The sequence below is a fragment of the Hyperolius riggenbachi genome, chromosome 2, assembly GCF_040937935.1.
Source record: "Hyperolius riggenbachi isolate aHypRig1 chromosome 2, aHypRig1.pri, whole genome shotgun sequence".
Classification (NCBI taxonomy): Eukaryota; Metazoa; Chordata; class Amphibia; order Anura; family Hyperoliidae; genus Hyperolius; species Hyperolius riggenbachi.
The window spans coordinates 468,245,022-468,389,200 of NC_090647.1; the positions used below are offsets into that span (position 1 = coordinate 468,245,022).

Sequence of the window (144,179 nt, forward strand, 5' to 3'; positions counted from 1 at the left end):
GAATTGTTGCATTGTTATTGATTGTTCCCATGTTAGATGAAAGAAGAATTGAGCTATACATTACTAACTTTTTTCTCTATATTTCTTTTTTTTTGTAGGTAAAGATAGCATTAAATGTGGAATGAGTTGTTTAATAATACATTTTAAAATTGAATTAAAGTATGGGAATATTTTTATGAAAGACTGACAATGTTGTATGTAGAATTGAAAGCAGGGCTGTGGAGTCGGAGTCAAGGAGTCGGAGCAATTTTAGGTACCTGGAGTCAGAGTCGGTGGTTTCATAAATTGAGAAGACGGAGTTGGATGATTTTTGTACCGACTCCACAGCCCTGGTTGAAACATCATGTCAAACCATATATAATAATACTATATGGACCCAAAGTGGAAGCTAAGAATCAATTCTTTAATATGTTTCGTGTCCCTACCTCTCCCTCTAGATTGTAAGCCTTTGGGCAGGGTCCTCCTCCTTTTGTGTCCTACCTGATCATGCACCTCCATTATTGTGCACCCATGCTATGCATTTGAGTGAACCTAACTTGCCTAATCTCCATGCTCCCATCCTGTGACTGACTAAGCATTACCTTGTACTCATACTGTGCTACATGATCTGGTTTTTCTTGTATTCCTGTATTGTCATATTGCTGTATGTCAACCCTAAATATTGTCTGTAACCTAAACTAATGTCCAGCGCTGCATAATATGTTGGCGCTTTATAAATACAATAAATAATAATAATATGTTACAGGAAAAGATCAATGAAGTACATTGTTCTGTCATAATGAGTGGGGAGGCACCGTAGATGTTATTGGCAAGTTTGGAGAGGATAGCAGGAGCAATGACAATAGAGGAAGAACAGTGGAATTGTCTCTAGCTTATAATTTAGTCATTACAAATACACACTTCCCACACAAGCCAGTGCGTAGATACACAAGGGAAAAATCAGCGTGGAAATAAAAGTCAATCATAGACTAATCATTATCGACAAAAGGATAAGGAACAGTATTATTGATTCCTTTGTCTAAAGAGGAGGAGAAATAAACTGCAGCCATTATTTGGTAACAACTTTGCAAAGTACTCAAGAATATGAACCAGAGAAGTGGGAAGCAAAAGTCATTTCAGAATTTAAAGTGAAATGTAATCTTCTGAAGGAAAAAATAATTCTAAGAGAAATTCTACGGAATACTCAAAAAACTTGGGGTGACCAAAAACCACTGGGTAAGTATAGGGGACTAAAAGAGACTGTAAAGCCCTCCTACTAAAAAAAGCAATGCTCAGTGTAATTTACCTTGTTAAAACAAGGTATTTGCGATAATTCAGCTTTGCGTGTGGAAATGTGGCTACCCACAATGCATCTGTGGTTACCCAAAATGCACCACTACTGAACATGCAAATTATCAAATAGGCTTGCTATACACCAGCGGTTCTGGATGTAAGCCTGGCTACAGGGGCATAAAGAGATTTGCATATTCTGTAGTGATGCATTGTGGGTAACCACAGTTACACACTTAAAGCTGAATTATTGCAAATACTTTCTGTTTTAAGAATGCAAATTACATTAAGAGAAATTCTGCATTATCATCAGAGGATGGTTGAATTCAGCAGCGTCACTTGATAAGCCTGGGGATATGAGAAGTGACTAGGAAGCCCATAGTAACGTAAGTCACAGTCTGTGTGAAAAGTATTACAGGAAATGAGATGAAAAGGCCGCTTGTGGAGGGACAAGATTAATGGGGAATTCTAGAAGCAAAAGAAGTAAGTGTGAGGTGTTCAGGCAGTCCACTACTTACAAACAGGTTTGTAAGTTGAATTTGTTTGTAAGATAAATCGTAAGTTATATAAAGTGAAATGTGGGTAAGTAATTTACTTTTGGAGAACTCTGCATTTGGACATGTAGAACAAACAATGTTTTTTGGTTGTTTTCAATGTGCTTTTTAAGTGTTTTAATTTACTGATTGTATACTGTTTATACAATATTAGGAAGAAGCAGCTGGCACCATACAATATTGTAACCGGTTACAACAAAATATGTAATAACAACAGGACTGTATAGTTTGTACATGAGACAAACTTTGTAAGTCGAGTTGTTAGTAAGTAGGGGCCTGTCTATATTGGGCTTCCAGAAATCTGAAAAAATATAATATCTATAAAGAGCAAAAGGGGAAAAAAAGCTAAATAGTGACCAATGCAAAATGTAAAACTTTGGAGGATTTAGCTTGAATAGCAAATAAATGGAAAAAAATCAGAAGCATAATGCAGCAGTACCTGTTTATGAGAATGGTTACAATTGGAACAGTAGCAACCATAGAGCCATGTCACTCTTCAGTGTAGCAGGAAAGGAAGAATAAAAAAAAAATTGAAAATATTTTTTATGAAAAAGGACACATATATGATTTTAAAAAGAGTACATTTTTCCCCAGCAGTATAATCCAGTCAGAGGGCTGGTGCACACCAAGAGTGATTCTAAACGTTTTTTAAAGTGCTTTCAGGAGGAAAACTGCTTGGCTAATGTTAGTCAAAGGCATAGTGCACACCAGAGTGCCTCGCTTTCCCCCCCAAAACGCGAACTTGGGTCCTGCAGCATTTTTGAGATTTCTGAGGTGTTTCTGCCTCAATGTGAAGTATAGGAAAGTGGAAAACCGCTCTGAAAAACGCTAGGCATGTTTAGAAAATCTCTCTAAACATTCCTAGAATCGCTCTGAAAAACCTCTTCAAAAACTGATAGCATTTGCGGATCTGCTAGCGTTTTTTGGTGTGCACCAGCACATCATCCGGTGCAGCCATGGTTTCCAGTTTTTTGCTTGCCACTAGATGATAGAGCAACAGCACCTTGTTATTCAGATTCACCGGGGATCCTGGGTGACATCATTGCACAAATACAGGCAGCTATTGCAGGGTTGGCAGTGGACTTACTCCTACATACTCCTAATATTCCTACAAATGGACTTTTGCAGTCCACTGAGGAGCAAGGCTACAGCAAGTATTACAGTATGACAAAGCTTACGGCTGTGGTTGGAAGAGAGATTCTAGATCAGATCGCTAATCTTAAGCCCCGTATTCATGCTCAATTCATGTCGCCCAACAGAGATTAGACCGATTCCTCGGACAGCATTGCATGCTGGGGCTGTGCAAGCCAGGGATATGTTTTGTTTTATTCAGGCGGCAGAGTGGCCTGGGAGTGATGTAACGTGGTGAGAGGGGTATGTAGAGTGAACAATGCTCTCAGCCAAAGTGACCCGCAACGATGGACCGCTGGCTGAGCGGTTGAGAGGGATTGTGGCTGCGGTACACACACTGGATTTTCGGCAGAGGCATTATCGGCCGCCTCAGCTAAGTTTCATCTGCTGTGTGTTGGAGCTTTATAGCCAGCGAGACACTGTGGCAAGGTGATAATTATCAAAAATTAGCTTGATATACCGGTAGATTGTTTCCCACATCTAAAAAGTGCATGCCCAGCTTTGTAGGAGTCATCCCCATCTCCTTACCACAATAAAAGGTTACTGATTTTCAATGCAGGTTTTTTTTTCTCATTTAGAGGAAATCTACCAACATGGGCCCATATACAATTCACCTTTTCTCCTGCGTTCTCTCCTAGGTGATAATTATTCATATTCTCTTTAAATTAACTTTTCAGCATTTTACAATTAAAAAAAGCACCAAAAATAGTAGAAAAAGTACCATCAAAATAGTTTTGTGTATTTTCTTGCTTACTAGGGGTTTAAAATGCATTTTATTGACAAGGTGTGAAAATATCAACTTGGAGAAAACTAAGGCAAAAAAGTGAATTGCATATGGGCCCAGGTCTCTACAGACTACAGGAGGAAGGAAAGGGTTTTCAGCAACAAGGCGGCAGGCTGTTGCAGGCTCCAAGAACCTCAGAAGAAGCAAGTCATTTTATTTATTTGAGCTCCTTTCCCTCCCATTAAAACAGTGCCAATGGGTCGACTTTAAAGAGGAACTATAGTGAAAATAATGTAATAAAAAAAGTGCTTCATTTTTACAATAATTATGTATAAATGATTTAGTCAGTGTTTGCACATTGTAAAATCTTTCCTCTCCCCGATTTACATTCTGACATTTATTACATGGTGACATTTTTACTGTGGGCAGATAATGTAGCTGGTGCTAGCTGTTTTGGCAGTTAGAAACAGCTGTAAACAGCTATTTCCCACAATGTAACAAGGTTCACAGACAGGAAACTGCCAAAAGTACCTCGGTCCTCATAGCTTCTTGTGGGAGAGGTTTCACCACAATATCAGTCAGACCCCCTGATGGTCTGTTTGTGAAAAGGAATACATTTCTTATGTAAAAGGGGGTATCAGCTACTGATTGGGATAAAGTTCATCTCTTGGTCGGAGTTTCTCTTTAAAGAAAACCCTGAACTGAAAATTAAAAGTCAAAATAAGCATACACAAGTCATACTTACCTTCCATGTAGTCTACTCCTCAGTGTCTTTCTCCTGTCCCGCGTCCTATTTGTTCACTGTGATCAAGGGAATTTTCCGTCCTCCATTTTGAAAATGGCCATTACCCATAACAGCTTTCTGGTCAGCACACAGTTAAACTGTAACATCGCCCACTTGAGCCATAGGGAAACATGGACATTACCTGGTACATCGGTTTTCCTCTCAGCTATAACTGACAGCAACTGATATTTTACTGACAGCAACTGATATATTTCAGATCTGACAAAATATTGTCAGAACTGAAAGGGATTATTGTCAGAAGAAAATGGTGAGCTTCTGAGAGGAACTGATGGCAAGGTAACTATGCAATGTTCATTTGAAGTTACCTCATGTGTTTATTTTAAATATTTTTAATCAGTACAGGTTCTCTTTAAAATGTGTAACTACTGGAAAACAACAGTTCTGTCCCATTCCAGTCTGGCTTCAGGAAACATCACAGCACTGAAACTGCTCTCATCCAAATACGCAACCACCTGCTCATGGCAAGAGACAGGAGAGTGCTCCATCCTCATACTGCTAGAGCTTTCTGCAGCCTTTGATACAGTTGACCATGACATCTCTATAAGCAGGCTACAGGAATACTGCGGCATTGATGGCATAGTTCTTCAGTGGTTCCAATCTTTTTTGAGTGGCAGAACCCAAAAAGTGTCTATGGGGCCCTTCCTGTCCACCTTTGTACCCCTTAAGTATGTGGTGTCCCAGGGCTCAATCCTTTCTCCCCTGCTTTTCATAATTGACATGTTACTGTTTGGAAAACTAATCCAAAAACATGGCCTAATGTAACGATTGCGGAATTATTTCCGTGGTCAGCGCACTGGATGCGCGCCGACACTACGGAAATCCTCCACAAGCGTATAAAACAGCAGAACCCAGCTTGGTGCAATGCACTGGTAGAGGGAAAATCCCACTGGCAGATGGAGCTGTGGAGTGCAGAGGAACAACCCCTCTGCACTGCCGCAGATGCCAGCTGGGAATTGTACAAATTGCAAGCAACAATGCAGGGCAAGATAGCCCTCAGAGAGAGAGAGAGTGAGCACAGCGACAGAATGTATGTGTGTTCACCAATCTAGTCGCTCCCTGGCGACGGTGAACACACAACAACGGAAATCAAGTGGGAACGCAAGAGTGGCGATTGCCAACAGTGACACAAGACTGAATAAAGACAGATCACAAGTGTAGCAAGAAAGACACAGCAAATAACAATGATCAGAATGCCAAGGAAAATAACAAACGCACTCGCCAAAGCGAGGTCGCCACACGAAAAGCGCAATAGCGACAAAGCACGCTAATGGCATGGTCTCCGCACGAAAAGCGCAACAGAGACAAAGCACACTAATCCTAACTAACCAATGTAACACAAAAACGAATAGAGAACGCTAACGCTTGCTAAACAGTCACCTCACCGAGCCTACAGCAAGCGTTCGTTCCAGACAAAACAGACAGAAGGAGTAGCCAGTAGCAACTGCAGCCCTGGCCTACATTCCCAGACAGAAGGAACCACTGCCGCTAGGGTGGATGCGATCCAGACAGACAGAACGATTTCCTGTCGACCGCCGCTGGCGACAAGACAATCGCAACAGATAGACAATACAAGGCAGTACAGATAATACAACCTGACTACGCTACAAGGAATGCCTAGTGCACTCCCAAGGAATTACTCTAAGATAATCTTAGCAAACAGTTAGCAAAGGCTGAGACTCCAGGTAAGTTAGCAGGAACAAACCATCATGACCAGCAAGGAATTCTGGGAAGAAATGTTTTTTTTTTTACTGCAAGCCATCAGAGGAAGCAGCTAAGCAATTTGCATGACAAGTGGATGCAAATTCCTCCCCAGAACAGCAACTCTGCAGCTTGCAGAGTGGAGACAGGTCTCTTTTCCAGGGACCTGCAGCCCTCAGATTTACAAAATGGTCAAACAGCTGTCTGCCTGTGCAGACAGCAGAGCAGATCATTACAGTACCCCCCCCCCCCCCCCTCTAGGGACGGCTTCCAGACGTCTCTCAAAACTGACGTTTCCAAAAAAATCTGACTGAACACTCATGAAGGTCGGGTCAGCCCGACAAGGCCCAATTCCAGAGTCAATCCTCCCGAAATCGACCTCGTCGGAAGCAGAAGCCACCGAAACATGCCCATCAGCACTACAAGTCTCAGCGTAACACCCATCAGAACTGTGAATGCCAGAAAAGAACCCATCGACATCCTCCAAGCAATACCCACCACCTTCCAGGGACCGTCCAAAAATACCAAACCTGCCACAATACCTATTCGAAGTGTCCCTTTCAACACAAAAGCCACTGTTGATCCCATCCAGGGTACCAAGCAAAATTTCTCCCGGAATCTCCCAGAACACTTTGAAGCTCCGCAGAGATCCCAAGAGGCCAGAATGCTCAGCAGGCTCACATGGAGAACTATCAAGAACCCCTATGAAACCAGTGACAATTCCGGATTCAGGATTACCAGGACAACCATCAAGATCAGGGCTTTCAGGGACCAATTCTGGGCATGCAGGCAGGCAGGCAAAATCAGAACATGTCTCCACCGAGGAAGCATCTGAGCATGCTGGTAAACGAGACACACTTGGGCATTCTGGCTCACAGAGCACATTGGGGTACACTAGCACAAGAGAACCCTCAGGACACGTCGAGGAACTGCCATCCTCAGAGTCCGTCACGACAAGACCAAAACCAGGCCCGGGCAGAAAATCATCACGAGTAGTGGTCACAGGTACTGGTCTTTCAAAAGAAGACTTGAACTCAGACTTAGAAGTTTCTGTGACTAATAGTATCTAACCAAAACTCATCATTGACTACGCATGACTGAAGCTCCACAAGAGCTGCAAAAGTAGTCAGCACAACAGCAATGCCCACCGAAGTGGGCAAAACCTCAAACGGCCCTGCGGGGCAGGAGGCACCTCCAAACGCTCTGTACCCCTTGGGAGGAACTCGGAGACCTCCAGAACATCAAACAAGACCCCAGAAGCATAATCTCCCAAGTTTTCTGACAAGGATTCTGAACTATCCATGCTAGAGGGCCGAACACCAAATACCTCCTGCGGACAAGGCAAATGTCCCAGGGATGGTTCTACCATATGCTGAGACTGAATTTCATCATCTAGAACAGGATGCACAGGAATATCTAGTGAAACCAATACTGACTCCCTGAGTCTAGTTTCACTGCCGGCAGAATCCTTCATAGCAGTCAAACCAGACAGCAATTCTGAAATGGCAGAACAACAGATAAAATTAGCTGCAATACCTAGAGGCGCCTCTGGGCTCCCTGCAGAAGATTTATTGCACAGTAATATTGACTCATCCAGAGTACAGGGTGGAAAGTCATTACTTTCCTCAGTATCAGATTCGCAAAACCAAAGCGCTGTCTCACCCTTAGACTCGGCTAACAATGTCGAATCTGAGGAGTCCGAGTGCAAAATTTGCGAATCCAAGATCGCTTTAGGTTGTGAAACTAACGCTTCCAGAGCGCAAGCCTCTGCAATCTGAGGAGCAGACTGCAAAGTGTTCAAAACAGAAACACTGGAACAACTGTCATCTGGTGGCAACATGCCTTTACAGGTTTGAACAGAGCGAGACATAGATTTATTTGCAGAAGATATTGTGACAACAACATGAGAGACTTTATTAGTCATATTAACATTACTCTTGAGGCTGCATGGTTTAGGAATTTTCCCCATAGCAGGATCATAGATGGAGGATCTTAAAGAATCACTGGGAGGAAAAGATCTGTTTTTAAATGACAAGGGATCCCACATATCTTTGACAAAACTGACACACTCACGCCGATCACAATCTGCAGGAACATCTGAGAAACAGGCTTAAGATCGCACAGACTAAAACTCCTCACAAGCAGAAGAGAATCTTTCAAAATTCACACAGGTGTCAACCTCAGTAGTACACCCATTCATTTCAGATCGCACAGTGTCTAAACTCACTTGCTTCACCCCAGAAAGGCAGGAACAATCATCTGATAACGGTGTCTCTTTATTGGAATCAATTGGTTGGTGTGTGTGCAATTCACCTAAAATCGTCTGCCACACACAAATCACCGGATCAACAAAACATTCATCACACTCATCAGAGTCAATCAAAGTGTACACAGAATCAACACAAGCATTAAGAAACACTTCGCTTTTTGCGATGTAAAAATCCATCTCGAACACCTCAATCAGAGCCCCAATCTCCCACGGAGCAAATGGAGGCTCAAACAACCCTGTATCAAGGTAATACTCATATGGGTTGAGCTCAGGAACATGCATAGATCTTCTTACTCCTTCAATATACTGAATGGTTTTGCATGGATGGGATAGAATAGTTGAGTGAATAGCAGATACATACTCATCAAGAATGGGTGGTAAACAAGGCAGTTTAAACCAGTGGGAGAAAATAAATGTAAGAAACTGATAAGGATTATCATCCCAGGAATTGCTTTTCAAAATAGCATAAGCCCACATAAACAGATCTCCATGCAATAGAGTATGAGCTAATTAGAGAGCTGACGTGGACGAATCAGAAATTTGAAAGGTAGGATTCGGCAAAAATCTTACACATTCAGAAAGGGAGTCCTCTTTGGTTTCATAGACTAGCCTTTTAAAGCTCTTAGAGGTATAAGAACCATATTCGACAAAAACGTACAAATCGGAAATTCCCTCTACACTGGGAATTTCGGCTTGGCTGGCCATACTGTAACGATTGCGTAATTATTTCCGTAGTCAGCGCACTGAATGCGCGCCGACCCTACGGAAATCCTCCACAAGCGTATAAAACGGCAGAACCCAGCTTGGTGCAATGCACTGGTAGAGGGAAATTCCCACCGGCAGATGGAGCTGTGGAGTGCAGAGGAACAACCCCTCTGCACTGCCACAGATGCCAGAAGGGAATTGTACGAATTGCAACAATGCAAGGCAAGATAGCCCTCAGAGAGAGAGAGTGAGCACAGTGACAGAATGTATGTGTGTTCACCAATCTAGTCGCCCCCCGGTGACGGTGAACACACAACAACGGAAATCAAGTGGGAACGCAATCGCAAGAGTGGCGATTGCCAACAGTGACACAAGACTGAATAAAGACAGAGCACAAGTGTAGCAAGAAAGACACAGAAAATAACAATGATCAGAACGCCAAGGAAAATAACAAACGCACTCGCTAAGCGCGGTCGCCACACGAAAAAACGCAATAGCGACAAAGCACGGTAATAGCGCGATCTTCACACGAAAAGCGCAACAGAGACAAAGCACGCCAACCCTAACTAACCAATGTAACACAAAAACGAATAGAGAACGCGAACGCTTGCTAAACGGTTACCTCACCGAGCCTACAGCAAGCGTTCGTTCCAGACAAAACAAACAGAAGGAGTAGCCAGTAGCAACCGCAGCCCTGGCCTACACTCCCAGACAGAGTACAGAAGGAACCACCGCCACTGCCGCTAGGGCGAATGCGATCCAGACATACAGAACGATTTCCTGTCGACTGCCGCTGGCGACAAGACAATCGCAACAGATAGACAATACAAGGCAGTACAGATAATACAACCTGACTACGCTAGAAGATAATCTTAGCAAACAGGTAGCAAAGGCTGAGACTCCAGGTAAGTTAGCAGGAACAAACCATTATGACCAGCAAGGAATTCTGAGAAGAAATAGTTTTTATACTGCAAGCCATCAGAGGAAGCAGCTAAGCAATTTGCATGACAAATGGATGCAAATTCCTCCCCAGAACAGCAACTCTGCAGCTTGCAGAGTGGAGACAGGTCTCTTTTCCAGGGACCTGCAGCCCTCAGATTTACAAAATGGTCAAACAGCTGTCTGCCTGTGCAGACAGCAGAGCAGAGCATTACAGTTTAAACTTCAGAACTCCACATCTCTGCTGTAGTGAAATCATCCAATTTTCACCTGAAGAACATCGCAAAAATCAAGCACCTCATATCCCCAGAAGATCTACCAACTTTAGTCCATGCCTTCATCATATTCCAACTGGACTACTGCAATGCTCTCTACACTGTCCTTCCAAAAATGGTCTTGTACCGCCTAGAGCTGATACAGAATACTGCTGCCAGACTGTTAACCAACCAACCAACCCCATCACTGCCACATAACGCCAGTCCTGCAATCCCTTCACTGGCTACCTATAAAATGGAGGGTCCTATTCAAGATCGGCCTACCGACATTTAAATCACTACATAATCTGGGCCCTGCATACATGAAAGAAATGTTACAACTGTGTAGCAATCCCTGCATTCTCAGATCCACAGGTTCTAATAATCTAGTCATACCCAGAGTCCACTGGGAAACTTTTGGTCCCAGAGCCTTCTGGCATGCTGCTCCTACGCCTTACCGCAGCAGATCAGGACAGCTCCTTCCCTGGATGTGTTTAAATCCAGACTGAAAACCCACCTGTTCAGTTTGGCATTTGCAGAAATATAACTTTTGTTGTGTGAATACTTCATCCTACTACCAACTACTGAATCTGAGAGAGCCTAAGCGCTTTGAGTCCCATGGGAGAAAAGCGCTATAGAAATGTTATTGTATTGTATTATTGTATTGTATAAGTACCATATGAAGTATCAAAAGCAAGGATTCTGTGTGCTTTAGATGAAATTTGCTGACTGAACACAAGAGGGAGCCATTATACCACGTATATTTTGAGACCTTTGCTGAAATTTGTTTATGGAAAATATCTTACAAGTTCATTCTCTCTGTTCATTACCTGTGGATATTTACAATTCTATTGAATGATGTCAAAATCATTTTTAATAGAACCCGCTGTAAGATGGTACTGTGGCAGAGTTTGCTGCAGTAATGATGGCACATTGTTATTTTTTATTGTTGCTTTTAAACAAAAACAGCTTTTTGGAAGGAAGCAGAGAAAGTATCACTTCTCAGGTTCTGGAAAAAAGCAATTAATGTGGATTTGAAATGTATTTATTTGCGGTCATATCCCCACATCCTGAACTTGCGAATGATAATTTGTGTTATGACCTGAATAACTGAACTGTGCAGACCTGGAGTTAGTGTCATTTTTCCATCAAACGGCTTCATTACATCCCCAGTAAACATGCCCAAAATATTTTATTGACTTGCTTATTTATGAGGGTTTAAGTCAGGAAAATTCATTTGCATGCTGATTTGATTACTCACAGTACACACTGACTGGGGATCTGACAGGTTTTACATTTATTAGGTAGCAAATATGTGAGTGTGATAGACTGTTGCAAATCATTCTTTCTTTGTGTCACAGTGTTGCTTCAGGAAGTATTTTATGTTATTGGTGGTGTTTGTCCTGCTGCCCAGCTGATTGACCCTACCGAGAAGCTAGCAAATGTACAGCAGTCCCCGATCCCTCCGATGAGCCGGCAAGAGTCACGTACTGCCGGATCAACTAGTCCAAGCACCAGCCAAGTCAATTGTTCTAACTTCTTACTTCTCTAGCTCTCTGTGAAATGAGGCGCTAACCTGTAGACATGGGAGCTAAATAGATCTGTACCTAACCTGGCTGCAAACTGTCGCCTGACAGATCAAGTCATGATCCCTGCAATTAACAGTAATTGTACATGTGCACACACTAAAGGAAACCTAAAATGGGATGGATAGAAAAAAAGTATACATTCCTGCAGCTTCCTTTAGCCCCCTCCAGGCTGATCGCTCCCTCACCGTCCTCCTGCACTACCTTGGCCCTCTGCAACTTGCCCTTGAAAGTCCTTGGGTCTAGGGGTGGCGCGGCCCGGCCACTTGCATGCCCCCATCGCTCTCTCGTCAACGGGCACATCATGAGCAGTGCTGCTGCACGGGCGCAGAGTGCAACCAGCCAGACTGCACCTGTGCCGACTGGACCCGACTGAAGGACATTCTGAGGCAAATTGCGAAAGATCTAGACAGCGCCGGAGCATGACGAGGGTGCAATCAGCCTGGAGGGGGCTGGATGTATACTTTTTTCATATCCCCTGTCTAGGGTACACTTTAAAGTGACCCAGAGATGAACTAAAGTAAAGCTCTGATACTTATCCAAGGCTTCCTCCCGCCCCATAAACACATCTAAGTCCCACGCCGTCCTCCCGCGGTCTGCCGTTCAGTGGCGGCGAGCCCCGGTAACAGGCTCTGTGATGTCAGCCTGGGTCTACTGTGCATGCGTGGGAGGTCTGCGCGTGGGGAGTAGACCCAGACCTGCATCGATTAAGACTGTTACCAGGGCTCACCGTGGTTGAATGGCAGACCGCAGGAGGATGGCATGGGACTTTATGGGGCAGAAGGAAGCCCCAGCTTTACATTAGTTCATCTCTGGGTCTGATGTGAAGCTTTGAGTGCAGGCTAGGTTTTGTTGCTCTGTAAACTTATACTCAATCAATACTGTAGTATGTATATCCCATATGGAAACAAAATGTCTAGGAATAAAAAAAGGCCTCTATGGATGAATAGAAAGGTTAAAGATAAAATGAAGAGGAAAAAGAATGCCTATAAGGTCTTAAAACAGGAGGGGACAGAGGCTGCACAAAGCAATTATAAGGAGTGCAATAAAAATTGTAAAAAAGAAATTAGGCAGGCAAAGATTGAAGCTGAAAAACAAATCGCTAAGGATATCAAATCTAACCCAAAAAAGTTTTACAAGTACATTAACTCTAAAAAAAGAAAGGTTGACTGTATAGGACTCCTAAAGGATGAGGATGGGAACTCAATGGTGGATGACCAAGGTAAGGCAGAGTTATTAAATGCTTTCTTTGCTTCTGTCTTCACAAAAGAAACAGCACTGTTGCAAACTACAGAGGCGGAAGAGTCTCAATCTTCTAACTGTAATATTAAATACTTAACGCAGGAAGAAGTGAAGGCAAGACTAAATAAATTAAAAATAGACAAGGCACCTGGCCCGGATGGCATGCATCCTCGGGTCCTAAGGGAATTAAGTTCAGTTATAGATAAACCCCTTTATCTTATCTTTTGTGACTCTCTTGCAACTGGCAGAGTCCCAGTGGATTGGCGTACAGCCCACGTTTTCCCATTATTTAAGAAGGGCAAAAAATCTGATCCAGGAAATTATAGACCTGTAAGTTTAACATCAGTTGTATGCAAACTATTTGAGGGGTTACTAAGAGATACTATACATGACTTCATAGTAGAAAATAATCTTATTTCTCAGCATCAACATGGGTTTACTAAAGACAGGTCCTGTTTGACTAACATGCTCAGCTTTTATGAGGTAGTGAATGCTAATATGGATATTGGGAATGCTGTAGATGTGATATACTGGGACTTTGCAAAGGCCTTCGACACTGTTCCCCACAAAAGTCTGGTGCAAAAGTTGAGGATGCAAGGACTGGGGAAGAGTCTGTGTTCATGGATAGGGAACTGGCTAATGGACAGAAAGCAAAGAGTTGTGGTCAATGGATCATACTCAAAATGGGAGACTGTTAGCAGTGGGGTCCCACAGGGGTCTGTTCTGGGTCCAGTGCTCTTCAATTTATTTATTAATGACCTAGTAGATGCAGTAGTGAGCAATGTTGCTATTTTTGCAGATGATACAAAATTGTGCAGAATCATTAACTCTCAGGAAGATAGTGTCATATTGCAACAGGATCTGGATAGGATGGCTATATGGGCACATACATGGCAGATGAAATTCAATGTTGACAAATGTAAGGTCATGCATTTTGGACGTACTAATGGTCTAGCACCATACAAAATAAATGGGATACAGTTGGGGACATCAAACTTGGAGAAGGACTTAGGAGTACTCATTGACAACAAGTTAAATAATCGTACTCAATGCCAAGCAGCTGCAGCTAAAGCTAACAAAATTTTGGGATGCATTAAAAGGGAAATAAAAACTCGAGATGCTAGCATAATATTGCCCCTGTTTAACTCTCTAGTAAGGCCACATCTGGAATATGGAATTCAGTTCTGGGCACCACATTACAAAAAAGATATTGCAGTTTTAGAGCAGGTGCAGAGACGAGCAACAAAATTGATGCGTGGGATGGAAGGTCTCACTTATCGAGAAAGGTTAGATAAACTGGGTTTATTTAGTCTAGAGAAAAGACGCCTTAGAGGGGATCTAATTAACATGTATAAATACATCAGAGGGCAATATAATACCTTGGCGGATGAGCTTTTTGTCCCTAGGCCTTCTCAAAGGACTAGAGGACATGATCTGCGCATGGAGGAAAAACGTTTTAGCCATTTATTTAGGAAAGGGTTCTTTACAGTAAGAGTGATTAAGATGTGGAATGCATTGCCACAAGAAGTCGTTATGGCAAACTCTATACCTGCATTTAAAGGGGGCTTAGATGCTTTCCTTGAGTTGAAAGACATCCATGGCTACAATTACTAGGTAATGCCTAATGATGTTGATCCAGGGATTTTATCTGATTGCCATCTGGAGTCGGGAAGGAATTTTTCCCTTTAGGGGCTAATTGGACCATGCCTTGTAAGGGTTTTTTCGCCTTCCTCTGGATCAACAGGGATATGTGAGGGAGCAGGCTGGTGTTGTACTTTATACTGGTTGAACTCGATGGACGTATGTCTTTTTTCAACCAAAATAACTATGTAACTATGTAACTATGTAAGTTTATGTAAAAATGACAGTGAACTGAAAATTGGAAAATTGTTACAAAAACAAAAGCTTTTTTGCAATTTAATATTAACAATATTTTCGATTTCAGTTTTTAGCCAGCTATGAATTTCCCAGACTAACGCCTCTTTCCCAGGGAAGTTGGAAGTTTTAAATTCACTGCCTTTCAGCTGCCACCTTGCAGCGGCTGGACGCATGCTAGCACTCCGCTCGAGCAGTGCGGAGGAGGCCACGGCATTGAGACACGTCTGAGCACGTCTTGCGATGATGCATTTGTACTTGCCGATTAACAACATTGTGTGTCAAGCTGCCCTTCAGCTGCAATATATTACAGGCAGCTAGGAGGCTGAATTTCCCGACGTGCACTCAGTTCAGCCACCCGTGTAAAGGGGCCTAATCTGGAGTTGTTCTTCTTTACAAGCATGTAATATGGGCAGCCTAGAAACGTCTCATCGTGCTGTCGGAGTAATTAGCTGCACAAAGTAGAAACAAATTACTCTTTTACCACACCTGAACTTGGACAGTCTCATAAAGTAAGCTAAGGACCATGTTGAGTGTGTTTTCTATGCACAGGGCCAGATTGCTGGACAGGCTACACTTGTTCGAGTCTTGTGGCCCAAGAGGGTGGCTAGACATGGAAAGAGGCATGGCTGCATATGGTAAACTTTTGTAATAATATTTATTTGAGAAAATTTGCTTTTTATGTACACAAAAACACTAGCTTCAAATATAAATATTAACGATAGGGTTCCAATTGATCTTGCCGGATTGATCTTGCCGGAATCAGTGTGCATGCTTCGGTCATGTCTCGGGGAACTCATGGAGAAGCTTTTGATTTGTTTGATCTGCTGATAGATTAGCAAAGCTCTGATTTACTGCTTGGGACACACATTCTGGAAGTGAACTGGCGGTGGGGACCGGAGCATCGGTGACTGGCTGCGCGGGCACAGGACGTCTTCAGGGGACTATTACAATCCCTAGGTAAGTTCAACTCTCCCCCACCACCCTTACAACATTCCTTCAAGTTCTAGCTTCACCCCCAGCAAACGGCAAATTCACATTTGTAAAACTTACACTTATTCTGCTGTGATTAAAAAATGGACTTCCAGGCTACGTGAAACATTATTTGACTTGGTAAATCAAAGCCGCAAACATTTATAGACTCCATTCATGTCTGCAGTGACTTGCTATTGTCTGCGGCAAGGCTTTGTATTGCTAAATGCCAGCTGGAGCATTTGGTCACCTCTGTTTAATAGCTATACACATCTTCCCGTCATTAGAGAACATCACATATTCTTCAAGTGACTGTTTTTTTCCTTCTGTTACCACTGTTATCACAGGGAAGCTTGCCGTTGCATTGTGTGATAATAAATGGGTTAAATAATTATGTGCAGTAGAGTTAATTATACTAATTAAAGAAAATGAGTCTCTAACAAAATAATAGCTTATTTCACCAGCTAAAATTGTACTACCATCTAAAGCAGTTTCACAATAAGGAATAAGTGCCAGCATGCTTTGGCTTTATAGTATCACAGCAGCTGCAGGCTCATCAGGCATAAAGGGGATTTTAAGAAAATATGGAAATATGCCATTTATCTTAACCCCTCCCCATTTATAAAAACAGAGAAGCCATGATGCTACAGGTTAGAGTTGGTGTAGGGTTAATTGATAGGTTTACGTGGATTAGGTTAGGAGAGGACATAGAATTAATGGTAATTTTAAATGTTATGGTTAAATTTAGGTGAAAAATTAGGTTAATTGTACCCCTCAGGGAGGCAAAAGGTTAGGGTTATTGGAGGCGAGGGTTAGGGCTAAGGAATGTGGCATAGTGGATACACCCTTTCCTTGCAGTTCAAGGGTCCCTTGTCCCAGTGTTCACGTGATCCACAACACGTGGACTACTGCACCGCAAATGCCAAGTAGACCAGGACTCTGCCAGCACTGCATGTGCAGGAGGAAAAAGGAGGTCTGGGCACTGCTGCTCACCGCTGTACAGAGCCCCCCATTGGCCACGGTGGGAGCTTCCTCCGGTTCCCACTACATCAGACCAGCGTAAGGCCACTGCTTGCTCTGGCCGGCTCTCCGCTTGGGAAGCACCAATGGGTGGCCTTCGTGATGCCACGCCCCGCTGTGGCTACTGCCATCGCCACGCTGTCAGACCTGGACAGGAACATCGGCACTCCTCCTCTCCTAGGACCTGGATAATGGAGGCAGCAGAATGGTGCAGGCAGCTTGTCTGCCAGGATCGGTGTGACTGGCTGCTGCACAACCACACAGCCTGGATCTGGCTCAGCCTGAGCCCACCGTCTACAGGTCAGCTCTGCTCCTACCATCCACAGGTCAGTTCTGCTCCTCTCCCAGGGGCCCTAGACAACCCTGGAACACGGGCTCCTCTCCACTGTTCCCGGAGCTCTGTTGTGGTGACCCCCAGCCCTTGCTCCATCAGCAGACTACCACCGAGCCTGCACATTGGCAACAACTCCTGTTGCCTGCTGCCACTAGTGACTCCTAATTTTCACCATTGATGCTGGTCTAGCGCATCGACTGCGGCACCAACCAATTCGGATCTTCCTCAAACTTCCTACATGAAAGCAGCCTGGCCAGCCAACTGCTCCGCAGTTCTGGCACGCTTGGTTTTTCATGCTGTTCATCTGCACCGGTCCGGACCAGACCGTAAGCCTAAAGCCATATTCACAAGCATAGCCACAGGGGTTGACATATGGCCAGTACTGCTTTTTTCCACCATGGAGACGCTAGGACTCCCTGTCTCTCTCTATAGCTCCTTCTTTCTCTCTTTCTCTTCTCTCTACACTTTTCAGGATCAGGACATGTGGAAAGGTGTACTTTGCTGCAGAGCAGCTGAGCACCACATGGATTGTGGCAGCTCTGCTTGACATAGCACTCAGACGGTCCCCTCCAGTCCCTCTCCACTGTATCGATGAAACGTAACAAATATGTCTATTGTATGTGCTACTGAATCATGCTGACTGCGTATGTGCCAAAAAACAAACTCCCGTTGTGATTCTGATTCTGGTTCAAATCAAGGCCAGGATGCTATCTGCATGTTCACTGCATGTTTGCTGAGGACCTGACCACATTAGTGTGCTCCTGTCCACTTTTCAGCAAAATATCCATGTTACAGATTGAGAAAAGCAGATACAATGGCACAGAAGTGTGTTACTATGCTCAGGCCTTTAGCAAAGGGCAGTGACATAGTTAAGGACCTTTGGGGCCCAGTGAAAGTTTTACATTGGTCCACCCAGACTTTCTTCATATGGCACAACAAAACCCACAAAGGCCATCCGTAGTATGAGAGGTGTAAGCAGAGGAGAGGAACAATTTGCTAATGATTACCACTATTCAAAGCATACAGTATATAGAATTATCATTACCAGCATTGCACCATTGAAGAGCTAATACTGTGGTTGAAGGCGGGCCCTTCTGGTCCAGGGTGCGGTCTAAACCTCTGCATCCCTGATTGCTACCCCACTGGTGTAGCAATTTGATTGGGAGCTTCCCTGAGGGACAGTTAGTGTTATGACTTTGGACTCTGTAAATTTCTGTTGAAGAATGCTGCAGAATAGTGCTACATGAATACACAATAATTATAGAGGATTCATTAAGTTTAGAAATAGGCATAAGAGAATGTCGAGATTTCATATTCATTTTTTTATAAATAGGTAAATAAATGTTGTATCATTATTGTTATGCACTAGCAAGTGATTTATGATGGTTACATTGGTCCCAGATTTACTCTGCTCTGCACTGCCATTTCAGGTGAAAAAGTAAATCCACTCCAGGATTGACTGTTCTCTCTGAAAGAGGTGCTCAGATGAGAAAGAAAAGATTCATTAGTTCAAGCCAAACCTGCCCTATGCTAGTAAACATATGCTGTGCCAAAATGAGCAAACAAAAAGGTGTCAGATTGTTGTGTTGCTTGTGTTTTCTGGTGTTTTTATGTTGGGACAAACAATAGGTTTTCTCCCAGTATAGAGGACTCTTATATTTAAGATACAGATAGTCTCACATTTAGAGCAGAGTTTTTGTTTTGTTTTCTGTTTTTCTGTGAGTACAGGTAGTCCCCGGTTAACGAACGAGACAGGGATTGTAGGTTCGTTCTTAACCTGAATCTGTTCTTCAGTCGGAACATTGTGCCATCTCTGCCCCCTGTACCTCCTCTGTGCCTCCAGTGTCTCCCTCTGTGTCACCTCTGCCCCCTGTACCTGCTTATACAAGTTTAAAAGCCATTTTTTCTTTGAATTTTTTAAAATCGATTTTCTCAAAGTCCAATTTGAAATTTTGTTTTGACTTGTTCCCATGGACACAGAGAATCCATGTCGTTCGTATTGGTGGGTCGTTCGTAAGTCGGGCGTTCGTAAGTCGGGGACTACCTGTATTGTATATAGCCTGCACAGCACAAAATACACACTAGTTTTGTTGAAACACAAAGAAAGAAAAAACACCCGATTCCTATCCCCGTGTATAACATTATGTATTTATATAGCACTCACATCTTTAACATTGCTTCACAGAATCCATAGTCATGTCAATGTCCCTCAGAGAAGCTCCTCTGTCAAAGTCACAGTCATCAACTCATATCTCTACAGTATATACATGTCACTATCATAGTCTACGGTCAATACTGTATATTATTGGGTTGTGGGAGGAAACCAGAAAGCCCAGAGGAATCCCATGCACACAATGAGCCTCATTCACAAAGCGGTGCTAACAGTTAGCACGCTGGTGAAAAGCCCTTTATCACGCCAAACTCAGTTTAGGCATGATAAGTTTATGTGTGATAAGTTTAGGCATCATAAGTTTAGGTGTGATAAGTTTAGGCGTGATAAGTTTAAGCACCAACTGGGTTAGCACCGCAGTGCACAGCTGTTTAAAAGTTTTGCGCTAGCAAAGTCTGGTGCACTTCGCATAGAATTTAATGGCGCTGCTTTGCGTGCGGGACTTTGTGCACGATCTAAACTTATCTAAACTTATCATGCCTAAACTTATCATGCCTAAACTTATCACGCCTAAACTTATCACGCCTAAACTGGCTTTTCACCAGCGTGGTACAATGGTTATCACGCCTAAAGGGCCATATGCAATTCACTTTTCCTCCTTAGTTTTCTCCAAGTTGACATTTTTAAAATTGCCAATAAAATGCCTTTTAAGCCACCAGAAAGCAAGAAAATGTTCATAATAATTTTGATAGTACTTTTTCAACTTCTTTTGGGTACTTTTTTAGTTGAAAAGTGCTGGAAAGTTATTTTAAATTGAAAATTAAAAATTATCTCCTAGGAGAAAACTCAGATGAAAAAGTGAATTGCATATGGCCCAAAGTCTCTAACTGGGTTAGCACCGCTTTGTGAATCAAGCTAAAGGTAAGTACATGCAAACTTCATGCCCTGACTGGCATTTAAGCCAAGAACTCTAGTGCTGCAAGGCGAGAGTGCTAGCGACTATGCCAGTTTGCAGCGCTAGAAACTTTCCTGCAGTCATTGTATAGCCTCTCATATCTGATTCCTATAAAACAATTGTTTATGAATTCTTTGTATCATTTTAGCATTGAAATGTAATCATTGACATACTGTACTAAAAAAAACTACCTAGACATCGAAACTTGTCAACAACCCTATATCTCAGCTTAATCTCTTTGCTTTTAGCATTCATCAGAATCCATTTCTATTGCTTTTGTTTTTCACTCTGTCAAAAGTTCTCAACTTTCTTTCTGTAAATCCCAAGTTTGTTGTAATTTTGAAAATATGTTCTTTTTAATAACTTTTGTTTTCATAGTTCATATTTACAGCTTACATATTAGGGTTTCAACACTTTCCATTTTCCCATTATATACAATTTGGTTGATGATCTTGTAAATGCATCTGGTATGGGTGGTACTTTATTTAAAGTACACCTGAGACAAAGGGAGGGGAAATTATACATACCTGGGGCTTCCTCCAGCCCCCTCCAGGCTTATCGCTTCCCCGCCATCCTCCTCCGCCCCCTGGATCTTCTGTAATTGGTCCTGGAAGATCCTCCGGTCCGGGAAGGGGGGGGCACTGGGCATGCGGCTGTAGCCGGGAGCCCCTGGCCGTGGGAGCATGACAAGGGAGTGCTCACGGACACACCGCACCTGCCACAGAATGGCTTCAACAGAAGAAAGTACTGATTCTGAACTGGCCCCGCCAGAGTCCTGACCACAACCCGATTGAGATGCTGTGGCATGACCTTAAAGAAGCGATTTACACCAGACATCCCAAGAATATTGCTGAACTGAAACAGTTCTGTAAAGAGGAAGGGTCAAAAATTACTCCTGACCGTTGTGCACGTCTGACCTGCAACTACAGGAAACGTTTGGTTGAAGTTATTACTGCCAAAGGAGGTTCAACCAGTTATTAAATCCAATGGTTCACATGCTTTTTCCACCTGCACTGTGAATGTTTACATGGTGTGTTTAATAAAAACATGGAAACATTGTGTGGTATTAGTTTAAGCAGACTGTGATTGTCTATTATTGTGACTTAGATGAAGATCAGATCACATTTTATGACCAGTTTGTGCAGAAAGCCATATAATTCCAAAGAGTTCACATACTTTTTATTGCTACTGTAGTATCCATCTTGGGAAACAGGAATACTGGATCTTCATTGCTATAACAGCCATAGGAGAGCAGCTAATATGGAATTTCAATACTTACCTCTATATAGCTACAAAACTAAATACTGCCAGTTTGGATTTTATTGCAAAAAATGCCATACAACTTATTGTTAAAATATAATGAGCTCATGATTCATGTTGCATTGCACATATTCTGGTGAATAGCATGGCAAGAGCAGCTCTCTATAATAAGATCATAAAAGAGGTGGCGATAAGCAAGGAGTGCAAGCTCTTAGGTCAACCCCTGACCACCACTAACAAGGGGTTACAAATCTTAAAGCAGACCTAAACTGAAAATAAAGTGTTGAGATTAATAATTGTATGCATAGTTCTAGAACATGGGATTTTTTTAAATCCCATAGTCCTATTTTGTGTTTAAAAAAATATGATTAAAGGTTTTATTGTCTCAGCTGAAACACAGCCTGGTCCCATGTGGGATTGGCATTGTACATACACATGCTTATGTCATAATTTCATGTGTCACTTCAGGTACCCTTTAACCACTTCCCGACCGCCTAACGCACAGAGGCGGCCGGGAAGTGGAGCCCTTAAGGACCGGCTCACCCACAGAGGCGGCGGTCCATTTAAGGGCATGGGCGGAGCGATCGCGTCATCCGTGACGCGATCCTCCGACGGCGCCTGTCACCGCTCGCCCGCCGCAACATCCCGCCGGCTATACGGAAGCGCCGGCTGGATGTTAACCCCGCGATCGCCGCATACAAAGTGTATAATACACTTTGTAATGTTTACAAAGTGTATTATACAGGCTGCCTCCTGCCCTGGTGGTCCCAGTGTCCGAGGGACCACCAGGGCAGGCTGCAGCCACCCTAGTCTGCACCCAAGCACACTGATTTCTCCCCCCCTGCCCCAGATCGCCCACAGCACCCCTCAGAACCCCCCCTGCCCACCCCCCAGACCCCTGTTTGCACCCAATCACCCCCCTAATCACCCATCAATCACTCCCTGTCACTATCTGTCAACGCTATTTTTTTTTTATCTCCCCCCTGCCCACTGCCCCCTCCTGATCACCCCCCCACCCCTCAGATTCTCCCCGGACCCCTCCCCCAGACCCCCCCCCCCCCTGTGTACTGTATGCATCTATCCCCCCTGATCACCTGTCAATCACTTGTCAATCACCCATCAATCACCCCCTGTCACTGCCACCCATCAATCAGCCCCTAACCTGCTCCTTGCGGGCAATCTGATCACCCACCCACACCAATAGATCGCCCGCAGATCCGACATCAGATCACCACCCAAACGCAGTGTTTACATCTATTCTCTCCTCTAAACACCCACTAATTACCCATCAATCACCCCCTATCACCACCTGTCACTGTTACCCATCAGATCAGACCCTAATCTGCCCCTTGCGGGCACCCAATCACCCGCCTACACGCTCAGATTGCCCTCAGACCCCCCCTTATCAATTGGCCAGTGCAATATTTACATCTGTTCTTCCCTGTAATAACCCACTGATCACCTGTCAATCACCTGTCAATCACCCATCAATCACCCCCTGTCACTGCCACCCATCAATCACCCCCTGTCACTGCCACCCATCAATCAGCCCCTAACCTGCCCCTTGCGGGCAATCTGATCACCCACCCACACCAATAGATCGCCCGCAGATCCGACATCAGATCACCACCCAAGCGCAGTGTTTACATCTATTCTCTCCTCTAAACACCCACTAATGACTTCCTGGTTTAACACATGACCATGACCAGCAAATCAGAGGCTTACAAATCTATCAGCTGATCAAACTGATCATATGCTTCTCTATGAGTTCTCCAAGGCTGGGCCATCTCTAATTGTGAAATACTGTGATTTGCAGCATTGGGCAACAGGGCAGCATTTGTTGCTTAGAAATAGCCCCCTCCCCCCTTTTTGTTTTTCTTGAAGATAACCTGAGACGAGGAAGATAAAGAATTGATACTTATCTGGGGCTTCCTCCAGCCCCATGATCACCATTGCCTCTCTCACCATCCTCCTGGGTGGCTACGTTTGCCTGATATCGCCCGGGTAATCCTCTTTCAGTCATGTCAGTTGGGTTCTTCTGTGCATGCACATTCTAGCTGCGCACATGCACGTGTCATGTTCACATCCCCAAGAGCATTTGGCGCCTTCAGAAGAGCCCGACTGAGGTGACTAAAGGAGTATTATCGGGGCTGATAGCAGCAAAACTGAGCCACCCGGGAGGATGGCAAGGATGGTCATGAGGCTGGAGGAAGCCCCAGGTAAGTATCAATTATTTTTCCTCCCTCGTCTCAGGTTCTCTTTAAGTACACTTGAAGAAAGAAGCATATAGTGGCTGCCATATGTATTTCCTGTTAAGCAATACCAATTGCCTGGCAGATCTGCTGATTTCTTCAGCTACATTCTTGTGAGAATCACAAAACAATCTGCCGCTAATCTAGTCAGACGTCAGTCAGAGACTTCCGATCTGCATGCTTCTTCAGGGTTTATGGCTAGAGGTTTTAGTGGCAGAAGATCAGCAGTACTGCCAGTCAATCTACATTGCTCAAAAGGAAGCAAATAACTCAGCTCCCATAATCCTCTCTCTTCAGGTGTCCTTTAATATTAAGGGTACAATAAATGTAAACAAATTATATGTAAAATAAAATCTAAACCATCAGAATGTAAATATTACAGTAAACATGGAAGTCTTTTTTTTTTTTTTTTTAAATAAAACTGGCAGAAAATGCAAATGACTTTTAAGCTGTTGTGCTATATAACAATGCATATAAACCGCAAAGCTTTAAAAATGTTATTCCCTAGAATAAAAATAATGTAATAGGAGAAATATGGTATGCTGTGTGTGCTTGTGCACATATTGCTTTTGTATGTCACATGTAGGTTACGCGGAAATATTGGTTATATAAGTATGCTTGGATTCCTTACTAAAGCAAGCAATCTGTTTCTAAGGCTGCTCAATCCTCAGGTCTTATGCTTTGAAGGCAGCTTCGTAGATCCTTCCTTATCTCTATATAGAGGTTAATCTCCCAGTCTGAATCCATTTTCATCCACAGATAGCAGCTACAATGGAGGAAGCAATAGGATTGAACATAGAAGGAGCAAAGAAGAAAATTCTTCATGGAGGAACGGGAGAGATACCAAGATTTATCACTGGGTCAAAGGTCTGTTTCTCCTGTGTTGTAGCATTGCCAAGGGACGATAACTGTACATGGCTTTGTTTCCCTGGTAACAGTACTGCTGTTGGTGTTGTAAGCACAGATGGCACATGGCTTTACAACACAATTTTCTAAAACCTCCTAAAATGCAGATTATGCTTTTCTTTAGATGTCCACTTTTCTTTAGTTTCTTTTGTATTTTGAGTACATTGTTGCAGAAATGATGCAGCATTGCTGTATTATAGCGTTTAGCCTGAACTCAGAGCTCCCTGTGCTCTAAAAGATATGCAACAGCATAATAACCTGTAAAGAGGAACTCCGGTGAAAATAATGTAATAAAAAAGTGCTTCATTTTTACAATAATTATGTATAAATGATTTAGTCATTGTTTGCCCGTTGTAAAATCTTTCCTCTCCCTGATTTACATTCGGACATTTATCACATGGTGACATTTTTACTGCTGGCAGGTGATGTCAGTGGAAGTAGCTGCTGCTTGCTTTTTTGGCAGTTGGAAACAGCTGTCAACAGCTATTTCTTACAATGCAACGAAGTTCACAGACAGGAAACTGCCAGAACCACAGTCCTCACAGTTTCCTGTGGGAGGGGTTTTACCACAATATCAGCCATACAGAGCCCCCTGATGACCTGCTTGTTAAAAGGAATAGATTTCTCATGTAAAAGGGGGTATCAGCTACTGATTGGGATACATTTCAATTCTTGGTCACGGTTTCTCTATAAAGGGACCTTGAGCACTTGTTAAAAATGAAAGTGACTTACCTGGGGCTTCCTTCATATTCCTCTCAGGGCAGTTGTTCTTTAGCCATACATTAACCAGTATATCATTGCACAAGCACTTTTAGAGCGATTTCTAAAATCGCCAGCGCTTATAAAAAATTGAAAACGCTCATAGTGTGAACAAGCATTTACTGGCCTGATCATTGTTTGTAATTGCTGGTTAATGTACGGCTAAAGAACAACTGACCTGAGAGGTATATGTAGGCTGCCATATTTATTTCCTTTTAAAGAATGCACATTGCCTGGCTGTCCAACTGATCCTCTACCTCTAAAAGCCCGTTTCCACTTGTGCGTTGCGGATTCGTCACGGAATCGCATGCAGATGCGAATTCGCATGCAGTTGTATACAAATTTTCATGCGAATTCACATCCGATTTCGCATGGAATACTATGTATGCAAATTTAACCATGTCAGTGCCTGAGTGCTTTTCTATTGGTTCCATGTGGATGCGAATTCGCATGGAAATTCGCATACTAAAACCGCATGCAAATTTCCTATTAAATACATTGTATGCAAATCGCATAGCGGTATGTGGTATGCAAATTCTGATGGCTCTGCCGTGCAGATTTTTTCTGCACAGAAAAACGCAAACGAATCCTGACAGGTGGAAACAGTCCCATCCACTTGTATTGCACATGTAAATTCGCATGCGGTAAACGCATGCGATTTCACGATAGTGTAAACGGGCCCAAATACTTTTATCCATAGACCCTGAACAAGCATGCAGATCAGACATTTGACTTAATTGTTCTGAAACTGAGATTTCCTTAAAAAATGCATCTTCTTGTTTAAAGAGGAACTGTCACGGAAATCTTAAAATTTGAAACACATACAAATAAGAAGTATATTTCTTTCAGAGTAAAATGAGCCATAAATTACTTTTCTCCTATGTTGCTGTCACTTACAGTAGATAGTAGAAATCTGACATTACCGACTAGCCCATCTTCTCATAGGGGGTTCTCAGGGTTTTCTTTATTTTTAAAAGCACTCAAGTGAATGGCAGTTGCTCCATCCAACTGCAAAAATAGTGTGCAGTGAGCAGGGAGGCTGGCCAGCATCTTTCTATAAATCTTTTTTCAGGGAATGTCTGTATAAAGAATAAAGGTCATGCTGAGAATCCCCAATGAAGAGATGAACTAGCCCAAAACCTGTCGATAAGGTCAGATTTCTACTACTTACTATAAGTGACAGCAACATAGGAGAAAAGTAATTTATGGCTCATTTTACTCTGGGAGAAATGTACTTCTCATTTGTATGTGTTTTAAATTTTACAACTTTTTGCGACAGTTCCTCTAAATTTAAATTAAATTAAATTTAAATTTACATTTTACCCAGCAGTGGCCATTACTAGTCATTAGCATAGAACAAATGGTATTATTACAACTAGAACTCAGCTTGTCTCTAGTAATAATATAGCATTCATTTCAGTACAGCAAACTTCCTGTGGATGAATGTACTCTTTTTTATATACAGTATGTCGTCATAAATAACACATTACCAATTACAGTTATATTTAATGAGACACTGTTGTGTATTTTGATGTGTTGCTCTCGACTCAGAGAATATCATCAGTGTTATTAGCCGCGCCAGATTCCAGATTATACACAACAGATGGTGTGTGTGTCTTTTCTTTCATTTGTATCATTGCTAATTAATCCTACACATGGATAATGAATGTCAGTAGTAGATGCATTCATCCTGTTCTAGGCCTGTTTTCCACAGGCAGCTGAAGCCAGTGAGGAATATGTAGAGTGAAGCACACAGGACCAGGATTGTAAACTCACCAGAGTGCAACCTGCCAGTAATATGTTGGCCCTTTATAAATACAATAAATAAATACATTAAATAAATAAAATAATTAATAGTAGATACTGTAGGTAAAAAGAGAGTGGCAGTGCACATCCAGGTAAAGAAACTGTCTTTATTCCAAAAATTCAAAATGACATCAATCCATCACAGCATCAGCCAAGAGAGAGAGGTACAAAGGAAATGCTAGTGCAGAGGTTGACAGCTGTTTCACACCTGCGCAGTGGTGCTTCGTCAGGACGTCAGGTGTGAAACAACTGTCGACCTTTTCACCAGCATGTACTTTGTACCCCTCTCGCTTGGTTTAACCTGTGATGGATTGATGTCCCTTTACATTTTTGAAATAAAGACTTTTTTTTACCTGGATGTGCACTGGCACTCTAGCTAAAGTGAGTGACTTCACCGCCTGTCAGCTGCTCCCGTTTACTTGGCAGGCAGTGTACAGGCGCCTCCCCCCCACCCCATCATGGAGTTGCATCTAAGCACAGCGGTTGCCATCCACAGACAAAACATACCATGGTTTACAGTTGTGTCATACTCCTTCCATCTCTCAATGATCGCTTGAACAGTGCTCCGTGGAATGTTCAAGGCTTTGGAAATCTTTTTGTAGCCTAAGCCTGCTTTAAATTTCTCAATAACTTGATCCCTGACCTGTCTTGTGTGTTCTTTGGACTTCACGGTGTTGTTGCTCCCAATATTCTCTTAGACAACCTCTGAGGCCATCACAGAGCAGCTGTATTTGTACTGACATTAGATTACACACTGGTGCACTCTATTTAGTCATTAGCACTCATCAGGCAATGTCTATAGGCAACTGACTGCAATCAGATCAAAGGGGGCCGAATAATTATGCACACACCACTTTGCAGTTATTTATTTGTAAAAAATGTTTGGAATCATGTATGATTTTCGTTCCACTTCTCACGTGTGCACCACTTTGTATTGGTCTTTCATGTGAAATTCCAATATAATTGATTTATGTTTGTGGCAGTAATATGACAAAATGTGGAAAACTTCAAGGGGGCCGAATACTGTTGCAAGCCACTGTATACTGGGGGAAGCTGCCTATCTAACCTATGCTGGGGGAAGATACCTATCTACAGCCAAGCAAAGCCCCAGGGCCCCAGCCCAGAAAAGCAGAGCCCTCAGCAAAGCAAACCCCCCAGCCTAGCAAAGCCTTCTGGTCCCAGCCCAGCAAAGCATACAGCCAAGCAAAGCCTAGTAAAGCCTCCAGCCCAGCAAAGCCCCCCAAAATGCCCCCAGCAAATTGCCCAGCCCAGCAAAGCCCCAGCAAGTCACCTAACAAAGCCAGGCTGGCTCAACATCACCTCCAGCCAGGCCAGCACAGCATCACCGTCAGCCAGGCCGGCACAGCATCACCACCAGCCAGGTCGGCACAGCATTACCACCAGCCAGGCCGGCACAGCATCACCACCAGCCAGGCCGGCACAGCATCACCACCAGCCAGGCCAGCAGAGCATCACCACCAGCCAGGCCAGCACAGCATCACCACCAGCCGAGTACAGCGCACAGGCCAGCCAGCCGAAGGCAAGACAGAAGCCAGGTTATGGGCTTATATATGTGAAATACTGCCTATTGAATATATATTTAATGCCACTGCTATGTTCAAGTACATTTGGCCCCACCTATGACCATGCCCACTTTACACGGCATGACCACACCCATTTGTCTCCGCTACGCTTGCCACACACTCATTCCCTCTTGGTGCCTAGGGCTGCCCCAGATCTCCCAGGGACCTAGAAAAACCCCTGGTTATAGGGAACTTAAAGTGTAAAGTATTTGGTGGCTGCCATATTTATTTCTTTTTAAACAATACTAGTTGCCTGGCAGCACTGTTGGTCTATGTTTCTGAAGAACACCAGAAACAAGCATGTGGCTAATCTTGTCAGATCTGACAATAATGTCAGAAACACCTTATCTGCTGCATGCTTGTTCAGGGTCTATGGCTAAAAGTATTAGAGGCAGAGGATCAGCAGGGCTGCCAGGCAACTGGTATTGCTTAAAAGGAAATAAATATGGCAGCCTCCATATTCCTCTCACTTCAGGTGTCCTTTAAGTTAGTAACAGCCATGCTGTGCATGCAGTACACATCTTGTCAAATATATTCAGGTGGTCAATTGCAGGTGCATGTATACTACTGCAGATACACAACCACTGCTTTTATTCAGCTATCCTCACTATGATCTAATTTATTCCAGGTGAAGGTTGCAAGCTTTTGCCATGTAATAGCAAACAAACAAAAAAAAATACAGTGCAGGTTTGCTATATTCAAAAGTCTCTCCTTAGGAAAACAGAATCTATGAACAGAATAGAGTATAAAGGCATGGCTAAATTTTTTTCTGTAGTTGATGGGGCTGTGCTGACGAGTACATTTGAAATCGGCGCCGGTAGACTTGGGCACAGGATACAGCGGTATATGGCTGATCCTGCTTCTGCACAAGTCCGGGCCGATTTAATTACTATTCCCCCTCCAGGCCGCCATGGATAGTGGGGGAATGATATAATTCGGCTTCCAGGGATTGCTGGAGGCCGAATTATTATGCTTTTAAGCAATCTTGGCTCCGTCTTCTGACGGAGCCGACGTTACTCACTGAGCGCTGCAATAGGAGTGATTCCTATTGAAGTCTATGGAGGCGCCGGCTGCGCCCAAATCTAGCAGCGCTGAAAAGCACTGCTCCGGTGCTGACAGCCTTACACATTTGCAGATACAGGTGTTCCAGGTGGTTGTTAATTGGACCCCTGGGTGCTTTCAACAATCAGAACACTGAGGCCCAAAACAGTATTATTGCATGAAGCTGTAACTGGATTTACTGATAACAATGTAGAAGTGGCTACAGGGTCGTCACTACCATAGAGGCAAAGGAGGCAATTGCCCCAGGGCCCCAAAGCCTGTATGAGCCCCCAGTGGCTACAAGAGGAAAACCACATTTTTCAAAAAGACCTTATAGTTTTTGAGAAAATCGATTTTAACTTTTCAAAGGAAAAAAAATACACATTTAAAAACCCGCCAACTTTAAGGGTTAATAGCAAATCCACCTTAAATGAAAGAAACCCTAAATTTGCAGGATATATTAAGGAGATCATTGGGAATAAGAGGAAAAAACTATTTTTTCAAAAAGACTTTATAGTTTTTGAGAAAATCAATTTTAAAGTTTCAAGGGAAAAAAGTATACTTTTAAATGCGGTAAATGTCACTTTTAGTAGCAAACCTAACGGTAGTGTAATTTTACAGTTATCAAAAGAAAGAGCAATACATTTCCTGACAGGGTTTCCAGGGGGTCCATACGCAGCCGCTGCGCTTTGGCCAGGGATTGCTATACAGCCGCAATATGGCTGTATGAAGATCCCTGGCATTTTTTCCTATTTTCCCAATTCTTTTTTTATGTTTAGAGTGTGGTAATTTTTTTTTTAATTATGTGGGGTCCCCCTCCTGAAACTTTTTAACCCCTTGTCCCCCATGCAGGCTGGGATAGCCAGAATGTGGAGCTCCGACCGATTGGGGCTTCGCACCCTGACTATACCAGCTGCAAAAAAAGGTCCCTTAATGCCGATTTTTGTTCCGGGGTATCTGTTGGGTAGCCCCCCCAGGTTTATTTTGCCCTGGGGCCCCATTGTTGCTTAAACCGGCCCTGAGTGGCTAATAGCTAGATCAAGCAAGGTTTTAGAATGCATTTAGTAATATTTTTAGTTTTAATATTGAATACATATTTAATAGCTCATGGTGTATGATAGGCTGGAGAAATGGAGCTATGGTATAGTCCCTCCTTCCACTTATGGATAATAACCAGTGTTTGAAAGGAATATAGGTAGGCACAACTAAGAAGAGATAGGATTTGAAGGCTTCTTTACATTTAGTAGGAAATCCAGTGAGGGCATCAGAGAGTGGAGATGTATGTGACCCGTCCCCTTGGGAGATGTTGGAGGGCTGATAGCTGTACAAACCAGTTAATAGTCTGCAGGCTAGCACATGTTTTGGTTCTGTGGAGGGGGAGTGGGGTGGCATGGGCGGAAGGACGAAGGAGGGGCACAGGTGTAAAGTCTCATGGCAAGGGGTAAATGGGGAGAACAATGCTCTCAGCCGACAAATCTATACACTAGGCTGATCGCCGCCCAAAGTGTAAAGGAGTAGAACTCACATCAAATGACTGTCCCTAGAGCCTCACCAACAAGGAGGGGTGGAAGAGGAAAATGTACTATTAAAAAAGATTTGGAAAGAGTTTTCGGATAAATAGAAAGTGAACCAAGAGAGGACTTTGGGCACAATTCACAAAGCTTTTTCACCTGTTTTTCTCAGTTTTTCTATGTTACTTTTTTAAACTCACAAAGAGCAAAAATACAGTATAATATAATCAAGGTGAGAAAAGTACTGTAATATTGAAATGAAGTTAATCAGTAACAACTTACTTTAAGTGATTACGTTTCTTGTAAATGTGCTGAAAGGTTAATTTTATGAATTAGGTGATAAATAAGACATTTACAGTATGAGAGGTTTTGTGAGTAGAGCCCATTGTCATCAATATTGTTGGAGTGCATGGCCTAGAGTAAACGTAGGGGATCAGAAACAGCAGAGTGATCCAAGAGAGACAGGAGAGATTAGTTACCTTGTGACTTAGCTCTGAGGAGGTCATTGGCCATGATTTATGAGAGACGATTATGTTGAGTATGTAGTTTGAAAGCCACATTGAAGAGGTTTAAATAGCATGTTGGAGTTGGTGGGATTATGTCAGTCATTTGTAAACTTTTTTTTAAATATACTCTAATTTTCAGTTATGGTGAATCAAGAAGAAAGTCAGGTCATTTGATATCTGCTTGTATGCATTTTAATGGTGAAATAATTGCTTCTTATTATGTCTTAGTGGACAAGCTCACAAAATTTGAAAAAGTCCTGACATCTTCAATAAGCAAAATAATAATTTGAAATGCTGGTTCACCAGGCAAATTATTATTATTTTGTATCTTCTGCAGCACTTTACAGAGTCTATAGTAATGTCATAAACTGTCCCTCAAAAGAGCTCGTAATCTACTCACTTGAGTATGAGTTGCCTGCAGGGATTGGGACTCTGAGGCAACAGTTTGGGGCTGAGCGCTTTGCAGAGTTCCCCAACCCTGTCCTCAAGGCCCACCAACAGTACATGTTTTGCAGAAAACCACAAACATGCACAGGTGGGGTAATTAGTGTTTTAGGAGAGCTGATTAACTGATTAATGGATTTCCACAAAACATGCACTGTTGGTGGGCCTTGAGACCAGGGTTGGGTAACACTGCTTTACAGTACACAGTGCTAGAGGCTAGTGAGGCATCTGTTGCTATGGAGGTGGAACAATGACTGAACGGCTGCCATCAGGCGGGGTTAGGAGAACAAAGCACTCAGAGGTCAGCCAAGCATCATTGTCACTGAAGAGCTGGTGTGCCACAATGCTTTATAGAGATTATTGATTAAGGTCCGGTTCACACTGCAACACTAATGCAGCAGATGCAGAAACAGTGCAGTTAGCACATCCACTCATTTACATACCTGCCATTTTGCCACCCGTCCGCTTCATCTTCCGTACCATCCGCCGCTATTCCAGAAACTGATCGGAGCCTGGCAGAAGCATGGAGCTCCTTTTTGGATTGTAAAAAATCAACAGTAGTCCTACCTTGCAACCGGGAGGATTCTCATTTGTCTACCATAAACCAATGAGAAATTTCTTAGTTGAAGCAGCAATCCCATTGGTTTTTTGCAAATCAGTGGGATGACCCATGCTTCTGCTGGGCTCTGACCTGCTTTGGATCGAATGGAGGGTGTCAGCGGTGGCAAAACCAAATCCACCGGACAGGTGAGTCTGTGTCTTGCATGCAGCAATCAGCCTGTCCATTCCCGTAGGCTTCCATTGTGTTTGGGTTTGTGGCACGATCCTGATATACTTGCAGAAAAATGCAGCAGGTCAGGATTCTACCTTTGTGGTCCAGTCAGTGTATGCTGCGTTCACGTTCATACTATTAATAACAGAAGATGCATTTACCATCCATTTTTTATTTTTATTTTTTGTGGGGGGAGGGGAAGGTTGCATTCTGGAAAATGATGTTTTGTTGTTTTTTTTTAATTACAGAATGAGCGGGCCCTTATTCATGTCATTAGCTTTCCCTCAGATGGGCTCACTATCTATTATTATTATTATATATTGTATTTATAAAGCGTCAACATATTACGCAGCGCTGGACAATAAATATATACAATGATACAAGGATGACATACATAGGGTTATACACATAGAACAAATTTATACATGCAAATTGTACAAAATGCATGATCATGCAATATGGGCTGGTTGGGTAGGCCCAGTAATACAAGTACAGGCTGTCATAGGACAGGAGCACATGATCCTGTAGATTACACTAGGGAGCGGAGGACCCTGCCAGAGGCTTACAATCTAAAGGGTGAGATGGAAACACTAGGTGGGGCTGTTAAATATTCAGTAGAGAGTTACTGTGCGGTAGGAGGTGGGTAGGCCATCATAAAGAGGTGGGTTTTGAGGGCTTGCTTGAATGTGTTGAAAGAGGGAGCAAGTCTGATGGGTGGTGGAAGGGCGTTCCAGAGGGTGGGGGCAGCTCCTGAGAAATCCTGCAGGCGGGCATGGGAGTGGGTAATGCGTGGGGTGGTGAGGCGAAGGTCGTTTTAGGATCGGAGGGGGCAACCTGTTGTATACCTGTGAACAAGCTCTGAGATGTAGGTAGGGCAGGTTTTGTGCACAGATTTATACGCCAGGCATAGAATCTTGAAGGGTATTCTGAAACGGATAGGGAGCCAGTGCAGGGATTCACAAAGGGGAGATGTGGATGCGGAGTGGTGCGAAGAATGGATGAGTCTTGCAGCCGCGTTCATCACTGATTGCAAGGGGGCAGTGCGTTTCAAGGGGAGGCCAGAAAGGAGGGAGTTACAGTAATCAAGGCAGGAGATGATGAGGGCATGGATGAGCAGTTTGGTAGTGTCCGGAGTTAAGAAGGGGCGGATCTTGGAGATATTACGGAGGTGGAAATTGCAGGCTCTGGTGATGTTTTTGATGTGTGGGATGAAGGAGAGTTCAGAGTCCAAGGTGACACCCAGACAGCGGGCCTGGGAGGTAGAGTAAATGGTTGTGTTATCGATTGTTTGTCAGGTGGAAATCTGGGAGGGGTGCAGCAGCATGGGGTGGAAAGATCAGGAGCTCAGTTTTGTCTAGGTTAAGCTTCAGGAACCTAGCAGACATCCAGGAGGAAATTGCTGAGAGACACGTGGAGACCTTGTTTATGGTGGTGGATGAGAGATCGGGGGTATGGAGGTAAATCTGAGTGTCATCGGCATAGAGGTGATATTTGAAGCCCAGGGAGGAGATAAGCTTGCCAATTGAGGAAGTGTATATGGAGAAAAGAAGGGGGCCCAGAACAGAGCCCTGGGGACCCCAACTGAGAGGGGGGCAGGGATTGAGGAGGAGCCATTGAAGGAAGTTGTGAAGGAGTGATTGGATAGGTAGGAGGAAATCCAGGTCAAGGCAGGACCATGGATGTCCCTGCTACAGCCTAGGGGCATTCTAGGATGGTACCAATTAACCTAGAAGCCAGAGAAAACAAGTAATACAAAGACAGAGAGAGAAAAAGTATGCAAATTGCAGACAGATATTTCTGAATGAAATTAAAACCTGGAAGTGTAGCACTGCTGGTGCTAGATGGTGATGGTGCTAGCTACTTAGCCACAAGCCACTAAATAACAGAAACAAATAATGGACTGGTCATCATGAAAAGTACATTTATTCTATGTTTTTGTATGCACTTTTTAAAGTGACACCAAAGCGAAAAAAAGCTGATAATATAATTAATTGTATCTGTAGTACATAACAGAACATTAGTAGCAAAGAAGAAAGGAGTCTCATTTTTATTTTCAGCTATATAGCTTTTTTTTTGACTAAATTAGTTGGAGAGCTCAGAGAAGCTCTTTTTCATAGATAACAAGTGCAGTTTCTTAACTCTTTCTTTACTGGAAACAATATGAGACTCATATCTTTGCTACTGATGTTCTATTGCTTAGCTGTACTACACATATACAGTAGGTCATTATATCATAAGTTTATTTTCACTTCAGATTCCCTTTAAAGACACACTTTCAAATCAGCCCAGACCCAGTAACGGGAGAGAAACAGTTTGTTTTTGCATAATAGCCAACAAATTGGGAAAACAGACACTATATGTCACTGAGGTAGCAGCACCATTATCTTACAATAGCAGCCTCCCTGGAATTATTGGAAAGTATGTTTTTCTTGATCTAAATAACTTTTAGAACGAAGTCAGCATATTTTCTAAGTTGATTATGCTAAAAAAGAAATGAAATAACTCCCTCGATCACTACCGTTTTTAATTGCGTTTCATTGCCAGAGTTATATAGGTCCGCAGAGGCCGCATAGAGCTGCATAGTATAATTAATCTTGTTGTGTTTATGAAATCTTATCAATTATGCTTGCAAAGTAAAAGGAGAATTGGCCATGTTGGCAGTCAAAACAGAGAAGACAGAGAAACGCAAAAAAAACCTAAATTGTAAAAATATTAATTCCTATATATAGATAGGGAGAATTGGGCATAAATTATAAAGTCCACATGAACATTTTCTTTTTAACTAACCTAATTATGATACCTCTCCCATAGAACCCCTCTATATTCACCTTTGAGGGTGAGACAGGTGGTTTCTACGCTGGCTCTGAGCCACGTAGCGCCTGCTTTAGGTGTAGCCATAGACTGTACTTTTATTACAGTCTATAGCGCCACGGGGGGAATTTCTCCTGAAATCTCCGTAATTCGGGTGCCAGCGATAGCCGGACCTGAATTACGCTGCCAGAGGACAGGCTAGGTTATCAATAGGGGAATAAACCTGTATTTGTTATATTGCCCTACTTTGCTTAGCATTGCGAGAGCTGTATCTTGGTTCTCCCTTCGTTCAGAACAACGCCATCTGGAACATACCTACGCCTTTGAGGATCTTAAACTTGAAGACGACGTGATGGCATCATCTAGTCAGACAGCCAATGAGTTGAAGCACGTAGAGCCTCTTATCTGTCCCAACTCCCGCTATCACACTCCCCAAGGCACTTTCTAAGAATCCATGTGCTGCTTCTTCATCACTGCATACATTAGATTGCCTAAACCGTGCAAACCTACTTCTCAGTATACAGGAGGTAGGACCAAGTAGGTACCAGCCACTGCTCCCCTCCATGCAGAGGCAAAAGGGAGAGATTGCACAACATTAGCACAATGTTGTGTCCTAGAGAGGGTTGGCTCACCTTCTGGAGCCAACAGGAACCAGGACAGAAGCCCCAGTATATTGTACAGTATGTGCGGTGCAGGGCAGTACCTAGTGTGTGGTATGCAGGACACATACTTATTTGAGCTACTGTGTGTGACTTTGAGGAAGGAAACCCATTCCCACAAAAAGTTGTATACGTAATAATTTCAATGTTTATATTTGTCTCCTGTTGGACTCACACACTGAATAGGAAGAGACAAGATTTGAACCCAGGTCTCCTATGTCAGAGGCAAAGCCCTTAACCATTACACTCTTCAGCTAATATATATACGAATGTCACAAAGTGATCAATTACATGAGTATTCCATCATGTCTATAATGGTCTCTTACAAAAGCCTTGGCTCTAGAACCACCACCACTTGCCATCCTTCCATGTCACTGACCCAATGAAAACTACCATAAAGACCCAGATCTGGAACACCTAAAATGATATATGTGCACTACTAGTATTTAAAAAAAATGAAAATAGAAAAGGATATGTGTAATGATGTCACTGACACTTTGGCCACCATCCTCAATTTGGTGGGTTAGGCCTCAATGCAAATTTAACTAAATGTGGTGTTTTTTTATCATGAATGGGGAATCATTTTAGCTAAGGTTTACAGCCAGAGCAAGCACAGCCTAATATTTTGATGTTTCCCCCAGTTGCTGAATTGCTCTCCTACTGAGAACCAATAGCAATGTTTATCAGTATTAGAACTTTATTGGCCAAGTAAAACGACACTTGCTAGCTGCGCAATAAACACAGACAACATGACTATCAAAAGTAACAAATCATGTAACAATGGTTAAAAGTACATAAAAAATTAATAAATTGTACAACTGTGGTGCAGTGCTTTGTATTTTAGCAATTGCAGCATTATGCTGGACACACATACAATGCAATTTTTGCATCAGATAGACTGATTGTTCGATAATTTCCAGCATGTCCAATCTGCTTCCGATCGAGAAAAACAACAATTTTGTGCAGTACTGGTCTCATAATGAATCCCTTTCTTGATCAGAAGCAGTTTGGACATGCTGGAAATCATTGATTGATCAGTCTATCTGACATGAAAATTGGATCAACTGTACCCAGCCTTTACTGTCAGTGCTGAAGGGATTTTCATGACAAAAAATGTAAATATGAAGGATAATCCAATTAACCCAGCTGAAAGCCTTTTATTTTTCCTCTGATTCTGCTGGTTTACTATTTTTTGTGTGATTTTATTTGATATTTTCTCAGGGATATAAAATGAGGTGTAAAAGCGCGTATGTTAATGTATGGCGTCAGTGAGTTGGGCGCAGGGTGAGCCAAATGGCGGCTCACCCTGCTGCTTAAATTCCCGGTGGCGTTAAATATTATTCCGCCTCCGAGTTGTAGCGACTCGAAGGGAGAAGTAATTCAAATGACCTGTGCGTGGCGCACTATAGCGCTAGTGCAATAGCGGTGCCCAAGTCAGGCGCTGCACACCCGTTGCCGGCCGCTGAAGACACCTGCTTCGTGTAAAAACTGAATCCTTATTATTATATGTAATACAAGGGAGTGGTGGTACACTGACAGCCCATAGCATTGCGCTGCATCAAACAGTGCAATGCTGCAGTTTAATAGTGTTTTAATAGGTTTCATTGTGAAATTTATTGAGAATCTGTGAGCTGATCAGATTCAGATCAGAGAGGAACTGATCTATTTGCAACATTGTATGGCAATCTAACCATGTATGGTCCCCTTTATACTGTCTACAATACAAAAAAAACCAAACCTAACTTTTATCTCAGACATGTCAGGAGCAATCAGGCTGCATTGTCCTAACAGCGCAGAGATAAGTAATGTTGTAGCACGGTTTAACAATGGTGGGATAGTAATAGCTGGCTGCGGTATATACTTCATACTGAGATCAGTTTAGAATGATGTAATCACACAAATGCCACATGCACTTACGAGCACAGTAAATCAATGCAGAATCTAAATCATTACCAAACGGCCCATATTGAGGTGCTGCCAGCCAGTGTCACTACAACCTGAATGTGATTGAGATCAAATCATACAAGCTTTGTGGTTTATCTTTATTTGGAATGCATAGCATAGGTCGGGATTTTATAAAACGATTTCCAATATACAAATGTTTAGCCGTAGGTCATGGATGGTGTTGCAGAATACTGGAATCAGGTTGGTCAGCATTTATAGATGACAGCAGCCAGATCACTTGCCTTCTGTCACATCAGTTGACAAGTAGGTCTCTTATCATGACAGCAATGACATGAGATATCTACATGTGTCCTCCACAGTTACTGATCTGTTAAAGAAGTAAGCAAAAATAGGAGCGCTCTCTGGTGCATTAAACCTTTTAATCACTTCGCAAACAAGATAAAATCTACTTACAAAAATAAAATCACTTTTAAGCATGTAGCTAAAATCTCCACGGATTCCGACTCCAACCTCCGTATAGCAGTATCACCTCACGTTGCAACCTCACTGCGGCCAGTAGCGAGGGTTGATGCTCCGTGTGTCGGCGGTGTCTGGGCAGGGGGTGGGTGGTTCCTCGATCGGTGCGCCAAATTACGTCATTACGCGTTTCGGCGCCGTGCGCCTTTGTCAGATTCTTTAGACACACGCTTGTTTTTTCCCACAAGACTTTGGAGCTGCATGTACTGGAGGCTAAAACCAACATTCATTTCCTCGTGGATTGAGCGCAGTGGACTGCTTGGTTGTTTGACTGATCTGTTAAACCTATATTTCTACTTAAACTAAGAAGCAGCGTATTCCTAAACACGGTACATGGACACCACACAAGTTTGTATTTTTAAACCACAAGACTTAGTTCATACTACAATTCACAAAACGCAATTGCATGGCGATTACGATTGCAAACCTTCAAACTCCACTCAATCGCCCCTTAATCCACGTAATGTGCCCCAGGGAGTCAAACGAGTAAGGTCCAGATTCCTGAAGAACCAAAGTACATATCCTCAAGACCTTCATAAAGTGCACTTGATGAAGATCTTGACGACTAAAACGTTGTGCATGATGTCGCTGTGATATGATATAAAGTAAAAGCAGTTTGCAACTTATCCAGGTGGAGACCCAGTTTTTTCTTTATGTGAATATTGCTTTCATAAGCCTCTCCACTCTTTGGGGAAGGTTTCCAGTAGATGTTAGGCTGTGCAAAGATGTGTTTCTATTTAGACACAAGACCATCAGTGATGACAAGCTTTGATCTTGGACAAGGCTCAGAGTCTATATTTCAGGTCCTCCCAAAGGTTTCTCTTTGAGATCAGGTATGGGCTTTGAGTAGCTTAGTCATGCTGTTCCTCACCACTCCCAGTAAAATAACTCTTTATGGATCTCTGCACAGGGAAGAACACTTTACAAACTTTTGCTATAAATCTTGAAGCCCATACAGTTCTACAATGTAATTCAATGCTGTAGCATAAATATATTTCATCATTGAAATTGAGGGAATAAGCACAAACCATGAAAGAGCCTCCCAGGTTAGCTCTGATTCTGCTGTCATTATTCTTCCCTGTGTTACATTTTTAAGTTGACACTATGCAGGTAGCATAGCACTGTCATCTGCAAATCCAATAGTCGTCTATCAAACTGGCAGGTCATGAAATGATTCATCTCTACAGAGAACACATTTCCATTGCTCAAAAACCCAACTGCAGTGTGCTTTCCTCCATTCAAGCCCATTCTTAGGCCCACTTTCCACATATGCCAGTGCTATGCATCTGAATCCCTCAAGCCATGCAATGCGTGGCTATGAGGTTTTGGATGCTGTTTGTGGAAGAAAGCATCTGGCACTATGTTTTTTTCCCCTGCACACAAATTCGGAAGCAGCCCATTGATTTCAATAGGCTGCGGTTCCCCATCTAATTTTGCATGTGGGGAAACACTGCAAATTGCCTCTAGTGTGAATGAGCCCTTAGGGTTGTGTGGAGATGCTCCACCCCCACAGTACGTGAAGTTCACATAGAAGTATTCTGTTGTGGTGATGTACCTTAAAGATACAGTTTGGGAGCAGTAGTTGGTGCTACTACTGAGGATATAATTGTTTAGTGCTCAGCAGTCCTTTCTTGCAAGTTACATAATCGTCTAATTACTAGTTTCTTATAAGACAGTGGTGGCATATCTGCAACTTGCTTTTTAAATAAAATAGTCCTTTTGAAATCTATTTAAAGGATACATGAGGTGAGAAAAAAAATAAACGTTTGACTCACCTGGGGCTTCTTCCAGCCCCTAGAAGTCACTCGGTGCCCATGCAGCTGTTGCGCTCTTCTCCAGGCCACTGCTTTGACCTCTGTAAGATCGTGACCCACGGTTGGATCGGGATCTTCTGCACATGCGTGGACACCTCGCGAACCTCTCATGATTGCACTCTTGTGGCTAGGAGAGGTCTGTGCTAGCGCAGGTTCAGCCCTTTAGAACTGAGCAAGCGCATAGTGCTCCCGGCCACGGCTCTATGCTTGCACAGTTCTAGTCCTCTTGACCTGCACAAGCACAGAGTGGTCCCAGCAATTGGAGCGCAATCATGAGAGGCGTGGAGTGCAGCCGTGCATGCGCAGAAGATCCAAAACCACCTGCGGGAGAACAGAGGCGCCAAAAGGATAAAAGTAAGCTAAATGAGCTTAAAAAACCAAAAGAGGAGGTAGTGGTGGACTTACCACCTCCAAGTAGACGCACAACGACTGTAGTAAAGACAGTCAATATATTTTATTTATGAACTCCAAATATGCAACGCATTTCGCAGGTTTGATCCCGCTTCATCAGGCAATAACAACGGAGCAATAGCATATGTGGTCAGTAGAAGAGCCAAGCACATCTGTTATGGTGATGTGCCTTAAAGATGCAGTTTGGAAGCAGTAGTTGGTGCTACTATTGAGGATATAATTTTTTAGTGCTCAGCAGTCCTTTCCTGCAAGTTACATAATGTTTTAATTACTAGTTTCTTATGTGGTGGCATATCTGCAACTTGCTTTTTGACTAAAATAGTCCTTTTGAAATCTATTTAAAGGATACATGAGGTGAGAAGCCTGGGGCTTCTTCCAGCCCCTAGAAGTCACTCGGTGCCCATGCAGCTGTTGCGCTCTTCTCCAGGCCACTGCTTTGACAAGCACAGAGTGGTCCCAGCATTTGGAGCACAATCTAGAGAGGTGTGGAGTGGTGCACGGGTGCCGTGCATGCGCAGAAGATCCCAAACCACCTGCGGGTCGACTCGCTATCTTACAGAGCGGCAGCCTGGAGAAGAACGGAACAGCGGCGTGGGCACCGATAGTCTTCTAGGGGCTGAAAGAAGGCCTGGTTGAGTAAAACTTTTCTTTTTTTACTCACCTCATGAATCTTTTAACTTGATCCTACATATACTGTACCAGTTCACTGTAACAGCAAAATGTTTACAGTTACAAATCTACACTAGTTTTCATGGAATATAATAACCAAGCCATATATCGAACTTTGTTTATGTGTAGTAGTAAGTAATAATACTGTAAGTAATACTGTATTTTTTTGTTAGGTGACTTTCCATTTCCAAACTTTAAAATGTGACAGTGAAAGGACTGTGATTGATGACAGCAAAAAAGTGGGCGTCCCAATGGAAATAATTATCGGAAACATGTTCAAGCTGGAGGTCTGGGAGATGCTGCTCGCCTCTATGAGGATTGGTGAAGTGGCTGAATTCTGGTGTGATGTTACGGTAAGTACTTTACAGACTTTATAGTACTTTATAGACTTTTCTCTGAACTGCCAAATCCAATACATTTTCCCTTAGCTATTTTTAATTAGCATTGGATAACATTTAGAAAGTTTGTTTCACTTGCGTGATATTTGCGAATTTGCAGCTGTGAACATCTTTGGTAAATACGGCCCGTAAAAATAAACCCTGTTTATTCAGCAGACACTTCAGACTATAAGATGTCAGCCTTTGTCCCCCTGTGTCCCCGTTTTTGTCCTCCATGTGTCAGCCTCTAGGAGAAATGTACATTTTATATGTATCTATTTAAATTTTTTCAATAATGGTCCATTAAAGGGACTCAGATCATGTAGGTACGCATTTAAGCATACCCACAAATACATGGTAGTACCTCCTCACTTACCGGCCATGATGTAAAGCATTCTTCCCCCGTCCGGCTGCTGTAAATTACAATGGGGCCAGCGACTCTTAGAAAAGTTGCGCTGTGACCCCGGAAGCGGGTGTCAAGTCATGTGCAGGGCCGGATTTGTGCTTTTTGCCGCCCTCGGCCGACTATCACTGCCCCCCCCCCCCCCCTCCCTACCCCCTCCGACCAATAGCACCCCTCACACACGTACATAATTTATATGCACCTTTTCATAATTTAATAGCCACTATGCCCCTAGATAAAAAATAAGTTGTTATTAAATGGACTCAGAGCTCAGTAAAAGGCAAACATGTATACATACCTGGGGCTTCCCCCAGCCCTATCCGCTCTGTTTGCTCCCATGCCGCCATCCTCAGCGCACTTCCGTCAGTCGGAGCCAGTCTGACGTAAGAGAAGTATGCCCTCTATGTATCTCTCCGGCAGCTGCTGGAGAGATACGCAAAGAGCACACTTCTCCTGCGTAGACTGGAGACGGGAGAGCGGGGCCCTGGTGCCGGCACTACAGAAGACTGAGGACAGCGGTGTGGGAGTGATCCAAGTGGATGGGGCTGGAGGAAACCCCAGGTATGTATACATTTTTGCCTTTTACTGAGCTCTGAGTCCCTTTAAGTAGCCATGGCTACAGGATTATTAGGATGCCCTGACCTGTGTGATAATGTAGAAAGCTAAAGGCCCGTATCCACTACACGATTTTTCTGACAACTGGCGATTTTTTTGTTTTGAGTGATAAGTGATCGTTTCGGTATCACGTCATGGGAACAGGACTACGATTACATAAACAACGTTTGAAATGCGCAGTGACAATGTCTTAAACGGAGGATCAGATCTTTAAGCTTCAACAACTCCTGCGCAAAGTACAAAGATCTATTGAACTCTTGTTCGCGTTAGTGTGCCGTCGCATGTACCAGCCAGCAGGAAGATGGATCAGAGAACGCTTGTCGACGTCTTTGTGATCCATCTTCCTACGTAGCTAGGTGAGTAATCAGTTTAGGACCAGCAGTGGAAGGGTTACAAGACAAGTAGGGATGCAGCTGGTGTGAGCAGAGATAAGAGCAGCAGAGATCAAAGCTGGTCAGTAAGAAAATGACAAGTGGAAGCGAGGGGGGAGGAAGGGGGGGGGGGGGGGCGTTTACCTAGCATACCACTGGTGTCTGCAGGATGTCACTTGTCCCTGTATTGGCGTGTGCTTCTGAGAGGGAAAGGCAGACTGCAGCTTTTGCCGACAACAAGAGATGAGAGCCTGGGAGTGAAAGGGTGGTTGGAGCTGTCATTCAGCTAGCTACAATCTGAATCTGGCGCCGGGGAAAAGGGAGCGGGCACTAGTATTCCCTAATTGTGTGTACATGCACACTGAAAATGCTGAATATATACAGGCACATTTGTCATCTGGAGGGCTGAGCCGTGACTCACCTGATGATAGCAGCTTCCCTCGGTCTGCTGCCCCGCTCGCTGGCGGCTGTCCACTTCCTTCTCTCCCGCATCTTGGTGTATTAGCTCTGCTGTTACTGCCCGCATACTCCCTGCTTTCACCCCCACTTGTCTGCCTATGTGTGAGATCCAAATTTCCCCTTTCTCCGCTGCCGCTATTAGACCTGCAGCAATCAGCGTGGCCCCCAGTGATGAGTCAGGCGAGTGGTGACCAATAGGGGCGCTGCATACTTCACATAAAGTTAGTGTGAAGTATACAGTGCTGTGATTGGTCACCACTCGCCTGACTCATCACTGGGGGCCACGCTGATTGCTGCAGGTCTAATAGCGGCAGCAGAGAAAGGGGAAGTTTGGATCTCACACATAGGCAGACAAGCGGGGGTGAAAGCAGGGAGTAAGCGAGCAGTAACGGTACATAGCTAGGATACATAGCAGGCGCCCCAGCTCCCCCCACCGCCCTAGGCCTGGGCCTAGTCTGACTTCCCACAAATCCGGCCCTGGTCATGTGGTCTGCGCATGCTCAAGGCTTCCGTCCTCCTCCTCGCAGCCTATCCCTGCACAAGCAGCATGTCATTGCTAAGTGCACAAAGGAGCTTCCAGGGTCACAGCGCAACTTTGCTGCGAGACGCTGGCCCTAATGCAATTTACACCGACCGGATCGGGGCAGGGGCGTCGTCGGGAGAAAGCTTTACATCACGGCCGGTAAGTGAGAGGCTATTACCATGTATTCGTGGGTATGCTTAAATGCATAACCACGCGAGCTGCTCAGGGTCTATTTAAAGGCCTTCACTTTCTAAAAAAAAACAAAACTAACTAATCCATCACAATGATATGATTTTGTATACTTCTGTTTTACTGAGATGATCTACAGCGTATTTCATATAGCAATGAGACAATAGGGGTCTGAAGCACTAAGTAGCTGTAATATTGGCATGCAGAGACAGCACATGGCAATATTACCAGTACCACCGCAATGGTGTACTGAGGGTTACACTATTACCATGACCCGCATTACTTGAGGAATGCGCATGTTGCCAAGTTAACGTGCGTAAGTAATGTGTGCTATTGTACCACTGCTCCCGTTACTCGAGTACTATGGGTTGCGCTAATAGCAGTAGTACTGATAATATTGCCCTTTCTTTCTTTCTTTCTTTCTTTCTTTCTTTCTTTCTTTCTTTCTTTCTTTCTTTCTTTCTTTCTTTCTTTCTTTCTTTCTCTCTTTATTTCTTGTTTATGTTTATGAACCTAGTTATGGCTCCACCTATGATAATTAGATACCGGTAGTACATAGCCCTATATGAATAAGATACTTTTTGAGCTTAGCAGAGGGGACAAGGGTTTTCAGTTAATTTTAGCACTGACAAAGGCAACTATTTCCTGCATAGTTGGAAAATGTGTGTGCTGTCCAGTTTTGAACAACTCTTAGATCTTCCGGATGCTGCTGTAATAATGCTCATTATGTTAATTATTTTCCAGTGTAAGTAGTATGTTCAAAATGCCAGAACTTTCACTGACTGCTGGTGAATGTGAAGTGCTACATTTTAACAGCTATTTTTAGCATTACATAGTGATATTTAAGCCCTGAAAAGTTCAGAGCTGTGCAGCATTATGTGTACAGCGCAGAGCCCATTATTTGGAGCAGGTAGTTTCGAAAGGTCATCTGTCCAATAATATTGCTAAGTATTTATTTTCTGTAGTACATAAATATAAAGAAGCGTGCCCCCTTTCAGTGAGAAGCACATGGTAAGTGGTACTGTAAAGGCCAGAAAAGCTTTTTACAGGAAGCATCACTTCACACCACATAAACAACAGAAATGGTAACTACTGTATGTAGATAAAGATAGATAAACTTGTACCAAAATTACAAAAAAAAATCTCACAATATGAAGAAATTCGAAGGGTTTCGCATTATAAGCGATTTCGCTTATTTTTAAGCGCTGGCGATTAAAAAAAATGCCTTAAAAGCGATTGTGCAATGTTAGCTTATGTGAGTACTCTCACTTAAGCGATGAGCTTTCTATCCAATCGCAAACAAGGCTCCTGCACCATTTCCAGAGTGTTTGCGATTCAATAGAAAGTATAGCAAAATCGCTAAACGCTTGAAAAAATGATTTGAAGAGTGATTTGCTGAGCGCTTTAATGAATAAATACATTGTATTTATTCATTTCCAGGTCAAAGAGTTCACTTCCTGATTGTCGTCAGGAAGTGAACAAAACATCGCTACACAAAAGTGCTCAGAAAAGCACGCAGAAAAGCACTTTTCTATGTGAAAATCACTCAGAAGGCGCCAAGAAAGTTGCTCACAAAATCACTCAGCGCTTGCGATTACGCTGGCGATTTATAATGTGAACGAGGCTTCACACTACTGTTGTTTGACCACCCCCATAGTCCAACTTATAACCTTTGGACCAGAGCTTTCTGTCATGCTGCCCCTGCTTTGAGGAATGCCGGGCCAAACCTAAGACAGCTCCAACCCTGGACATGTTTAAATCAAAACTGAAAAGCCACCTATTTAGTTTGGCATTTATGATCACATAACTTTTCCCCTGTACACATCACTATGTACCGATCTGAGACAAGCTGATGCGCTTTGGGTTCTACAGGTGAAAAGTGCTTTACAAATGTTTTGTTGTTGTTGTTTGGTATTAGGAGTGAATTTGAACAACATCTCTCCCATAAACCCTTTCCCCTTCTCCACTTATGAATTATGATTAGGCTTTAAAGGGACTCCGAGGAGTAAAAAAACAACAAAATCAGAACTTACATGGGGCTTTCTCCAGCCCATCGTGATTTCTGCACAGGGACCGGGAGAGAAGCCAGGAGGACGCCGGGGGACCTCCCAACCTACGGTGGGCTGGAGAAAACACCAGATAAGTTCCGATTTTGGATTTTATTTTTTTTTAATCCTCGGAGTCCCTTTAAAGTGAACTGAGCACCTCCTATGTTAAAGTATTGAAAATGAATCTCCCCCTAGGGGGGGAGGTATTCTGAAAAGTAGTATACAGAACAAGAAAGTACGTTAGTGTTCATAATGTTTGATCCACAATCAGGGTTGGACTGGGACACCAAGGGCCCACCAAGGAAGTTTCAGCCTGGGGCCCGCCCCCCTCTCCTCCCCCCCCCCCCATTTTGGGCTCACATACACATGTACTCTAGAAATTTTGCATGACTTTATAGTAGGGAATAGATTTTGAGGACAGTAGAATAGGGATATGTCTAAATGCGGCGTGGTCATGATGAGTCATGGGCAGACTTAAAAAAAAAAAAATACAAAACACAAAATAAGTAGCGGTGTTATTTACAGAGATTAGGTCTGACCAGATACATTTTAGATAAAATATTCAAGTAGTTAAATGCCTCATGATAATTCATAAAGTAGTCAAATGGCAGCAGATACCCCCACAAAATGCAATCAGGTTGCCGACAGATGCCCCCACAAAATGCAATCAGGTTGATGGCAGATGCCCCCACAAAATGCAATCAGGTTGGCGGCAGATACCCCCACAAAATGCAATCAGGTTGGCTGCAGATACCCCCACAAAATGCAAACAGGTTGGCTGCAGATACCCCCACAAAATGCAAACAGGTTGGCTACAGATACCCCCACAAAATGCAAACAGGTTGGCTGCAGATACCCCCACAAAATGCAAACAGGTTGGCTACAGATACCCCCACAAAATGCAAACAGGTTGGCTGCAGATACCCCCACAAAATGCAAACAGGTTGGCTGCAGATACCCCCACAAAATGCAAACAGGTTGGCTGCAGATACCCCCACAAAATGCAATCAGGTTGGCTGCAGATACCCCCACAAAATGCAATCAGGTTGGCTGCAGATACCCCAACAAAGTGCAATCAGGTTGACGGCAAATACCCCCACAAAATGCAATCAGGTTGGCTGCAGATACCCCCACACAATGCAATCAGGTTGGTGGCAAATACCCCCACAAAATGCAATCAGGTTGGCTGCAGATACCCCCACAAAATGCAAGCAGGTTGGCTGCAGATACCCCCACAAAATCCAAACAGGTTGGCTGCAGATACCCCCACAAAATGCAAACAGGTTGGCTGCAGATACCCCCACAAAATGCAATCAGGTTGGCTGCAGATACCCCCACAAAATGCAATCAGGTTGGTGGCAGATACCCCCACAAAATGCAAGTCCCCGGGGGGGGGGGGGGGGGGGGCAGCGGGCACAGATCAGCGGGGAAGCCTCCCCCCCTCCCTCACCTAGGGACCCCCCCTTCCGCGCACCCCCCTCCTCCAGAAGTGCAGCCAGCAGCGAGCGGAGAATAGCTTACCAAGCTTCAGATGATGCTAGCTCCGCTCCGCTCCTCCGCATGCCGCTGCTGCTGCCCTGCTGGTCTCCGTATCCTGTAGTGACGCTGTCCAATCATGCTCTCGCAGGAAGTACTGCGAGAGCGTGATTGGACAGCGTCACTGTAGGAGACAGAGACCAGCAGGGCAGCAGCGGCATGCGGAGCAGAGCTAGCATCATCTGAAGCTCTGTTTCTATTCTCCGCTTGCTGCTGGCTGCACTTCTGGAAGAGGGGGGTGCGTGGAAGGGGGGGCCCCTAGGTGAGGGAGGGGGGGAAGGCTTCCCCCCCTCTCCGCCGCTCTGTGCCCAATTTCCCCCCTTCCAAGCTGTGCCCCCCTCCCTCTTAGCTCTGGGGCCCCCAGGAGGCGGGGCAGTCGGGGCCCACCAATGGGACCATCGGTGATTCGGTGGCTCAGTCTGAGCCTGTCCACAATCAGCACATAATCATCTTTACTAGTAGCAGACATGAAATAAAAACAGACAGCACCAACTGCCAATATCTGTAACCTTACCCCCTAACAATGCAATAGACTATGTTGTTTTTTTTATAGATATACATATGCATAAAGAGAGATACTGCTTGCTTGGCAGTTGGAAACAGCCATTATTTCCCACAATGCAACAAGGTTCACAGACAGGAAACTGTCAGGACCTAGGTCGTGACATCACACTGTGGGAGGTGTTTCACTACAATATAAGTTATACAGACCCCTCCCCCATGATTCTCTGTTTGAGAAAAGGTAAAGATTTCTCGTGGGAAAGGGGGTATCAGCTACTGATTGGAATGAATTTTCAAGTGTAGTGATATCACTATTAAAGAGGAACTGTAACTAAGTTACAGTTCCTCTTTAATAGTGATATCACTACACTTCTCTGCTGAATTTTCCTATACGGTGGATTTAGAAGTACCACAATAAATGCTGTGACAAGGACAGCTGCCACTAAGCCTATTGTTGCTTTAGAAATGACCACTATGCTTTTTTGTTTACATTTATTTCTTCTAGAATGAAGATTAAACTCATTTTCATAGTTCTCACTAAACGTATTCCGCCAGAGTTTAGAAAGTTACGAAGTGCGACGCTGTTTCTCTCGCCTCTTGGCATCGAGGTGCTTGCTGTTTATTAGAAGGCTCTGTTATCGGTTTATTTTGGGCCCTTGTTGAAAATCCCTTCGTCTGCAGGCTCATCATTTTCTAAGCAGATTAGAGCAGCCTTTGAGTGATTGAGTGGAACACAAGCATAATGATCGCCTACGAGTCTTCCTCCCTCTGCTGGCAGGCTAGAGGCAGTGCACACACAGGTGCAATAAGCTCAATGAAGCCTTTGAGGGTAGAGAGTTCGTGTTTGCTGCTCTGCTCTACCTAGAGCCTTTGCAGGCCCAATGAATAATGCATTGCTTTCTGCCCATAATGAGTTTATGTTTCCCTGGAGCTTTTCTAAAAAGCTGAGCCTTTGATGGTATATTCCTCCTTGACATGTTCATATCATGCATTATAACCTCATTTTACCTTTTTTTTTTAAATGTAGCATTTGAAACAGGATTACAAGTAAGGGAACTGGCCTTCATAGACGGGATATACAGAGAAACAAGAAAATGGAGAGAATACAAGCTTGTGACAATGGCTGCTTGCTACAAAGGATTTATTCCCAGATATAACCCCCGAGACAATATGAGATGCATCTGAACAGGCTTGTCATTTCAGCTATAAAATATTATTGTGCTGCACCTTGTTTGTACTCTATAAATGGAGAGTAGCGATCATAATATATGCAGCAAAGCTAAAAATGGCACGCTTTATGGGCTCAATAAATTGGGAAGGAATGGAGATCTCTCAAATTTATTCTAGTTTACAGATTAAATTTCCCCTTAGCTTAATATTTTATCATGTTCGTAGAAGGGAGCGTACACAGCGCTATATGGTAAAGGAAATAGTTATTGTAAAGTCATCAGTTGAACAACCTCGCAATGTATTTAAAAAAAGCACATCAGTTATTGCAATTCAGTTTGAAGTACTTTTCTCTTGTGCTTGTAATCTGCTTTAAAAGATTACTAAAACCATCCTGTTCTGGCCTGGTAATCATGTTGTATTGTTTCATAAGTTTAAACAGGCTCGTTTTACCTCTAGCAGTTTACTTCAGGCCAGACTCATTCCATTATGTCTAAAGATGTTAAAGCGGACTTAAACTCTTGCACAGCAGAGAAGAAGAACACAGAGAAATCCACCCTGTGTCCACCCTGCATGTGTTTATAGAGAACAGCCTGTCTAATTCTCTCTTCTCAGCAAGGAATAAGCTAGTGTAATTTGAGCTCCCAGCTGTCTGCTGAGCTGAGAGCTCATATGTAAACATGTGTTTAACCCTTTCTGTGCTCCCAGCAAAGCAGGAAGTAACTGCGCTGCAGCACTTCTAAAGGAACTTTATAAGCTGTAACCAAGAATTCTTTTTTCTGTAAAGGTTATCATGCTGTTGCTTATCTTTTAGAGCAGAGAGGGAGTTCTGAGTTCAGGTCCGCTTTAATCAAGAATCTCAATGGATTAGTCTACAGGTGCCCATTAACGGTACAATCTTTGGTAAAGGATTGTATTTTCCATCAGAACATTTAGATTATATTGTACGAAAACAGAAAAGCTTGTGTGCCCAATGGATCCTGAATGATCACTTCATCAATTGTTTACTTAAAGTGGATCCGAGATGAACTTTTACTCATTGCATAATTGTGTTCCTTTACTATGGTTTATAGGGCATTCCTCAAGCCAAATACTTTTATGTTCTTGTTTTAATACTCTAATTCCCTATAAACTACACAAGCCACGCCCACATGTTTTCAGAGAGCCAAGGCACTTTTAGACAGTAGCAAGGGCTCATGGGAGCTCAGTCTGGGCAGGAGGAGGGGGAGGTATTACTAACCAGAAATTTCAGAGGCAGAGGGGAGGAGGGAGGAGGAGGAGGGGGGATTAGGTTTTTTTGCTCAAGATGCAGATAAGCCTGCCTCTGTGTAATGTTTACAAACAACATGGCTGCTGTCATGGAATCACAGGAAGAAATAATGATATTCTATTAAAGCTGTTTGCAGCTAGATTCGCTGTGTAAACTATCTAAACTTTAGATAAGATATATAGACAAGTTACTTGTTTTAGTTAGTTTTTCATCTCGGATCCGCTTTAAAAAAATGATTGACTAAGATGGCAGATTTGCCATAGATATGACCTGATCGTCTGATTTTGATACAATCAATCTGAATGATCTTGGCTGAATGATTTTATCTGAATGATCTTATCGCAAGCATAAGTACAGCTGGCCCTTACAGTACAGATGGCTTACTGCGCAATCACCTCGTACACGAAGGGAAGCATAGCCAACAAACATATCCAACAAACTCCAAGGGTCCCTGTATGGTACCCGGGGGGTCAATGAGGGGGTGGGAAGCCTCTCTATCCAGAGGCTTTCCTCTACTTAGTTCAGTATCTACCTTTTTTTTTGAAAACTCAGATTCTTTTAAAAAGATGCCCTTTAATGGTATAATGTTTAGTGAACAATTGTATTTTCGATCAGGTTATTTAGATCATATTGTATGGAAACAGAGATCCTGGTGGGCCCAATCGATACTGAATGATTGCATTATTAAACATTCCCTTTTGAAGAGGAACTCCAGTGAAAATAATGTAATAAAAAAGTGCTTCATTTTTACAATAATTATGTATAAATGATTTAGTCAGTGTTTTCCCATTGTAAAAGCTTTCCTCTTCCCGATTTACATTCTGACATTTATCACGTGGTAACATTTTTACTGCTGTCAGGTGATGTCAGTGGAAGGAGATTTTTTAGCAGTTGGACCCAGCTGTAAACAGCAGTTATTTCCCATAATGCAATGAGGTTCACACACAGGAATATACCAGGAGTACCATGGTCCTCAGAGTTTCTTGTGGGAGGGGTTTCACCACAATATCAGCCATACAGAGCCCCCTGATGATCCCTTTGTGAAAAGGAATACATTTCTCATGTAAAAGGGGGTATCAGCTACTGATTGCTATGAAGTTAAATTTTTGGTCACGTTTTCTCTTTAAGAAATGGTCAACTGGCTAGGTGGATTTGCAAATTGGATTCTTTGTTGTTGATTGATTAAATACGATGTTTTATTTTAGAATGTTTTTATTAAGAAATAAGATAATTTGCTAAAAATCGCACCATTAGCGTGTACCCTTGGTCCTCATTTATGTGCTAAATAGTTCTCGGCTGAGGCGTCGGTCGGGGCTGTCTCTGCAGAGAATCTAGGGAACTCGCAGCTGCCCCGATGTATTACCGAAAGTTCCAGATCATCTCACCTAAGCACATTGCTCTGCTACAGACCCCTTCCCTGGAAGCCATTCCCTCATATGCCACGCCATTGTTCCTCCTCCCCCTCCATTGCAACAGAACTGTCTGTTCAGCACCCTGCACGGAACTGTCACCCAGGAGATTGAGTGAACTAAAGAGGAACTGTAACGAATGTAGTAGATTATTCAAGGATACCCACTTTTCCTAGTTTCAGCACCAGAAACACTTCCTATATGTATATATTGCTGTAAATTGGTGTGTAGCCCTGCCCTTCCAGTGATTTCAAGCCTGGGCTGATTAGCTTTGTGCTCTTTGTCTCCCAGTGCACTCTGGGAGACAAGCTCAGAACACACAACTCAACACAACACACAACCCCCAACCATTCCTCAGCTTTGCAGGTTGCCAGCACGAAAGATGTTGCCACCTGCAATAAATTGCAGAATGTAAATCAGGGGGAGGAAAGATTTTACAATAGACAAACACTGACTAAACAATTTATAAATTAATATTTTTTTTTTAAATAAGGAATTTTATTCATTACATTATTTGCAGTACAGATTCTCTTTAACTTCTCACCACATTCAATTCTCACAGGAGATGTTTTCTCATATTACCTGCTCCATACATTTTCAGCACCTAGCAAGATACTTAAAGAGACTCTGTAACAAAATGTTCATCCTTATTTATTCTATCCTATAAGTTCCTATACCTGTTCTAATGTGCTCTGGCTTACTGCAGCCTTTCCTATTTGCACAGTGTCTGTATTATCTCTGTTATATGATCTAATCTTCTCTCTTCTGTCGGCACAGTCAGGCTGAGGCAGTCAGACTGGAATGTGCAGGGCTGCTTGTGATTAGCTAGAAGCTATACACACCCCCTCCAGGCTCTGTATGACTCACACACTCTGTTTATGTGAGCCTATCAGAAGCTGTTTAGTTTGTTTGTAAACACTGCCTAAAACTGGCAATTACAAGCCAGGTTTACAGCAGAGAGTGGCAGAAACAGCACAGAGGGGCCCAGGAGAGCATAATAAATAGAATGTTATGCTTTTTATTGTAAGAATTTTAGAGTACAGATTCTCTTTAAAAGTAGGCGAGTCAAGTCATTTTGGACAAGTTATTTTGAGCACTTTTTTATGCTCCGCAGTTTATTTTATTGAAAAGGTGTGGAAACCTTTCTCCTGCAAGAATACTCCAAAGAAAAGTTTATTGAACCAAAGTCCCCATTCCCAAACTGTCCAGATTTAATGTTTGTATATTCCTAACCAATACTAAAGCCCACCTGTTGGAAAGTTGTTTGTACACCTGATTTCCCATGCAAATTGATGAATATAATTGTTTAGCTAGGCATTAAAGACAGACATCTCCAGTTTCCCACAGGTGGCCAGGAGATCTATGCTGCACCTGTGCACACAGCTGTCTGCTAGAAACATACATTAGTATTGCTCATAGTTTACTAAAAAAACAAATCTGAGGTGTAATCTCCACTGGAACCTGTAATTTTAACATCTTCGTATTTTTAAATGTGTTTATAACGATCAAATAGGATTTACTGAATGTGGATGTGTAAAAATGTAGTAAAAAAGCAATAAAGAAATACAACTTGGAGAAAAATAATGGGATTATTATTATTATATTGATAAAGTACCAACATATTCTGTGGTGCTGATACAGTAACAGCAAAATAATTAAAGAAATAAAACTTGGAGAAAATTTAGGGGATATGCTAACATATTACAGGTTCCCTACAGGTACAGACCCCTAGCGCACTAAAAACATAACCTTTATTAGAAACAATTAAAATATATAGAAACTAGTAAAAAGGCACGCCCATTAAAAACGGGCGCTAGGTCACAGCCGCTATCCCCCGCAATGCGCGCACATACGCGTCCTGCTTGCTTGTTCCCCACCACTGTCTGACGTATATGCACATAGGGAGCTGCTTGCTTGGCAGTTGGAAAAAGCTGTTATTTCCCACAACGCAATGAGAACCTCTGTGAACCACACACAGCAAACTGTCAGATCCGGCCCTGTGTCCTAACTGCCCTGGCTGCGCACCTGCTCAGTACAAAAAAGCCAGGTAGACACAACCATTCAGTTGATGACGCAGGGACACTTGCATTTTATTGTATACTAGTAGACCCAAGCCCGTTTAAAAATGGGCTCTAGGTCCTTTTCCTGCCGCCGCTGCCAGTGTGCATGCGCGCGCCCCCGGGCACGCAACTGCCACGCGTGCGCACACACCCGCCCACCTCGTTCGCCCGCCTCACTCCCTGGTCCCGTCCAGCTGTCCGTACTGCGCAGTAGGCAAATAACAGGGACTCAGGGACAGCTGGACGCAGTGACACAGGGAGATTATAGTATAGGACTAGTGACTGACTACTCGCGCCTGCCGCGCGCCTGCGCGCACCCACCCATCGTGCACGCACGCAACCGCCGCACACGTTTGCACGCACCCGCAGCGCACACCCGACACGCGCGCACCCGCTGCACACCCGGCCGCCCGCTCACATGCTTGCCTGGCTACGTCCCTGTCGTCCTGCCTGTGTGAGACTGGGTCCGTGCTGCGCACATGCACGGTAGCAAAAAGCACGGACCCAGCTACACAGAGACAACTGTCCCTGCTGTATGCAGGGACAGTTGCCTATTATTATATAGGATAGACATAGTTACCAACACATGTTAATATTTTACAACAAATAAACAAAGTTTGTCCTGTTAATACCGAGCTGCCCAATGTGTGCAGATTAGAATAAACATCTGAGTCATTTGAGGTTCAGGATATTAGAGAGTCCTCACTAGGTTAAATATCCATTGAGGAAAAAAGCTATAAGCTCTCAGTTAGATATACACGAGAGTTCTTCACAGATCAAAAATGGCTCTATACACACATCAATTGACAGTACAGGGGACATACATTGCACTAGCTACATAAACTCAGCATGTTTCAGCTAATGCTTTCCTCAGGAGTGAATTACATAAACAGTGCAGAAAACAAACCCCCCCCACCAAAGATATATAAGCATGCTGTCAAAGTTTACAGCCCCTGTCAGAGCTGAATGCTGCTCACAGAGCCAGACTTATATATCAGGTGTTTCAACCCGCCATTATTGGACTCCACCTTTTGGGTGTACCTCCTCTGTAAAAAAATACCACCCCTCTATATTTTTTTATTCACAGGGTCTGCTCAGTAAAATGCCTTCTCCGTAGTCTGCCCTACAATATGCATATGGAGGGGTGATGTTTTTTCAGAGGAGGCATTTTACTGTAGAGCTGTCTTTCAGCACCACAGTACTGCTTCCTCATGAATCATGAGTTAAAGTAAGGGATTGGAGGATGCCATATTTATTTCCTTTTAAACAACATCAGTTGCCTGGCTGTCCTGCTGATCCTCTGCCTCTAATATTTTTAGTTGCCAGAGGTGGGAATAAGTCCCTTATCCTTGGCTTGGGGCTTTTTAGGAGAGGGAAAATTTCTGACAATCACTTGTAAAGTCCTTGTTTAGAATGGGGAGCCCTACACTATCCAGCTAAACGGGGTTAAAGTAAAGTTCAGGAGATGGAGGGAAGTGAACTTCTATTAACCTATTTTGGTTTCTGGACGTAGAAACTACGTCCAGAAACCATGTGCGCTACCGCGCCCCCTGCGGCCGATCGCGCGCGTGCACGCGCACTCCCGGCCGCAGATTCGGTAGTCAGGGAATCAATATATCGGGCTATGAAGCCCGATCACTGATTCCTCTCCCCCACTGAAAAAGCGACAGCTTCTCTCGGAAGCTGCGCCTTTTCTGGCCGTTCCCTTCCTGATGTGTCACTCTAAGCGTGTGTTACGCTTAGAGTGACGTCATGTAAACAAACTCATGGCCGCCATCTTGTGGCCAAAAAGTAGTACTACACCTGAAAATGAAAATAAATTAAAATCAACACACATTTACATTATAAATCTATTGTTTACCCCCCCACCCTCCCAAAACTACCCATATAAAATGTTTACTATAAATAAAAAAAACCATTACAATAAAAAAAAAACATGTAAATATTTACCTAAGGGTCTAAACTTTTTATATATCAATGTAAAGATGAAATATTTCTATATTTTTTTTATTTTAAACTTGTTAATAGTGATAGATGCAAAATGGAAAAAATGCACCTTTATTTCCAAATAAAATATTGTCGCCATACATTGTGATAGGGACATAATTTTAACGGTGTAATAACCGGGACATATGGGCATATACAATACGTGAGTTTTAATTATGGAGGCATGTATTATTTTAAAACTATAATGGCTGAAAACTGAGAAATAATGAATTTTTCCATTTTTTTCTTATTCTTCCTGTTAAAATGCGTTTACAGTAAAGTGGCTCTTAGCAAAATGTACCACCCAAAGAAAGCCTAATTGGTGGCGGAAAAAACAAGATATAGATCAGTTCATTGTGATAAGTAGTGATAAAGTTATAGGCTAATGAATGGGAGGTGAACATTTCTCTCGTGAAAACCACGGAACCTGAATGGGTTAATCAATATACTAGAAGAAAGGGAAAAAAAGAAGTTAACAAATGAAAAAAAGAACAATGAAGAAAAAAGCGTATGGCCAGATTTAGTGATGTTTGTTTTCTATGATTAACATTACATACAGTAGATATAACCCCCTTTACCTAATTTTCGGCAAATAAAGTAAATTTGGGCACCCACAATTTTATCAGGCGGCACTGTACACCCAAATTTCCCATCTCTGCGGCAAACTACGGCTTTTATAATGGGAGCCCATGGCAGAGCCCTTTTTATCGCAAAGGCTTCTATGCTCTTTTTTCCTGTTTTGCTTCTAGATACCACCAGAAGTCCTCCTAATACCCACCTACAAATCAGGGACAAGTTTGGGTAAATGTTCGGTGGAGCTATTGCCCAGGTTGGCTCTAGGTTGGCTCTATGCCCAGGTTGGCTTTATGGTAGCATCAGCCTTTCCCCACATTCGTGGGTGTAGTTATCACCACTTCTAATGTACAGCGGTGAGGTTGAGCCATTTGTCCATGTGCTTTGAAGGAGAGGGGGTGGCTTACCATGCTGACTGGTATAGATTAGTATGGTTGAGTCCCAGGAAGGTTGGCTTAGCCATTCTGGTTATACCAGTCTGAATGGGGACATGAAGTCGATAAAACGTTTGGGAAGGTTTTTTTTTTTTACATTTTTTTCTTATTTATAATAAGTTGAAAACAAAAAACCACACAAAACTGGCGGCAGATGAGGTATAAAGGCTTCTAACGTGTGATAAGTTCTCGCTCATCTGCCTTCATCACTCCCAGCAGCATGAAACTGGCAATTGCATAGGGCAGTGTTTCTCAAACTGGTCCTTGTGACTCCACAATGGTGCCTGTTTTGCAGGAAACCTCCCCAATGCATAGGTGCGATAATTAGTGTCTCAGCTACATGGAATCCACCTAGCTTAGACACTAATTACCCCACCTGTGTATAGGTGAAGCTGCCTGCAAAACATGCACCATTGAAAATTCACAAGGACAGGTTTGAGGCCTCTTGCACACGATATGCGATTCCGTTTTTTTATACGCACCGATTTTTGATTGCGATTAAAAAAAGTACTGCATGCTGCTACGTTTTTTTGATCGGAATGAAAAATCGGATTTTATAAAATATTGGAATCACATGTAGTGTGCAGAAGGCCTAAGAAACACTGGCATGGGGGGAAAAGAAGTGTTTTGGAAATGAAATTGTCCAAGCAAGTTTTTTTTCCGTGAAAACTGCAATTGAACTTACCAGCGCTTAAGGCCCAGTGCACACCAAAACCACTTGCAGATCGTCAAACCGCTAGCGGTTTTTGGAGCTAATTTCAGAGCGATTCTAGGCATGTTTAGAGACGTTTTCTAAACATGCCTGGCGTTTTTGGGAGCGTTTTTGTGTAGCAGATTACAAATACTGGTACAGTAAAAGCTGTTACTGAACAGCTTCTGTAACAAAAATGCCTGGAAAACCGCTCTGATGAAGCGTTTTCCACAGCGGTTTGCGTTTTTCCTATACTTTACATTGAGGACGAAACGCTTCTGAAAACCGCAAACGTGCAGCAGGAGGCACGTTTGCGGTTTGGAAAAAAACTCAAACCGCTGGTGTGCACCATCCTATTGAAATACATTAGCCAAGCGTTTTCACTGGCGGATGCGGCTGGCGGATTGCTGCTAAAACCGCTCAGCGTGCACTGGGCCTAACACTGGCAAGTTTTGCAATTGTATAAGGCCCAAGGAGAGATAATTCATCAGCTCACATCTAGTTGGTTTGGGCAATTGTCATGATCTGCTTTCCATATGTAACTTCTGTGGACCAATGAACCCCGTCTATCTGGCATCTTAGGCATCCTTGTGCTTTGTGTCTGCAATGTTCATACATCAAACTGCTTATATATTTAATATTGCACTAAACATGTACAAGGCAGGATCTCTGAAATAACTTCATTTTCTAGCAAATGTGCACATAACCTTGCATAGTAATTCAATGATTGTTTAGGTAGGCTTATAATGAAAGTTTGGTGTAATTAAAATTGTAATTAAAGCACATTGGCATGTAGGGGATAAAGGGGCATACAGACATGCGACTAAAGTCGTTGGTAACGAACGACTAACGATCGTTTATAACGACGATCGTTACAAAATAACCGCTAACGATCGTTAAGGGTAACGATCAGCGACTGAAGTCGTTGCAAACTGGAAATCCGTCCTGGCGGATTTTTTGTAACGACGATCGTTAGCAAAAGTACGTGTGTATGCTGATCGTTACAAAAACGATCGTTCGTTAAGTACCGTACATGCGCAGACAGAGAGAGAGAGAGAGACAGAGAGATGTATATAGATATATATATATATATATATATATATAGATGTAGATAGATGTATAGAGATATATAGATATATGTTGACATAGATAGAGATATATCTATCTATATCTCTCTCTCCCTGTGTGTGTATATACTATATATTATATATATATATATGTACGCAACTTCCTCTTTCCTACTGGCCATTAACAATGACGTTCGTTCCGGGTTCATTGATCTGAATAACGTTTAGCATACTAGATGCGCTGTATCATACGTTCGTCACTTCCGCATCGTTCGTTCGGAAACGATCTGATCGTTTCCCACTTTCAACACCTCTTTACTAACGACCTTTTCATTTCTCTCCTTAATTGATCGTTCGTCGTTGCTTACGAACGATCGTTATCGCATGTCTGTACGTAGCATAAGAGTCTTCATGAAATGAACAGCAAATGCTTTTTAGCCCAGAGCAATTAAGCAATTATCTGCTCCAGATCTTATCTTATTTATAAAAGTGTGCATGTAATCACCTCCATAACGTCTCTGCACATATCTCATTTATCTTCAAGGAAGACACAGTTGATGTGTGGCAGAGCTGGCAGCTCTGAAATCAACTGTTTGCCCTTCTCCTTTGTCACCAGAAAGCAGACCTGTCATCTTAGATACTTTTAACCAGGGGCGGCTCCAGGAATTTTTTAGTGAGGGTGCTATGCAGGTGCTGGATACACTGATGGGGAAGCTGAGGACCTGCATGCGCCGCAGCAAAAATTGGGCATAGCCACGCATTGAAAAATGGTCTTGGTCTTGATGGGTCATGGGCAGGGTCAATTATACATGAACTTAACAGTGGGGTAGTACAACAACAGTGGGCCTGCCCTGCAAAACTTTGAATGGAGCCCCTGTGCTCTAATAAAAAAAAAATAATAATGTGCTAGTTACCAACAAGGATTGCATTGTGAGCTCCTATGAGTAAGGACAGTCAGTGACATGACTATGTACTCTGTAAGGGGCTGCAGAAGATGCCAATGCTATATAAGTACATAATAATAATATGGTAGGACATTAGACTATGACTCTGATACGGATTATGACTATGGATTAGATTGTGAGCACCTGTGAGTGAGGACAGTTAGTGACATGACCATGCCAGATTGCAGCTGTAAGGCCTATGATTCAAATCTGGGCCAAGACATGTTCTTAGGTTGGCATGCGCTTCCTATGGGTAATCCAATGTCTTCCCACATCCCATATAGTTTAGTTAAAGAGAAACTCCGACCAAGAATTGAACTTTATCCCAATCAGTAGCTGATACCCACTTTTACATGAAAAATATAATGATTTTCACAAACAGACCATCAGGGGGCGCTGTATGACTGATTTTGTGCTGAAACCCCTCCCACAAGAGGCTCTGGTACCATACGGTACTCTGGGCAAACTGCCACAATGTAACAATGACACACACAGGAAATGGCTGTTTATAGCTGTCTGTTAAAGCCAGAACAGCTACATAATCTGCCCACAGTAACAATGTCACCATGTAATACATGTCAGAATGTGAACCTGGGAGAGGAAAGATTTTACAATGAGCAAACTCTGACTAAATCATGTATACATAATTATTGTAAAAATTAAGCACCTTTTTATATTAAATTATTTTCACTGGAGTTCCTCTTTAAGGACCTTTCCCCCTAAAACCAAATAGGCCTTAAGGTGGCAATACATGGTACAATTTTACATTTTTTTTCCCGATTGGATAATTTAGTTTGATTATTCCGTCAGATTGAATATAAAGATTTTTCCAGCATGTCCGATCAGATTTTTCTAGAAAAAACGGGATAATCGTTCGAATTTCTTGATCGAAAAAAAGATATTTTCAACTTTAATTCGATCCGATCATTTAGATCGAACAAACGGGAAAATCGAACGTTTTTAATGTATCGTGTATGGGCACCATTAAGGTGGCCACTAATGATCCAATCTTTTTCATCCAATCTTACCATTTCTATGTAATATAAGGTAACTGCCTGAAGTATCCATTCAGTATATTCACTCAATTTACTCTTCTACTACATAGATTTGGTAAGATTGGATGAAAAAGATTGGATCATTAGTGGCCACCATTAAGCCGCATCTACACGAGTAGATGCGGCCGCGATGCTCCTTATCAATCGAGCCGCTGATGCGGCTCGATTGATAAGATCCGACAGGACGGATCTCCGCACCGCCGATTCCCTGCTCGATCCCCGCGAGGAGGACAGTGGCAGGGAATCGTGCGGGAGATAAGCGGCACCGGCGGGGACGAGCGGGCACGAGCGGGGAATCGAATGCGGCGCACGTGCGGCGAGCGGGGACGCGGCGGGCACGCGAAAGAGGCGATCCGGCGGATAATCGAGCCGGATCGCTGCAATGTCCCTTCGTGTAGATGGGGCTTAAGGCTATGATAGGGGCATAAGACAGCGACTATGTTATGGATTAGATTTTGATCTCTATGGGACAGTTAATGACATTTTAATAATAACTGTATTAGGGTTATTCTACACTGGAGCTAAAGATTAATAAGCAATACAATTAAATATGAAAACAAGAAAAACATCTTCCTTGTTAAAGCAGTTTTTAAGTGGAGATCAGATTACTTCAAATGCATAATGAAGACTGCTTCTCTTTAGTGTTGGCTGAGAGTTTTAATTTTAAAACTACCAGATGGACAGGCACATGAGAACACAGAAAGAACAGGGAATTGCCGGATAAAAACATCCTGGGAGAGAAAGCTATAATTGAATGAAAAAGTGTTATTATACATTAATAGAAACTGAAATGGACCTTGTATATCACATTGTATTTTATAGCTTCTCTGGGAAAAGACACTAAATATCACTGGCCACTTGGGAGAGGGCTGGTATGTTATGTAGCGCCGTCTCTTAGGGTATGGCAGTTATATTCCATTAGACTGAAGAAAAGGTTGTTTTTGCACACAAAGCATGGATCTACTGTGTTTACAGGGACGGATCTAGGGGGGGGGGGGGGGGCAAGCGGGTATCTTGCCCCAGGCGCAGTTTGTTGAATTCTTAAAAAGGCGGCAAAGTGAATAGCAGTTTAGGCGCCAAAACCTGACCTTGCCCTTGGCGCAACTTGGTCTTGATCCGTCCCTGTGTGTTTATCACCAAATATCTCATTTAATATATCATCATCCAACATAAAACACTATACATCATATCCTCAACAATGAAGCTGGCCACTGGAAGCTGGAATACTTATTCAATACAGCATAAAAGAAATGGAGTCCACCTATTTCCCTGGCGATCACAGTCAGGTTTATGCTTATTTAATGGGAACAGTACAAATTTAATGCGGACCTGAACTTAGAACTTCCTCTCTGCTCTAAAAGATACACAACACCATAAAAACCCTTAGGCTGCATTTCAACTTGTGCGGTGCGGAATCGCCGGGAAATCACCGCAGACGAAATCGCATGCGGGTGCGATTTTGCATGCGTTTTTTCCCGCGATTTCGCATGCGATTTCGCATAGGGTAGTAGGTGGACGATTTTAACCATGTTACTGCCTTTGTAAATTAACATTACCTCCTATGCGAAATCGCATGCGAAATCGCGGGGAAAAACGCATGCCAAAACCGCATGCGATTTCCCTATTAGATACATTGTATGCAATTCGCTTAGCGGTGTGCGGGGAGCGAATTCTGACAGCTCTGCCGTGCAGATTTTCCCCGCACACAAAAATGCTCCGCACAACGCACAAGTGGAAACAGGCCCATCCACTTGTATTGGCTGTGCGAATCCGCATGCGGACAAGCTATAGTGGAAATGAGCCCTTAAAGAAAAAACATTTATTTGTTACAGCTGATAAAATAAATCTGCACTGTTTCTACATATTGTTAACATTCTGTGCTTTGAAATGAACTTATATGCCTTGTCTGCCATAGCAGTCAGGTGACACAGGGGAGAGATCAATACATTTACAGTATATATATATATATATATATATATATATATATATATATATATATATATATATATATATATATATATATACCGTATTTCGCGGCGTATAAGACGCTCCGGCATATAAGACGCACCCAGGTTTAGAGGGCAAAAATCAGGGAAAAAAATAATCGAAACCTGGTCTGGAGCGTCTATATATCAGGAGCATCTTGTACATGTCCTCCCCCAAATGGTGTCCTCCTATGTTCCTCATGTGTCCCCATGTGTCCTCCTGTATGCCCCATGTCTCCCCCTGTATGCCCCATGTCTCCTCCCTGTGTCCTCTGGTGTGACCCCCTTGTCCTTCCATGTCCTGGACTCCCCCCTGTGTCCTCCTGGCAGCCCCGTGTCCTCCTGGCAGCCCCCTGTGTGTTCCTGGCAGCCCCCTGTGTGTTCCTGGCAGCCCCCTGTGTGTTCCTGGCAGCCCCCTGTGTGTTCCTGGCAGTCCCCTGTGTGTTCCTGGCAGCCCCCTGTGTCCTCCTGGCAGCCCCCTGTGTCCTCCTGGCAGCCCCCGTGTCCTCCTGGCAGCCCCCGTGTCCTCCTGGCAGCCCCCTGTGTCCGTTTGGCAGCCCCCGTGTCCCCGCTGTGCCTGGCTCGTGTCCCTGCCTGCGCGTCTCCTCCCTCCCCCTTGTGTCTCTGTGGCCCCCCAGTGCAGCGGCGGCAGCAGCAGCAGCTTACCTCCTCCATCTTGCCCGCGGCGAATCAAGACATCTGGCTTCTCCGTGCGGCTTCCTCTAGTATCGGGCATCTAATGACGCGTCATCAATAACGCGTCATTAGATGCCTGACACTAGAGGAAGCCGCACGGAGAAGCCGGATGTCTTCAATCGGCGCGGGCAAGATGGAGGAGGTAAGCTGCTGCTGCTGCCGCCGCTGCACTGGGGGGCCACAGAGACACAAGGGGGAGGGAGGAGACGCATCAGGGGGGAAGCCAGGCACAGCGGGGACAAAGGCAGGGAATCCCCGATGGCGGTGAGTCGGCGGTTCGTATCGGCGGGCGTTCGTAAGTCGGGGATTCCCTGCCTTTGCCGTATAAGACGCAGGGACTTTTTCTCCCCACTTTTTGGGGAGAAAAAGTGCGTCTTATACGGCGCCAAATACGGTATATACATATATATATATAGATATAGATATATATATACATGTCAATTAAATATATCATATTGGAGACACACACACAATGATATCTGAGAAGTGAAGTGAAGTTTATTGGATTTACAGAAGGTGCGCAATAATTGTTTAAACAAAATTAGGTAGGTGCATAATTTTGGGCACCACAAATAAAATGAAATCAATATTTAGTAGATCCTCCTTTTGCAGAAATTACAGCCTCTAAACACTTCCTGTAGGTTCCAATGAGCGTGTGGATTCTGGTTAAGGGTATTTTGGACCGTTCCTCTTTACAAAACATCTCTAGTTCATTCAAGTTTGATGGCTTCCAAGCATGGACAGCTCTCTTTAACTCACACCACAGATTTTCAATTATATTCAGGTCTGGGGACTGAGATGGCCATACCAGAACGTTGTAATTGTTCCTCTGCATGAATGCCTTAGTGGATTTTTAGCAGTGTTTAGAGTCATTGTCTTGTTGAAAGATCCAGCCCCGGTGTATCTTCAACTTTGTAAAATCCATGCGTCCCTCAACTTTGACAAGATTCCCAGTCCCTGCACTGGCCACACAGCCCCACAGCATGATGGTACCACCATCATATTTTACTGTACGTAGCAGGTGTTTTTCTTGGAATGCTGTGTTCTTTTTCCTCCATGCATAACACCCCTTGTTATGCCCAAATAACTCAATTTTAGTTTCATCAGTCCACAGCACCTTATTCCAAAATGAAACTGGCTTGTCCAAATGTGCTTTAGTATACCTCAAGCGGCACTGTTTGTGCTGCGGGCAGAGAACAAAATTCCTCTGCATCACTCTTGCATACAGCATCTCCTTGTATAAAGTGCGCCAAATGGTTAAACGATGCACAGTGGCTCCATCTGCAGCAAAATGATGTTGTAGGCCTTTGGTGCTGGTCTGTGGGTTGACTCTGACTGTTCTCACCATTTGTCGCTTCTGTCTATCCGAGATTTTTCTTGGTTTGCCACTTCAAGCCTTAACTTAAACTGAGCCTGTGGTCTTCCATTTCCTCAATATGTTCCTAACTGTGAAAACAGACAGCTGACATCTCTGAGACAGCTTTCTGTATCCTTCCCCTAAACCATGATGGTGAAAAATCTTTGTTTTCAGGTCATTTGAGAGTTGTTTTGAGACCCCCATGTTGCTACTCTTCAGAGAAAATTAAAAGAGGAGGGAAACTTACAATTGACCCCATTAAAAACTCTTTCTCATAATTGGATCAGTGACACGTAGCGTGACCAAGCGTCAGGAGACGCGAAACGGCCGTCGCTCGCCACCTCAGTGCCTCCCACCCACCTCCTTCCCACAGACCAGCCATCTGGATGGACACGTAAGCTTCACATCAACGTTCACCCATCATGCTGGATTTTGCACATTGATACGCTGAAATGTACTTTTGATCTATACCACTGTCACTATTTGAGATTAAAACCCTGGACGGAAGGTGCACGCTTCTGCTTCCTTTCATTCATGTTTGAACTGTTTTCTCCATTCGTTTGGCGGAGCACACGTCCAGTGGCAGTGGATTCAAGTGAAGTTAGTGCAGGCCTGCTGGACTGTGAGGGTTATATTTGTGTTCCTCACTCACTGAAGGGGATGTGCCACACCTATTACTCTGATCTTTAGAATTACTACACTCATAATTGGATTCACCTGTGTATGTAGGTCAGGGGTTACTGAGCTTACCAAGCCAATTAGAATTCCGATAGTTCTAAAGGTTTTGGAATCAATAAAATGACAACAGTGTCCAAATGTATGCACCTGCCTAATTTTATTTAAACAATTATTGCACACTTTCTTTAAATCCAATAAACTTCATTTTACATCTCAAATATCACTGTGTGTGTGTCTCCTATATGATATATTTAATTGACAATTTTTATCGTAACAACCAACAATTTATAAAGGAAAATCATGATGATTAAGAAGGTTGCTCAGACTTTCACATCCCACTGTATATGTGCCGCCCCCGATGACGTCAAGCTGCTCCGCCAAACTGATTGGCCGCCGGGTCCCCGGAAGAAGAGCGTGGATATGGGGATTCCGGCGCCCAGGGAAAGCAGCACACAGCCGGAAAGAGAGACTGGAGTCCCGCTGAGCAGCGCCGATCACGTGCGGAACTCCAAAACCGCTGAAGTTCAAGGTATTTACCTACGCCGAGCAGAGCTCGAGATTACTGCTCTGGGCATATTTTTCCTATCCCGAGTTCAGCTCAGGGTTACTGCCAGGGAGGTTAACATCAGATCTTCGCCTCCACCAGCTGGTCCGTGTCTGTTCCTGAACACCCCGCAAACTCCACCAGGCTGCTGGCCACAGCTAATGATGGAAGGAGCACAGGACATTCATGCCAGAGAGGCGAGATCCTCACACTTGATGCTTAATATGCATTTATATCTGCAATCCTCAGCTCATAGAGCTTGTTGCTGTGCGCTCCTCAGTTTGTTGAATCTGTGCACACATATATCTCACATTGGGCTCGATTCACAAAAGGGTGCTAACTTAGTTAGCACGCCTAAAAGCTTTGGGCGTGCTAACTACAGTGCTAAGCAGTTAGCACGGCCAATGCTTTTATTGACCGCGTGCAAAGTTTAGCGCTGCCCGGTGAGCACAAAACGTCGCACCGAGTGAGATCAAAATGGCGCACCGGGTGAACCTAAAACGTTGCACCAGGTGCGCCCAAAACGGCGCACCGTGCGACGTTTCGGGTGCACTGGGTGCAACGTCTTAGGCGCACCCAGTGCGATGGTTTGATCGCACCCGGTGCATCGCTTTGCGAACACCGCGTAGTGCTAAACTTTGCATGCGCTAACTTAGCACGCAAAACTTTGCGCATCCTAAAGGGCATAAGCCGTGCTAAGAGGCTTTTAGGCGTGCTAACTAATCAAGCCCATAGTGTGATACTGTTTGAATTCAGTTAAAGTTAGCATTACAATCCTACCCAGTGTTAATCCAACACTCCATGCAGTGATAGGTGACCACTCTGTGCACACAAATCCACGACACACTGAATATTGTAGCGGCTCACCAGATGCTGCCCACCGTTAGTCACTGGTGGTATTCAAGCTTTTTCTCTCAAACAGATGGCTCAGCATCAGCAGCCTCAATTCCATAAAACATTCAATTTAATATTAAAATAAAAGATAAAAGATAAAACATCATAGTGAACTATGTCAGTACAATCAAGCCAAAGCCTGCTGCCAAAGCTGCACTTACAGACTCCTGTGCTTGTCACTACCATATCGTAGTATTACCGTTAATGTCCGACCCCTCCAGCGCGTGTTATGCGACGTCCCGCTCTCCTCTCGTCTGTCGGCTAAGGACCTTAGATTTCTGCGCGCTATGCCAGCCGGCCTCCATGGCACAATGATGTCAGACGTTAGACTGCTTGCTCCGCCCTATGCATTTCATCCTCCTATCCGGACTCATCAGGGGCATGAGAGCGAGCAGTCAGTGCGATATTTAATACTCCTAATCCCTCCTCCTGGTGCATTTATATCCACTAAGTGCATAACTTTTAACTTTAAAAGATTTTAAATAAAATGTAACACGTGATAGTGCGCTCCTCTTTCTCCTTTCTAGATTTCCACAGCTGACCCACAGCATTGGAGCATCACTCGTGGATACCAGCTCAATCAAACTCACAGTGCTAATGCACAGAATTCCTTCAGTTTATCTCTTTTGTTTGCAAGTATTTGTAGCCTGAAAGTGAGCTATAGCTCTTTAGTTCCTATTACATTAGAACCTATTTTTTTTAATAAATTAAAGTTTGTTAGTTTGTTGCTCTCCAGATAGAATGGGTGATACATGTGTGTGTTTCCTTTTTTTAAAGGTAAGTAATCCAATGTTGTATACACTTCAGGCACAAAGTGTTTGTTTCTGTGCTGACTGGTGTGGGCTAGAGTAGGGATGTAATAATCTCCTCTGTGAGGTCTGTTTTGTCTTCAGACACTACTGGAACCAGACTATGCTGGCTGCTGTCTGCAGAGATTTTCTGACATTTACAATGAACGAATTGTCCATTTGCATCTCATTCGCAGTCCATTGTGGTGTGGTCTGCTATTGTGAATTCAAGTGCTATGCTGTTTGCATAGGGATGCATGAACTTATGAGATGAAGACTAAGTGAATGCAGATGGCTGCCTTGTCCTTTTGCATGCTTCTCTCTGATTGGTGTGTTTATCCATAAAAGTCACTTCCTGAGTCTGCCTCCCCGCCCCACATTTTGTTCAGACTTTAGTTAGATCCTAGTGCATTGAACCCGGCAGGACCCCGGCCTATTTGCACATAGCTAGAGTTTTTGTATATTATCATGTATATTGTAATTGACCTTTGATAGCTGTTATCAGTAGTATTTAACATATCAATTGTATTTATCTGTGTATGACTTCTTGACTGTTCTGACTGCTCCTTCTGCCTCGCGATTCTGTACCTCTGCTTATCTGACCTTGTTGCCGACTTCTTGCCTGAAACTTTGCTCTGAGCCTGTCTTACGATTCTGTACCTCAATCTGCTCGGTTGTTGCCTACCTGATCTGTCTGACTATCCTCACTCACCAGTGGGCCCTCGCCACTGGAGAGGTTACCGCTGAGCTTCTATCAGCAAGTTACTGTTTGCACCAATCACTACACATACTGGTGCCTCTTTGTTATTTTCATTATTGTATTAGTGTGTTCAACTCCTGTTTGTTTGTATACTCTGCCACCACTGGGCTCCCCCCACTGGGGCTACCACCTTGGTGGCGTTCGCCACTTTACTGTGCACTAAACACGTGTATTTCTCACAAGAAATAAAGTATACTGACTTGTTATGTCCTGTTAAGATATTGCTCATTGCTGCATTCGCATTGAGCAATTTCTGTCTGGCATCTGTGGATGCTCTGTGAATGAATGTCTGTTTCCTCAAAGACTGCTATCAGTTTGACAGACATTCATCTGATCTATTGCAGATCTGTTCCTGTCCTGTTAATGTATTGCTCATTGCTGCATTCGCATCGAGCAATTTCTGTCTGTCATCTGTGGATGGTTCAGGGGATTTGTCTTGCTGTGCCCCACAGCTCCACCTGCTGGCTGGATTTGTTCCTCCCCAGGTGTATTCAATCACTGGGCTCCTCTGTCTGAGCGTTTGTGGGAGATCTCCTCTGTGTCAGCGTACACTTTGTGCGCTGACCGTGGAGATCGTTCCCGAAATCGTTACAAGGGACCAGTTCTAAGGAGGGAGCCATAAAATCCACTTATGGGCGGGATACAAACAGGAAGTGACGCTTAAACTGGTAGGTGAACAGAGGCGCCAGAAGAATAAAAGTGCATAACATTTTTAAAAAATTGCTTGGAGGAAGTGGTGGACTTACCTCCGTTAAACCAGACACAAAGGACTGTCACTATATAAACATACACATTTATTGAAAATGCCCCAAGGATGCAACGCGTTTCGCGGGCACAGCCCACTTCATCAGGCAATAAGCAAGGGACAAACAACAGCAATTCAGTTATAGCAAGCAGAGCGCCTCTGTCGAAGTGACGCTTGCCTGCATGCTGTTTTCTGTATTTTGTCACTATTGCTGGTAGAGCCTGCCTCATTAATGTAGTTCCCAGGATGTGGAATTGCAAGACTCCATATTCTGCACAGGAAGTCAGCCAAGTATAAGGGTCTTGCATCTGTATGGATAGATGCATGGCTCTAGGCAAGAACAACTTGAAATAGAATGTTTAAATTTGGAAAGCGGATGTGTTGGCAACTGTACTGTAATTCTCTGTTAAGAAGATGTCAGCTAAGGCTCAGACCCCGATGATCACATGAATCATTGGGGAGGAAAAGAAAAGTTCCAGTAAAATATTGCTACTCTGCCAACGTTAACAACACAAATGTCTCTATTCTTTTTTAGAACAAAAAATCTGTCAGGAGCGGGCTGCCCAAGACAAAGATGGAATATTTATTTTGTTTACAGGAAACTGTAAATGATTTTAAAACACACACACACACACACACACAAGGAACAGCTCCCTCTCTCTACTGAATACAGACTGCCACTGATCTGTCACATAAAAATTAGATTACAGATAAAAATGCATGATTTTTATTAATGCTCAGAATGTTGTAACATAAAAAAAAACCTTATTTGATTCTGTACTTTTCAATTTAAGGCTCAGTAGAAGTAGTGATAAAATGCATTGTTACTTTGTTGCTAATTTATTCACGCAAGCTTTATTTTCAATTAACCCTTTTATGTTCTCCTCTATGTTGGTAATAGTTTAGAATGGCGGAGGATGTGGGCAGAAGATAAAATTAATATTCTGTTAACTTCAAAGGCAATCGCTTTTCGGTGTGCCGTATAAATTTTACACCCCATTGTAGAGAAATGCATCAGTTTCTTACAATCTTATTAGCGTATAGTGTTGGGCGAACATCTAGATGTTCGGGTTCGGGCCGAACAGGCCGAACATGGCCGCGATGTTCGGGTGTTCGACCCGAACTCCGAACATAATGGAAGTCAATGGGGACCCGAACTTTTGTGGTTTGTAAAGCCTCCTTACATGCTACATACCCCAAATTTACAGGGTATGTGCACCTTGGGAGTGGGTACAAGAGGAAAAAAAAATTTAGCAAAAAGAGCTTATAGTTTTTGAGAAAATCGATTTTAAAGTTTCAAAGGGAAAACTGTCTTTTAAATGCGGGAAATGTCTGTTTTCTTTGCACAGGTAACATGCTTTTTGTCGGCATGCAGTCATAAATGTAATACATATAAGAGGTTCCAGGAAAAGGGACCGGTAATGCTAACCCAGCAGCAGCACACGTGATGGAACAGGAGGAGGGTGGCGCAGGAGGAGAAGGCCACGCTTTGAGACACAACAACCCAGGCCTTGCATGAGGACAAGAAGCGTGCGGATAGCATGCTTTGTACCACCATGCAGTCATAAATGTAATAAAGATAAGTGGTTCAATAAACAGGGACCACGCGGCAACGCTAACCCAGCAGCAGCACACGTGATGGAACAGGAGGAGGCGCAGGAGGAGAAGGCCACGCTTTGTGAGACACAACAACCCAGGCCTTGCATGAGGACAAAAAGCGTGCGGAGAGCATGCTTTGTACCGCCATGTAGTCATAAATGTAATAAAGATAAGAGGTTCAATAAACAGGGACCACGCGGCAACGCTAACCCAGCAGCAGCAGCAGCAGCAGCACACGTGATGGAACAGGAGGAGGCGCAGGAGGAGAAGGCCACGCTTTGTGAGACACAACAACCCAGGCCTTGCATGAGGACAAAAAGCGTGCGGATAGCATGCTTTGTACCGCCATGTAGTCATAAATGTAATAAAGATAAGAGGTTCCATAAACAGGGACCGGCAACGGTAACCCAGCAGCAGCAGCAGCAGCAGCACACGTGATGGAACAGGAGGAGGCGCAGGAGGAGAAGGCCACGCTTTGTGAGACACAACAACCCAGGCCTTGCATGAGGACAAAAAGCGTGCGGATAGCATGCTTTGTACCGCCATGTAGTCATAAATGTAATAAAGATAAGAGGTTCCATAAACAGGGACCGGCAACGGTAACCCAGCAGCAGCAGCAGCAGCAGCAGCACACGTGATGGAACAGGAGGAGGCGCAGGAGGAGAAGGCCACGCTTTGTGAGACACAACAACCCAGGCCTTGCATGAGGACAAAAAGCGTGCGGATATAGCAGCAATGCTTTTTGCCGCCATGCAGTCATAAATGTAATACAGATGAGAGGTTCAATAAACAGGGACCGGAAACGCTAAACCATCCCAGATGTTCATCGGTCATGTTACTTGGTTGGGGTCCAGGAGTGTTGCGTAGTCGTTTCCAATCCAGGATTGATTCATTTTAATTTGAGTCAGACGGTCTGCATTTTCTGTGGAGAGGCGGATACGCCGATCTGTGATGATGCCTCCGGCAGCACTGAAACAGCGTTCCGACATAACGCTGGCTGCCGGGCAAGCCAGCACCTCTATTGCGTACATTGCCAGTTCGTGCCAGGTGTCTAGCTTCATGCCCGGTTTCAGGTCCAGCGGTGCCAGCCACAAATCCGTCTGTTCCTTTATTCCCCTCCAAATTTCCTCCCCTGTGTGCTGCTTATCCCCAAGGCAGATCAGCTTCAGCAACGCTTGCTGACGCATGCCAACAGCTGTGCTGCACTGCTTCCACGATCCTACTGCTGCTGGTGCTGGGTTAGCGTTTCCGGATGAGGTACAGCTTTGAGATGCGTTGGAGGAGAAGGAGTCAGAGAGGTAGGTGCTGCTGTTGTTATCCAGTGGGAGGGACGGCGGTGCAGCTGTTTGCGGCGTGGGCAACACCCGCGCCGTAGCAGGTGAGGAATCACTGCCAGGCTCCACAAGGTTCACCCAGTGCGCGGTAAGGGAGATGTATCGACCCTGGCCGAACGCACTTGTCCAGGTGTCAGTGGTGAGGTGAACCTTGCAGGCAACGGCATTCTTCAAGCTTCGGGTTATTTAGCTGACCACGTGCTCATGCAACTCAGGCACTGCAGAGCGCGCAAAGTGGTAGCGGCTGGGAACCACGTAACGTGGGATGGCCACTGACATCATGCCCTTGAAGCTGTTTGTCTCCACCACTCGATATGGCAGCATTTCGCAGGCCAGAAGCTTGGCTATGCTGGCTGGCTGTTACTGCCACGGCCCGCGGGTCATTTGCTGGCAATTTCCTCTTGTGCTCAAACATCTCAGAGACAGACAACTCAACCGTAGCACTGCACACCGAAGGGCTGTTGGTTGTTGTGTTTGATGAACACTGGGAGACCTCAAGAGCACTAGTCCGGAAAGTGACAGTGTCAGCATCGTCTGATGTTTGTGAATGTTGTGAACCACGCAATGGCTGGGCTACTGCTGCTGCTGAGGCGGGTCTGGTGGTGAGTCTGGTGAACCCAAGGGAGGCAGTGTTGCTGGTGGTACGGTGGTACCCTGTCCTGCCGCGTTTGCCCACAGAGTGGGATGTTTGGATAGAATGTGGCGGCTCATGCTGGTGGTGGAGAGGTTGTTAATACTTTTCCCCCTGCTCAGGCGGGTCTTGCACACCTTGCAAATCGCCATGGTAACATCCTCAGTGCAGTCTTCAAAGAAAGCCCAGACTTTAACTGGCTGAGGACTCGGACCTCGTGCGTGATGTGCTGGTGCTGCTTAACCCACTGCTGGACGCTTGAGAGGTCATCCAAGTAATTATCTGGTCCTGTTCTTTTGGATCTGTGAGGGTTGTTGTCCTGGACAACATGGGCAGTATTGAGTGGGTTTTCTTGGGTGCTCCCCTGTGGCCTGTACGTGAACCGTCAGGGGAAACACCTCTTCCCTTGCCCCTCCCTCTTTCACCGGATTTCTTCCTCATTTCACTTAAAGTACACGCTGACTGGCAGCAGTACAGTGGCAGTACAGAAATGCTATACAGTGGTGGGTGAGCGGTGTACCACTATTGTCAGCAGTGACACAGAGCACAATGCTATACAGTGGCGGGTGAGCGGTGTACTACTGTTCCCAGCAGACACAGAGTGGAAGTAAACACAATGCTATATAGTGTGGCTGAGCCGTGTACACAGAGTGGCATTAAACACAATGCTATATAGTCTGCTATATAGTCACCCCGAACAGGGTGATGTTCTGCAGAACCCGAACAGTGGCAAACACTGTTCGCCCAACACTACTGGGAGGGATCGCAGATTTTAGTACCTAAACACACGATACAACATGTTTTCCGGGGTCGGACTCTGAGGCACATACAGATGGTCCCGATCATCATCCTCATCATACAACTCTTCTCCTGAGTCTGACCCACCCACCACCTCTGCCACCCCAACATCCCCAGACACAGACCCCTCATCGTCCTCAACATTAACTTGGGATGCTGGCCTGAGCCAGACCTCCTCCTCCACATCAGGCCCCATCATCTCCTCAATGGCAGCCCTCATTAATCGCTCTGGCGACGGACTGATGGACACAACGTTCTCCTCCGGGGAGGGCTGCTGCTGACCACTGGCTGCTGGGGTGAATGTTATAGCTTGCGTGGGGCGTTGGCTGTTGCTGTTGTTGGGAGTGCTGCTCACAGCGGAGGTCTCTGGGGAACTCATGTTGAGCTCATATAGTGGTTGACGGTGAGTGGAGTATTACTGATCCCAGCAATATACACACTGACTGGCAGAGTACGCAATGCTATATAGTGTGGCTGAGCGGTGTACACAGAGTGGCAGTAAACACAATGCTATATAGTCTGGCTGAGCGAGCGGTGTACTACTGTTCCCAGCAGAATCAGAGTGGCAGTAAACAATGGTATATAGTCTGGCTGAGCGGTGTACACAGAGTGTCAGTAAACAATGGTATATAGTCTGGCTGAGCGGTGTACACACAATGCTATATAGTCTGCTATATAGTGTCAGTTAACAATGGTATATAGTCTGGCTGAGCTAGCGGTGTACTACTGTTCCCAGCAGAATCAGAGTGGCAGTAAACAATGGTATATAGTCTGGCTGAGCGGTGTACACAGAGTGTCAGTAAACAATGGTATATAGTCTGGCTGAGCGGTGTACACACAATGCTATATAGTCTGCTATATAGTGTCAGTAAACAATGGTATATAGTCTGGCTGAGCGAGCGGTGTACTACTGTTCCCAGCAGAATCAGAGTGGCAGTAAACAATGGTATATAGTCTGGCTGAGCGAGCGGTGTACTACTGTTCCCAGCAGAATCAGAGTGGCAGTAAACAATGGTATATAGTCTGGCTGAGCGGTGTACACAGAGTGTCAGTAAACAATGGTATATAGTCTGGCTGAGCGGTGTACACACAATGCTATATAGTCTGCTATATAGTGTCAGTAAACAATGGTATATAGTCTGGCTGAGCGAGCGGTGTACTACTGTTCCCAGCAGAATCAGAGTGGCAGTAAACAATGGTATATAGTCTGGCTGAGCGGTGTACACAGAGTGTCAGTAAACAATGGTATATAGTCTGGCTGAGCGGTGTACACACAATGCTATATAGTCTGCTATATAGTGTCAGTAAACAATGGTATATAGTCTGGCTGAGCGAGCGGTGTACTACTGTTCCCAGCAGAATCAGAGTGGCAGTAAACAATGGTATATAGTCTGGCTGAGCGGTGTACACAGAGTGTCAGTAAACAATGGTATATAGTCTGGCTGAGCGGTGTACACACAATGCTATATAGTCTGCTATATAGTGTCAGTAAACAATGGTATATAGTCTGGCTGAGCGAGCGGTGTACTACTGTTCCCAGCAGAATCAGAGTGGCAGTAAACAATGGTATATAGTCTGGCTGAGCGGTGTACACAGAGTGTCAGTAAACAATGGTATATAGTCTGGCTGAGCGGTGTACACACAATGCTATATAGTCTGCTATATAGTGTCAGTAAACAATGGTATATAGTCTGGCTGAGCGAGCGGTGTACTACTGTTCCCAGCAGAATCAGAGTGGCAGTAAACAATGGTATATAGTCTGGCTGAGCGGTGTACACAGAGTGTCAGTAAACAATGGTATATAGTCTGGCTGAGCGGTGTACACACAATGCTATATAGTCTGCTATATAGTGTCAGTAAACAATGGTATATAGTCTGGCTGAGCGAGCGGTGTACTACTGTTCCCAGCAGAATCAGAGTGGCAGTAAACAATGGTATATAGTCTGGCTGAGCGGTGTACACAGAGTGTCAGTAAACAATGGTATATAGTCTGGCTGAGCGGTGTACACACAATGCTATATAGTCTGCTATATAGTGTCAGTAAACAATGGTATATAGTCTGGCTGAGCGAGCGGTGTACTACTGTTCCCAGCAGAATCAGAGTGGCAGTAAACAATGGTATATAGTCTGGCTGAGCGGTGTACACAGAGTGTCAGTAAACAATGGTATATAGTCTGGCTGAGCGGTGTACACACAATGCTATATAGTCTGCTATATAGTGTCAGTAAACAATGGTATATAGTCTGGCTGAGCGAGCGGTGTACTACTGTTCCCAGCAGAATCAGAGTGGCAGTAAACAATGGTATATAGTCTGGCTGAGCGGTGTACACAGAGTGTCAGTAAACAATGGTATATAGTCTGGCTGAGCGGTGTACACACAATGCTATATAGTCTGCTATATAGTGTCAGTAAACAATGGTATATAGTCTGGCTGAGCGAGCGGTGTACTACTGTTCCCAGCAGAATCAGAGTGGCAGTAAACAATGGTATATAGTCTGGCTGAGCGGTGTACACAGAGTGTCAGTAAACAATGGTATATAGTCTGGCTGAGCGGTGTACACACAATGCTATATAGTCTGCTATATAGTGTCAGTAAACAATGGTATATAGTCTGGCTGAACGAGCGGTGTACTACTGTTCCCAGCAGACACAGAACAGTACACAGAATGCTATATAGTGTGGCTGAACGAGCGGTGTACCACTGTTCCCAGCAGACACAGAACAGTACACAGAATGCTATATAGTGTGGCTGAACGAGCGGTGTACCACTGTTCCCAGCAGACACAGAACAGTACACAGAATGCTATATAGTGTGGCTGAACGAGCGGTGTACTACTGTTCCCAGCAGACACAGAACAGTACACAGAATGCTATATAGTGTGGCTGAACGAGCGGTGTACCACTGTTCCCAGCAGACACAGAACAGTACACAGAATGCTATATAGTGTGGCTGAACGAGCGGTGTACCACTGTTCCCAGCAGACACAGAACAGTACACAGAATGCTATATAGTGTGGCTGAACGAGCGGTGTACCACTGTTCCCAGCAGACACAGAACAGTACACAGAATGCTATATAGTGTGGCTGAACGAGCGGTGTACTACTGTTCCCAGCAGACACAGAACAGTACACAGAATGCTATATAGTGTGGCTGAACGAGCGGTGTACTACTGTTCCCAGCAGACACAGAACAGTACACAGAATGCTATATAGTGTGGCTGAACGAGCGGTGTACCACTGTTCCCAGCAGACACAGAACAGTACACAGAATGCTATATAGTGTGGCTGAACGAGCGGTGTACTACTGTTCCCAGCAGACACAGAACAGTACACAGAATGCTATATAGTGTGGCTGAACGAGCGGTGTACTACTGTTCCCAGCAGACACAGAACAGTACACAGAATGCTATATAGTGTGGCTGAACGAGCGGTGTACTACTGTTCCCAGCAGCGACACACAATGACTGGGGGGGACCCTGGCTAGCGTGGCTGGAGCGCGAACTACCCTGCCTGCCTACCCAAAGCTAAACCCACAGACAAATGGCGGAGATATGACGTGGTTCGGGTATTTATTTACCCGAACCACGTGACAGTTCGGCCAATCAGAGCGCGTTCGGGTCCGAACCACGTGACCCGTTCGGCCAATCACAGCGCTAGCCGAACGTTCGGGGAACGTTCGGCCATGCGCTCTTAGTTCGGCCATATGGCCGAACGGTTTGGCCGAGCACCGTCAGGTGTTCGGCCGAACTCGAACATCACCCGAACAGGGTGATGTTCTGCAGAACCCGAACAGTGGCGAACACTGTTCGCCCAACACTATTAGCGTATCCCTCTCTGTCTTAAAAACTGCTTGTTAGCAATATTTATAATCGTAAGATCTTTTGTAGCATCAGGCAGTTTTTTGTTTTTTTTTATAAAGTAGCTTTATGTTGAACTCATTCAAAGTTAGGATATAATCTAAGCACTAATACAGCTGAAACTAGCTATAGACCATCAATGGCAGCAGGCCCGCCTCCACAAATTACTGGGCCCCATACTGGGAAAACCTACTGGGTCCCCCTCATGCCAAACCACAATCTGCAGAAAACATCTCTTTAAAGGCTTGAACGCATGAACGTTTTTGCGGCCGCTTTTCATCTTTCATCTGTAGCAGTGATGTTTTGCTGAAAAGCACCCCCAGCACATGTCAGTATGGGCAGCCAGAACCAGCCAGGCACCAATGTAATGGGGCCAGGGCAGGTTCTATACTTTCTACTGCCTGAAGCAAACATAGTAGTAGACTATATATATATATGTATGTGTGTGTGTATATATATATATATATATATATATATATATATATATATTTGATCTCTCCCCCGTGTGCCCACACATGCAGATGGTTGCCACTTCAGACTGCCAGGCCAGCGAAGTGCCTCATCCATCGTCCACCCCCAGGGGCCAGCAGCAGCCAGCCACATGCCAGAGCTGCCGGCAGTAAACATAAACAATCAGTAACTAACTGCAAGGGCTGGGGGGGAGGGGGGGGGGAGGGGAAGACACAGACAGAAGTGTAACAGGGAGAGGAGAGCTGAGCTCAAAAGTGCAGCCACAGCCAGTAGCCAACACAGTATTAGGACTGGGCCTGTTAGCTAACTTAGCACAGCAAGCATCACCACTGAGCACCAGCACAGCTTTAAAGGACACAGTGTGGAGGTGTTGGGAGCCCGAGGCAGCCAGTGTGCAGTAACTAGTGTGGAGTGGTAGAGGCTGGCACTTGCAACCAGGTTGGCAATGAGAGAGGGCCAGGGGGCGCAGGCTGGTGTGCACTGTTATAGCATGGATTACATCATCATGTCAGTGGTTCCCAAAGAAGGACTGTCCCTCCAAAAAAGGGACAGTTGGGAGCTATGATGTCACTACCTGTGATACATTAATGTAAATTGGGGTCAGCAAATATTTTACAATCAAACACAAGTAAATAACTTGAAGTGACTAGTAAAAAAGAAAAATAGCAATTTTATTCATTACGCTATTTTAAATACAGTTCCTCATTAATGAGTTCATCAAATTGAACTTCTAATCTGCTAAAAACACAAAGTAATATCAGGGGAAAATGGTTGTTATGCATTACTTTCTCTGTCAGGACATTATCTGCAAGAAGTTTGAATGCTCTCCCTTTATCTGTGTGGGTTTCTGCCAGGTACTTGGGTTTCTGTAACGATTGGTGTCAGCAACACAGATAGGCAGAAGTACGAGTAGTGAGAGAGTAGTCAGGAAAGCAAGAGATCATAACAGATAAACAGTAGTAATATAGCAATATCCTAGTCTAGGTGTGAAGTCCTTGGTTTCAACTCCTGGGAACTAGACTAACAGATGTGCAGTAGTGATATAGCAATATCCTAGTCTAGGTGTGAAGTCCTTGGTTTCAACACCTGGGAACTAGACTAAAGAATGGTACACAAGTCTATAATACAATAGTACAAAAACCTATCAACGGAATCTGACTAAAGGTGGCCACACACCATACAATTTTTTAAATATCTGTTCAATTTAAGAATTGCAATCAATTTTTCTGTCTGATTGTAACAAATTAAAAAATATGACCAATGTACCACACACCTATGTTCAATTTTTCTCCAATTATGATAAAATGATTGGAAACTCTGAGAAAATTGCTAGGGTGTGTAAATTAATAAACTTACAATCCAACACACACCATACAAACTTTAGAGAAATTGAACAGAAATATCTGGCATTCCGGATCGATTTAAATCGAAAAAAATGGGAATTCCGATCAGATTTTTCAGTCGAATGAAAAAAAAAACTTTCGATTTTTTCGAGAGATACGATCGTTTTCATTGAAATGCTGTAAAATCGGATCGTTTTATTGTATCGTGTGTGGCCACCTTAAGTGTGAATTCCCAGCTCCGGCTGGTTCTAACACACTGTAAGATCTGACTAGGGTCTGAGCGCTCACACGTAAGCATTCGCAACAGCAGACAACTTGCAACTGACAGGCAAGCCCTATAAATACCCAGAGTGCTCCACAGCGCCGCCCCAGTCACTCAGCCAATCTGGAGCATAGCTGGAGTCAGCTGATCGGCCTGATCAGCTGACTCCCCTTCTACTTGCATAAAGGTCCTGTCGCCTGGCGCGCGCGCGTAGCTCTTAATCTGTGTGCACTAGAAGGACCAGGCGAACCATCAGCATGTAGCTGCGCGGCAGAAGCCGCCGGCCTGAACGCGGAGATGTCCGCCATGCCGCTTGCCCATGCGGCAGCATCTCCGCTATCCAGTTTCCTCCCACATCCCAAAAACATACTCATAAGTTAATTGGCTTCTCCCTAAATTGGCCCTAGACTACAATGGACTATAGTAGGGATTAGATTGTGAGCCCTCTAAGGGACAGTTAAAGAGGAACTTTGGCCAAAAGGGGAAAAAATAATCAATACATTGCAAAGTGAGGATTTAAAAATAGAAGAAAGGTCAAGAAATGATTGATATTCGCTTTGTCATACTTTCATATGGTTTCATCCACAATCAGCCTGCACATAATCATCTTCACTACTGGCATGGAAAAAAACAGACAGCACCAACTGCCATTATCTACACTCACCTAAAGGATTATTAGGAACACCTGTTCAATTTCTCATTAATGCAATTATCTAATCAACCAATCACATGGCAGTTGCTTCAATGCATTTAAGGGTGTGGTCCTGGTCAAGACAATCTCCTGAACTCCAAACTGAATGTCAGAATGGGAAATAAATGTGATTTAAGCAATTTTGAGCGTGGCATGGTTGTTGGTGCCAGACGGGCCGGTCTGAGTATTTCACAATCTGCTCAGTTACTGGGATTTTCATGCACAACCATTTCTAGGGTTTATAAAGAAAGGTGTGAAAAGGGAAAAACATCCAGTATGCGGCAGTCCTGTGGGAGAAAATGACTTGTTAATGCTAGAAGTCAGAGGAGAATGGGCCGACTGATTCAAGCTGATAGAAGAGCAACGTTGACTGAAATAACCACTCGTTACAACCGAGGTATGCAGCAAAGCATTTGTGAAGCCACAACATGCACGACCTTAAGGCGGATGGGCTACAACAGCAAATCTTCACTGCAAATAGGAAAAAGAGGCTACAATTTGCACAAGTTCTCCAAAATTGGACAGTTGAAGAGTGGAAAATTGTTGCCTGGTCTGATGAGTCTCGATAGAGTCAGAATTTAGCGAAAACAGAATGAGAACATGGATCCATCATGCCTTGTTACCACAGTGCAGGCTGGCAGTGGTGGTGTAATGTTGTGGGGGATGTTTTCTTGCCACACTTTAGGCCTCTTAGTGCCAATTGGGCATCATTTAAATGCCACGGGCTACCTGCGCATTGTTTCTGACCATGTCCATCCCTTCATGACCACCATGTACACATTCTCTGATGGCTACTTCCAGCAGGATAATGCACCATGTCACAAAGCTCGAATCATTTCAAATTGGTTTCTTGAACATGACAATGAGTTCACTGTACTAAAATGGCCCCCACAGTCACCGGATCCCAACCCAATAGAGCATCTTTGGGATGTGATGCCCTGGATGTGCATTCCACAAATGTTCATCAACTGCAAGATGCTATCCTATCAATATGGGCCAACATTTCTAAAGAATGCTTTCAGCACCTTGTTGAATCAATGCCACGTAGAATTAAGGCAGTTCTGGGGGTGAAAGGGTGTCATTAGTATGGTGTTCCTAATAATCCTTGAGACAGGCTAAAAGTTTAGTTTTTTTATAGATATACATATGCACTGAGGCATATACTGGTTGCTTGGCAGCTAGAAACACCTGTTATTTTCCACAACGCAACAAGTTTCACGGGCAGGAAACTGTCAGGACCTATGTCCTGACATCACACTGTGGGAGGAGTTTCACCACAATATCAGCCATACAGCTTCCTCTGATGATCTATTCAAGAAAAAGTAAAGATTTATCATGGAAAAAAGGGTATCAGCTACTGACTGGGTGACGTCCAATCCTTGTTTACAGTTCCTCTTTAAGTGACAAGACTATATAATATGTACAGTGCTGCAGAAAATGTAATCACTATATAAATACTAATAATAATTAATGAGATCTGCACATTGTGTTCCCCATTCAAAAAGTCTGATTTTGTGTTGCACCTTTTTGTAAAACTCCATTCATCTTCTCACTGTCCTACATTACAAAGAAGGGAAAATAGCGCAGTATAGCAATCTTCCTTCCTTAATGGGCACCTTCAAAGCATCCCTGCCTTTAAGATGATTTCTTCTTTGTTTTTCTTTCTGATTGAAGCTTATATGTGACCCACACCTCAGAATAATTGCCTTTCTGTTTGCTAGGAGATCAGCAAATGTTATCTTCCTTTCACATTGATGGGACATTTAATTACGTAGCTGACAGTGAACACTTGCAATATCTTTGCCTTCAGAGACACTGACATTTAATAATGTAGATATCTACAGCTTGTTTAGTTCAAGTTATTGCTGGAACTGCTAGGAGCTTGCTTTAAGTGTGTGAAAGAGGGTCTGTCATCTGTAAATGAAGACAAGCTGGAATGAAGAATTATTAGGAGAAAATTATTTTTTGTGTGGTTTTGTTAAAGGAATACTTTTCTTGCTGCAAAATGGACGTGGTGAGTGACGTTTCTCTCTCAGGCAAATTATCAACAGTAGTAGGTAAAGGGTCTGGGAAATCAGCCCATAGTTTTTTGTTAGTTTTCATTCTGAGTTTTAATTGTTGAGCCCATCTGTAGAGATTAGATTGGATTCTTTTAATCATGCTGATGTGTCAAATACGTATTTGCCTTAAAAAGCACCTTTTAGTGTGGTCTCTGAAAAACTGCGTTTTAAACACGAGACAAATCCTAAAGCAATAAGTGTACTTGAAGTTGAAATTATTTATTATTGTTGATTTATAAAGCACCAACATATTGCGTGGCACTGTACATAGTAAGAAGCAAACATAGGGTACATAATAATACAGACAATGGTATACACCAATAAACAAAATAAAGACTTGGTACAAAGTACAAATTGGTAATCACTGTGAGGAAAGTAACTTGAATAACATGTGTAACCAATTCCAAGACACAAACGGGTGAGGGAGCCCTGTCCTTGTGAGCTTACAATCTAGCTTTATTAAAGAGAACATGAGCCGGTCTCAAAAGTAAAAAAAAAAAAAAAGCAAGCTACCTGATCCAAGGCGGTAACCAGATCAGGTAGCATCCATTACCGCTGCTTCCTGCCTCTCCTACATCTAGTTCATTACTTTCTGTGACCCCAGAGGCCTTGACACTGCACATGCAGCTCTGTGCGCTCTTTCGAGAGCACAGAACGGTGATTGGAATGCAAGGGGTGGGGAACAGGCAGTGGAAAGCCAGTGAGCAGGCTCTGATAGGCAGGGAAGGGGCGTTATGCAGTAGTTCCTCTCCTGCAAGGTACTCCCCTTTTCCATTAGTTTTTCAACAAGCTGCTTGTCTGCAAGCTGCTTGTCTGGGGAGGGAGGTGCTAGTGGGCCTGAGGGGGGACAGAGAATGACGAGTAGGGCACACAGAGGCAAGTCCTTCAGATTGGAACATGCCTCTGTGTTCTTTTTTGTTTACATTTAAAACTGCCTCGGGTATGCTTTAAATCAGGCCCTTATTAATTCCTTATCAACACACAGTGCAGCTGCAATCCAGTACTGGTTTTGGCCCAATCAACTCATTGGTTTTATGTTTTTCACAAGATCTTCTCTGCAGTACTCTTTGTACAGTGTTGGTTGTAAACCATCAAACCCACCCCCCTGTTGAGCTATCCGCTATCTAATAGGGTGGGCTGTGCAGCCCACATACTTCACACAACAAAAGGAACAATTAACCAGGTAAAAATATGTTGTGCGGCAGCTGAGATACTGTATGATAGGGAAGGCTCTAACGTTGGACAAAGAGGTAACGGATTTAGACATCTCACAAACCCCACAATATTTATAGGTTGACAGGCAACACCCGTAAGAACCAATAGGGTTAAGCCAGCAGGGCTGCCGTCTATTGGTAGAGATCAGGCTAAGCGAAAGGACACTACCCCATGTTGGGGCAGGTTTACTGGTGAACTTAACACCCTCTTGATAATGACTGTATTCATTTGTTTGTCCGCCTGTAAGACTGGTAAAAGTTTCTTAAAGTTTCTTAGTAGTAGAAACTTTATGGCCATATTCGTAACTATAGGTGGTCACAAAACTGTACTACCAAAAGAACTGATTACTATATCCATCAATATTAAGAGCTAACAATTGATCCCTATTTATCTCTACTGCTATCCTTCTATTTCTGGTTAAACACTTTTGACAGGTCCATCATGGTGATGTGTGTCTATCATGACTTGATGCATATTTCATGCTCATTTTATGCAAATGTATGCAGCTTGGAACTAAATGAATCACATGAAGTAGTTGGTGATTTTGACTGGTCCAGTTCCAAACAGCATACTTTCACATAATATTGACATACAAATGTGTGCTATCTTTAAAGGGGTTCTGTGGTATTCTACAAATCACAGAAGCCGACACTTACCTGGGGCTTCTATCGGCCCCTTGCAGCGGTAATGTCCCACGCCGTCCTCTTCCGATGCTCCATTCCCCGCCGCCGGTCCCGGTGTAATCACGAGAATGATTATACTGCAACTGCACAGGCGTGGCCACGCGCGTGCTCGCTTCCGCGCGTCATCAGGAGCTTACTGCGCAGGCGCAGTACAAGAAAACATTGTACTGCGCTGATGCAGTAAGCTCCCGATGACGCGAGCGGGAGCGAGCATTATTCGTCTAAGCCGGGACCGGCGGCGGGGAACAAGTGATCGGAGGAGGACTGCGTGGGACATTACAGCTGCAGGGGGCCGATAGAAGCCCCAGGTAAGTGTCAGCTTGTTTGATTTGTAGAATACCATAGAACCCCTTTAAGTTATTAACATCTTATTGACCATCTCCACCGAAGCAAGTGGATTTGGCGCACAGTGCTCATTACTGCACGGAGTGGATAAGGGTAATTTGGGATTCTGGTGATCGCTGGACCCCGAATTACTCCTCCCTCTGAGTTGCTACAGCTCAGAATGGGAATAGTATTTAACACTAACGGGCGAAGCAGGGCTTTTTGGCACCCGCCATGCACCGCATAGCGCCAAAGCTTGGCACGGGTATAGCAGTTGCCAGACCCCTAACTACTTTTCCTTCCGAGGTGCAATGACTCAGATGGGGAATAATATTTAACACTCCCCTCCCCCCTGGAATTTGAGGGGCAGCAGGGTGACTCGTCAGTCTACTGCTGGTTAAAACAAACATTATGCCTAATTGTTCTGGGCAACTACTGGAAATGTGTTCCAGTTTACTGTGAATGCCTCTTGATGAATGTGATGAATGGTTGTGTGTAGTGCAGTGCAATGTATTTATGGTTAACCCATTGATTTTTGTATTTAACAGCACACTGGTTTATATCCACTTGTTTCCAAGAGTTTGCGGCGTATAGCAGAAGGAAAGGACCCGACAGACTGGCATATTCACACATGTGGGCTGGCAAACATGTTCGCTTACCATACATTGGGCTATGAAGATCTGGATGAATTGCAGAAAGAGCCTCAGCCTTTGATATTTATCATTGAACTCTTGAAGGTAAGTTATTCATACTGTCTTAGCGATTAACCATTTCAGCCCGCGGGTATTTTTCACCTTATGCATCGGAGCAATTTTCACCTCCCATTCATTCGCTAATAACTTTATCACTACTTATCACAATTTATTGATCTATATCTTTTTTTTCCGCCACTAATTAGGCTTTCTGTGGGTGGTACATTTTGCAAAGAGCCACTTTTCCGAAAATGCATTTTATCAAGGATTAATAAGAAAAAAATGGAAAAAATTCATTATTTCTTAGTTTTCGGCCATTATAGCTTTAGAATAATCCATGCTACCATAATTAAAACCTATGTATTTTATTTGCCCGTATGTCTCGGTTATTGTGATAAAACGCTGAAAAGCCGCCGCGTGTACTGGCGGCAAGGCGGCTGATTCCGCGTCCAGCGCGGCGGTTTGTACGCAGCAGCGTGCGTCTGGTGTGGCTGGGCCTGCTAGTTCACACAGGCTGAAGAATACGCACGCGCGCTGAGAGGCAGAACCTTTATGACAAACAAGGAGGGATCAGCTGACCAGGTTGGTCAGCTGACCTCAAAGCAAGTGGCTATTGGTTGATCGCTGATGGGTGGCGTCGGAGTGCGCCACGCTATATATAGTCACTGCTGGTCAGTCTCAAGTTGTCTGCCGTTGCGAACACTACATGGAAGCACTCAGCCCGTAGTCAGATCCTACAGTGTGTTAGAACCAGGAGGATCTGGGAATTCACACTGAGCCAGATTACTTCTGTGTATTATTGTGTTATACTTCAGACCAGTTCCAGGGTGTTGAGACTACGGACCTCACACCCAAGATAAGGGACTATGTGTTATCATTCTGTTATACTTCAGACTAGTTCCAGGGTGTCAAGACCACGGACCTCACACCCAAGATTAGGGACTCTGTGTTATCATTCTGTTATACTCCAGACTAGTTCCAGGGTGTCAAGACCACGGACCTCACACCCAAGATTAGGGACTCCGTGTTATCATTCTGTTATACTCCAGACTAGTTCCAGGGTGTAGAGACCACGGACCTCACACCCAAGTCTAGGCATTGTTGATATCTGTTATGACCTATTGCATTTCTGACCATCTCCCTGCTTTCTGATTCGGTACCTACGCATATCTGATTATCTGTTGCCAAACCCTGCCTGCCTTTGGATACCGAATCAGCCTTCTGTCTATGTACCTTGTCTGTCTGTGTGTTGCCGACCTGGCTTGCCCGACCTTGAGAGCTATCTCTCTCCAGACCTGCTAGTGACATCCACCTTTCAGGTGTCACTCACTCACAGGTTCTTCCTACCTTCAGCCTGGGACTTCACCCCTTTGGAGGTCTCAGGCTGTTGGACGGTTTTTGCACTTCTCAAAAGGCAGTATAGCCCATACTGCCAAAGACCACCTGCTCCTCGGGTGGTCTTACTCAATGTCATTACTGTTGCACCAAACACTCACATCATAAAGGTGTCCAGAGGTTAGTTATACTTAGATTATCGGTGATTCTGCAGATCATCAATAATCAGGTATAATCTGTATTCTTGGTGATACTGCAGATCACCAATAATCAGATTCTCTCTGTGTGCTGACACCGATCGTTACAGTTATTATACCATTTAAATGTTGTCCCTATCACAATGTATGGTGCCAATATTTTATTTGGAAATAAAGGTGCATTGTTTCCGTTTTGCGCCCATCACTATGTAATTTAAAAAATGTTTGTAGTATACCCCCTTCAAAAGCATATTTAAAAAGTTCAGACCCTTAGGTAACTATTTATGTCCTTTTTTTTTTTTTTTTAATTGTAATTTTTTTATTTTACCAGTAAAAAATGTATTTGGGGAATATTTTGGTGTGGGACATAAACAGTTATTTTTTAATGTTGCCATGTGTGTAAATTGTAATGTAAAAAATGTGTAGCTGTAGTTTTACTATTTGGCCACAAGATGGCCACCTTCATTTTTGTTTACCCTCCTTGTACTTCTCGCTAAGCAGAAGTACAAGGGGATGTGGAAATCTGTCCGGGCAGAAGAACTGAAGCCTCACAGGTGAGCACTTCGGTTTTTTTGCGGGGGAGAGGGATCGGTGATCGGGAACCATGTTCCCTTTCACTGATCCCAGGGCTACCAGGAGACACAACACGGACACGGGGGCACGCCCGCGATCACGGGCGGGAGCGCGCCCAAGCGCAGGAGTGCTGCAGAGCTGCCGCCCGGGCGTGAGCTTCACGTCTGGGCGGCGGAAATGGTTAAGCAAGAAGGTTATGATGGAGGGTAGGGATGCTTATTCGGATTTAGCGGAATTTAAATTTCCGAATTTCCAATCAGAAATCTGAATTTCCGATCAGAACTTGGAAATCGGAAAACGGAACTTGGAAATTGGATTTCTGCAGAAATACTGCATTACTGCAATTCGAAAATTTTAGTCCAATCATAGAGCTCGAAATCAATGGACCAATCAGAGAATGCAGAAACAACTCTAAAGTATTTGGCCAATCAGAGAATGCAAAAAATGACAAAAAAACACTACTCGGAAATCGGAAACCGAACGGAAATTGGATTTCTGTAGAAATACTGCATTACCACAAATCGGTAATTTGAGCCCAATCACAGAACTCGGAAGCATTGGACCAATCAGAGAATGCAGAGTCAACTCAGAAGTATTTGGCCAATCAGAGAATGCAAGAAATTACCAAATAAACCACTACTCGGAAATCGGAAACCGATCGGAAATCCGTGAAATCGGTAATCGGCATTGGTGGAAATCGGAATTTCTGCAGGATTGGAAATCAACATTTTCGACCATCCCTAATGGAGGGAATTGGACCACATCAGGTCCATCTTGGTTCTAATAGATGGTAATAAATGGTATCATCCTGATTTACCGTAAAACTTCTTGGTTCTAATAGGAATCTGAAAGTTTACTAAGTGGTACTTGATGACGGTATATGAGGAACCATGTGGAGGCTGCTCATTAGTCCACAGATATTACAAATAATTTCAGCTTTGACATTTTGCCAGCTGCCCTATGCATAAATGCTGAAGACAGCCACACACTGCTTATGCAGCACTCAGCAATGCCCAGGAGCAAATTCTTTCCCTTTCCTTGAAGTGTCTGTCATAAGTTAAAATCAATTTCTGAGACATAAAGTTGGATATTCCAAGCAAAAGAACTATGTTATATTGATTGGGCTATATATGACTTCTTTGAAACGTTGAGAAATTGCATCTGTAACATCTATATCTATATACCCTTTAATGACTTAATTTTCACATGTATGACTCAAGGCTCTTTGTGATGTTCATTCTCACAACAAATGTGTTGTAGTCAGCATAGGTTATTTATTAGTGCATGACTTGAGGCTCTGCACAATCCTGTTTGAAGATTCTGTCTTATAGGCTCAATATTCTGAAGGAAGAGGAACTATTTGCTGCCTCCATGAGAACTGTAGTGTGGTGCTTTGGAAGCCTGATATAAGAGGAGTGTGATTGCAACTTTTAACAGTCTTTAAAGTGAACCTAAAGCCGATAAAAAAAAATGAGATTAACTCACCTGGGGCCTCCCTCAGCCCCCTGCAGCCGATCGGTGCCCTCGCAGCTCCGCTCCGATGTCCCAGGACCCGCCGGCGAGCACTTCCGGTTTCGCAGTCACTCGCCGTCACCGGCCGACAGGCATGGGAACGCGAGTGATTGTTCGCGTTCCCAGCCTGTATATCGTCCCCTATGCTGCTATTGCGGCCTCCTGGCCGCAATAGCAGCATAGGGGGCGATATACAGGCTGGGAACGCGAACAATCACTCGCGTTCCCATGCCTGTCGGCCGGTGACGGCGAAACCGGAAGTGCTCACCGGCGGGTCCTGGGACATCGGAGCGGAGCTGCGAGGGCACCGATCGGCTGCAGGGGGCTGAGGGAGGCCCCAGGTGAGTTAATCTCATTTTTTTTTATCGGCTTTAGGTTCACTTTAAAGGACAACTATCAAAGTTAACTAAAGCTCTAAATTCCACATATATTTCTAGGAATTAAGAGCAAATATCAATACCTTTGTATTTTCTTCTTTGAAAGGCTTTTTTTATCTTTTAATTTCTTATGTGAAGAAAATAGGACATTTACAGAGAACAGTTTTCACTGTGGGCATTACTATGGAGGACTGTGTCCAGTACATCCAGCATACAGAGACAGTCTTTACTAACTTTAAAGGGACACTACAGCAAAATATTGTAAAATTTAAAATATGTGCAAACATATACAAATAAGAAGTACACTTTTTCCAGAGTAAAATGAGCCATAAATTACTTTTCTCCTATGTTGCTGTCACTTACAGTAGGTTGTAGAAATCTGACAGACGTGACAGGTTTTGGACTAGTCCATCTCTTTATAGGTGATTCTCAGGGATATATTTATTTCAAAAGCACTTAATGAATGGCATTTGCTCTGTCCAACTGCCAAAAAACTGTGTAGGGAGCAGGGAAGCTGGCCAGCATCATTGTTTAAATCATTTTTAGGGAATATCTTTATAAACAATAAAAGCCTTGCTGAGAATCCCCTATGAAGAGATGGACTAGTCCAAAACCTGTCACTTATGTCAGATTTCTACTTTTTTTACTCTGGAAAAAAAACGTACTTCTTATTTGTTTATGTTTGCACATATTTTACATTTTACACTTTTTCGCCATAGTGCCCCTTTAATCCCGTGACTGAAATGTCTTCAGAACGACAGAGATACAGCATCAAAATAAAGTGTAAATAACTCATCAACTGTAGCTCTGTGTGCCTTGTTCTTGTGTCTTTGCTTCACACAGTTCTAAAGTAAATAGAGATTACAGCCAGGAAGAGCTTATTCTGAATGTTGGATGTAAGCATCCAAGAACAGGAATAAAGTAAGGCCCTTCTCTTTAGATCCTTTCTCCTTTCAGCTGTTCTCATATGATCTGTGAGAAAGCAGTGTGTGTGGTCAGGGCAGAAACAAACATTAAATTATTCTGCTTTGAATAATAACAGGAAGGTGGTACCTATCTACATGGTACAGTCCTGCTACCACACCGACTCATGAAGCAGGGCTCTCTGATACACAAGGCATTTCCTAAGCACGGGCTGTGAAAAGAGACTTCTGAAAAGCTTTCTATTGTTAATAGCTAATAGCTCTATAGGTATGTGGGGTACAGAATGACAGTTTCTTTGATAGTTGTTCTTTAAATCATACCTGAAGTCACACTTAGGCCTGGGAACTGCTAGAGCGCTTTTGGCCACGTTTTTGGATCGCCGACAATCTCTAGCAATTCCAAAAATGCTTTGCCAATGAAAGGGAATGAAGGTGAACCCACTACAGTGATTGGGATTAGGGATAATTGCAGGCGCAGGACATGCAGCGTTTTGGGCGCATTTGCAAAGAATACACGCAATGCAAAATTGCTTTTTTCAAAACAGTTTTGCAGTAGTTTAAAAGCCAATTTTTTCTTAAATAAAGTTAAATTCACAGGGTGTCACAATGTTTGGCTTTTGTCCGTAGCCCTGCCCCCAGCAGAAGAGGTCACATGCGCTTCTCTGATCCTATGACCTCTTCTGCTAGGTGGCAGGGCTATGGGTGGAAGCTGGATATCGGGACACCCATTGTGTATATAAAACTTAATTTACAGAGTCAAATTATAAATTGGAAGCGCTGTGCTGTTTACTGCACGGTGCTTCCAAATTCAGGTAATCGCAATCACCTTAGGAATCGCTGCACACAGCACTTGCGCAATTTCAAAGCATTGCAGTGAGTCCTAATGGATCCCTGCCCTAAATTTAATGAGATAAGCACGTACATGTAAAGTCTCAATTTCCCTTAAAAGTAGGATGTGTTCCATCATTGATAGCAATACAAATAAATTGATACTACAACAGAAAATTCATATAAGCACTGCTTATATGATTCTAGTCCTCAGAATGACCAACAGTAAGTTCTGCAACACTTCTGCATGATTCCACCGTGTAAACAATTCTAAAACTGATCACCATAGAAGAAAAAGGTTTGCCAGAGCCCTTGAGACACAGATTATAAGGTCGTTATACATTTCGGCAGAAATCTCTGCTTGTTTAAATATCTGGTCACTGGAGTTGTGGCCACAACTATATGAATCCCTATGTAAGGTGATGTTTATGCTTGCTGTTTCGGTACAATTTACATATTAGGTACAATTTACATAAGTGTCTCTATTTGGATTTTTTCAATAAGAAGTGCAATATTTCTATCTAAGGCTGTTTACCCTAAATTATATATGAATTCCTTTGTATATCTTCTACAGCTGTAGTGCACTGAAGTCTTTGGGAGTAGGAAGTGGGGCACAGAGGTAGATGAGTAACTAATAGGAGCTACTGTTTACTTCTTAAAGCGGACCCAAACCAAAATTTTTTTTTAATTCAAAATATTTCGTTGCACCACTCTGACACATACAACAATAAATAAAGACTCCTTCAAGCCTATGAGCATTTCAGTGCATACTTTTCACCCTTCTCTTTTCACAACTAGGGTTATACAGGTGGCAGCCATTAGCAATTCCTCCTTTTGCCGGACACCACCTACTCCACCTGTTTGCCGGATTCTGTCCCGGCAATATGAAAGGAAGGGAGGGGTTCCTCCAATAAATGTGAAATATTTTATATCTGTCATCATGCAGCTGAAAAAAGGCTGCTATTTATTATTATAATTTAGAAAATAGATTTTATTTCTGAAATCTTGTATTTTTAATTTATGTCCACTTTAAGGCTAGGTCCACACTGTATGTGGTTGCAGAACGCAATCCGCGGTCTGGGTTCCAGTTTTGAAAAACCGGTACGTAAATAGACAAAAAAACGGATCCGTGCTGCATTTTTTCAGCTTGTTTGCAGTCCATTTATGTTTTTTAAAACGTATCGTTTTCGGGTGGGGGGCCGCCATGCTGGAGAGGGTAGCAGCCAAGAAGGGAGCCAGCGGCCACATCGGTGGGGAGGGGGGTTGGACCCCCCTCCCTTTACTTGCGTGCCCCCTTCTGTGCTCCCCCTCCAGCTACTATTGTTAAAATCATTGCCAGCGCGGAGCGGCGAGTGGGGAACTCACTCACTTCCCTTTTAAAACAAGTGTGAACCTAGCCAAAGAGAGCAAACTAAAAGAATTAGTAATAGTAACATCTATCACCGGAGAATTTGTCACTGTGCTACTCATATATTCCTGTCAAAAATTCACATTGGTGGTAGCAATATGCCCAGCGGTGGAGCCGCGACCGCACAGATCCAAGTACATTGACAGTTATTCCATAAAGAGAATCAGGTACATCACAATGTTTATTATGAACTCCACTTAAAAATAGAACTGTCAGGCAAAAACTTACAGTAGAGCCACTCTGAAGGTGGAATTGCCAGTGAAAGTATGGCTTCAATTCACTCTGCCTGCAGATTAGCAGGCACTAGATCTGCGTACAATCAAAAAGACAAAGCAGAGAAAGACGCTTGTGGAGTATTGGTTAAGTTACTGAAATTCCAGTACTTAATTGCGACAGTAAAATATCAGTAATTTTTACAGAAATGTTACTAACACCTAACCTATTCCTGTTCTCACACGAGCCCTCCCTCTACCATTGTCTAACCCTAACCGATCCCCCACTGTAAAATTCACTGATATTTACGCCTCACCATAAACCACTCTGGCATGAGCTCTCCCTCTACCGATGTCTAACCCTAACAGATGCCCCTGCCGCAGTTTGTATCGCGAGCCCCAAATGTCCCAAATGGCCACTAATCATGGTTAACATGGGCACCTATGGCAGCGCCTAAACTTCCCCCAGCGCCTCCATTGCCCAAATTACCTGCCCTGACAGGATCCTCTGTGCCAGAGGAAACAGCTTCATAAGTTCATATAACCTTGGAATCTGTATTTTTAATCAGAGATGGGCAATGAGGTAATCCCTCAAATGTAATGGAGATTGTATGCAGATTAGAACTGGTCCAAACAAAATTGACAGGTTACATGTTTGATTGTCCCGATTCTAAGTGAAATTAAAATTGCATTAAATTGGCACGCAAGGTGGAATTTTTAGCAGCTTAGTACCCTCCCCTGTGTGTGATCACAATAAAATGTAAACATCTTACTAAGATGAGGATTGCTGCTTTAGATAATATTTGATACTCCAAATTCTACTGTGGACATTTATGTTTATCATACGGTAAATAACTAAATCCTCATACTCTTTGTGTGGCAGGTGGAAACTCCCAGCATGTATAAACGAGAGACCTGGGCACTTAGTGATGATGAAAAGCTGAAAGCTGTCCCAGTCCTGCATGGAGAAGGGAACAGACTGTTCAAACTTGGACGATATGAAGACGCAACTAACAAATACAGAGAAGCTGTCATCTGTCTAAAGAATATCCAGACCAAGGTACTAAAGAAGAACAGTACTAGGTTGTGTCAACATAATTGTCTCTCCCTACATTCTTGGATACATTAAAACAAGAACTGGCTGTTAGTATTTCTTTGCAATTTTTTTTTTTGGGGGGGGGGGGGGGGTCACTATAGCTACCAATCAATAATTACTGAGCCTGCTTACATACATATATATTCAGTACTTAGAGTAGTGTAATTAGGGTCACCAAAAGGGGAGCTGCTTGAACTGATAACCACCCCCTTAGTGGGTCATAACCTAACATGGGAGAGAGGGAGGTGCCCCAAAAAAGTATAAAACAGTTTAAAAGGTAAGAGAAACTTACCTCAGGATGATAGTTTAGGGTGAAAAACGATTGCATGGCTAGGGGTGCCAAACATCTCAGCCTATACTCGCCCTAAGACAATTATTGACCTGAGGAAGCAGGTTGACGCCTATGAAATGTGTTGCCTTTTCTATTTTGTTTTATTTTACAAATTAACTGAAATTATAGTAAATATACAGTGGGATGTGAAAGTTTGGGCAACCTTGTTAATCGTCATGATTTTCCTGTATAAATCATTGGTTGTTACGATAAAAAATGTCAGTTAAATTTATCATATAGAAGACACACACAGTGATATTTGAGGAGTGAAATAAAGTTTATTGAATTTACAGAAAGTGTGCAAAATTGTTTAAACAAAATTAGACAGGTGCAAAAATTTGGGCACCACAAAAAAGAAATGAAATCAATATTTAGTAGATCCTCCATTTGCAGAAATCACAGCCTCTAAACGCTTTCTGTAGTTTCCCATGAGAGTCTGAATTTTGGTTGAATGTATTTTGGACCATTCCTATTTCCAAACATCTCTAGTTCATTCAGGTTTGATGGCTTCCGAGCATGGACAGCTCTCTTTAACTCACACAACATATTTTCAATTATATTCAGGTCTGGGGACTGAGATGGCCATTTCAGAACGTTGTACTTGTTCCTCCGCATGAATGCCTTAGTGGATTTTGAGCAGTGTTTTGGATCGTTGTCTTGTTGAAAGATCCAGCCCCGGCGCAGCTTCAGCTTTGTCACTGATTCCTGGACATTGGTCTTCAGAATCCTATATGATATATTTAACTGACATTTTTTATCCTAACAACCATGATTTATACAGGAAAATCATGACGATTAACAAAGGTTTCCCAAACTTTCGCATCCCACTGCAGCTGAAATATACTAAAATATAATTTTATACTGTGTCATCCTGAGGTAATCTGTTTTTAAGTGTTTTATACTTTTTGGTGTTCCTCCCTCCCATGTTTACAATGCCATTGAGCTGACAAGAGGAAAATGTAATGTGAGCAACCAGTGCCACCTTGTGCTAAGCAACATGACATATGCCAACACAGTTGTAACTGAAGAATGATTTTATTATACTAATAAATATGGGTTCAAAGCTACTTCAAAAGTTTGTGAACTCTTCGAAATGTTCTACATGTGTATATGAATTGGAGCTAAAACATTATCTGATTTTGAAACTGGTACAAAAAGTGGATAAACAAAACTTAGTTAAACAAATCCAAAGCATTCACTTTATTCCTCTTTAACCAATCTTTGGTAGAACCACTTGTGTTTGTAGGATTATTGTCTTGCTACATAACTCACTGGGGTTGATGCATGAAGCTGTGGTAATATTGCTGTTTGCAGACAGCGCGAGGCAATATTACAGTTACTGTTGCCAGCAGGGTACTGTAAGTTACGGTATTAGCGTACGGTCTATCTGACTGTTGATTGGTGGAGTTCAAACTCTTTAGAGATGGTTTGTAACCTTTTCCAACATTATGGCTATTGACAATTCTTTTTTCTGAGATCCTCACACCATCCCTCCTGTGTTGGAGCTATGATACACATCTACAAACGTTTTATGTGTGATCAGGCGTTGCTGGATCCCCATTCTTTAAATACAACAGGGTCTCTCACTCACATCTGAATGTCATCATCCCATCAAGGACTTGTTTGAAAATCAAGAACCACTGTACGTGACAGATAAACTGCTAGCAAGTTCTGCAATTTTTGCAGTATCACTTTTATTGACATTTTAGTAAATTCTGTAACAAGAATGGCATGTCCACAAGACATATGAAAGGTAAATATGACCAAAAGGTAGAGAACTGCAGTTTTTTTTTTTTTTTGCAATAATTTTGCCAAAAGCCATTCTGCACAGTGGACCTCTGAAACTGTCCATAGGAGTAAACACTAAAAAAGGGCACCTGGCAAAGACGCTAGGAAAATATGGGTAAAATTACCAATATTGTACTATTGGGCACTGGCTAATATGGATAGAATATTGGTTATTTTACCCATATTCTGCTGTAACTTTACCTAACCTTCCTCTCACACTAACCCTCCCCTCTACCTACCCCCAACACTAACTTACTCCCTTGCTGATATCTGTGGTGCAATCTCCACTACTTAAGTGTCCCTCTTCTGATATCTGTGCTGCCTTCCACTGCTGTTTGTCACTGCTAAATTTCATCTGTAGCATGCACCAAAAATTCTTAACTGGCAGTCTCTATACCCGCAATTAAAATTGTGGTCTATGCGCGCCCATATTTCCAGCTGGCTGGCGGCACCCAAATTACCTGCTTCTCCAAAGAGCCCTTGCAGATGAGGCAGAGCTATAGTTTGTGGTGGCTATAGCAGCAATGCCATAGTTGGTGGCCCACGCACGGATAATTTGGGCATCCACCAATTGCCTATCCCAAATACTTATCCCTCCGAGTTGCTATGACTTGGAGGGGAAATAGTAATAAACACTGCCTGAAATTTCACCGGCTTGAGGGAAAGCTGTCATTCGGCTCACCTTGGGCTAAAGTGACCGGGCGACAAAGTGCCATGTACACTTTTCAGAGCTCCACAAAGTACCTCCTTACTGGGATTGGAAGTCAGAACTTTCTAAATCAACTCTCCTAAAAAATCTTGCCTATTTAATTCTGAATGAAGAATGCGTAATGCTTGGTAATTTTTATGATTTTGCATTTAGGTTTTCACATCTGGTTGAGAAACAGATCATATTTACAGCAGTAGGATGGCAGCATACTGGTGATAAACTGAGTCACTTAATTCATCCACACTCAGTCCATCTGCTTAGAAAGAAAACACTGTCTGTTCTGTCTGAAATAATGTAAAACCCTCCGAGAGCTCCTCTACCTTCTGAGCTCCATCATATGCATGAATGTCATTCCTGTGCTGCTATCTCAGGCAGCCTGCAAAGGTAGACGCAGATTATCAGAGCTAACTTTGTAACCATGGAAACCAAATATTATTGATGCAGCAGGTATTTTCCTTTTTATTTTACAAAAATTACAAGGCTTGTACAATATTTTTTTAATGCATGTTTTCAAATACTGTAGTTCTCTATTAAAAGCATGAAAGAATCATGCCTGAATAAACCAGCATATATTCTAACTTCAAACAAACTAACTTACATCCTAACACTAACTTCCCTGGTGACAGCTATCTCCAACAGGACAGGCTGCGCCACATTGTCTTCTCTGCTGCTTACCTATCAAGGAGCAGGAGGTGAGTGAGCAAAAGGCAGGAGGTGGGGAAGAGTGGAGAGATGGCCGCTACAGGTTGATTGCGGGGGGGCGGGGGGGAACCCAACAGTGGAGCACACCACAGTGGCGCCCCTTTACTCTGATAGTGCTAAAGACAGAAGACTACCATAGAATACCTACGCTTTATCTGCCTAGACCTTCTTAAAGGATATTTGAGCTGAAGAGGTACATTTAAATGAAGGTTACAGAGATGTGTCTCTCAGCGTAGAGGCTCACAGCTCCTCCCAATCACTCCTGTGATGCTCTGTTTCCTAGCAAAAAGCCCCGATAGCGGCCGAGACGAGTCCCCAACCTTTAAGCCGGACGTACTTGGCTGCACATGTGCAGTATATCTGATATATCTGATCCACCTCCCTTGTACTGTAGTCTGGATGAGAGCGCACATGCCATGAATGCAGTAGCTAGGGGGGGAACGGTCACAAGGTGAGTGGATCAAACATACTGAGCATGTGCAGCCTAGTAAGTCTGAGTTAAAGGTCAGTGAACCAGCTAGGTGGTTCTCTTTAAAGAGAAACTCCAACCAAGAATTTAACTTTATCCCAATCAGTAGCTGATACCCCCTTTTACATGAGAAATCTGTTGCTTTTCACAAACAGACCATCAGGGGGCGCTGTATGACTGATATTGGGGTGAAACCCCTCCCTCAAGAAGCTCTGAGGACCGAGGTACTGTTGGCAGTTTCCTGTCTGTGAACCTTATTACATTGTGGGAAATAGCTGTTTACAGCTTTCTCCAACTGCCAAAACAGCTAGCAGCAGCTACATAACCTGCCCACAGTAAAAATGTCACTGACTAAATCATTTATACATAATTATTGTAAAAATGAAGCACTTTTTTTAATTACATTATTTTCACTGGAGTTCCTCTTTAAAGAGAACCCGAGGTGGGAATCTTAGAGTTAAATCTATACACAGAGGCTGGGTCTGGCTATAGTGCCCAGCCTCTGTTGCTAGTTGAATATTCCCTAAATCCCCCCTGCTCTCTGCACAAGCCTATAAATTACAGCCGCGCTGGCGACACTGAGCGTGTCGCAGCAGGCTCTGTTTACCATTCTAGTGCCACTCATGCCGCTCCCCCGCCTCCTGCAGAGCGCCGATACCCGCCCACGTCTCTTCCCTCGCCGCTGATTAGAGAGAAGGGACTCGGGCAGGGAACTGCGCTCTGCAGGAGGCGGGGGAGCAGCATGAGTGACACTAGAAAAGTAAACAGAGCCAGACAGCGTGTATGTAATTTATGGGCTCGTGCAGAGCACAGGGGGGATTTAGGGAATTTTCAACTAGCAACAGAGGCTGGGCACTATAGCCAGACCCAGCCTCTGTGTATAGATTTAACTCTAAGATTTCCACCTCGGGTTCTCTTTAAGATCTCTTCCCCACCTTCATTAAACATACCTGTTTAGCTTGGCTATCCTTTAATCCCATAAATTAACAATACTTGCCAGTTAAAATGGACAATTCCTATGATTAATACCTTAAGGCCCCTTTCACAGTGCGATGTTAAAGTCGCACGTTAAACCAACACCTAACGCAGAATAACTCACAACAATGAAAAATCAATGGCCTGTTCACAGTGCAGACGTTGTGTTGGTGTCTAACGCTGCACATCAAATGAAAGTGCTGCATGCTATGCGTTATACACGTTTTTAGCTGCATTAGACTGTTTGCACATGCTCAGTAAGACTTGGCGACATACTTTTCATTGCCTGTATTTTCTACTGTATATGCTGTATGCATTGGTAACGCTGCGTTGTGACTTTTTGCCTGCATTGTGTGGTTAGTTTGCGGTGAAACTTTAACGTTGCATCAAACCGCAACGGCCTAATGTAAAAGTAGCTTAATCCTTGAACTGGAATCACTGGTTGCCAGGGTGACCTGTTTTACCCTTAAAGTAGACCTGAACTCAGAACTTCCTCTCTAAAGGGGAGTTCCAAAAGGTAAGCAATAACATACTAATCTTTAAGGAAAAACATTTCTTTGTTACAGCTGATACAAATCCTGCAATAAATATGCAGTGTGTCTACTTCCTGCTTTCATGGTAGCAGACACGTTGTTAACATTCTGTTTTTACCAATTAGCTGCTCTGTCGTGGCAGCCAGCTGACACAGCTGAGAGATCAAATTACAACTTGTGATTAGTAACAGATGAAGGGGAATGAAGGGGACTTAGAGAGGCTAAACTCTCTAAAGATATACAACAGGTGGAGAGATGGCAGTGCTTCCAAATGCAGGCTGCACCTAAATTGACCAGCCTCATAGATGTGCAGAGCCCATACACGGGCAGATTACACAGCTTGCATTTAAAGCAGACACACACAATGTGCATTTCTCTATGCTTTCCTTTTGTCCTGTGCAAGAGTTCTGGTCCACTTTAAAGAGAACCCGAGGTGGGCAGATGGGACACAGACGCATGTTCTCTGCCTCATGACATGCCTCTATGTCCCCACACTGTCACTCTCTGCCCCCCCCCCCCCCGCCACCGCAACACTATAGCCCCCCGAGATTGGCGACATTTGTTGCCATCTCGGAGGTAAACACAGGGAGAGGGATTCCATGTTCAAAACGCCAGGGGCGTTCCTGCAGGGTTTCCAGAGCTGCCATTGGGCAGTTCTCTCTCCCTGGACACGCCCTTTGCCGCTTCCCTGCCTTCCTGCATGTTGTGGAAAAAGAAACACATTCTCTCATTCCAGCGTCGTGACCCAGAGGTCGTGCCAGTGAAAGTGGGCCAGTGCGGCCCACAGGAGCAGCGAGGAGCGGGGTTTTTGTGGCTATCTTATCCGCTCAGCCTCCCGGATCAGGTAGCTTACTTTTTATTTTTATTTTTTGAGCCCACCTTGGGCTCTCTTTAAAGAGAAACCGTAACCAAGAATTGAACTTCATCGCAATCAGTAGCTGATACCCCCTTTCCCATAAAAAATCTTTTCCTTTTCACAGACGGATCATTAATGGGGTCTGTATGGCTAATATTGTGGTGAAACCCCTCCCACGGGAAACTGTGAGAACCATGGTCCTGGCAGTTTCCTGTCTGTGAACCTCATTGCATTGTGGGAAATAGCTGTTTACACCTGTTTCTAACTGCCAAAAAAGCAAGCAGCAGCTACTTCCACTGACATCACCTGCCAGCAGTAAAAATGTTGCCATGTGATAAATGTCAGACTGTAAGTCAGGGAAATAAAAGATTTTACAATGGGCAAACACTGACTAAATCATATATACATAATTATTGTTAAAAATAAAGCACTTTTTTGTATTTCATTATTTTCACTGGAGTTCCTCTTTAAGTGACTTCCTTTTTGAGAACCTTTTACTTACATTAATAATGATAGTTCTGTAATCTAGCTTTCTCCCCTGTACTCAATTGATTTATAAGCAGTGTGATTTTATAAATGGGTCAGTTTTAACTCATCAGAAACAGATATCCGTATTAACTATGTTTCTTGTACACAACGTGAAGTCTGCAGAAAATGCTGATAAAGCCGATGCATGGTTTGGTGAGACAGTGCTGGGAACTCTGGCTACCAGTCATGAGGATATTGATTTAGCACCGCTGATTTTAAAAGGCCTCAGGAGGTCACAGACTCTTACAAAAGACTTCACAAGTTATCACAAGATGCCAAGAATATAAATTTCATAGAACAGGCAGAGCTCTGACAAGCCCTGATTTATATTCAGCATGGTAGCATCACAGGAATAGAGTCTAACGAAGGCTTATTAGCCGAAAGCTTACTCCTTTTCTTTTAAGTTAGCCAGTAAATGGTATCATCCTGTTACAAAACTTCCTGCCTTAACTGATGGCTCACACAGTAATATACTCTACTGGCAGCATCTCTGACATATATTTCTGCTTTCAGGAAAAACCCTGGGAGGTGCCTTGGATGAAACTGGAAAAGATGATCAACACTTTGGTTTTGAACTACTGCCAGTGCCTGCTCCGCATGGAGGAATTTTACGAAGTGCTGGAACACACAACGGACCTGATCCAACATCACCCAGGTGCATTCCAATAGGCTGAATGGGAAGGGATAAAGGGAGACTAGAGAGAAAGGAAGGCAGCAGTAATTTGATGTGAACGGAAGAGGTTATGACAGTTGGTGGGACATGTAACCATTGGTAGCCCTCTGTTAGCATCTGTAGTGTCTTCAATTCACTAAGGTTAACTCCTGTCTTTAATAACTCTTCTGAGCTGTTTTACAGTTATCACCATGGTGATATAATTGTGATAACTGTAAAACAGCTCTGAAGAGTTATTAGAGACAGGAGTTAACCTTAGTGAATTGAGGAATGACTGCCGATTGACAGTTAAAGTGCATCTTTGGGCAAAAACTAGCATTCTTCAGCAGATGGTATTTAAAGGGAACCTGGAGTGAGAGGTATATGGATTTTGCCATATTTATTTCCTCTTAAGCTATACTAGTTGCCTGGCTATCCTGCTGATCTTCTACCTCTAATACTTTTCGTCATAATCTGAATAATCATACAGATCAGGTGTCTGACTTTTTTTTTTTTGTTAAATCTGACAGAATTAGCTACATGCTTGTTTCTGGTGTGATTCAGACACTATTGAAGCCAAATAGATCAGCAGGGCTGCCAGACAACTGGTATTGTTTAAAAGGAAATAGATATGGCAGCCTCTATGTACTTCTCGCTTCAGGTTCCCTTTAATGTGAAGTGTCCATATGCTGACCAGCGATCCAGCAACAAGAGTTACAATGAGAGTAAGTGTAAATTCAGTGACTCATAAATGTCAGTTCCAACATAGTTACTGATCAGGTTGGGAGAGGGGAAGGTGAGCGTCAATGTGCATTAAGAAAGAAAAAGACATCTTAACCTGCTCCCTTGGCTGTTGTTTATGCATCATACCTTCTTAAAGGTCCCGGTGCGAGTTTTACATTGCCACCCCCCACCCCCCAAGTACGCTATACGTAACACTTGATACGGCGCAACAGAACCTGCCAATGTCATCTACAATATTAGAGGTGCAATAAGGGTTTGGGGAACAGTGTGTTAATGATTACTACTATTCAAAGCATCTATAGAAGTGATTATTACCACCACAGGACCAATAAACAGCAAATACTTTGGTTGAGGAAGGGCCCCAATGCGGTCGCTACCTCTGCAACCCCTATTGCTACGCCCCTGAGTTTGTCAGACTGCACTCGACACGAGTAATCTGAATATAATCTGTAAAGAAAAAATTAAGGAAAGTGGATACAGAAAGTTTAAGAAGGCTGCACCACTGGTAATAATACTGAAACAATATGCCCCCATTCTGGCTACAGTGACAAAATACAATGGCATTTTTATAGGTCTAAATGCAGCCAGCCACTTGGTAATGTTGCAAGTAATTCATTGCTGAATTGCTACCAACTGGCATTCCTCAATGATCAGTGACATAATTGCCAGCAAACTATGCAATATTTAAGTCTTTATTCTTAGCCACACATTGCTTCCTGAGAGTTATTGTAGTGAAATATTCTTTCAACTCTGTAGCCAGCTACACAACATCCTTAGGTACAAGTGTATGCTGTCTGTCACCCTTATAACATGGACAATAAAATAAAGATAAAAAAACAAAAAGCGTTAAAAAATATATCAAGAAAACATACATAGAATAGAAACCAAAAGGAGAGAAAGAGAATGTGAAATAAAAAAAAAAGAAAGAAAAACAAAAAAGCAAATAGAAAATTGATATTGGAGGAAAAAAATGGAAAAGTAAAAAAAAAAGATAGACATCTATATATATATATATATATATAATAGAGTAAGTGCCTCAACCTTCAAGCAAGAAGAATAAGTAGCGTCCTAGACTTGCCGCCGAGCTTGGGGGGGGGGGGGGGGGGGTAGCGGGCAGGAAGTGGGTATTGGACACAGCAGTAGGGAGGAGGGTCGGACCCCCCCTCACCTGGGTCCCCCATCAGCGCTCCCCTCAAGCTTAAGTTCAGCAGCAGCCACCGCTATTAGTGAGAGGCAGTGGGCGGGGATGACTCGCCTCTTCCGTGTTCCAGCGCAATGCCGTCCACTTACAATACAGTGGACAGCATTGCAGGAAGTGACGACAGTGGAACGCATGCTGGAACGCGGAAGAGGTGAGTCATCCCCGCCCGCTGCCTCTTCCAAATAGCGGCGGCTGCTGCTCAGCTTAAGCTGGAGGGGGAGCGCAGATGGGGGACCCAGATGAGGGAGGGGGGTCCTGCTCAGGTTAAGCTAGAGGGGGAGCACACATGGGGGACATGATATATTGTACAAGACAAACTACAAAAAATTGCACACAAACCACCATATTATGGTGATTTTGCCCTTATTTGTGTTGCAGATACAGTTTTCAAGAGTCTTAATTTGTTTAACTGATTCGGGACTACCACTAATTAAAACTATGCTGCACTTGTGGCTGCCTAAACCTGACGCGGCATAGTTTTAATGCTGGCAGCTCCCATGCACGGGGTACGATACAGCTGAGTTCCATACCTCAATCAGGACCCGTTTGCATTGGCTCCTGACCCCATGATCACTGTGAGCCAATCACCATAATAAGTAAGTAAGTCACACTATTTTTTATCTTATTTAGCTAGTTAGGATTATCATCTGCCCACCTCTTTAATAAAGCGATTACACAAGTCTCCTCCTCACCCCCCCCCCCCCCTTCCCGATTAAATTCCCTACACCTTTTCTGTTGTGAAGCTCTGAGATGGGAGGGATTCTCAGCACTGGGACAAGGATAATTTGCAGGGAAAATAGAAAATGAAGGAAAACAGGATGTGTATCTTATAATGGATGAAAATGACCTTCAGGTTTAATTCACAACAGCAGCTGTTGTCTGATCCTGAATGCAGCTGCTAGTCTTGCTTAGAGATTGACATCTGTTGACTGCAGGTGGTGGGTAAAAAAAAATATGTACGCATACTAAAAATATAATATAAATAAAAAAAATAACACAATTACTCTAAGGCACTTTGGGATGACAAACCATAACTACATCCTCTATAACCTATTAATTGTTTATTACCTAAAATGATAGATGCCACCTAAAAATATGTGCCAGCATTCTAAACACCGCGGCTTTACGCCGTCCAACTACAAACAATACATCTTTCGGTGCGCTAAACAACAACGTAAATGGATGGTAAACATCTAAAAATAAAGCAAGAGAAAACATCAATTTCTTTGAACACAGTGATTATTCTGTGCCATATGTAACAGTACGAAATAACATGTGTTTGCAAGAAAACAGTGTGCTAACCATCAACGCTCTCTGTTATTTGCCACCGTTCTTGGTCTCGAGCCAGTGTAAAGATAAGATTATAGAGACAGGATGCTGCAAAATGACTGCAGATGAGGCAAGAGCTGTACACTGCTTCTCTTTAATTTCCTTTCAAAGGTCAGAGGGTGGCACTGTTTGTATTCCCACTTGGCTTGGATTCAGAGCATCACTCAGAGTACAGTTCCACACCAGTATTGATTATTTTTCTCTCTTTATGCATCAGGTTTGTACGGTGAATCTTCTTTCCTTGTTAACACTGCTCTCCCCCCTCAGCTCTCCCAAGTTATATTGTCTCTCTTTTTCCACTTTTCCACACAGACAGATTCATTTGCTTAGATCTCCCTGGACAATTTGATCCACCACACCGTGTAATAAAACTGCCGTATCAGTCAATGAGACAAGAGCTGATGTGGGGGTTGCTTCTCTCTTAAGGCAGCCCGGAGGCTTCTCTGATTATTGGATGTCCAAGCTGCTTACTTGGTTTTATTTATGTCTTAATTTGTATTAGCAAGTTAAGAAGCTGATTTATAATGAACTCGAGTCGTCATGATAAAAATATGGGAACTACAATTGCTGTGTTTTTTACAGAAAGTGTTAGTGGTGACAACAAGCTGATCCTGTCATTACTTAGCAATGTAGAGAAATATCCAGGAGCATACTTTCTGCCAGCATTCACCCAGACTGGCAGATCTCTGCTTGCTGCGTGTCACTGTAATATGTTTTATAGTAAGAACACCTTCCAATATTTAGTTTTCATTTAAACCATTTCATTGTTGCTTTAACTCCTATACAACCATGGGTTGAAGTTCGACTCTTCTTTTCTCATGGGCTACCTCCTGGACAGGTTACCCTGCTTCAGACATAAGCTGTAAAATTAATAAACCTGTAGTTTAAGAGTACCTGAAGTGACATGTGTTATGATGATAAACATGTACACATATGGTGCTAGCCCTACTAAAAAAAATTATCTGAAGTCTTTTTCTGTTTTCCAGTACAGCAACAGTTACAAAACTTGAGTTGTTATCTATGCAACTCTGTCCAGTTTAAATAGAAGCAAAAAGGCTGATGTCTGTCAGAGAGAGGGGAGGCGCTTAATAAAAATACAAGGCTTGCTGCCAGTGCCCCGTAAATAGCAGAGGGAGTATTAGGGGAGAAGGTGGCATAGATATTGGGGGGGGGGGGGGGGGGGATTGTGGCAGAGGGACAGTTAGGGGGGTCAGTTATGGTGAGGATTAAACAGAAGGAGGGATTCTGTAAGGATTTTGCGCCAGGGAGTCAGTTAGAATTAAGTATCGGTTGGGGGCGGGGCTAGTCAGGGTTAGGCATCAGTAGAGGGAGGGTTTATGAGAGAATAGGGTTAGGTTTAGCTATTGTAAAATATTGGTAAATTTTGCTGATACTTGTATTTTAATATTGGATTTACCAATGCCCAATAGTAGAATGTTGGAAAAATGAGCAGCTTTCTCCAGTGCCCTATTTACCATGGTGTCCTTTTTATATTTACGTGTCCTTTGTCCCAAGTTATCCACCACTTTCATCATGTGACTGTGATATTAAGGCATATTTAGTAAGTGGTAGTAAAGTGTAACTCATAAATGGTAGACAAATGATGCATGGTATTTCTCACTAATGTGGTAGAAGTTTTGAATCAGTGTGATACCATTTATTGGCTAACTTAGCGGTAAATAGGATGTAAGCTTTTGGTTATTATGCCTTCTTCAGACTCTGTTCCTGTTACTAACAAGATGTAAAGACACACAGTTTATATACACTGGACATTCGGAGGCGAAACATTATTTTGCAAACATAAATAAATGTAATTAGATGCCTTAAATACAGCTTCAGGAGGGTCTCACAGGGATGCTAGCTAATTTATGACAAATACGGTAGATAAGACCACTTGTTTGCTAAAACACCACATACCACAAACTCCGGGTGATTGGAAGACATCATAAATCCAGGGAGGCAGAGTACATACACTATTTGTTATACAGTGGCTTGCAAAAGTATTCAGCCCCCTTGAAGTTTTCCACATTTTGTCATATTACGGCCACAAACATGAATCAATTTTATTGGAATTCCACATGAAAGACCATAGAAAGTGGTGTACACGTGAGAAGTGGAACTAAAATCATACATGATTCCAAACATGTTTTACAAATAAATGACTGCAAAGTGGGGTGTGCGTAATTATTCAGCCCCATTTGGTCTGAGTGCAGCCAGTTGCCCATAGACATTGCCTGATGAGTGCTAATGATTAAATGGAGGGCACCTGTGTGTAATCTAATGTCAGTACAAATACAGCTGCTCTGTGACAACCTTAGAGGTTGTCTAAGAGAATATGGGGAGCAACAACACCATGAAGTCCAAAGAACACTCCAGACAGGTCAGGGATAAAGTTATTGAGAAATTGAAAGCAGGCTTAGGCTACAAAAAGATTTCCAAAGCCTTGAAGCCTTGAACATCCCACGGAGCACTGTTCAAGCGATCATTCAGAAATGGAAGGAGTATGGCACAACTGTAAACCTACCAAGACAAGGCTGTCCACCTAAACTCAGAGGCCGAACAAGGAGAGTGCTGATCAAAAATGCAGTCAAGAGGCCCATGGTGAATCTGGATGAACTGCAGAGATCTACAGCTCAGGTGGGGGAATCTATCCATAGGACAACTATTAGTCATGCACTGCACAAAGTTGGCCTTTATGGAAGAGTGGCAAGAAGAAAGCTACTGTTAACAGAAAAGCATAAGAAGTCCCGTTTGCAGTTTTCCATAAGCCATGTGGGGGACACAGCAAACATGTGGAAGAAGGTGCTCTGGTCAGATGAGACTAAAATAGAAGGTTTTGGCCAAAATGCAAAAAGCTATGTATGGCGGAAAACTAACACTGCACATCACTCAGAATGCACCATCTCCACTGTCAAATATGGTGGTGGCAGCATCATGCTCTGGGGGTGCTTCTCTTCAGCAGGAACAGGGAAGCTGGTCAGAGTTGATGGTAAGATGGATGGAGCCAAATACAGGGCAATCTTGGAAGAAAACCTCTTGGAGTTTGCAAAAGACTTGAGACTGGGGCGGAGGTTCACCTTCCAGCAGGACAATGACCCTAAACATAAAGCCAGGGCAACAATGGAATGGTTTAAAACAAAACATATCCATGTGTTAGAATGGCCCAGTCAAAGTCCAGATCTAAATCCAATCGAGAATCGGTGGCAAGATCTGAAAACTCCTGTTCACAAACGCTGTACATCTAATCTGACTGAGGTGGAGCTGTTTTGCAAAGAAGAATGGGCAAGGATTTCAGTCTCTAGATGTGCAAAGCTGGTAGAGACATACCCTAAAAGACTGGCAGCTGTAATTTCAGCAAAAGGTGGTTCTACAAAGTATTGACTCAGAGGGGGGCCGAATAATTATGCACACCCCTCTTTGCAGTTATTTATTTGTAAAAAATGTTTGGAATAATGTATGATTTTCGTTCCACTTCTCACGTGTACACCACTTTGTATTGGTCCTCCACGTGGAATTCCAATAAAATCGATTCATGTTTGTGGCATGACAAAATGTGGAAAACTTCAACAAGAGGATCGAATACTTTTACAAGCCACTGTAAGCTAAAAAGAATTGTGGTGTTTAAAATACATCTTACCAGCACATGAAATACAACAAATAGGGGCATTAAAACGATCTTATCAGCATACAAAATAAAAAAATAAAAATAATTGTGGCACTATTGTACCTATTGTACTATTGCACTAGAAGTTTGAATCCTCGTTTAAACCTTATTCCACGGTTTTGAACCAATGTATAAACCTTGTCACTTTTGTTAGTCTTTCTTTATGAGATTTGAAGCCTATCATTTATACAGGGACAAGAAGATCCCTAAAACTGTGTCCACATATAACAGAAATGTGTGGGCAATGGGAGATCAGTAAATTTATTATTGTTGTTGTTTGGTTTTTTTTTTTGCTGTTAACCTCTTGTGGTTCATGCGCTCATGTAGAGTTTGTCCTGTTTCTCCCACATGTATTCCTTACTAATGTGGTGTAACACATTCCACATATAAGTAATGTATGAACGGTAGCTTAGGACTCATAGCTTCATTAGGTGTGTTTGCACCTGTTACGCCTGATTTACATATGCATTGCAATCGTTGTTGTCATTCTGTGCGTTAAACCCTATTGACATGTGTATGCGGTATTACCATATTGCATTACGCTCTACTTATCTTGCGTAAGGGTGTCTAGGAGTGTAAGTACTCTCAATTGCTTCTCCTGCAGCCATTGCTGACTGTATACAGCTAAGGGAGGAAAAATTACACTGAGGGTCTGAAAAGCCAACAGAGCCAGACAGAAGTGCAAACAGAATGACTATTGATCATATATGTGTACAGCTGAAAACAGAATGGATGTCATAACTTAATATGGCAGAGTTTCAATTCAGAAGGCAAAGTATTTGTTCAGTATGGGACTGCTGCTTTGTGTCTTTGACTGTAACAAATGTACTTACAGACCCATTGTAGTACCACTTAAGCAGCAGGTTCACTTTAAGGAAGTCCATTTCTTTCAAAGTTGGTAAATGTGTTTGCAAGGTCATACCGCACGATGCAAGTTTTATTTTTATTCTGTGTTAATAAGGCAGCATTCTCACAAAGCTCCTTTGTGGCTACTTTTTCAACTGGCAATTGTAAAACAGTAAGTGTCTTAGAAGCAAAGATTATCTTTTGAGCTGGGAGATTAACACTACTTCAAAGCCAGGGGATTTGAAGGACACAGAATCAGAGAAAATGGGCCAATTTACAGATCCAATATTACGTATATCACATCATGAAATCATGCAGTGTACATAACAGCCTATGAGAAGCACTCTCTAAATCTCCAAGTGTAATTAATTTGATGTACTCCAGTTATATAGCTTAGAGTGAAATAAATGGTTCTTTTAATGATAAAGTTTTTTTGTCTTTTTATCTTCAGGTAAAAGTACTTATTACCACTCAGGAGGAATTCAAAATGAAAGTATACATGTAGTCAGTCACAATACGGCACCAAAAAGCTTCAATGTCACATATTTTTGGAGTGCCTACCTCTGATGTAGTATTGTATTCCTGGCCCCCTAACCCTAATATGTTTAACCTCTTGAGGACCAGTGGTTTATACCCCTCCTAGTGACCAGGCAATTTTTTACAATTCAGCACTTCGCCACTTTAATGATTTATTGCTCGGTCATACAACTTAGCACCCAAATGAATTTTACCTCCTTTTCGTTGCCACTAATAGAGCTCTCTTTTGGTGGTCTCTGATTGCGGCTGCGATCATTAGTTTTTGTTTTTTATTAATAAAAAATGATTTTTTTTTAAGGGAACCTGAACCGAGTGAAATGATTTAAAATAAACACATGATGTACCTGCAAATGGATATTACACTTTCCTCGTTGTCAGTTCCTCTCAGAAGCTCACCATTTTCTTCTACCAAAGATTCCTTCCAGTTCTGACAAGATTTTGTCAGAATTGAAATATATCAATTGCTGTCAGTTATAACTGAAAGGACAACTGAGGTGCAAGGTAATGTCCATCTTTCACTATGGCTCAAGTGGGCGATATTGCAGTTTAAAGCAGTAGGATCAGCCATACTATGCCAGGGGGAAAAAAACACATATGTAAGTAGATAAATGCTTGATCTACTTACATAACATGTATTATACTGTCCATGTTTTGATTTCAGTGAATGTTATATAGTAAATGACGAGAATTCTGTTCCTGGTGGGGGCCATGTCTTTTGCCCATAGTTAAGGCTAACTTGTGATGTCATTTCTGCCCTTTACTTTTTTTTCTTTTCTCCTCCAATTGGTGAGTCGCCTCAGCCTTACTTGTAAACACAAGTGAGTAGGGGATTAGGTTTCAGATAAGCAGCTGGCAGGGACATAAAGGAAAGAGGAGGAATACATTATAGATAAAAAGAACCCCCAGCATGCAATTCTTTGGCACTGACTACTAAAGGGCCAGTGTTCCTTAAGTATGTGATAACTCCAAATCATAACAGCAGAAAGTTTTGAAAGTTTTGAATGCAGGATTAGCATCTTTATCACTTAATACACTCAGACCAGTTGCTGTTGAAATTTCATTTTTATGGTGAAGATACCGCTTTAACAGGGTGCTGACCAGGAAGCTGTTATGTTGTCACGGCCATTTTCAAAATGGAGGACAGAGAATTTCATTGCTCTCAGCGGGCAAACAGGACGCAGGAAAGGAGAAAGAGATTAATGAGCAAACTAGATGGTAGGTAAGTATGATGAGTTTATGTTTATTTTTATTTTTAATTTTCAGTTCAGGTTCACTTTAAATAAACCTATTTCTTTTATTCCCCCCCCCCCCCCCAATTAGCCTTAGACTGCGATACACACACTACATGATACATACATAGGCATCAGCCTATGGATGGGATTAGATTGTGAGCCACTCCAGGAGACAGTTAAGTGACAGGGCTTTCCTCTGTACAGACCGCAGCACTGTACAAATGTTTATTTATTTTTTTCTTTATTTCAGCCTGCTAGCTGCGATTGTGGATGGCAGGCTGATGACGGATTCCCGCTGTGTTTACAGCCATGAACGTGCAAGCGCACGTTCCCTGCTAATCCCGCCCACCGCACTTTGACGCCACTTGGTGTTAGGTGGTCCCCAGAGAGCCACTCTTCCACCACCCATTAGCATGAGGCAGTCAGGAGATGTTTAAACAATTGGCAAGTTGCATTAGAAAAGATGGGAATGGGGCAGACTTTGTGTTAGGCCTGGGCCCACTAGAGCTCTTTCAGACACACTTTGGAATTGCCATTCCAAAAATGCTAGGCCAATGAAAGTCAGTGGAGGTTAATCCACAAGCATCGCAATCACCCTGCATGCAGTATTTTCTGAGATTTTATAGGGGAATGAACAAAAATAGCTTTTCGTGAAGTTGCTCTGAAAATCATTCTGCTTTTAAAAGGATACCTTAGTGCTTAACATATCCAATAAATGACGGCTTCTGTGTGTGTGGTGAGTTGTGCTGATGCTTACCACACCGTGCCTGGGTGTCACCCTCTCCATTCTCCAGTAATTAGCCCTATTTTTTTACTCCTGATAGGCACAGTCGACGCAGTCCACTTGGGCACCTTGGCACTTGGGCACTTTGTGACCGTGCTCCACAGCGACCCCTTGTGATGTACGCTTGCACTCCTGTCACAACTCATGCACTCCACCTCAAGCGGACATACTATGCATGAGCAGTAAAGCAAGTCCTTGTCAGAGGGCACTAGCCATGCCTACTAGGAGTAAAGAACGGGGCCAATTACCGGAGAATGGAGGGTGAGGTCGGGGCACGGGAGGTGCAGTGAGCATCTGCACAACTCCCCACACACACAGTAGCCATCGTTTTTTAGAGTGTTTTTCAAATGCATGTGGGTTCCATTGTTTTCTTTGAACTGAGACAAATGATGTACTCGCACTCATGCAGGGTTGTAACTACTGGTAAATAGCTTATGTGACTGCAGGGGGGCCCACTGCTCTAAGGGGGCCCAAACTCCTACTTGACTCCTTCCGATAAAGGGAATCACCGGCCAGATCAGGTGCTTCTGTGACTACACTTGTTATGGGTGGAAAAAATAGGATGTCCACACTTGTTTTATGACCCTTACAAGAAGTGCCTTCAGGCTGTGAAGGTCACCAGGGGTAGGCAAGAGTTAGAGTGTGAATATTTGAGGGGCCCCATCAGCATTTTGCTAGGAGGCCCCACTATTTGTAGTTATGCCCCTGCACTCATGTATAGATTATCATAGACCCTGGCTGAGTTAAAGACAAAATATACTTACCTTTAGTACATCTTTTGTTGAGATTCGCCCCTTACTGAGTGCTGCTACTGTGGATGGTGGAGATCCTAGGCTGCCAGTTAGCCTCCTGGTCTGTGTTCTTTAACCTCTCTCCATGTGTCAACACACCCACCCTCTATATAGACATAAACAAATCATTCTGTCGTATACCTTGACAAAGGGGACCTGCCGTGGCACCGAAACGCTCGTTGGTCATTTGACTGTACATCTGGCTTGTTATGAATGAATAACCATTAATCTGCTGAATGTGTGGACCCTCTAAATTTTTTGTTTTGGATATTTGTGGTCCAGCACCTCGACTGCCATATGGTGTGAAACTCTCTTTTGAAACTTGGACTCTATCTAGAAATGTCTGAAAGGCAAGTGACAACATAGCATTTGTAAAGCGCTTTTCTCCTGTAGAACTCAAATTGCATAAGTTTGTCTCAGATCAGTATATAGTGATGTGATCATGATGATTTTAATGCAAGTAAATGGGAGAATTTTTTTTAAAAGTGCTCAAAAAGCGCTGATGACTCAAAAACGCTCAGAAAAGTGCTTAAAGTGTGTCTGACCCCAAAGAGTCTTTTTACACTTAATCAGTGCTCTCAGTTATAACTGAAAGGACAACTAATTTTCAAAGTAATGCCCATGTTTTTCTATGGCTCAGTTTCCACTATACGCATTTTACCTGAAAGCTTTTTCAAAATGCATTGTTATGGAGAGTTAAAATGCATCAGTTTTTCAGCGTGTAGTATAAAAGAGGCGTTACCCTTTAACCAGCTAAATCTAGAAAGGGCAGGAAGCTAGCTATAATGCACTGGCGATCACATTTCACTTACATAAAATGTATTTTGCCCATTGCTTTGTATCTGTACATATTTATATTCAGTTATCAGCCTGTTGACTAATAGAATTTGCCTTATTAATGTCTGGGTTTTGCTGGGCTTTAAACAAATTGATATCTCTGATGATGCCTAAAATTACTTAAAGGGATACTGTAGGGGGGTCGGGGGAAAATGAGCTGAACTTACCCGGGGCTTCTAATGGTCCCCCGCAGACATCCTGTGCCCGCGCAGCTGCTCACCGATGCTCCGGCCCCGCCTCCGGTTCACTTCTGGAATTTCTGACTTTAAAGTCAGAAAACCACTGTGCCTGCGTTGCCGTGTCCTCGATCCCGCTGATGTCATCAAGAGCGCACAGCGCAGGCCCAGTATGGTCTGTGAATGCGCAGTACACTCCTGGTGACATCAGCAGGAGCGAGGACACAGCAACGCAGGTGCAGTGGTTTTCTGACTTTAAAGTCAGAAATTCCAGAAGTGAACCGGAGGCGGGGCCGGAGCATTGGGGAGTGGCTGCGCCAACACAGGATGTCTGCGGGGGACCATTAGAAGCCCCGGGTAAGTTCAGCTCATTTTCCCCCGACCCCCCTACAGTATCCCTTTAAGGCACTGCAATGAGCAATGATAATGTGGTAAGTGCAGTGTTCCAAGATGACCCATTGGATTTCAGTTTAATGAAGTGGAACTGTAGAGATGAATTCTTATTGGTTTTTATCGGTTGCTGAAATTAGCACATTACAGTCTGACTTAACGAGTAATTGCAAAGATTGTGTTATATAATTTGTTTTATTAGATCCCACTTGATTATATCCCTTTTAGTATGTTTGATGAAGTCCCAAGATAAGAAAAAAAAGCTGCCATATTGATTGAAGAATTCATAGATTAAATATAGGTATAAATATCAGTCATCAAAATAGGATTTTAGACATCTCTTTGGACATTATTATGTTAATGGGTAGAATGTATTGTTTTAGTATTGAGAATCTAACTAAATTCGATCTTATCTGGGAAAACTGGAAACTCTATAAACAATTATAAAAGGCCTACATGATCATTTTATTATGGATTTCTTACATTCCCTCTCTTTTTTTTACTTCTTTCAAACCCTCTCTTGGTTATCAGGGCCCATATTTGATGCTATTTGACATGACATGGTTTGTCTTATTTTGTTGTTTCTTTTCCTTTGTTTTCCTTTTTATACAGGTTTGGTGAGCTTACAGACTTTATAGGACTTTATATTTGAAATGATCCCTGGAATCTCAGTAGGGTGGTTTTAGTCCCTCGTTTTCCAGGTGGATCACATTTGTACTTTTTCTTAAGCAGTATGTACTGTATATTCTGGCGTATAAGACTACTTTTTAACCCTTGAAAATCATCTAAAAAGTTAGGGGTTGTCTTATACGCCGGGTGTCATTGATGCCGGGTGATACGCCCTTTCCTGTTACTGCCTCTCAGATCTCGCTGCGGAGGACTGTAGTGAAGCGGTGCAGGCTTGAGGTCTGAGAGGCAAAGAAAAAGGTAAATAGGATACAAGGGTGGCCCAGAAGGGTTAAAGAGGCGTGTTTTATGGGCACAGCGTGATCTATTCTTCCATATCTCTCTGATAAACAGGTACACAAGGAGAGCTGACCAATACAACCAGTCAATCGCCTATATACTGTTATATACTGGGTACCACATACAGTACAGTACTAGTATCTGTTCATTCATAGCACCAGTATATGATGTTTTTTAAATTTTTATTTGGTGTGCGTTGGAAGAGGGGGTAGTCTTATACGACGAGTATTTCCCAAACTTTATATTTTAACTGGAAAAGTTTGGGGGTCGTCTAATACACCCAGTCGTCTTATACACCGAAATATACGGTATATGCTCCCCATGTTGTTGTTTTTTTATGTCTCTATGAATATTGTATTGTTCATTGTTTGTTTGTTGGTATATCTACTTTCTCTTTATGCTTTAATAAAGCTTTCTTTAATATAAAAAATAAAATAGGATTTTTATTATTTTTGGAGATTACTTTATTGCTTGAAATGCACAGGGTCTTCGGGGCCTATTTATGTTATTGTTTCAACTTTTACAAATAATTATAAAAAAAATAAAAGTGTGTACACCTTTTTATGAACCATGTCTAATTGCCGTTATCATGTACCTCTGCAGGTGCTTACAACTTGCTCCCACTGGTCAATTACACCCCACCTTCCCATTAGAGCAGTGTTCCCTAACCCTGTCCTCAAGGCCCACCAACAGTGCATGTTTTGTGGAAATCCACAGAGGTAATTAATCAGCTCTTCTGAGACACTAATTAGCTCACCTGTGCAGGTTTGTGGTTTTCAGCAAAACATGTACTGTTGGTGGGCCTTGAGGACAGGGTTGGGGAACTCTACATTAGAGCATAGCACACTGATTGGCAGAGAGATGAAGTGTGTAGAAGGGTGCAGGAGACAGGAACACCACTAATAACGACCATATGAAGCAAAGTTGTCTGCACTCCTTCATCGTATTAAAAATCCATATATTTAGTGTGCGACACGCAAGAATGGTAGAAGGGCATAGACAGCCCTTCTACCATTCCCATCATATACTCTGCATGCTTTTTGGGGAATGCAGCGCAGATCCCATTCATTGTTGGGATCTGCAGCACAGCACATAGAAGCGCAGATGGCGTGCGATTGTACACGTTGCGTTCCGATCGCACAGCCATCTGCGCTAAATGATGTGAACGAGGTCTAAAAGGTACAACAGTGGTACATGGCAGCTGAGGCGTTTCTGACCCTCCTGGGTCCTTAGTCGTACTTCATGACTAAGGACCCAGGAGGGTCGGAAACGCGTCAGCTTCTTATGCTGCCATTTACCACTGTTGTACCTTTTATTGATGATACAATAAAGATATGGGGCCTGATTCACAAAGCGGTGCTAACAGTTAGCACGCTAGTGAAAAGCCCTTTATCACGCCTAAACTCTGTTTAGGCATGATAAGTTTAGGTGTGATAAGTTTAGGTGTGATAAGTTTAGGCATGATAAGTTTGGGTGTGATAAGTTTTTAGGCGTGATAAGTTTAAGCACCAACTGGGTTAGCACCGCAGTGCACAGCTTATCAAAAGTTTTGCGCTAGCAAAGTCTGGTGCACTTCGCATAGAGTTTAATGGCGCTGCTTTGCGTGCGGGACTTTGCGCGCTATCTACACTTATCTAAACTTAGCATGCCTAAACTTATCACACCTAAACTTATCACACCTAAACTTATCACGCCTAAACTGGCTTTTCACCAGAGTGGTGCAATGGTTATCACGCCTAAAGTCTCTAACTGGGTTAGCACCGCTTTGTGAATCGAGCCCATCATGCCTAAACTTATCATGCCTAAACTTATCATGCCTAAACTGAGTTTAGGCATGATAAAAATGGTTATCATGCCTTAAGTCTTTAACTGGGTTATCACCGCTTTGTGAATCGAGCCCATGGATTGTTAATATGATGAAGGAGTGCTTTGCTTCACATTTTCATCTATGCTACATAGCATACATTTACATTCTTAAAAATACCATTGGCCAGTCAAAACTGGATGTGTGTATGCACCCTTATTTATTTATTAAGTTTGGTATGAAACAAAGGCACTTATTCAATTAACCTTTCCTCCTAAGTTTTCTCCTACGTGATATTTTCACAATTTGTCAATAAAATGCCCTTTAAGCCGCCAGCAAGCAAACAAATATTCAGAATCATTTTGCCAGTATTTTTAACCTACTTGTTGGTGTTTTTTTGATGAAAAATTATCTCCTAGGAGAAAACTTGGGAGAAAAAGTTAATTGCATATGGACCCTGGTCTCAGTAAAAAAACTAAACAAAACAAAATAAAAAAACATGCAATGTACTGTTACACTATATAGTGAAGCTAAAATTGTGTTTGATCTTGTCCTTAGGTTTGGTGAAGGCTTACTTCCTGCGTGCGAAGGCCAATGCTGAAGTCTGGAATGAAACGGAAGCAAAAAAAGATTTTGAGAAAGTGATGGAATTAGATACAACAATGATCCAGCAAGTGAAAAAGGAAATTAGGAAGCTGGAGATGAGGATGGAAGAGAAAGAGGAGGAAGAAAAACTGAGATACAAAAATCTCTTTCCTTAAAGAAAATCTGTACTGAAAAAAAGTTCCCCTGGGGGATACTCACCTCAATAGGGGGAAGCCTCTGGACCCTATCGAGGCTTCCCCCGTCCTCCTGTGTCCCACGGCGGTCTCGCTGCAGCCCCCGAAACGCACAGGCAACAACTTACCACGCTGTGCAATAATTACCTCCTCTGGCTCCAGCGGGGGCGCTGTTGTGGCTCTTCCCACGGAGATAGGCGAAAATAGCCGATCTCCGTCGGGTCCGCTCTACTGCGCAGGCGCAGGAGACTATCGCCTGCGCAGTAGAGCGGCCCGATGGAGATCGGCTATTTTCACCTATCTCTGTGCAGAGAGCCAATACTGCGCCTACGCTGGAGCCACGGAGGTAAATATTTACATCGCCGCAGCTCCGGGAGGATTTTTGCCGCCGCGGTGGGACCGAGGAGGACTGGGGAAGCCTCAATAGGATCCGGAGACTTCCCCCACCCGAGGTGAGTACCCCCCAGGGGAGTTTTTTTCGTTACAGATTTTCTTTAAGAAATCCAAAAGTATCACTATTTCAATGGCTCGATATCACAAGCAAATCCATCATCTCCCAATGTATTTACTGTTTCCACTGTAGATGGTTGTTTCTTTGTAATTCAAACAGAAGCTGAATGAAGATCATAAGAACTACTTTGTGGACACATGTCCTACATGTATGTGGATATGGACGAGGGACAATGCTCCCCATATGCTAAATTAGAGATCAGTACAGTTTCCTGTAGGGAATAGACATTAATACAAACATACTGTACATTTGTGTCTCAAATAGGGTACAAAACATTGGTAAAATTGGAGGAACTTTGACAATTACTGTAAATAGCACACAATGTGAAAATAGCATGACCTGAGCTATAATTACATCTGATGCTTTATGCTGATGTTGGCTAGATTTTGTTCACTATTGGAGGTGAAGAAAATAAAATACCTTTCTTTAAAGTCTTCCAGTGCTAGTCATTCTCTGCAATATAAGTTATAAAATACCTTTAATCAAAAATGACGGTTCTAATAAATGTTTGTGCAAAGATCATGGAATGTAAAAGCACACCTGAAGGGAGAGGGTTATGGAGCCTGCCATATTTGTTTCCTTTTAAACAATGCAGATTGCCTGGCAGTCCTGTTGATCCACAGCCTCTAATATTTATAGCCATAGACCCGAAACAAGCATGCAGATCAGGCGTTTGACTCAAGTCGCTGCATGTTTTGTTTAAGGTGGGCGAATCACACACTACTGATGCATGAAAAATCAGCAGAATGCCAGGCAACTGGAATTGTTTAACAATAATAAATATGGAAGCCTCTTCAGGTGTCCTTTTAGAAATGATCAATAATTCAACACAATTCTATAATTTGGCTGCCCTGTGTTTTTTTTTTTTTAACAATTAATATAGTTTATAGGTTTCTATAGTAAATGTTCTCGTCTTCAAAGGCCCACTGGCATGAAAAATTGTAACATTTAACATACATATATTTAAAATGTTCATTTCTTCTAGAGTAAAATGTACTATGAATTACTTATTTCTCGATGTCGCTGTTACAATAGGTAGGAAAAAGCTGACAGATCTGAGATTCTGGGAAAGTCTCAGTATTACTGTTATTCTTTACGAAAGCACTCTCTAGAAAGGATCTATATAAGGATGTCAACCGGCTTCCCTACCTGTTTATACACTATTTTGGCAGTTGGTCTGAGCAACTGCAGTACCATAATTGTTTTTGTAAAAAAGAAAACAACTGAGAATTCTTCAAAAGGAGATGGACTAGTCCAAAACCTGTCAGATTTTCACTACCTATTTTTAGCAACAGTGACGTTGGCAATAAGTAATTTTTAGTGCATTTTGCCCTGAAAGAAATGTAGACTTTGTATGTATGATTTTTAGATTTTTCAATTTTTAAGTATAGTTGTCCTTTTATATGGTTTTCACAATTGTCTGGAAAAAATGAACACACTAGCTCAGTTTTGTCATTCGCAAAATTAGAACCCCATCCTGGCAACCAAAGGGTTACACGCTATTTTTTTCTGATGTAAAACATATTATTTTCCTGCTGAATAATTTGATTATCCTTCTAATTACGAACAATGAGTTCAGTTCTGATTAAAGTTCAGCATAGCCTTGTAGCACTAAATGAATACTCTTTCTAAGTAATGGCTCTTCTATTAGAAATGTTTGATGAGAGACAAATTTAGTTGCATTTGAAAACTAAATAACTGAGACATGAGTGATTATAGCTTAGGACAAGTATGTAAGTGGTGTAATAATCACACGGAAGGGCAAACTGGTCAAGCTGCAAATTAAACCCTTCTTACTTTATTCTACAGATCAGGAGATAATTGCTCATTATGAAAGAAAGTTTTTAGAAACTTTATCTACTGCATTGATCATGTAATGGATCAATGACGGTTTGAAGGAAGAGTCTGAGGCCTAAATATTAGAGTCCATCTTCTAGGAAAATGTGTTTTTGTATAGTGTTTTCTATAGTGGGGAAAGGTTTTTTTTTATTGGGTTTTTACTACTGTCAGTGTCTCCGTTAAGTAGATTGTCCCTCACATCCTGACCCTGGGATCTCCATGGCTTTAAAGAGGAGCTGTCAGCATTGCAATACTACCTCAGAAAAATACACATATATAATGCAACGCTGGGTCCCCGGTTCGAATCCCAGCCAGGTCAACATCTGCAAGGAGTTTGTATGTTCTCCCCGTGTCTGCGTGGGTTTCCTCCTGGTACTCCGGTTTCCTCCCACATTCCAAAAACATACCGATAAATGAATTGGCTTCCCCCTAAATTGGCCCTAGACTACAGTATATACACTAGATGATACATACATAGACATAAGACTATGGTGGGGATTAGATTGTGAGCCCCTCTGAGGGACAATTAAAGACAAGACAATATATATACTCTGTACAGTGCAGCGGAAGACGTTGGCGCTATATAAATACTAAATAATAATATTGCACTGTCCACATTTTTGATTTTAGTGATTTTTCTACAGTAAAAAAAAAGAGAAAATCCTTTTTAGGATTCTCCATTTTAACTGTGTCTATTTTTAAGCCAATTCTCTCTTGGTCTCCTCTGCCTAATTGTGTATGCATTGCCCGCCCTCCTCCCATTCTTCAGGCACTCCCACCCAGGTCTGCAATAGAAAGTGCATTGTCTCAAATATTGGCCAATCAGAGAGGAACAGAGATGTGATGGGAAAAAGGGGGGTGGGAGGGGGAAGAGGCTTCAGCCAATCAGGCTGCATTAGTTACGTCTGAAAGGAAAGTAAAGAAGCAAAAAAAGACAACCCAGCATGCCCTGCAACTTCCTTTGTGTGGCAATGTGCCAAATAAGAGTCAGGTAAACTGGGGAATGATCATTTATCAACAAGAAAAGTAATAGTGAAGTTTGGATTTCCTGGTTAGCATCCTTATTACTTGTTTACCAGATAAAAATAAAGAATTGATTTTTTTATTTTATGCCCGACAGTTACACTTTAAAATGAACACTGGCATTTCTGGAGATATGAAGTAAGGGGCAACAAAGAAAAGTCTATGTGGGTTACAACCCTTTCCCACTGTTGTACTTACAGGTGAGGATCCAGCGCCATCATCATCTCACCTTGGCCCCCTTGCTTTATGCATAGCTCCACTTACTGACTTGATTTTGGGAAGGGGGGGACATGGCCTCAGCATTTGTGCAAAAAGCCAGGGTTATTAAAATCCTGGCAGTAAGTGCTGTTTGCTTCACAGCCCCAGCATGATCCTTCTTACTTGTCAGTTATCCAGACCTGTTATCACAGCCTGGCAGTCTTGTCTGCCTGTCTGTCCATTCAGTCTGTTGCCTGTCCCTGTGCTTCCAGCCAATAAGTCCTACTACCCTGTCCTGCCTGCCTCTCATTCCAGTCCACAGTCTGTCCCTTTCCTGTCATCTAGTCAGCCCACTTCTCTGTTCTACTTGTATATCAGTCCAGTCTGCAGCCTGTCCCTGTGCTTCCAGCCAGGCAGCCAGTCCTGCTACCCTATCCTGCCTGCATTAAAGTCCAGTCCACAACCTGTCCCTTTCCTGTCACCTAGTCAGTCTGCTACTCTGTTCTACTTGCCTATCAGTTCAGTCCACAGCCTGAAGTCAGTCAGTCTTGCTACCATGTCCTTTCTTTCTCTTAGTCCAGTCCATAGCCTGTCCCTGTCCTGCAGTCTGATCCCCAGTTATCATGGCCTGTTAGTCAGCTCTGTTACCTGTGAATCTAGTTTTACTATCTAACCTTATAATAATAATCCTAACATTTGTATAGCATTTTTCTCTTGTTGGACTCAAAGCGATTCAAATCATATGGTTGCAACCTGGTAGCCACCTAGCAGCCACTTGAAGTAATGTAATACACTGCCTAGCTCGGGTAGCTGCTTATTGCTCCTTGCAAGAAGCTCTGGTGAAGACCTGAACAAGATGTGAGGGGGACATTTCCCGATAGATCAGAGGACACAGATAACAACTCTTTTTTATACTATCCACTACTAAAATACACTTAGGTTAAGTTCACTTTACATTACCTAGCAGGGTGTGAAAAACATGTCATTAATATGTGAACCAATAAAGTTTCAGCATAGACAATACAACTATGTCCTCTATAACCATATCCTCGTATACCATTAGAAAAAACCTACACCACACTGATTTAAATTAAGAATCTTTATTGGCACATGACAGACATCCCTAAGAACTGATAAGAGTTCTTAGTTTCAAATAGCTTTTATTTGTGTTAAACACTTAATGAAAATACAACGAATGGTCATGAAATTGCTGATGAAGACTCACACAGGGGTTGCCAAATAAAAAGCCAAGATATTATGTATAGCACTTTTTTGGGTGGGAAAATGCACTGCCTTTGGACTTAAAGGATACAAAATTTCAATTAGCTATATTAGTCTCTTCTTTTATGTTCTCAAATGATACACATACCTGAGATATATGTAATGTTGGGCAAACTTACTATATAAACTCTTAGGACTATTGGGTTAGATTCATCAAAGTGCGGTAAACCTATCAAGCTTAAGCAGCGGGAGATAAAATTTGTGCTTACACACTACTCACGGTCCTGGCAGCCTACTGTGTGCCATTTAGTGATGAGTGATCCTTCTAAATGCCACTCAATCAGTGGCGTAGCTTAGAAGCTGTGGGCCCCGATGCAAGTTTTACATTGGGGCCTCCCAAACACTATATACATAACAATTGATACGGAGCACCAAAACCTGCCAAGGACAACCACAGTGTCAGAGGTGCAGAAAGGGAATGGGGAGCAATTTGTTAATGATTACCACTATTCAAAGTATCTATAGAAGTCATTATTATGAGCACAGGACCAATAGAGAGCTAATACTGTGGTTGAGGGAGGGCCCCGATGCGGTCGCAACCTCTGCAACCCCTATTGCTACACTCCTGCACGCAATAGTGACATAGCACGACTGCTGTACTTCACTAGCACGGCCACTGCTACATAATTAATGTAGTAGCGGGTGTGCTCAAGCAGCGAGGGATACAATTAGAGTGTGCACGCTACGTGTGGTCCTGGCAGCATAGCAAATGCTCTTTAGTTATGGCTGTTCCTTCTAAAATGCCGTGAGATAGTGATAGAGCGCGACCGCGATACTTCACTAGTCAATTAGTCAAGTAGTAGCCGCCGCACTACAGAAGTATCAAGGGTTGGACTACGTTACTATTGCACAGCATTTAGAGGGATCAGCTGTAACTAATGAGTGCACGCTATGCTGCCAGGACCTCCTGTTGTGTGCGCACTGATTTTATCCTCCACTACTTGAGCACGGGTAGGTTTACCGCCCTTTGATGAATCTAGCCCATTGATCCCTCTAGCCACAGTGGCACTTTAGATGGGCACAGCATAGTACACCTTGTCTTGCCCTCCTATGTAGATAAAATGGTTAAAAGCCCGCAAAAACACAAGAAAATGGTCATTAGTGGCATTGCTGCATAACCTATGTTGTGGCATTATTGGTTGAAATATTAATGTTATGCTTTTCACACCCAGCTAGGCAATTTAAAATGAATGAACTCAGATGTGTGTGCTGTGTGAGGATGTAAAAGAACATTTTCTCTCTTAGAAATTGGCTTTAATCATGAATGGTATTTGTAATGAAAGAGTGTGCTGTGATCTTTGCTTAGCGGGAGATCACGTATAGAGTGTGCTACTAAAATGCTTCACTAAACTGTATTTCACAGTTTCCCCCTTGATCTATACAGAGTATTGATCAGATAGTTTGAAACACTACAGATGCCCAGTCAGGCATGTAAACAGCGCAGTGTCAATCAATATTCTGTAAAAGATAAATCGATTTTCAGAGAGATAAGATATGCTTTACATCATGCTATTGGCTGGCTACAGACAGGAGTCCCCATTTGAATCAGCACCATGAACAAGGGCAAATGTAAAGTGAAAGTAAGTGTTCTAAATGTTATGCACTGAGTGTTTTAGCCATATTAGGCAGATGGTTGTCTGAATAAAGGTATGTTAGAATGTTATTTCACAAACACTGGATGATCATTTACTCCCATTTGCCGCTTTCTCTCAATAGCTTTGCTTTTCTACAACAGACAGAAGAACCAATAATAACATTTGCTACTAGCTTTGCAACGTGTGCAAGGGAAACATACTTATTATGAATGTCCCAGATTTCTCTCCTCTGCACTCTGCAGCACTATTTTAAATCCACTCTGGGATTTTGTCTTCTCTCTGCTCAGGCAGTGTAAATAGATTTACTCCAGGATTGGCTTAATCACCCTAAGCCAAACGTACTCTGGAAAGTACATGGTCGTGCTGGACTGACACACAGAAAGATATGAGTTTTGTGCTGGCTTGTGTTTTTTAATTGTTTATTTTGTTTTTGGACAAATGGTAGGTTTACTTACTGTGCAGAGGATTCTCATCTTTTAGTTGCAGTTAGTAGCCCACCTGTTACTTTATTTTCTGTAAATGGAAGTACGTGAACACCGCTGCAACCCTCTCACCTCTATGATAGCGCTCGACCAGGTCAGCAAAGCCCAGATATCCGTGTAGAAGAAGGAGGAGGTCCGCATTTATCTATAGATCCAAACCTTTATTTCTGGACATATCCGTATGATTGAGGACTGACCTAGTCCGAAACATGTCAGCTGCGTGATGCCTGTTGTTATTTTAATATATGGATATGTCCAGAAATAAAGGATTGGATCTATAGATAAGTGCGGACCTCCTCCTTCTTCTACACATTTTCTGGAAATATTGTATATACACCACAAAATAAACAATGGACTTGAATCACAAAGACTGTCTCCAGACTTGCTTTGCACTGTGCTTTTCCCAGAAGGCAAAAAGCACTCACTACCTACCTACACCCCTATGTTTTACATGCATATTCATTGTACATATGTGGGCATATCGATAGTTTACCTTCATTCAAAAAATATATACTGTAAAGATAAAAGTGATGTAATTGAACAATTATGACTTTGTTATTGTTTATTCAGCAAACAATTAACAGATATGCCTTGTCTTTTTATGGAAAAAGCAAGTGCATTCTCAGCCCTAATATTTGACCTCCTGACAGAATCAGTCTCCAGTAGACATATCATAAAAATAATAATCAAGCACCCTGTGCTACAAAACCTTCAGCGCCAAGGCCACGCACTATGGAGACTGTATCCACAAATAGCAGGCCTTTGCACTGGTTATATGTAGCTGCAGTTTCCATAGCGGAAGTCCACAGCACTGTCACTGATATTTGTATGGGCCCCTATGGGACTGAGGAAGTCTGAAATCTTCTCCATGTGTAGATTGTCTTTTGAAAGACAGATGTCCAGTTGTTTGGCAATCTTCTTAATTTCCTGCCCAGACTTATATAACCTATAACCTATAACAGTGCATAGACTTCACTGCGGTCCTTAAGTAGTTAAGACTGATGTCGTCTGTATTGTCAAAACGGCAACCCCTATTCATCCTGTTCCAATTATGTCAATATACGTCTTGACAGGTCAAGCCGTGTTTATTTCTGGAAAGCGGTTGGTAAATGTGGAACCCAGAGTGCAGGCACCTTTGATGTTAAGTAATTTTCTACACACTACCATAACTCAGGCCGGTTTCATTCATGATAATTTGTCCGTCTTCCAGGACTAGACACTCTCTTCACTGAGGCCACATCATCCATCAATGATGGTCTTCTAGGTCTTGGCTCATCTGTAAGGGACATATGATCACTTTGTAAATTCCTTTTCCACCTAACAATAGTGTCATAAGATGGGCAATTGTTTCCATAAACTGCCATCATCTTATCATGACTTTGCTGGGCACTATTACCCTTCAAACGCAGGAACTGTATCACACAGCGAGCCTCAGGGCCCTTTCACACTGGCGCGTTGGGTCATTTTACCACAACTCACCGCTATGCTAATGAAAGCCTATGTGTGCTTTCATACAGCATGCAGTGCAGTGCGCCGTAAATCGCCAACCTACTACGTGGACAAGTGGACATTACCGCGTAACATCTGCTGTGATGTGCAGCGGACTCGAAGTCATGGAAGTCTACGGCAACGTAGGGTTTGCCAAAATGTTGGCGTTGTGGCACACATGCACAGAAGCATATTTTGACAATACACTTCTGCGCACTTCCGTATCGGCAAAACAGGAAATGACCCCAAGCGAGCGTCACTTCCTGTTTGGATCCCAGGCAGATGGGTATTACCGCATACTAACACGGTAATCCCCGTATACCTGTTTTTGGTGGTGCGAACCGCAACGCTGCCAGTCTGGAGATGGTCTCCATCTTTTTCATGTCACACTTTAGTCACTTCTGGCGCAATCTGTAAAACAAATAAAGAATACAATGAGCTGATTGTCTCAGCATCTTGTACTGACATCTATCTCAGCTTTATATATAGTGCTATCATTGTGCCTTTTTATTCTGCCTTAAAGAGACTCTGAAGCGAGATTAAACCAATAATTTTTGCTTGTATTAATGTTAAGCACTATAGCTAGTGCTAAAACGTTGCTATCCCACGGCAAAACAAGGAGTTTATACCCCCAAATCCCCTCTGCAAAATCCACAACTTTCTTGGTCGTGGATTTTGCTGCCCAGGGAGGCAGAGCTTAGAGTTGTAGCTCTACCTCCATGTGCGTCAATCTGCTGGCAGATCTCCGCCTCTCCCCACCCCTCTCAGTGAAGGAAGACTGAGAGGGGCGAGGAGAGGCGGCGATCAGCGGGGATTGACGTGTGAAGAGGCAGAGCTACAGCCATTAGCTCTGCCTCAATCAGGAAGCGCTCCCCGCACTTTGCAGAGGGGATTTGGGGGTTATAAACCCCTTGTTTTGCCGCAGGATAGCAGCATTTTAGCACTAGCCATAGTGCTTTACGTTAATACAAGTTAAATTCATTGATTTAATCTCGCTTCAGACTCTCTTTAAAAATAATAATAAAAAAAAAAACACTTCCCCGCAATTCTTAGAATTCTGACATTAGTTTTGTGTGTTGAATGACATCAGCTAGGGGATATTTCACCACTCACAACATCTAACTTTGTGTGGAGGGGATGTTTGGATAACTTCAGTCGTACCGAATGTTTTGTTTCCGACGCTTTTGTTTTTTTTATTTTCTGTCGTTGAAGGATATGAGTGCAGCAGGCCACAGGATGTTATCTTGCTTGTAAAAAAGATAATTATATTACACAACGTACTCTATTGATTTCTGCAGCGATGCAGTGATCCTTTAAATCAGGTAGGTTAATGCGGTTTTAGACAGCAATATTTATAAAGTCATAGGCTAGCAATACAGGCTAATGTTATTGCATTATTGCTTTTTCCCCCCCTTTATTAAAATTGTAAGAGGCCGGGGTTCCACATTGCTGCACAGCCAACAAATCTCGCTGTTGACTTTAAAATCCATACAAACTTCACCTTTCTTCTCATTGACTTGCATATCAATTTGAACTTGGCACTTTTTAAATATTAATCAGGATAATCCATTATGAAACAACAACGCTGTAAATTTTATTTACGAAAACAAACACAATAAAATTCACTTTGATGTGATCATTGACTGGATGAAAGCTAATCATTTTACATCAAGGACGGGCAATCTGGCGCTCTTTTAGAATAAAGCTTCTCTCTGTATTTGCCAGTTCACTTAAAGTACATTTAAAATCAAGAAAGAAAGCTTGCCATCAGCATATATCAATTGAACAGGAGCAGCAATGTTTAAAAAAAGAATGCTGTAAACGGACAACATTTTGTAGGTTGCAAAGGAAAACAGTAGCAAACCAGCTCAGCTAAGGCTATTTTCACAGTGTGAGATGTGTTGCCTGTGACAACAGGAATGCAATGCAGTTGATTGGGAAAGTACCACGGCATATTACCCGCGCGTTGTGTTACATACAGTGAAGTACAGTGAAGCATATGGTCAATGAAAAGTATGCTTCAATGTCAATGTTAATGCACATGTTTTGGGGTAACGCACTGCATGTCGTGCATTACCATGCCACATAATGTTACAACTGCCATTACATCTGCCACACTGTGAATGACACATAGGTGGTGCGTTGCAGTGTGGCAAGACGTGTTACAAAGCGGCCATCATGCCGCACTGAAACACACTACTTTAAACATAGACTAAAGTGGATTTATTGCTGGAATCATAAAGTTCAAATAATTTGTGCATATCAATTGGATAAAGTGCAAATTTGTGCCTAGAAGGGGCATACCATGAATGAGGCTCAGCAGGGGTTGGTGGTGGGTGCAGGGCACAGAATATCCAACACCCATTTAACACTTAACCAGCGCTTCTTCCAGGGCAAAGTTTGCCACTGTTTTCCTTTGCAACACGTGTGAATTGATCTTCTTTGAGACAGCTTGAGCAAGCTAATACATTTGTAGTAAACAGTAGTCGGGGGACCAATGAGTGTGAGTAGTAGCAGGCCAGGACCCCAACCCTAGTGCCTCTTAGGGAATATCAGTCCAAAGAATAGAAGTGCGTTGTCACCGCTTGATGTAAATATAGCTCTTTTATTACAACGTTAAAAAGGCAGACAGCAGTGACAGACCGCTGTTTTGGACCTTGTGGTCCTTTCTCAAACTGCACAAAGGCCAATAATAAATTCGTAGGATAGTGACTCTGCCAGTGACTGAAGTGTTGACACAACATTCATGTTTTTTTTTTTACATATTTTATAGATATTTTTCTTAAATATTCTAAACAGAATTTATAGACATGCTCCCCCTTGATATCCCTCTGTAATCTGTTTACACTTACACTGTTTACAGTCAGAAAGTCTACTGAGTAGGATTTCTACTGTTAAACTCATGAGTAGATTGTTTTTACAGTCTGCCGTAACAAATGAAGCATTGATTTGGAGCAACATTAAAAACTATAATTCTGTTTTAAAGTTCAACTTGCTAATGTGTTTGAATGATGTGAATGTTTGTATGTGACCCACAAGGCTCCAGTCCTGAGTCTTGGCAAGTCATTTACACCTTCCCTAGAAACAGTATGGTGGGTACACATGAGCAGGTAGGTAGGACTCAAGAGTGGAGCATGACATATGAGGTGGGGTGCTCTGCAGTGAGGGTGGGCAAGCAGGGCCGCCATCAGAAATTTTGGGGCCCCTCACACATCATCAGGCCTGCCCCCCCCTGCCTGGGCCCACCCACTGGTTGCTGTGTCCTCCCACTAGCCATCCCACCCCCGTGTCCGTGCCCGAAGTGCACTGCAGCGAAAAATGTGCATGGCTCCAACACTGAAGAAAGTGTGATGCGGCAAAAGGTGGGCGTGACCATGGCATGTTGTGGGTGGAGCCAAATACTAGCAAAACACAGATAGTCTCCGGTCAACAAATGAGATAGGGACTTGTAGGTCCATTCTTCTCCTTTATCCATTCTCTTTTGTCCCCCTCTTTTCTTCCTGTGCCTCTTTTGTCCCCCTCTGTCTCACCTCAGTTTGCGCCTCTTTAGTGTCTCTCTGTGTGACCTCATGTTCTCGTCTTGTCTCTTTTCTCTCCGTGCCTCTATTGTTCGCCTCTGTTCCCCTTGTGCCTCTTTTATCCCCCTGTGTTACCTCTTGTCCCCTTCTGTCTCAGCTCGTCCCCTTGCCTTACCCAGGTATAGGTGCCCCCAGTATAGGTATCCAGGCATAGGTGCCCCTAGTATAGGTATCCAGGCATAGGTGTCCCCAGTATAAGTAGCCAGCTATGGGTGGTGCCCCAGTATAGGTAGCCTGGTGTAGATGCCCCCAGTATAGGTAGCCTGGTATAGCTGGTGCCCCAGTATAGGCCAGCAAGATACAGGTGCCCCAGTATAGGTATTCAACTATAGGTGGTGCCCCGTATAGGTAGCTTGGTATAGTTGCCCCTAATATAGATAGCTTGGTATGGGTGGTGCACCAGTATAGGTTAGCCAGGTACAGGTGCCCCCAGTATAGATAGCAAGCTAAAGGCACCCCAGTATAAGTAGCCAAGTATAGGTGGTGCCCCAGTATATGTAGCCAGGTGCAGGTGGTGCCCTCAGTATAGGTAGCCAGGTATAGGTGATGCCCCAGTATTAGTAGCTTGGTATAGGTGGTTCCAGACCCAGTATAGGTAGCCAGGTATAGGTGGTGGCCCAGTATAGGTAGCCTGTAGCCAGATATAGGTGGTGCCCCAGTATAGAAAGTCGGCTGTAGCAGGCTCACTCATCTGCTCCCCACGTTCAAGCGCTGATGTCACGCTTCTCTCAGTGCTGGAACGCGGTGTGCTGGTTAGTGAGCCACAGGTCCACAGCCAGCACATGCGGCCTTTACAGTGCTTTGGGGGGCCCAGAAGCTCTGGGCCCCTCACTGCAGTGTCAGTTATCCCCCCTTAATGGCTGCCCTGTGGGCAAGCCTGAATAGGGGCCTGGGCAATGTGGGTGGTGCTATGTAGGATGGGCAAAGCGACTGTGTGGTGTGCAGTGGTGACCAGTGTGGGGGGTAATGTTTGAGGAGAAGGAGGTGGTCAAAGTGGATGTATCATGTGAGGAAGTGGGTGGGGGCAAAGCTCCCTTCCTTTATAGTGCCCCCATTAATTAACTCCTGACTGTGTTATACTGCCCACCAATGTAGCGTTCACCACCATTACAGTGCCCATCATTATGTTTTAAACCATTATAGTATCTGGTAAGTCTATATTTTTTTCCTCCTGCTTTGTTCAGTGAATTATTAACATAAAGTAATGAGGATGCATGTGCTATATTTACCAAAGATGGTGTTCTGTACAATAAAGGGAAATTTGAAAATGTGGTGCTTACGTATAATACGTAAGTTAAGTCTGGTTGAGAGTCAATGCAGCAGCTGTGTGGGCCTGAACTGAGGAGAGAGTAGTTAGGCCCACACAGTGGCTGTGTCAACTCTTATCAAGACTTACGGGTGCAATCAAGCATCAGCTGCTGTACCAACTGAAGGCATCAGCTGCCACTTCTGGGATGTCCCGGTGCAGTAGTGGACAGAGTAATCAGGTACTCCTTTAACACTGACACAGACGCAAAACACATAACATTTATATCACACTTTCTACTGGTGGACTCAAAGCGCTTCAGAGCTGCAGCCACTTAGGGTGTGCTCCACAGCCAATGAGGCTGGTACAGAGAGATACAGTGGAGGCAGAGGGACATTGAAGGCACTAGAGAACAGAGGTGAAACAGAGGGGAACACTGGAGACACGGGGGGGGGGGGGGGGGCACAGAGGAGTTACGGGGACAATTTTAGAAAGCACACCTTGAAGTACATTTGAACATCAGAAGGTGATACATATATTTCTTTGCTAATATAAATAATAGCATAAATACAATACATTTATGAGATTAAAGCTTACTCTTTAAATCTTTTAAAGTTAGCAATAATTTATGTGCATCCAGTTTGACCGTTTACAGTTGAATGAGACTAATTCTATTGCTGCTCATCAGTAGTGATGATGGAAATATTCTAATGAACTAGCTTAGCCCAGGAGAGGGAAACTGAACCTAACAAATATCTGGATCAGGGCCGGATTTACCATAAGGCACTGTAGGCACGTGCCTACCGGCGCCCGATGATGGAAAGGTGGCTCACTCCTCTCCCCAAGTGCCTACCTCCTTTCCTATACAGAGTCCTGATGAGAGTGTAAATGAGAGGTTACTCACCCTGCTCTCGGCAATCCACTGACAAGATCTTCCTTCAGTCAGGGGCACCTCTAGCTACTTAATATTGTGGGTACCACTGGCTACCTAATAGTTAGGAGCTACCTATGATGAGTAAGGGAAGTAAGGGAGAAGTGACAGCTTAGCCAGTCAGCGCACTTGCTGTGCAGTTCGGTGGGGGTTTGTAGGTTCATGGAGGGCGAAGTCTAAGGTGTCAAAACATTTGTGCCTGTAGGCTCCTGTGAGGTAAATCCGGGCCTGATCTGGATAATACATACAGCTATAGGTTAAATGAATCAGCTGATAAGATAGTTGAATTGCGAATCCCTCCCAGGTAAGGATACATTTTATATTACTGTAGGTGACTTTCATCCACTATGCATCAGGTACTGGCATCCACACAGCAACATAGCACTTCTAGCAGGAAACTAGGTGTGCAACACACGTTTATGAGCTTCCTAGCATAATGTTGATGGTCCTCCCTGTCTCTAGCCACAATTGAGGAATGATGATGCCCTTCCTTGCCACTCCCCATCAATTTAAGTGGACGAAGCAGCTAGATGTAGCACAACAAAAAATGGTTGCCCGGGGCGATGGGATGCGAAGTGTCTGCTAACAGTAGCCGCAGTTTGGCCCTGGCACCAGCTATTTAGCAGGCTACCATTTTTTTTGCGTGTGGGGGGTTTAAGATTAGGTGTCACTGAAGATGGGGGCAGGGGGTATTAGTTAGTTGTCCAACTCACTGCCCATACAATTTGTATTGTTTCTTATTGTTCACACTTCTGTATTGTAATGGATTGCGTTATTCTGACTCACTGCATGCAGACTTAGAATTAAAGTCTATGTCCAGTCTCAATATGCGTGTAGTGTGACTCCAGCCTTACACAGCTATTGCTGTGTCTTGTCCCTGCTGGCCACATGTAAAGTAAGTGCAAGATGTGCTGTTTTTAAAATTGCATTATTGATAAATAATGTAGCTGACTGCAGCTGAGCTCATACACTTATAGTATAAGAAAAAAAGTTAAATAGTGTGTGTGATACTCTTTTTATTCACACCAACAGCAGTTTCTTGAATTTTCTGAAGGATTAGCTTTTTAAAAAGTGTAATTATATTAAAGGACAACTGTAATGAGAGGGATATGAAGCCTGTCATAATTATTTCCTTTTAAGCATTACCAGTTTACTGGCTATCCTTCTGATCCGTTGCCTCTAATACATTTAGCCATAGGCCCTGAACAAGCATGCAGCATATCAGGGGTTTCTGACATTATTGGCAGATCTGACAAAATTAGCTGCATGCATGTTTCTGGTATTATTCAGACACCACTGCAGCCAAATAGATCAGCAGGGTTGCCAGGCAACTGGTGTTGTTTAAAAGGAAGTAAATATGGAAGCCTCCATATCCTTCTCACTACAGTTTTCCTTGAAGTAAAATCTTGGTAGCTGAGTCCGTAAGCTCAGTATCTGATGAACGGTATGTCTCCTGAAAGCTTCTGTAACTAAAAAGAGAGTATTCAAGCTCCTTTCTAATGCATTATTATTGTAGCCACAGTTACAGATCCTTATTATCACTGCAGTAACACTTTGCTTATGATTACAGAGTAGTATAACACTGATGTTGACACTTAAAGCTAATGGGAATAGATATTTAAATAAAAAAGTCACATACTCACCTAAGGAGAGGGAAGGCTCGGTCCTAATGAGCCTTCCCTCTCCTCTTCCGGTGCTCCGTCATAGCTCTATGACGGTAAATTATGGCTGTGGTGCTCCTCGCTTAAAAGTGGTCCATTCACATGAATGGATAGCTGTTGGTGCTGCGTTTTGATCCTAATTTTTGCAGATCCTGGAAGCAGCAACCTTCCAGGATGGTTTACCGCCACCCTTCCATGTTCCCCTGCGGGGATGAAAAATGCTGCACGCTGGGAAGCAACACCGAAAGCCAACAGACACTTTTCTGCAATCTTACATAGTTATTTGGGTTGAAAAAAGACATACGTCCATCGAGTTCAACCAGAAAAAGTACACCAGCCTGCTCTCTTACATATCCCTGTTGATCCAGGGGAAGGTGAAAAACCCTTACAAGCCTTGGTCCAATTAGCCCCAAAAGGGAAAAAATTCCTTGCCGATTCCAGATGGTAATCAGATAAAATCCCTGGACCACCACCACTGGGCATTACCTAGTCATTATAGCCATGGATGTCTTTCAATGCAAGGAAAGCATCTAAGCCCCCTTTAAATGCAGGTATAAAATTTCCCATAACTACTTCCTGTGGCAATACATTCCACATCTTAATCACTCTTACTGTAAAGAACCCTTTCCTAAATAAATGGCTAAAACGTGTTTCCTCCATGCACAGATCATGTCCGCTAGTCCTTTGTGAAGGCCTAGGGACAAAAATCTCATTCGCCAAGCTTTTATATTGCCCTCTGATGTTTTTATACATGTTAATTAGATCTCCTCTAAGGCGTCTTTTCTCTAAACTAAATAAACCCAGTTTATCTAACCTTTCTTGGTAAGTGAGACCTTCCATCCCTCATATCAATTTTGTTGCTCGTCTCTGAACCTGCTCTAAAACTGCAATATCTTTCCTGTAATGTGGTGCCCAGAACTGAATTCCATATTCCAGATGTGGCCTTATTAGAGAGTTAAACAGGGTCAATATTATGTTAGCATCTCAAGTTTTTATTTCCCTTTCAATGCATCCCAGAATTTTATAAGCTTTAGCTGCAGTGGCTTGGCATTGAATACCTTTATTTAACTTGTTGTCGATGAGTACTCCTAAGTCCTTCTCCAAGTTTGATGTCCCCATCTGTATCCCATTAATTTTTATGGTGCTAGACCATTGGTACGAACAAAATACATGACTTTACATTTTTTAGCATTGAATTTCATCTGCCATGTATGTGCCCATATAGCCATCCTATCCAGATCCTGTTGCAATATGTCACTATCTTCCTGAGAGTTGATGATTCTGCACAATTTTGTATCATCTGCAAAAAATAGCAACATTGTTCTCTACTGCATCTACTAGATCATTAATAAATAAACTGAAGAGCACTGGACCAAGTACTGACCCCTATGGGACCCCACTGCTAACAGTCACTCATTTTTAATATGATCCATTAACCACAACTCTTTGTTTTCTGTCCATTAGCCAGTTCCCTATCCATGCACACAGACTCTTCCGCAGTCCTTGCATCCTCAACTTTTGGACCAGATTTTTGTGGGGAACAGTGTCGAAGGCCTTTGCAAAGTCCAAGTATATCACATCTACAGCATTCCCAAAATCCACATTAGCGTTCACTACCTCATAAAAGATGAGCATGTTAGTCAAACAGGGCCTGTCTTTAGTAAATCAATGCTGATGCTGAGAAATAAGATTATTTTCTACTATGAAGTCTAGTATAGTATCTTAGTAACCCCTCAAATAGTTTGCACACAACTGACGTTAAGTTTACAGGTCTATAATTTCCCAGATCAGATTTTTTGCTCTTTCTTGCAGAAAAGCATGGAACGAGATACTGTGGGCAGCCCTAAGTATTTTTTTAAACCACTCACATACTTTAAATATACAGAAAAGCTGCAAAGACTGGATATATTCTATAGTTATTAGCAAGGTAAAAGGGGACAGGGAACAGATAGACCTTTAGCAAATGTTGTTAGGAGCAAGGGATCATTTTGGTTCTTGTATTCCCTTTTCACCACACCCTGGATTCTCTGGTGATTTTATACCACATCTTAATACATTAGCTACCTGTTACCATTTTCCTTATTGCAAAAAGCAGCATCTTGTTTTGGTCCTAAGTTTCTAGTGATTATAATTGTAACCAACAGAGGGCAGCATAACCAAGGTTGACTAGTATTCATAGAAGCATATCAGAAAAGAATATTGTCACTTTGTCATTCTTGGGTTTTGCAGCATTATGCTGGCCGTACGTATTTCAGTAATATGTTACTGCTAGATAAACAGAATAATTCAATTATTGAAAAAAATGAAGGGTGTCCTTGTGCTTCAGGTGTTTTTAATTTTGATCCTGAGCAGATACTGAACTTCCTCTCTTTGTCCCCTTTGGAGGAAAGGAAAATAATAATTGTAGTAGTCTGCTTGTTTTTTGGGGTTAGAAAAACATTTAGAAAAAATATCTCTTGATATATATATATATATATATATATATATATATATATATATATATATATATATATATATCATCCTTCTCACGTTGTGTGGGAGTTTCAGGGTCCTGTGCAGTATCTTAGCTGCACAATAGGGAGAAGAGGCGCCCAGGGATATCTAAAACTAGGATAAAAGCACTAAAATCAGAAAAAGGGGAGGTGGCTTACCTCACTAGCAACAGACACATATGTCAATAAAATTTAATAAGCACAAGCAACGCGTTTCATGGGTCTGAGCCTGCTTCCTCAGGCCAAATACAATGCTGAAGGATTATCACGCCAGAGTATTGAGCGCCTCTGTGCTCCCTAGTATCTTAGCTGTTCCACCTAGCACTGCACTCTTCTGGCCAGAAAGCTCTGATTTTTTTTCTTGGATCTGTTCCAGCCACCCACCAAATGTAGGGTTTGGGGAAGAGGTTTGCGCTGGTTCCAACACCACCTTTGAAGAGAAATATTGTGGTGCCCTGTGTGGCCAGTCAGGTCACTCAGGGCAAAGGCCAACCTTGCCAGTACTTGTCTGCCTCTTTTAATATGGAACTCCCGCAGGTACTTAGCTGCTCCTGGCAGCCTATTTTATAGTCTCTTTAACCACTGCCCTACTAAGGGGGTTTTCCCCTTCTGTACCAGATCAATTTTCACCTGTCAGTGCTCCTCCCATTCATTCGCCAATCACTTTATAGCTACTTATCACAATGAAATCATCTATAGCTTGTCTTCACCACCAATTAGGCTTTTTTTGGGTGGTACATTTTGCTAAGAATTATTTTATTCTGATTGGTGTTTAATGGGAATAATAAGAAAAAAATATTTTGTTTTAAATTTCCAGCAATTATAGTTTTAAATTAAAATTGGATAAAACCCACACATTTTGTTTGCCAATTTGTCCCAGTTGTTGCTATGTTTAAAATATTTCCGTAGTACGACGTATGGCGACAATATTTTATTTGGAAATAAAGGTGTACTTTTTCTATTTTGCATCCATCACTAATTACAAGTCCAGAATTGCAAAAATAACAGTAATATAACCTCAGGACATATATATTAAAAAAAAGTTCAGTCCCTAAGGTAACTATTTATGTATTTTCTGGTCTACTTTTTCTGGTTGAACTCGATGGACGTATGTCTTTTTTTAATGCAAATGTTTATTGTGATTAGCTATGGAAGGTAACGGGTTAAGTTTAATAGTATATGTGTGTTTTCTTTTCTTTTAACAATGTATGAATGTTTAATTTTATTATTTGCCAGACAGACGAAAGAAGGAAAGCTCTGCTCAATGTCCGTACTAAAATCTTAAAACGTACTTTTTTATTAGATCAGGTGAAACCAGCACTGCCGGACAGATGTGATAGCTGTCCTGCTGTGCTGGTTTTACCTGATCTAATAAAACTGGAAGTTTTAAGATTTTGCTACGGCATTTGTGCGTCTGTTGTCCTAGGTTTGAGTCGCCTGGATCCAGCACTGTCGTGGCGAGTGGAGGTTGAGCGGAGTTCACTTTACTTTTCTTTGCTATTTGGCCACAAGATGTCCCCACACGTTTCCTTTCTGCCGCGTAGTTAGTACGCGAAGCACAAGTAACGCGTGTATGCGTTACTTTGTTTGTTTCAATGACTGCAGACATCACATTGATGCCGGCGATCATTAATACGGGGACTTAGATCAATGAATAGGAACTGCGTTCCCATTCACTGATCTCCCCACTAATGGGCAGCAACAAGAACGAGTGCATGAGTGAGCGTGAGGGTGCATGGCGACCATCCGATTCTATAGACGAATATCTACGTCCCTGAGCAGGAACTGAAGTCCTGAGGGATGTAGATATACCGTCTCAGATTACATAAATGGTTAAAGTGAACCCCAGGTGCAAATAAACTGATGAGACAAACAATTGAATGTGTCCACCTACTTCTATATATATATAACCCATTGTTTGATTTTATATTTAATCATTTAGAAAGTAGATTGAATGTTTTATTGGCTCTGTCGATTGAAGTCTAATATGCAATATGCATAGTATGCAATTCACTTTTTCTCTCGAGTTTTCTCCTAGATGATATTTTCACAACTAGTCAATTTCTGTGAATTCTGACTCTTGACTCAAAATTACAATGCGCGCTCATACCTAGTTACCAGGATTACAGCAACTGTAGTGTATTGTATTGTGTATTGTAGTGTAGTGTTCATTGGTTTCAAATTATGGTCTTAGATATTGTCATAAAATCTTTTCGGAATCTTTTAATTCACCATACTAGCTAGTGACACTTCTCCACCCACACTTGGTAGTCAGTCTCAGGTGGGCTTCACACTTGGTATTGGTAGCAGCGGTGCGGTGCGGTCCTTCAGAGATTACCGCATTAGTATGTGGTAATACCCTTCAGGCCGGGATCCGAACAGGCAGTGACACTTGCCTGCACTCACTTCCTATTTTAAAAATGTGCTTCCGCACATGCTAGCTGCAACACCAACATTTTATAAATCCCTACGTCGCCATAGACTTACATGACTTCCAGTCCGACACAGGTTGCCGCAGTAACGTAGGAAGGTCCTCGCGTTAGAGAGGGTTTTTCTGGCGCAGTGTACCGCAACGTGGAATATGAACTACCCCATAGACTTTCATTAGGCTGTGGTGGGTGCGGTAAATTAACCGCACTGCATCGCCCCAGTGTGAAAGGACCCTCAAGGATTGAGTTTAGCTATTTTATATATGACTTTTGGCTTTATATCACCTGCTGTGTTTTGCAATTGTAGGGGTGGCAGTAAAGTTTCAGATTCATATGAATTATATATGATTTTCAGACTGGATGAATGCCTAGAAATGTTTTTTTTGTTGTGTGTGTTCTGTTTTGTACTGACCTGAACAATGGGGTTTACTTATTTAGTCACTGACTTTAACTGCTCTCTTTGGAGGACATCTCTGTAGCATAGATGTAGTAGGAAATCCCTATGAAGACGACCGATCCCAATAATATAATGTTTACACTCGGACAATAGCGATGGCTTGAAAGCTATTTTTATTCTGTTATTTTATCCGTTCCTCACAGTGCCTGCTTTTTCCTTCCCGCAGTCACGGCAGACTTAAAATATACTCTACAGTTCCTGTAACCTGTAAGTTATCTCCGCATGCTGATGCCAAGCAGATTTATAAGTAACCAGGTCATTGTTTCATAAGGTGAGAGATACAGTGGGAAGTCACAGACAATAAATTATTTGTGCCTGATGGATTTCATCTGAAAGGTTAGCTGTCTTGTACGATGAATGGAGACTATCAGTGAGATAACAACCACCCAAGGGAGGGATTTTCACCCACTGTAAAATATATTTTGACAGGCAACACATATTTGGACTGCATTATAATGCTTCTGTAGGTGTGGAAAAACAATGCAGCTGACACGCATGTGAGTCATTAAATTCAGGCTGTTCATCATAGCCGAGTCTGGAATTTTGTTGACGTGGAACAGCAGTTGACCAGAAGATTATCTTCTTGCCATTAAGCCGAGTAGAAATATATCAACTTTTAATGTTGCTCTGTCTAGCAGGGAGACGTGATAGACATCAGCGCATGTCACTTGAAAGTAGATGAAGGTGACAACTGACAATTATACCGGGCTGAGTGCCTTCAAGAGAAGATGATCATAACTACAGCAAAGCTAGCAGTCTACCCAAAGCAGGGAAAAAATTACATTATGTGGATGGTAAGAGCTATAAATAACATCACACCAGCTGACAAGCGCCCCTGAAAAGTGCACCTTTGAAATGTTTTCATGCATAATGTCCATTTGATAGCTTATAACTAGCAAAGCGTGCTTGGAAATTGTCAAATTAAAATGTCAGCAAGTACACTTATAAGGCAACATGAAAATGAACAAACTTTTATAAGTAATTTCCCTGCCTCTCAGCTTCTCTAGAATGGCATGCGCTCTGCTGCCCTCTAATATAAATAGTCCTGCTTTACTGTCTGCCACTCAACAAAGCCATTGCCCAAATGGTGGACTCACTTAAGGGCCATTTTATAAAAGAGTTCTGAAATTGTACACAAGAAATTTATTAAGATGTGATTGATTCTTCAAATTTGAATCACTGAAAAGTAGCTATTTAAAGTGTAGCTGACATGTGACATGATGAGATAAACATGGGTTCATAAAGCACCAGTTGTACTTAGATCTTAGAACCCTGATACCCTTGAGGATGCTGAATAGCGAAACAGTCGGGCGGGAGACCAGCAGCGCAATATTTTATCTTTTTAATTTTTGGGGTACCCTTGGCTGCGGGTCACCGGATCTGGGTGACTGTGATTTTACTTTACTTTATTTACTTTATTTTATGTATTACTCTTTGAATGGATTTTAAAGAATAAAAACATCTGCACTCAAATATTTTTGTTTGTTTATTTGGGATTGCATGGAACAAGATTGGATTTAAGTGGCTCTTCAGTTCCTTCATGTTTTATTGCAAGGGCCAGTAAACCAGCACTTTATCTCTGCAAATGAGGCAATCATTCTAGTAGACAAGTGCATGGCTGCTCTCCTGAAAATAAATAAATGCCAAAACATTTGTATCTGACTGAACAAGGACTCTGATAACAGGATAGTGTTGACAATTCAAAAGGTAATTATTGCGCCCCTTTGGGAGCTGAATTAACCAGATGTAATGTTGCACTGACATGGCTCATGTTTACACTTTATATGCATAATATTGCTATTAAATTACGAATGTGAGACTTCCAGAAAGTTCTATTTAAATTTACTACTACACGTACAAAGTGTGTTTCAGTTAAGATTTGCTTTAATAAATGCAGTTGTGATTGAGGTTGGATATGAGCACTAAGTATGCTGACCGTTGGTCTAGCAGTCACAGCTGTTTTTTTAGTATGTCATTATGAAGGAGGGAATATTCTCTTACTTTCTCATTGGAACATATTCGTAAAAGTCTGGTAAAATTGCCATATGCAGGAGGTGCACAGCGATTTTACCATTAATTACACCAACAAGGTAGCGTGCATTGCACAATTATTGCAACCTATGTTACCTAGGTAATACTAACATTGCTGGAGTAATGTGTGTTGTGCTATTTGAGGAGTGCATGTTAAGGCCCATACACACGCCAGACTATGGCGGCCAATAGTAACGGCCTCAGCCAATAGTCAGGCATGCATACAGCGGTCCCCATTATCTATGCCACTCCCCGACCGACAATGTAATGTCAAGCACGCGCCGCTCTGTTGTCTCTCCCCCCCCCCCCCCCGCACGGCAACAGAAAATGTCCAGGGCCGGCTTAAGGGGCTCCGGGGCCCTGGGGCAAATTGAATGGGGGGCCCACTGCCCGAATACCCCCCTCCCGGCGATCACCTCTGCTCACCTCTTCCGGTGGACGGCACAGTCCGGGAACTTGTCATGTTGTCCTCCACCTCCTCTATCATCCGGCACATGTTGTTTGTAAGCACACGCCGGGTCATAGAGGAGGTGGAGGACAACATGACAAGAGTGCCTGAACTGTGCCATCCGCTGGAAGAGGTGAGTAATTGCTCCTGCAGCTTTTTAGCAAGGACCCCGGGGAGCAGAGCGAGCGGGGGAGCAGGCAATATTTAGCAGGGCCGGTGGCACGGGGCCTCTGCAGAGGTCAGGGGCCCCGGGGCAAATGCCCCCTTTGCCTCTATGGGAACGCCGGCCCTGAACACATCGTCAGCTACATAGTAAAGCTGACACGCATCTGTACAGGCCGGCCAGCGATATTGTCCTAGGGTTGCCTGACAGGCACCGTATGTACACACCTTTATGCTAATAATGCTCACACTATGGGCTTGATTCACAAAGCCTTGATGAATGATATCACGGCCATGATATGCTTAGCGTGCGGGTTAGTGCGCGTATAGGTTTGCACGCAATATTGGAACCCTTTACTATTATGCGCGTAACCTGTACGCGCGCTAACCCACACGCTAACCATATCACGGCCGTGATATCATTTATCACGGTTTTGTGTATCAAGCCCTATCTGCGTTATCTTGTCATTGTAATTGACAGTAAATTTCCGGTGCTCTCCCTGTACACAGCAACTTAACCAGACTTGTGTGAATATGCCTGATTATATTTTATAAACATCATATAACCAAAATTGGGCCAATCTGGGGTCAGCAGGAAGAGACACTAGTGAACATTGCATTGGTATTTTCCTTTTAAATCTTTTATTGTGACTTATCTTGATAAAGCTGCACCACACAAAATAAATAATACAAATGTGTACAATGTAACATACATGTAGCAATGTCTCAGTTTACTAAATAAAAAATAGTTAACCATTTCAGCCCTCAGTCGTGTTTCACTTTATGCATCCAAGCAATTTTCACCTCCCATTCATTCCCCTATAACTTTAACTACTTATCACTACTTATCACAATGAACTGACCTATCTAACTTGTTTTTTCCGCCACCAATTAGGCTTTCTTTGGGTGGTACATTTTGCTAATAGCTACTTTACTGTAAATGCATTTTAACAGGAAGAATAAGAAAAAACGGAAAAAATTCATTATTTCTCAGTTTTCGGCCATTATAGCTTTAAAATAATACATGCCTCCATAATTAAAACCCACGTATTGTATTTGCCTAATAGTCCCGGGTATTACACCATTTAAATTATGTCCCTATCACAATGTATGGCGACAATATTTTATTTGGAAATAAAAGTGCATTTTTTCCGTTTTGCATCTATCACTATTTACAAGCCTATAATAATAAAAAAAATAGAAATATTTCATCTTTACATGAATATTTAAAAAGTTTAGACCCTTAGGTAAATATTTACATTTTTTTAATTGTAATGTTTTGTTTTTTTTATTAAACATTTTATTTGGGTATTTTTGGGAGGGTGGGATGTAAATAGTATTTTTTTATGTAACTATGTGTTTGTTTTTCGTAATACATATGTAGTTTTACTATTTGGCCACAAGATGGCAGCCATGAGTTTGTTTACATTACGTCACTCTAAGCGTAACATGTACGCTTAGAGGGACGTAGGGGGACATGACAGGCAGAAAGAGCGAGGCTTCCAAGAGAAGCCGTCGCTTTTTCTGACGGGGAAAGGGACAGTGATCGGGCACCATGTCCCGATTCATTGATTCCCTGGGTAACGAACCGGGAGCGCGCTTGCGGCCTTTTGGACGTATGCTATATGTCCAAAAGGCCAAAGTAGTTAAAGCCCCATCCCAGACTCTAATGCTTTCCTAGCTAATAACAAATGTACCACTTTAAAACACCAGCTATTTCCTGTACGATAGACTGTGAGTACTATAGCCTACAATCTTCTACAATAGCTGCAGTCTATGCCTTCCCCCATGCAGCCTGACCAGTAAGGGTGATGCAGGTGGAGCTGCAGAAGCCACGCCCAGAGCCTAAAAACTACTTTCCGGAACTCAGTATCTTAGGTCATGTAAGCAAAGACTTCAAGACAAGATTTTTTAGCTGCAGAAATCGTTTTGCACACAGAAAAGTAACATCTATGTATTGTGATCACAAAGCTACGGGAGGATGTTTTTACATCTATGCCTAGAGAAAGGCTTTAAAAATATGTAATCATTTAGCATATCTGTATCCATATAGCGTACGCTCTTTTGGGAATTTATAGAGCTCAGGTGTTA

General features: G+C 42.9%; 1 protein-coding gene across 1 annotated transcript; it reads left to right on the forward strand.

Annotated features, from left to right (window-relative positions):
- The first annotated feature begins 24,632 nt into the window (after positions 1 to 24,632).
- AIPL1 (aryl hydrocarbon receptor interacting protein like 1) lies at positions 24,633 to 119,178 on the forward strand. The gene is made up of 6 exons (XM_068265962.1): positions 24,633 to 24,821; positions 42,241 to 42,420; positions 86,009 to 86,197; positions 94,401 to 94,577; positions 102,018 to 102,159; positions 118,016 to 119,178. Exons 1-6 carry the CDS (start codon positions 24,726 to 24,728, stop codon positions 118,216 to 118,218), a joined length of 987 nt encoding a protein of 328 aa, XP_068122063.1. The 5' UTR covers positions 24,633 to 24,725; the 3' UTR covers positions 118,219 to 119,178.
- Positions 119,179 to 144,179: the final 25,001 nt, after the last annotated feature.

What these genes read in the sequence shown, in the direction of transcription:
- AIPL1 (XM_068265962.1), top strand. Translation starts at nt 24,726, where the DNA reads ATGGAGGAAGCAATAGGATTGAACATAGAAGGAGCAAAGAAGAAAATT. An exon ending in TTATCATTGAACTCTTGAAG is followed by an intron (nt 86,198 to 94,400) that starts GTAAGTTATTCA and finishes TTTGTGTGGCAG; the next exon opens with GTGGAAACTCCCAGCATGTA. An exon ending in TAAAGAATATCCAGACCAAG is followed by an intron (nt 94,578 to 102,017) that starts GTACTAAAGAAG and finishes TTCTGCTTTCAG; the next exon opens with GAAAAACCCTGGGAGGTGCC.